Here is a 140721-nt window from a genome sequence, read left to right on the forward strand (position 1 = left end):
CTGACTATTTGGAGTTAGCTTTTGTTGACCACAGATTTAGCCAGAGCCTAAAACCTCAATTTCAAAAGGTTGGCCTTGGTGATGTAACAATATTGGGCTGAGTGATATCACAAAAACCTCATGAGATCACATGTTTCCCAACTAGAAAAAGAGAAAAAATGTTTATATTTTTCCTTCATCTGGTGATAGTTTCCTTTCTGTGATAGGAAATTTTAATCTTTCAGTTAAATGACTAACTTTTTCATCCATCTTTCCTTCTGCTACACTCTTTTGCACATTTATCTAAAAATATGTCTTCGATCTCAACATGACTTACACTTGAATATTACTTATGCAACATTATCTTATATATTCTCACTATTGCATAGCAATGTTAAACTGCTCAGAAAACTATTCTACCAGCCTTTACTGCTTTTGATTTGTATATATGTTACATGCAAAATATTTAATTTTATCAGTATTGAGATTTTGTCTATTCCTTTTATTCCTTTTCTGTCATGTCTTTCAGATTGAGGGTCTCCATGCAAAAAAATATGTCTTCATGAATTATCAGTAACTCATTTAAGAAATATTGCTGGCCTAAAACACTTTAATAAAACAATAAATGTATTCCTCTGGTGTGCTGTTCAGCAAGCCAGCTGATCCTCCCGTGCTGCATGAGAGAAAGATTCCAAGTCATAGATGGAGCATTAAAGCAAAATATGCCCATTTAGCTGTCAGGCCATTCAATTTACACTTAGTTTATCAAATATTTGCTGAAGTAAAGGCATATTGTGTCCCCAGCATTCCTAATGTGTGTGATATGACCAAAAAATAAGCTAAGTTTGGTCTAGCAAAATTTGTACAGGGGGACTAGATAATTATAGCCATTGGTTTCATGTTGTTTATAACTAATCTCTTTATTTTTATTTATTTATTTATTTATTTATTTATTTTAATTCCATTTATATCCCGCCCTTCTCCGAAGACTCAGGGCGGCTTACAAGCTTAGCAGTGCTCTGGAATCTTCTCAGGATTGACATCAGACTTACTGGTTCCCTGGCTTTTTCCTTTTTGGAATGTCAGAAGTAACATTTGGTATTCCACTGCAGGATTTCTGAAGGATAATATATAAGGATTTTGCCATAAACTATCCTTCAGCTAGTTTTCAAGTATACAGTTTATCAGATCCTGGAAATTTAAACTCAAAGTCAGGAGGTATTCCTTGACCAGAATTTTATTAACTTCAAACTTATTCTGTCCCTTCATCCTGCTTTTAGATAACTGAATAAAAATTGGACAGCTCTGGCTTTTTTATTACTTGTTGCCTTCTCTACTGAGCAGCTGGTATGCCGGTTCTTTATATTTTGAACATAACTAAAAAAAACCTTGATTTTTGAACCTCTTGCTATTTTCAGCTCACAAGCTTTCATTTTTCTAACACCAGCTCTGTGGTACTAAGTTATCCATACTTGTCAGTCCTTTGAAGGTAGTCCAGTCAGGAAAGACAAACCATGAATACCAACTCTATCTTTATTGTCAGATTAAAGTGATAAAATCTTGCAAGTCTGAAAGCACTTTTACTTTCCAGAAAATTAGGGAGTGTCTCTTCTGAGACACTCCACATGATCCTTTTGCTTCTGTGGGCTGAGATACCTTTGTGAAGTCCTCCATGAGCTTGGTTGCTTTCTTGGAGACATTTTATTACCCAGCTAGATAACATCAGTGCTAGAAGGTACCTTTTGCATGATGGTTGTCTAGTCTGCAGCTTTTCCTTCTGACTTTCAAGTCATTCCCACATGCAATACTCTTCCATTTGTGTCCTGTCCCTAGCCTAGTGGATGACATTTCTAAAAAATATATGTGAGAGACTTTAATTATGAAATGAAGATGTAACATGTACAGGAACACATAAAAAGAAATGAAAGTTAAGTTTGTTGAAGATTATTATAAGAAATGCTCACTATATTTTCCCCATGCACAAAAAGTACATCAGTTATTTACTCAAGCAGTCAACTGAAAAAGAACTTTGCAAGTATGTTATGAATGCAGTGCATTTTCCCTACAAGTAAAACCTTGTTCACTGATTAGAGAAACAGCTATACAACTGCAAAATCCTCCTTTTGAAGTACAAGGTGCAGCTGGCAACAGACACAAAAAATAAAGTTTAGTACTTTTAAATAGGAGCACAGAACTTGGCAGATAGACAAGCACTTGACACTTGTCTGCCCTTAAAACCCAGAATCATCAGTAACCTACAGGCTGTTGATTTGATGACGCCATTCTATGTTGTCCGTATAAATATGTCTGTGTTGCTCTTAGTCTAACAAGAGGAGGAAGAAAGCAATGGTTATTTGAGCTGTAAGTTCTATTCAAAACTATGACCTTGACTGAGATTGTCAGTTACAGCATATTTATTATTCCCTTATCAAGAGGTCCCATCAATATTCCCAAATCCTTCTCATTTCTGGAAATAAATATTTCTTAACTGTTTAATACAGAGAGTTAACTGAACATCAGATCACCTCAGCACATAAATCTGCGTAAGTCTGAACTGAATTTACTTCAAAGGGAGAAAACCCCAAACCTCTTCCTAAAAAAAGAAAGATCAGACAGGAAAAAAAAATCATATTATGTATCATGTTTTTAGCAAAATGAAGATGACTTTCCCATTTTAAATTATTTGAGGAAAAGTTGACAATAACTTTTAGGCAAATATTTTGCCTCGAGTGGTGTCACTGCCATTATGTTCTCTTGCACTAGGACAGGGGTAGGCAACCTTGGCTCTTTTATGACTCATGGACTTCAACTCCCAGAATTCCTGAGCCAGCTGGCTCAGGAATTCTGGGAGTTGAAGTCCATGAGTCATAAAAGAGCCAAGGTTGCCTACCCCTGCACTAGGACATTAGTAGCTCTGTGTAATGTTCACTTTCTAATTATTTTTTTAAAAATGGCTTTGCTGTTGTGATCTCATGGAACATTTATAAATACTGGGGGGACGAGTGTGGGGGTCAATGTAATATTCAAAGGGAGTACATTTGCTTTCTGAGGGAAAGTAAACCATCAGGTTATTAGTAGGTCCTCAGTTATGGACAAAGGGAGCAAGTCTAAAGACAGCCTCATTCTCAGAGAAAGTGAGCAGGATCTGGGAGTTTTTGATCCAGAGTAAAGCATAATTTCTTTTCCTAAGAAATTAGGGTAAACATTTTTTGTCAGTTACATCAGATCAATAGAAGCTAAATTTTGTTTGCTGGGTGGAATTTCATGACTCAACTACTAACTACAATCTGCTGTTTACAAATCAACATTTTTGCAACTTAGATTCCCCCCCCCCTATTTGTATCTAATAGTATCTTCTTTTTTGCCACTTCCCATGATTTAATTTTTACCTTGTCCCTAGACCGGAGGTCCCCAACCTTTTGGAGAAAGGTTTTTTCATGGACCAGAGTGTGTGATTTTGTGTGCTGCCTGCATCCCACAGATGGGGCTTTGCTTGTTTGTGTGGACTGGTTGTTGGCATGCCACGGCCCGGTACCAGTCCACAGACCTGGGGTTGGGGACCCTTGCCCTGAACTATGACTGAGACAGCCTTAAATAATCCTCAGTTATATAACTGTTAAAATAATGTTGTTCCCCTACATCTGACAAGATCCACCTGCAAAGTATACAAAATCTTCCATTGGCATCCATCATGTTGGAGGGCAAAGTTGCATGTTGAATAGCCCATGGGATGAGAGTGGTTTTATTAGTGATTTCAGATTGATATGAGCACATCCCTTTTTCTTCAGCTTGATCTACTGTTGATTGCTGTTGTCTGTCTAAACAATGCCGCACTGTAATAATTTATGAGAACAGTGCTAAACCTCTCAGTCAACAATCCCATATGTGTGTTAAATCTGTGGTCCTTATTAGTTCCACACAAGGCTGAAATAGAAACAGGAATAATGGGACTGACCTCCACCCCATTGCCACCAGAACTGAGCACAGAGGAATCTGAAGGCTGACATTTACATATATCTACCAAACACGAGGGGAACAAATTCCTAAATGAATGTGCTGCTTGCAGCTCAGCTCTCTGTGATTCCAACTTGCTGTTTGTTTTTTTAACTTCATTCAGCTCAAGCTATGAGTAGGAGGAGAGGCATAGCAGAAACTTTAGATACAATTTATTAATTTATTGAGCATAGGTATATAGCTACCTATTTAGTGAAACTGGGTAGCAGACAAAATAAAAGAGGATGGGAAATCCACTGTATTCCTGCCACAGTTTTGCAATTGGTGAGTGTTTTCCCTGCACGTCCTGCAAAATAGAAGGGAAAGGAAAGCCTGAAGAATCAACCAATCATTTTGCTTGTTACTGGCTCCACATCCAAAATCAGGACAGCCCCATTCAGCAGTCAGTGAGCAGAAGAGTTGGAATAGAGACAGGGTTGGTAGAAACAGATAGCAAGCATTTTAACTTAGCAGTGGACGAAATGTTTAAGCACTGTTGTATGAAATAAAAAGTTTCTGCTTCTTAAATCAGCGTTTACATTGTCTCATTTTCAAGCAAAGAAAATGAAGAAAAAGCCCTAAAACTCCAGATCTTGCTTTTTAACAACACATGGCCAGCAAAATTTAGAAATGTGGAATACAAATAAATACCGTAAATACCTCTCTTTATGTTTGTTATTCTCCATCTCTCTTAGACATCAATCAAGAGATAGCAGAAACGATATTTTTTCCTGGGATTCCTCATACATTTTCTTAGAAATGTTGTTCTCACTGCTACAATACAAACAACTGCAATACAGTTCATTTTAATCTCCAGAATTTGGGGGATAATTTTTCTTCCTGAGCACAGCTAGGGCAAAAAAAAAGTTAGTGTGCTGGGAAATGCAGATGAGCAATAATCCTAACAAGATCAGTTTTTACCATGGGACTTCCTCCAGCTCTCAAAATGGGAATTTTATACTGTGGGACAAAAAGGTGCTACCTCCAATGTCCTCATAGTAATAGTCTAATATTGGACAAAGAAGTTGATTAGCAACAGAACAGCCATATTCCAATATTGAGAAAAGTACTAAAACTATATAAGCAGCAGCAGTAAACAATTTTACCTCATAAGTCTGGCATGTGACATCAGCTAAATCAGGGCTTTTCAACCAGTGGTACGGGTACCACCTGTGGTACATTGTCACCTACCAGGTGGTACGTGCCCATCCTAGAAAAGTGGTACGGGGGAGGGGAATGAGCTGAACTGGTGGCAGTACCACACAAGCCTGAGCGAGAGATGGCTGGAGCTGCAGGGCTGTCAGGGCTCAGCGAAAGCGCCAGGATCAGCACCAGGCTCCACCTGGAGCTCGGTGCTGATCCTGGCACTTCTGCTGAGCCCAGCAGAAGCGCCGATGAGCTGGAATGTTGCAGTATCTCCAGGGTCATGTGATTTACATTCAGATGCTTGGCAACATATTTATGACCAAAACCTGCTGCAACCACCCAGCAGATGGGGGGAATAAAAAACAAACACCCCCCCACCCCACCCCCTCTGCCAATCCTCAACAGAAATACAACAATGAAACCTCGGACAGGAGGAAGAGCACCAGGCAGGTGTCTTGCTCAGCTTGGCTTGGGAGGCACTTTTTTCAGTGCCATTGTAACTTCAAACAGTCACTAAGCCAACTGTTGAAGTACAAGTAGTCCTCGATTTACATCACTTTTTTCCTTTTTTTTTGGTCAAGTTTTTGACACCTTGCTAGGCGACTGGTAGTACTCGGATGTTGCCATATCCTAAAAGTGGTACAATGGGTGAAAAGGTTGAAAAGCCCTGAGCTAAATGGCACACATCTGTGCATCCAGTGCAAATGTCTGGCTTGCAAAAAACCTTTGTAGGGACAGTGATAGGTGTCCTGACTTTCACCCAATTCCATACCTTCCAATGTGTTTACCTCTGCACAGACATACTCTTCTACCTAGACTGCTGCTCTGGGTAGGTAAGTATTGAAAATTCCCTTTTCTTTGATGTCACCACCTGTTTGCTGAATTTAGTCAAAATTACACAATGCCTGAATATTGCTCCAGCATATGATGTAAATCCAACAAGCATAGTTTGTAAGCCATATTCATCAATTAAAACTAACTGTGATTTGTGAAGACCTTGGCACCCTCTGAGCTTGGTTATTTGCTTGCAGACATTTCATTACCCATCTAGGTAACATCAGCGCTAGTGAGTGTGGAGTTTTCTCCCCTTTCGTATACAGTAGCTTGCCTTGCCAATGTTTGGGAGGGGCTGGTTTTCTCCTTAGTAGTTCCTTGATTCATGTGTTGTTTTCTGCTTATTTGCTTGGTGTTAATTCCTGCTCAACTGGGTTTTGCTGCTGGAGAGGATGTGTCTTTTTGTTTCCTTCTTAGCTTTTTTATTGTCTCTTGAGCATTGTGTAAATGTGAGTTAACTTTGTGTATCTGTTGATGGCTGATTTGTCTGAATGCCAATTGTGCCAGCTATCTCAATGCTAATAGTGATTTATTCTATAAACCATAGACGTATGAAAGGGACCATAACAACTTGTTGACTACAGGTTTTATTCAAAGGAAGTGAAATTTGATTATGTTTTGTTTTTAAAGGAAAGTGCATAGTGTGGGGCAATTGTTTTGTAAGTACAGCTGCAAATGTTCAAGACCTGTGTGCCATCACCCTATTCAACACTATGATAAAATAATGACCAGATTTCTAAGTCTGTTTAGCCTGATAAATGCACAAAGCAAAACATCAAGGCAAAAGGAATTAGTGAAAGGGTATTTTGTTGACATATTGTTCATATTTATATGTTTCTCACTAATTTCAGGTTAGCATTTGCCAAACTTGTCCAAAATATTAATTGTGCTTGCTTGGAAGTTTTCTGAAAATTGATTTTTTAAACTGAAAGTGCTTGAAGCATGATTTAGAGCCACAGAGCCTTTAATCTTAAGGGGATGGGGGTGGGTGGGTAGAAAAGGGATAAAGCTAATTTGTCTTTCCAAGGCTCTTAGTGAGTAGCCTGCCAAGTGGCCATCCTCTGCTTTGGCACTAATCCATTCTGCCTCCAGCTGGGCATATCAGTGATGGTTTTCCATTTATTTGTATTTTGTATGCAATTCCAGTTACTCACATGGGGGAAAGATGGGTTGCTAATGCAGTTTGAGAAAGTTGGAAAGAATTTCAATGGGTTCAGTTTTGATGTTGGTATGCCCATATATAGGGAACTGTGATAAGCTGTAAAACGGCAAAGTGTAACAAGAAACATTCCGTTAATATCTCTGAAGGTTACTTAAGCACAAAGCAAAACCCACATATCGCAAAATGTTTCTTTTATCGGCCTTTTTACAGAGAACCCAAAGCAGCTTAACACTCAGTTCCCAGGCAACTTATGGGCAGACTGGCTCCAAGAATTTTATTGCCAAGGCCGAAGGAACAGAACCAGCCTACAGCTGACTCTTACCTCAGGCTGCCGATAGAGTAATGTTTTTCACTGACCTTAAATGGCAGTTTTCTGTAAGATGGGGTGGGTCACATGGTACATAGCTTAGTCCCTCTCCCTCCCTCATCACTGTTTTACCCCTCTCCCAACCTGGAAATCCAGTGTTTAAATATACTATCCTTAATAAACCCCAATTAGCTGGATTTCCAAACAGATCATGCTCTGAATATTTTTAGTGGTTGCTTTACTGTATTTGCTTTCTATACTTACTTATCAACCATTCTCAGAGCCCCTAGGTTGGTAACAACAACAACCTCTCCCACATATTCGAAACACACACAAAACCAAAAATCTATATAAATAACATATGCATACCATAAGTCCCATTTACCTATCATAAAACACCTTTCTCCTGTGTCAGGAAAGGTTTTTTTTAAACAAGTTTCCTGATATACAGGAGTCAGGCTGGAAAGTGAGTGGTACACTTGCTGTAACCCTATAGAAAGGCTGCCAAAGACATTAGTTTGGCTTTCTGTCTTTTTATATGCTTGCTAGAAAAACTTTCCAAGCTGGAACTGACACCTGGTAATGGACTTATTGTTAGACTATTAAACTGGATATACTGTTAAAATATTTTCCATGCTACTTCCCAACATCTTTCCTGGCTGAGGTCTCCATGGAGTTGTTGAGAAAGCCAGAGTGTGGAACATCAACATTCCTGCTGAGGCCTAATTTCATGGCTGTTACTGACAGTTATGATCTGATCTCAACTTCTCCTCATACCAATGTGTAGAATTGGGCATATTCTTAGTTTACCTTTTACCACAGGTCAAGAAGGCATCACTTGATTATTGGGGAAATTATAATTATTCCACAAAATTCAGTCTTACAGCATGTTCTTACCCTCTGGGGAGAGGGACCCATCAAAATATCTCTATCTGTTGCTGTCTGTGGTCAATCTGTTACATCATTCAATGCTCTGGGGATTTTTCCAAAAGACAGGCCAGATGATCCTGTCAATGATCTCTGGAACAGGAAAACAAAATAGGTCATTGGCACAATCATTTCAATCCTGATGGTCTGCCTGATGCTGAGAAACTAAGGTGCTGGCTAGAAACCAGGAGATTACAAGCGTTAGTGCTCCCGCTGCGTAACTTTAGGCTAGTCACATTATCTCAGCCCAACCCACCTCGCAGGCTGGCTGTGATGGGGAAAACAGGAGGTAGGAGTATTATGTACACTGCTTTGAATTGTACAAAGTAAAGGTGGGATAATGAAAATATTTTATGCTGAGCAGGTTATGGCCAGGGGGGCTTTGCAGAATTTTGTTTTGGGTGGCAATTGCATCTGTCATTAGATTGAGGTAACCTGCTCATGGGAACTCATGTCTTAGTCCTCTGTTGACTGAATGATTGCAACATGCTCCAGATGGGGCTGAAACCCATTCTGAAAACATTCAGAAGCTTCAACTGGTGCAGAATGGGCAATTATGGATGTTCTTCATTATCATCTTTAACACATTTACACCACAAGTTACACTGCCTCCCATAAGCTTTTGGGTATAATTTAAGGTGCTAATTATCATTTATGAAGCCCTGCATGACATAAAATTGGATTATTTTCTGGACTGTTCTTCTCCCAGCATTTCTGGCCATCTGATATTCTCCAGCAGTGAGGGTACCATCCAAGGCCCTTCTGTGAAATAATGTAACCTCGTGGGCCCAGGAGGTGTGCCTTCCCAGTGGCTGCCCCTGTCCTTTGGAACAATCCCCCAATATGTGGTTATATTTAGAAAAGCAGTTGTGACCTAGCTTTTTCCCGCAGGCACTTGGGTCAAAATGAATAGAGTTCCCGGTTAGCGAGATATATTGTAATCCTTGTCATTATTTCTTTTCATTTACTTTAGTGGAATTTGTTATTGTTCTCTTGTGCATTTAATGAACTGAATGGCAACAAGAGTCATATTGTTTGAGCTGGACAGCCATATAAATGTTCTAAATTAATTAGGGAAGTCAGGACACAGCACATATTTCACCTTGTTCATATGATGTATTAAACCATGAATTAGTCTATCAAATTTTATCTTAACATATGGCACAGTTGCAGACCCTTTTGTTAATCCATGGTTCCATGGTCCTGGAACTCACACTGGTTTGTCATCAATTATGGCAATAATTTCAATTGTTATAGTTACATTAATCATGTCATGAGAGCAGAGCCACTGGCTACTGAAACCATTGCCTTTAATGGAACTTATACTTTTGAACTCCATGCAGGATTAAAGACAATCATCCTAACCCAGACAGGGAATTTTGCTTCTTCAAAACCATAGGACTGCTGCACACATGTGGCAACTGTTTTGTTAATATTTCCTTTGGATATGTCAGTGTGAAAAATAGAAAGTCAAGTAGACTCCAATAAAAAATAGATGAGATATATCTTCCCGGAAGCATAGTTTTGTAGAAGAACCAACTTCTTCACCTTACTTCTATATCCTTCATTTCTTTTCTACTCTTATAACCATTTGCTTTTGGTATAATTATGAAGTTTAGTTTGGATAGGAATGTCTTTCACAGACTTGTTGGAAATTGGGTAGCATATAAACGTAATAAATAAATATTAAAACTGAATGTAATAGACTAATAGCAATATGCAAAGTGCTAGAATACATAGAGGATGTCATTTCCCACCACAAACACAGTCTTTAAAGAAGGCTGGTCTGAGTTAGCTGCTTCTCAACTCTTAAAAGGCAGTGATCTGATTAAACAACCACTGGCTCCAGTGGCATGTGTAGCATTGGGAATGTCTAAGGAACTCAACACAGCAGCATCTTCTGCTTGGAAGATGCAATAGGAGGGAAGGATCAGCTTTCCATTCCCTACCTGCAAATGCAATTATGCTATAAACTAAGCCATGGTTTGCTTAACCACTGTTTACTAAATAAACTACAGCTCAGAGGTCCCCAACCTTTTGGGCACCAGGGACCGGTTCCGTGGAGAGAGGTTTTTCTGTGGAGTGGAGGGTGTGTGGTTTTGTGTGCTGCCTGCATCCTGTGGATGGGGCTTTGCTTTTTTGTGCAGACCGGGTGCTATTATGTTGTGGCCCAGTACTGGTCCATGGACCGGGGGTTGGGGAACCCTGCTATAGCTGACTAATGTATGTGTAGTGTATGCTGCTAGCATACACAGGAAATGCCAGCGCAGCAGGGGGCTGGACAGCTCCAGGCGATAACCGCTGAGGCGGGAAAAGCCGGACGGAGCAAGTTTGACAGCCCCCGGCAGGGTCAGCTCTGGCGGGAAGCCAGGGTTTAAACCTATTGGCCACATGCACTGGCGGGAAGCCCAGGTTCAATTCTATTGGCCATCATTCACCGGGGCAGGTATAAGAAACACCAGGTAAACCCCTTTGTCTCAGATTCATTCCTGATCCGAATAAAAGAAATACTACCCAGCTCAAGTGTCCGTCTCTCTGTGCGACCACGCGACTTTGCAGTATGCTATTCTCTAAAGCAGTATCTGAATGCAATATGTAGGCTAGGCTAGGCAACTCTTCATAATACTTTTACTTAGGAGATGCAAAAATGGGGAGGGAGAAGAAAAGGAGATAAAACCAACTTTCCATTACACTATGGTTGACTGTACAAGTAGACTCAGTATAACACTTCTTCTAGTTCTAGTTTTGCTGAAGAGAGTTTTCTTGTGAGAGTTAAAATTATTTTGTGGCAAGCCCCTGAAAATGCTTTTTAATGTGTTCATTTACTTCAAACTGTTTAGCATTATTTAGCTTATTTAAAGATGAATTTCTGTCCTCAATTTTTTCCAATGCACTTTTTAAAATCCTCACAAGATCTCCATTACATTTGTTAGTACTTTTTACATTAAGCTTGTAGCACAGCATGGTGCTCCATTTACAAATAATTTAAGCAAATTGGGTATCATTATAAACATATTTTTCTCAGAATATTAGCAAGTGTGCCCCTGGGGCTGAGTTCCCAATAGCCATCACCTGCTGTGGTTGTAGCATAATCAGGAATTAGGAGCATTTATAGGTAAATGAATAGCTGTACAGAATTGAAATGGGACATGGGGCTTCTGGTTTCCTGAATCAATCTCAAGTCCCTGAAACTAATTGTTCAATTACATGAGTTTAAAATCTAATTAGAATTTGTAACAGATGAAGCAGAATATCAGTAAGTACAGCCCGTTGACCATGGTAGCCTGAAAAATTGATTAATTTATTTAGATCTCTGGCTCCACAAAAAGGTTTACAATGATTACCTTATCTTTTAAATATTTAAATATCTAATCCTCTCAAACATGGAGGAAAACATAAAACAAAGGGGGAGAGGAACCCATCTCCACAATTTGACAAAATAATGTAAATTCAAACTGACATTTTTTTAAAAAAAATCCCCTTCCCCCCCTTGAAAAGTCTCCTCTGCTTCAGTTTGAGCAGTTTAAAAATAAAGGTGATCGATCAAGTTTTTAAACTTTTACAAAAACAGACCTAAAAAATAAAATTACTGGCATTTTGTGTTTTAGGTTCCTATTTACAAACATTTTAATTGTGAAAAGCAGACAAGAAATTATATTTATTACCATGAAAGCATTCCAGAGCAATGGGCCAACTGCAGAAAAATATCTTGCAGACACCAGCTTGATATATCTTAGAAATGAATTTATGAATGGATTTTGAAGGGGAATCTTCATGAATGGTGGGTCCTCCTTATTAGGACTATGCAAAGAAATGATTCAGAAGGAATGCTTTAGATATGGTCAAGCATATTACCTCTCTGCTTTTTATCACAACAGGCTAATTTTTTTTCAGGCTTTTGTAATTCCTTAAAGTAGCCCCTGTATTTTTCAGACTCATGCAGAAGTGTTTCTTCCCAATTATTTTCAAAGTGTACACAGTCACATTACACGGTCATTCACAGCTTTAAAGCGATAGCAATTTTGAGGGATGATATTGAAATAACTGGAAGTTTTAGAATTGCTTTTAGGTTGTCTTCAGTGTTTTCCTATTTGAAAGCATTAGCCAAACAAAATCTGTGATTCAGCATGTTGTGCAAACACAGCCATTGTCTGGTGCCCTTGTTATTTCCACCAGATTGATCTGTCTATGCTAGTGGCTCTAAGAAAACCAAGATCATGGCATCCAGCCCTCTCAATTCCTGGCAAATAGATGGGGAAGAAATGGAGGTGTGACAGATTCGCCTGGTGCGCCAGTTGCGGCCCTATCTGGACCGGGATGCCTTGCGCACAGTCACTCATGCACTCGTGACCTCCCGTTTGGACTACTGCAACGCTCTCTACATGGGGCTGCCCTTGAAGACTACTTGGAGGCTCCAACTGGTGGGGGTGTCCCGATACTCCCATGTAACACCTCTACTCCGCGAGCTGCATTGGCTTCCGGTTGTCCTCCGGGTAAGATTCAAGGTGCTGGTTACGACCTATAAAGCCCTAAATGGCATGGGTCCGGGTTACTTACGGGAGCACCTGCGGCCGGCATGAACTTCCCTTCGTCCAGTGCGCTCCCACAGAGAGGGCCTCCTTAGGGTGCCGTCGGTCAAAGAGTGTCGACTGGCAGCCCCCAGGGGGAGGGCGTTCTCTGTGGACACGCCAGACCTGTGGAACCATTTACCGGTGGAGCTCCGGATGGCTCCCGACCTTCGCTCCTTCCGACGTGACCTAAAAACATATTTATTTGAACAAGCCGGCCTGGTCTGATGGGTTTAGGGGTATTTTAATGTTATTGTATTAATGTATTGAATTGGGCTGTAATATTTAATATTTTTTTTAATTTTTGTATGTTGTATTTTATTGTATTGCCCTATACACTGCCCTGAGTACTTCGGGAGAAGGGCGGTATAGAAATTAAATTATTATTATTATTATTATTATTATTATTATTATTATTATTATTATTATTATTATTATTATTATTATTATTATTATTATTATTATTTTCCTGGGCTCCAAGATCACCGCAGATGGGGACTGCAGCCAAGAAATTAAAAGACACTTGCTCCTGGGGAGGAAAGCCATGGCAAATCTAGACAGCGTACTAAAAAGCAGAGACATCACCCTGCCAACAAAAGTGCGTATAGTCAAGGCCATGGTTTTCCCAGCTCCAATGTATGGCTGTGAAAGTTGGACCATAAGAAAGGCTGAGCGCCAAAGAATTGAGGCCTTTGAAATATGGTGCTGGAGAAGACTCCTGCGAGTCCCTTGGACTGCAAGGCGATCAAACCGGTCAGTCCTAGAGGAGATCAACCCTGACTGCTCTTTAGAAGGCCAGATCCTGAAGGTGAAACTCAAATACTTTGGCCACCTAATGAGAAGGAAGGACTCACTGGAAAAGAGCCTAATGCTGGGAAAGATTGAGGGCAATAGATGAATGGGATGACAGAGAATGAGGTGGCTGGATGGAGTCACTGAAGCAGTAGGCGTGAGCTTAAATGGATGCCAGAAGATGGTAGAGGACAGAAAGGCCTGGAGGAACATTGTCCATGGGGTCGCAATGGGTTAGAAACAATTTCTCAACTAACAAAAACAACAACAAAGCTAGTGGGTTGATCATTTGGTTATTTTAATGTTGGTTGGAGAGGTGTTCCATATATAGTACCGTATTTTCCGGCGTATAAGACGACTGGGCGTATAAGACGACCCCCCAACTTTTGAGATGATTTTCAAGATTTTTCGTCTTATACGCTGGAAAATCAGCGAGCCCGGGAAGGCATGGCCTCCCCTCTCACTGTGGAGGAAGCAGGGCAGGCTGGCGTCTGGCGGGAGCCGGCAGGGCAGTCCTGTGCACACGCGCGCTCCCCGGCTCCTAAGGAGTCCTCGGGGAGCCATGGCAGGCGCCTCACGCTCTTCCCTCTTGAGGCAGCATCGGCGGAGCTGTCCGGCGTCAGGCAGGAGCCAGCAGGGCAGTCCTGCGCACGCGCACGCTCCCCGGCTGCTAAAGAGCGCTCCTTAGGAGCTGGGGAGCGCACGCGTGCGCAGGACTGCCCTGCCAGCTCCCGCCAGACGCCAGGCTGCCCTGCTTCCTCCACAGTGAGAGGGGAGAGTGTGCCTTCCCGGGCTCGCTGACTTGCAGCCAAGCCGGAGCCGAAAGGGGCTTTTCCTTCCACCCACCCTTTGGAATAGACGCAAGAGCTCCCGGGGTCTGGCGTTTGCAAGGAGGAGGGGAAGGGGCTAAGAGGCTCTTGGGGGTGGGAAGGGAGAGTCACGTTGGAGGGGGGACTGGACTAAGGAGGCTTGAAGTTGCTTTGCAAGAACGGGGGCGCTCGATTGATTTATGTACTATTTTCCGGCGTATAAGACGACTGGGCGTATAAGACGACCCCCCAACTTTTGAGATGATTTTCATGGGTTAAAAAGTCATCTTATACGCCGGAAAATACGGTACCTAAAAAACCCATTTCTAACTACAGAATGTTATTTCAGTCAGAATTTTGAAACCTTTCATGACTCAGCTATTATTGAAATTCAGCTACTATCTCCCATCTAGACAGCCATAGGCTCTCCATCTTTGATGACTGATATGAAGTAGGCATGAACTTCAGTGCATAGCTGTGAGCTAATCCAAAGATCTTGGGCAAGCTACTACAGGTGGTCCTTGATGCATGACCACAATTGAGCCCAAAATTTCTGCTGCTAAATGAAACATTGGTTAAGTGAGTTTTGCCCCATTTTGCAACCTTTCTTGCCAGAGTTAAGTGAATCACGGCAGTTGTTAAGTGAATCTGGCTTCCCCATTGACTTTGCTTGTCAGAAGGTCACAAAAGGCGATCACATGACTCCAGAACACTGAAACCGTCATAAATAAGAGTTGCCAAGCATCCATATTTTGATCATATGACCACAGGGATGCTGCAACAGTCATAAGTGTGAAAAATGGTCACAAGTCACTTTTTCCGTCATGTAACTTTGAACAGTCACTAAACAAACTGTTGTAAGTTGAGGACTACTTCTACAAGGCAACAAGAGAGCAAGCAAAAGCTCCAGTAACCAATCATCTGTGACTTACCTTCTATAGCAGGGGTGTCAAACTGCCATCCTGTGGGCCAGCCGTGTCATGCGGAAGCCACGCTCACCCCATTGCCGGCAATGGCAAAACAGTCCCAGATACATCGCATGACATCACGAGTTTGACATGTCTGTTCTATAACTTATACTTCATTATCTATATATGTATATATCTATATCTTCCATATCTAATGCTTTATGGACTGTATTCTCAGTCTTCTACCAATCTCTAGTTGAATAGACCAAAGCTGACTCATTCAGGTACATCCTGCAATCAAGACAAGACCTTATATCCCTTCACGATTATTAAAGCAGCTTCAAATCATGGGTAATAATTATCTTTCTTTCCATGAGCAGACAAAGTAAATGTTCCTCCTCAAGATCAGCATAGACTCAGTGCAGTCAAGAACACAACAGTGCCAGTGTTCCCTGCAATCTCATCAACTCTTAAGCCTCCTGCTCAGACCTTTATAATGGAAATCTTCTGGTCTCTTTAGGAACCAATCTTCCCAACAAGGAAAATGAGGGTAAAACTATGATGTTTATTATAGTTGCAACCTTTACTTATGAGGAACAATGGTGCTTGACTGAATAAAGTATATTTATTTACATTCCCAAATTTAAAACAAAACCAACAGAACCAAACCACAAACATGAAAAGCTCATACACAAATGCTGCAATCCCATTAGCTACCTTAATTTATAGGAAGACTATTGGTTGGATTTATATTTCACCTGGCCTCTACAAATTCAGGTCAACATATGTAACAATCCCTCTCCCATTTTTCCCCCAAAGTAATAAACCTTCCTTGCAGGTTAGATTGAAAGAGAGTGAGGAGGGGGTTTAAATCCTCTGTGGCCTGGTTTCTCTGCTCCTAATACAGCACCTTAAGTGCTGCATTGCTCCGGCTCTCTGCAATTCTTTCTTGTTTACAACATTTGTGCAAGAGCAATCCAATATTTTCCTTATTCACTTTAATTACTTTTCTGCCCACAATTGTAGTTTCAGGCAAGAAGACAACAGCTATGGCCTACTTAGGGATTACAGAAGTGAAGGATGAAACTGTGCAATAGCATTGCAAATGTAATAAATATTGGATATATAAAAAACTAACTTCCCACCACCTTACAATGTCTTTATTATACGTATTCCTCAGAGATGTAGCAACAATTGTTATTACAGTTGTTACTGTTTTGTTCCAATCCTCCCCTTCCTTTTTTTAATCTAGTTTCTGATGGGAATATGCACAAACATACATATAGGCACACATGAGTGTATTACATGCACATGTATTGAGAAGTTTAAGGCTGGTTTCAGCTGGAATTGGCAAGGGTAAGTTAACAAGATAGGAAGATGAGCACAACACAGATTGTTCGTCTTTTCCTATTTTGTGGTTGGGGAAATCATTCTAAGTTGATGGTCATCTTTTTCAGCAAATACAACAATAGTATACTTTTAATGATACTTCTAGAACATCAGCTCTATAAGGCTGGTTGTACTGAAAGGACAACACTGATCCAAAGTCATTATGTTTTGTGGCTGAATATAGATTTGAAACTTGAGAGTCCATGGCACTTAGTCCAAAATCCCCTAAGCCAGGGGTCCCCAACTCCTGGTCCATGGACCAGTACCAGGCTATGGCATGCCACACAAACAAGCAAAGCCCCATTCACAAGATGCAGGCAGCACACAAAACCAGTCCCCCTCCAGTCCGTGGAAAAATATCTCTCCACAGAACCGTTCCCTGGTGCCCAAAAGGTTGGAGACCTCAGCCCTAAACTATATTAGTTTTTCACATATTTACCTACATACACACATCCATGCATACACCAAAATGCAAAGTACACTTTACACCCTAAACATACTGGGGGGGGAAAACCCAATCTAACATGATCTAACTTGAACAATAAAGTTGCTTCTGTGTGACCCAAGAATAAAATACAAGTTAGGAAGTCTTTGTTAGCAACTTTGACAGCCCAAGAGAGAAAGCACAATCATTCAGATCACGGGGCCTCTCTAAATAGCTAGGTCATAATATTATAAATATGAAGGGAGCTATTTGAATGTCTAATCATGGAATGCTGTTCTCCAGGAAGATGGCAGCAATAGAGAAAACATATTTCTGCAAATGGTACTCCTTGAGCAAGGGGATAGGGGGAAGACAGTCCCATAAATATGTGGAACCACAAAGGGTTTAAGTTTCATAACCAGCACCTTGAATTGCACCCTGAAGCCAACAGGTTACCAGTCCAACTCCAACAGTAGCTGCACTATAGGGGGGGGGAGATGTATCCATAACTACTCGGGCACTTGCATTCTGGATCAATTGCAGCATCCAAATGCTCTTCAAGGGCAACTGATATAGAGAGATTGCAATACAGGTGGTCGACCTCGACTTAGGACCATAACTGAGCCCAAAATTTCTGTTGCTAAGCAAGACAGTTGTGAGGTTTGCCCCATTTTATGACCTTTCTTCCCAGAGTTGTTAAGTGAATCACTGCAGTTGTTAAGTTAGTAACACAGTTATTAAGTGAATCTGGCTTCCCCATTGACTTTGCTTCTCAGAAGGTCACAAAAGGTGATCATATGATCCTGGGACACTGCAACTATCATAAATATGAACCAATTGCCAAGTGTCTGAATTTTGATCACATGACCGTGGGGATGCTGCTACGGTTGTAAGTATGAAAGACAGTCATTAGTCACTTTTTTCAGTGCCATTGTAAGTTTGAATGGTCACTAAACGAAAGGTTGTAAGTCAAGGACTACCTGTAGTCCAATTGAGTGGTGACTAATGACTGAGTGACTGTAAACAAAGCTTTCCCTTTGAGAAAGAGTTGCAACTGACTCACCAGTTATGACCTTTGGATGTTCCTTTAGAATAAGAAGCTTTTGTTCCTTTAACGATGCCTAGATGGGGTCACTACTTAGATTTAATAAAGGACTTTGATCTCCAGATTTGTCAAGCAAGTATATTATGTACCGCAGAGACATGTGCAAATAAATCCATGCATTTTCCCTTCCTCTGGCTTTTAATGGAATAGTCACTACTCTGTTGGCATCTTAGTGTCCATCCTGAAAGAACTTTGTTAAAGCATGTTGTATTTATCCCACCTTGATCCTCATATTTCCTTCTGTCAACTTTACTAAAGGATATATTGCATTGCATACCTTTTGTTCACAAGGTGACTGCAAATGTTATGTCTTTCCCATGCCAGACTCCCCCAATTTCCGCATGACTTTTTAAAATAAATCAGAGATTTAACTGAGAGCTAGTTTGGTCTAGTGCAGACATGTCAAACACAAGGCCCGGGGGCCAGATACGCGAAGTGGTTTCATGTGGCCCACAAAGCCATCCTGGAAAGAGTGAGGGAACGGCCCCCACTGCCTTGGCCCTGGCCCAGAGACCCTCCTTCTGCCAGAGACCCTCAGATCTGTCCCACTCCTGCCCAGGCCCCCATAGGCACCCTTGATGCGAACGATGTAGGCCATACACACTCTAGCCACGCCCACCCAGTAGGCCACGCCAACCCTGGCCATACCCACCCGGCCCCCTGAGGGCAACCGCAATGCTGATGTGGCCCTCAATGAAATTGAGTTTGACACCCCTGGTCTAGTGGTTAAGACACAAGACTAGAAACCAGGAGGTTGTGAGTTCTAGTCCCATCTTAGGCAAGAAAGCTGGCTGAGTGACTTTGAACCAGTCATCCTCTGTCTCAGCCATATCCACCTGACAGGTTTGTGGTGGGGAAAATAGAGAAAGAGGAGGAAGCGTCATTAGGCATGTTTGACACCTTGAGTTATTCATAGAAATAATAAAGGAGGGATAAAAATAACTAAAATAAATAAATATTCCACCTACACAATTCCCTCTGTTGGGTTAAGAATAAACTGTATTGGTTTTCATTTACACTGTTATTATACTAAACAACACATAATGCTGTCCTATCTCTCTCTCTCTCTCTCTCTCTCTCTCTCTCTCTCTCTCTCTCTCTCTCTCTCTCTCTCTCTCTCTCTCTCTCTCTCTCTCTCTCTCTCTCTCTCTCTCTCTCTCTCTGTGTGTGTGTGTGTGTGTGTGTGTGTGTGACTACTCTGTTCCACACTGTCCAATCCCTCCTTCCTCCTTCATCAGCTAGCTGGCTTTTTCTGTTTTATTGTGTACACTGGCCAAAAGAGATGAAATGGAAGAGGTCTGCCAATACAGCTCCTAACACCTCCTTTTTCTCTCTCTTTCTTTAATAAAGTAGTGGCAGGAGCCCCCAGAGTGATTTGGGCCCCAAAAAAGGTTTACCTCTTGTAGACTAGGGTATTATAAAAGTGCTGCTAAGTATATAATCCCTATTTTGTATAATGTGAAATACCAATAAAGAAGAATATGTCATGGTTCTGATAGATAGAACCAAATAAATCAGAACTCCGAGGCTAGAAGCTTCCTCAAAGAACATGTTTATTGGATACAAAATATCAGCACCGTCAAAAGAGAAACCAAAGAGTTACACTATTACAAAGTCAAACTTGGTGGCCCCTAGGGGGAGGGCGTTCTCTGTGGGCGCGCCAGACCTGTGGAACCGCTTGCCGGTTGAGCTCCGGATGGCCCCCGACCTTCGCTCCTTCCGGCGCGATCTAAAAACTTATTTATTCGAGCAATCTGACCTGGTTTGATGGGTTAGGGTTGGGGTTTTAATATGTCATTTAATTACTGTTTTAAATCTGGGCATAATATTTAATTGTTTTTTAACTTTTGTATTTCGTTTTTATATTTATTGCCCTGTACACCGCCCTGAGTCCTTCGGGAGAAGGGCGGTATAAAAATATAATAAATAAAATAAAACTCCCACCCCAATGCTATGAAATCATCTACGTTCCCAAATAGAATAGTTTGGTGGGCTTTCTAACAATGCACTCAGTCCTCTATCACAGGGGTGTCAAACTGCCGGCCCGCGGGCTGGACGCGTCATGATGAAACTGCTCCCACCCCATTGCTGGCAATGGAAAAAAAGTTGCAATATGTCACAACACGTGACGTGGCGAGTTTGACACCCCTGCTCTAACATAACCAATAGAATGACCTTGGTTCCCATCGGACATAGAATTATTTAGACTAGCAAAGATACCACATCCCTTCCCATTCAGGTGGCAATCTAGAACGAGCAAGATGGCTGCAGCCAGGTTCCTTGTAGAATTGACAGAATATTTGTAGCTCAGGGTTGAAATGAGAGATCCTGGGCACTCTCTGAGCTTTTTTGATGCTTTCTTGCAGACATTTCATTACCCAAACTAAATAACATAATCAGTGATTATGTCATTTAGTTCAGGTAATGGAACGTCTGCAAGAAAACAACCAAGCTCAGACAGCATCAAGGACCCCTCAATGTGAAATACCCAGGGTTCCTACACGTTGGGATTCTTAAAACACAATTTAGCAGAACAGGAAGAGGAAGTAATATAAATGAAATCTATAAGAAGCATATCCTAGAATATATGGAGAAATTATTTAATCCAAGCTCGTGCTCAGTGCAGGAATTGCTACCACTGCATCCTCAACAGATGTCCGTAGAACTTTTGTTAAATTACTTATTGGTTCCTGACATCCTGTCTCCTATTGGTTCCTGATATCCAGCTGAAATTTATTCCCATGTAGTTTAAATCTACTGTTTCCTATCAAACTAGGACAATTCTGCTCTGTCTTCAACATGACAGGCCTTCCGACATCTGAAGAAAATAATCGTGGTTCCCTGCAATCTAAGTGTACCTACTTATTGCCTTTAATTGTTCTTTTTAAGTATTTATTTCTCAGCCTCTTGTTATCTTGGGGAACTACCAGAGGACTGGAAAAGAGCTGATGTAGTTCCTATCTTCAAAAAAGGGAAAAAAATGGATCCAGGAAATTACAGACCTATCAGCCTGACCTCAATACCTGAGAAGATTCTGGAAAAGATACTCAAACAACGAATCAGCGAGCACCTAGAGGCAAACAAATTCATTACTAAAAGCCAACATGGGTTTTTCAAAAACAGTTCATGCCAGACAAATCTTATTGCATTCTTTGACCAAGTGACAAAATTAGTGGACCAGAGGAATGCTGTAGATATAATTTACTTGGATTTCAGTAAGGCATTTGATAAAGTAGATCACAACCTACTACTTGATAAGATAGAAAAATGTGGGTTAGACAGCATCACCATCAGATGGATTCGTAGCTGATCGGCCATACTCAGCATATGGTCCTCAATGGAACCGCATCTACATGGAGGGAAGTGTGTAATGGGGTGCCTCAGGGCTCTGTTCTCTTCAACATCTTCATCAATGATTTGGATGAGGGGATAGATGGGGAACTCATCAAATTTGCAAACGACACCAAGCTGGCAGGAATAGCCAATACTTCAGAAGACAGGCTTAAGATACAGGAGGATCTGGACAGACTTGAACACTGGGCGCTATTTAACAAAATGAAATTCAATGGTGAAAAAAGTAAGGTTCTACATTTAGGCAAGAAAAACCAAATGTACAGGTATAGTATAGGGGGTACCTTGCTCCACAGTAGTAACTGTGAGAGGGATCTTGGAGTCCTAGTGGACAATCACTTAAATATGAGCCAGCAGTGTGCTGCAGCTGCCAAAAAAGCCAACACAGTGCTAGGCTGCATTAACAGAGCGATAGAATTAAGATCACGTGAAGTATTAATTCCACTTTACAATGCCTTGGTAAGGCCACACTTGGAATATTGCATCCAGTTTTGGTCACCACGATGTAAAAAAGATGTTGACACTCTAGAAAGGGTACAGAGAAGAGCAACAAAGATGATTAGGGGACTTGAGGCTAAAACATATAAGGAACGGTTGCTGGAATTGGGTATGTCTAGTTTAATGAAGAGAAGGATGAGGGGGGACATGATAGCAGTCTTCCAATATCTCAGGGGCTGCCACAAAGAAGAGGGAGTCAAGCTATTTTCCAAAACGCTTGAAGGCAGGATAAGAAGCAACGGGTGGAAACTAATCAAGGAGAGAAGCAACCTAGAACTAAGGAGAAACTTCCTGACAGTTAGAACAATTAACCAGTGGAACAACCTGCCTCCAGAAGTGGTGAATGCTCCAACACTGGAAGTTTTTAAGAAGAGACTGGACAGCCGTTTGTCCGAAATGGTATAGGGTTTCCTGCCTGAGCAGGGGGTTGGACTAGATGACCTCCAAGGTCCCTTCCAACCTTATTATTACTATTATTAAATTAAATATCTCTTCTGCAAATTCTAGGTATAGACTGGCCAGATGGTTGAGAGGAATCGTCTTCTCTTGACATAATTCTTCTGTTAAGGCAGCTAAAGTTTTGGAGGGTGGCTGCATTACAGATAGTCCTCGACTTACAACCAACAATTGGGACCAGAATTTCTGTTGCTAAGCAAGGTGGTTGTTAAGGGAGTCACGCCTGATTTTACAACCTTTTGCCATGCTTGTTAAGCAAATCATGGCAGGTACTGAGGGAAACACTTTTCCCTTGGATTTTGCTTGTAAGAAGCTGGATGGGAAGTTGCTAAGGCTGATTACAGGGGTCCAGGGCACTACAGTCATTGTAAACACATGCCCTTTGCCAAGTGCCCAAATTTTAATCATGTGAGCGTGGGGATGCTGTGACGCTTGTAAGTGTGAGGATTGGTCATAAGTCACTTTTTTCAGTGTCCATTGTTAAGTTTCAATGGTCACTAAACAAATGGTTGTAAGTTGAGGACTACCTGTATACAATTGGCTCATTTCAACTTGTGATGCACCACGACCCTCAGGGCCTCCTCAACAAAGGCCCATTTCTTTTTCCTGTTAACTGTAGGGCCTTGCCTCCATCACAGGAGGTTTTTTTAAGAAGAGATTTGACAGCCACATGTCTGAAATGGTAGAGGGTCTCCTGCTTGAGCTAGAAGGGTCTCCTGCTTGAGTTGGACTAGAAGACCTCCAAGGTCCCTTCCAGCTTTGTTATTCTGTTATCTTTGTTGAAACTCGTTTTGGCAAGTTTCAGTTTAGCAAGTTCCTCCTGAATTTGATCCTGACCTCTAAAGTGCCTGTTATCCTCTGTAGGATATTTCTTGTGTTCCTCACAAATTTGATAATCATATGTTAAGCCCAAGTCTTGGAACGGAGCCCAGGAAGACACCATTCATTGCTTCTTTCATCAGATACTTGGTATGATTGTCCAACCATGTCAGTTTAATCCTCCCTACAGGTTGTTATTTTCTTCTGGATCTTGAGAATTACAGAGACTTAAATAAGCCCTCTGAATAGAGTCTGGAAACAAATCAAGTAACCCCCAAAGTTGTGGGGTTGGGTTTTTTTTGATGAGTAACGTATGTTTTAAATCCACAGCATCTTTAATGTTATGTCTATTGCCCTGTCCTATTATGCTCCAATAGAAAAATAATATACGTATTTATGATGAAACTCTCATTTTCAGAATTTCAGGGTTTATTTAATGAAAAAATAATAATCCTGTGGCAATATTTCAATACAGTCAACTAATCCTGAAAGTCATCAGAGAGAGAAGAGGCAATTTGAGTAGGAAACAGCCATAAAGACATTTCAGGCAAATTGTCTACCTACCCTGATTGATTGGGCCATCATCCAATCAGGGGTAAAAGTGTTTCTGAAGTTTAACTACCTCTTTCATCTCCTGAAATAGAAAAAACATCATGGGTGGCCTTCTAAAAGGACCTGGCCTGTCTAGACACTTCCTCACCCTGAAGGATGACCTCACCCAGCAGCTTCATGTATATGTTAAATAGGAGCAGAGAAGAGTGCCAAACACTGGGGCCTTGGGTGAGATCTCTCATTTCCATCAATGCTAACTGGCACCAGAAGGAGCAGAACCATTATCCCTCCATCTCCTCCTCACCCCCTAAAGCCATTTCAGAAGGAAACCATGATGAATGTTATGGAACACCAGCAAGAGACCCAGGAAGGCAAAAAATGGGTGCCCATCCTCATCCAAAACCCTCCAGAAATTATCCGCAAGCGTGAGCAATGCTGTAACCCAGCCTGAAATCAGACTGAAAATGGTCCAAATAATCTTTCAGAGAAGCAAACCACCCTCTCAATAAACTTCCCACCGAAAGGAGGGTTAGACTGAATTTGTCTCTTTGTCTTCCTTCGTAAGCATTTCTTCAGGCATCATTTGCAGAGTTTCCTTTCAGTTCTTCTAAAAAACAGGGGATATTCCAGGATTCACAGATACAGACAATCTGCACAGGCATGATCTGTTCCAAGATTATTGCCAAATCAGTTAGTCCAGGGGTCTGTCTTCAAACTTGGTCCTTTTATGACTTGTGGACTTCAGCTCCCAGAATTCCTCAGCCAGGCATGCTGGCTGAGGAATTCTGGGAGCTGAAGTCCACAAGTCATAAAAGGGCCAAGTTTGAAGACCCCTGAGTTAGTCCTTCTAGCTCAATTGACAGAATTTAGACAAGATGAATTCTCTAGGGATCTTGAACACCCTTGCTTCAGGAGTAACCTTTTTTCCCACCAAATTAAGTCAAACGAAGTTGACTTAAATTCACACCGTTGACCTATCTATGTTTAATTTTCTGTCTAGCAGAATTTTCATGAACTTTCTGACAGCATAAGCAAGGAACTCAACTCAGCAAAAATAAACTAGGAATGGATGTGTTCAGTATGTGTTCACTATGCCCTGTCATTCTATAGAAGGTCTCTTAATACAGGTAGCCCTTGAATTATGATCGCAATTTAGCCCAAAATTTCTGTTGTTAACTGAAACATTTGTTAAGTAAGTTTTGCCCCATTTTACAACCTTTCTCCCACAGTTAAGTGAATCACTGCAGTTGTTAAGTTAGTAATTATTAAGTGAATCTGGCTTCCCCATTGACTTTGCTTGTCAGAAGGTTGCAAAAGGTGATCATAAGATCCTGGGACACTGCAACTGTCATAAATATGAATCAATTGCCAAGCATCTGAATTTTGATCATGTGACCATGAGGAGGCAACACCGTTGTGTGAAAAAGTCACTTTTTCCAGTGCCATTGTAACTTTGCACTGTCACTAAATGAACTGTTGTAAGTTGAGGACTACTTGCACACAAGATTTAAATTCCCTGCCATTTCCTAAAAAGCATTTCAGAACACTCATTCTGTTTAGTGAACAAGGCTTTCACTATGAGATTTTTATGATTAATTAGATGCTTCGCTTTTTCCTGAACAGAAAGAGATCGGTCAACATTTCTATTTTGTGACAGACAGCCTAGTAAATTACAACAGGGGAGACAATAGCCCACAAAACACAGCAATTCATATTGTAGGAATAACAAGTTTTCTTCAATTTATGTAAGTATTACTGTATAGATAGAAAGCTTCATCCATTTTGTACTTTCTATTTTACCTTGGTTTACATTTCCCTTTCAAAAAGATTGAGCAGCGCTCTCTTTTAAGTGCATTTTGTTCTCTAATTTTTTCATTGTTCCATTTTTTTTAAAAAAATGTAACCTAGTAAGTAATCCCTTTTAATCACATTTAATAAAACACATAGGAAGTAAGCAATAAAATGAGTAAAGCTTGATGGAATAAAAATGAGATTATGATTGGTTTGAAGGTGCAAGGTAGGGGAGAAAGGGGAAATTGGATATTCCAATCAAATCTAGCCTCCATTGGAAAAGTCCTGTCCCAGCCAACCTGATGTGTTTTCACAATAGGCCAGAGAGAAAAGTTTGTCAGGATCAAGAACAATGGTTTGTCAGGATCAGGAACAATGGTTAGGCTGGACGTGTCATCGGGAAGCCATGCCCACCCCATTGCTGGCAATGGCGAAAAAGCTCTGATATGTTGCGCGATGTCACGTGACGTCGCAAGTTTGACATGTCTGGGTTAGAGCCTTAAGCAACATTCACTCTTAATAAGTAACTACTACAATACAACAGAATGGAATAATAGAGGGACCTTGAAGGTCTTGTAATTCAACCCCTTGCTCAAGCAGAAGACCCCAGTGCTTTTTTTGTAAAAGAAAAAGGTGCCGGAACTCACACATGTCATACAACCCGCCTTTCCTACCCTACAAGGTTCCATCCAAAAAAGGTGCCGGAACTCCGTTCTGAGCGTTCTATGACAAAAAAAGCCCTGGAAGACCCTATACTATTTCAGACAAATGGCTGTCCAATTTCTTCTTAAAAACCTCTAGTGATGGAGCACCCAAAACCTCTGAAAGCCAACTGTTCCATTGATTGTTCTCATTGTCTGGAAATTTCTCCTTAGTTCTAGGTTGCTTCTCTCCTTGGTTAGTTTCCATCCAATGCCTCTTGTCTTGCCTTTGGTGCTTTGGAAAATAGTTGACCCCCTTTTCTAAAAAAAAAATAAAACCATTGTAGCTGATATATTCAACACTGATTAAAACAACAATACCGACAACTGATGGGACAGTTTTTAAATATGGTAGAATTTTCAATCATGACATACCAACAATGCAAACTTCTCCTCCACCATATGCAATCTTCTTAGACTTCACTGTTTTATATCCTACATTCCAGTGTGGAGTCGAAAGATCCCAGCAGATTCTTATTTAATAACTGAAGTAGCAAATAAGAGTCAACAGCCTCATGTTGCTAAGCAATGACTCTCAGCTTCTTTGTGGATTTTTTGGTTGCTATGGAGACAACAGGGTGAGCATGCACATCATACCAAATTTTGTCTTTCTTCTTTAAACAGTAAAGATAGATTTGGTCCTTCCATCAAGGAGTGCTCTAGGAATGAGAAGATATGGCTGGATCTAGCTCACAACAAGAGATACTAATCCTCGTCATGATTAAGTAGCATTTGATGGACAACAACTTTTTGAAACTGGATCCTTTGCAAGGTTCGGAACTATCATCCTTGGCTAGAATTTCCCTTGCCCAGATATGGTGAATACTACAATATGTGGAAATAGCAGGCTTTTGACAACCATTTCATATTTTATTGATCTAGTTGCATTCACAGTGTTGATACCACTCTTAAGTGTCCTGGGATGAAATAAGCTGAATGTTACATACAAGAACGCACCTGGTGGAAGCCAGATGGTGCAAATAACTTTCTAATTAACTGCATTAATGGCTAGGGGGCCACACTAAGTTACTTTTCAGGTCTTCTTTACTCCACATTCAAACAACTGCTTTTCTTTTTCAGCAACTGTGCCTCAAATCAGTTTGCTCATCAAGACGTCAGCCATTAAGGAATGATTTTATGAATCTTGCTTAAGGCTATTTTGCTGGTTTTCCTAAGTCAGTCTTACAATTAAGAGCATATAAATGACATGTGGAATGGAACAGCAACATATAGGGAACGGTTGCTGGAATTGGGTATGTCTAGTTTAATGAAGAGAAGGACGAGGGAGGACATGATAGCAGTGTTCCAATATCTCAGGGGCTGCCATAAAGAAGAGGGAGTCAAGCTATTCTCCAAAGCACCTGAAAGCAGGACAAGAAGCAATGGATGGAAACTAGTCAAGGAGAGAAGCAACCTACAACTAAGGAGAAACTTCCTGACAGTTAGAACAACTAACCAGTGGAACAACCTGCCTCCAGAGGTGGTGAATGCTCCAACACTGGAGGTTTTTAAGAAGAGACTGGACAGCCATTTGCCTGAAATGGTATAGGGTTTCCTGCCTGAGCAGGGGGTTGGACTAGATGACCTCCAAGGTCCCTTCCAACTTCTTCTTCTTCTTCTTCTTCTTCTTCTTCTTCTTCTTCTTCTTCTTCTTCTTCTTCTTCTTCTTCTTCTTCTTCTTCTTCTTCTTCTTCTTCTTCTTCTTCTTCTTCTTCTTCTTCTTCTTCTTATTATTATTATTATTATTATTATTATTATTATTATTATTATTATTATTATTATTATTATTATTATTATTATTATTCCAGCACCATTGTGAAATGGTGTTCTTCAATCTCTTATCAGACCATCTTATTAATTTAGTAGCGTTGCTTTGGATGTGAAAGCAGAAACAGCAGGGATACAAATGTGGCACACATCTACAGCTTCTTAAAGCAGCCACTTGTTTTCCTACCGTAGATCACATAGTTGTTGTTTAATTCCAGAAAAAGGAATAAACTGTCAACTGTGGTTATCACCACATTTACATATTCCCATGTGGCCAAAGCATCATAACCCTACTAGACATCATTGTACTTTAATTCAGTTCATCAGACTAGACAAGTAAGTCTGCTCTTTTGTAGGAAAACATTATGAATATATATCATTCACCTCAGCAGGATTCAACATCTTTTGACAACTGCATGATAGGCAGAAATTAGTTAGATGCAGGTTTACTTCATTTTTTTCCCTAGAAAACATTAGATTAGATTAAGATTAAAAACCAGCCTGAACATTACTATATTTTTACCTTATTCTGTATCTCGCAAGATAAAAATTGTTTTCACCTGTCAGAAGTTTTTAATTTAGGAAAACTATATTTCTGCTGTTAGGCATAAAATAGAATTATAGAATTTTTCCAACTTTCTTTTACATATATTTTTCAACTGCCCAGAGCTGTACGTGAAGAGATTTGTTTCAATAAATCTAGGAGAAAAAAAGGCATGAATCAAGAAACTGTAATTTCTGTTTAATGTTTGACAAGACCATCTGATACTGTTTGCTTAGCAATGTACCTGTATGTGTTCATTTGGAGTAAATATTAAAGACTGTTCTAATGTGCATATGTATAAGACTTTAATAAAAATTTTAAACTAACAGTATGGAAGTATAAGCATTTTTATAGTTCTTGTCCTCCCTTCCGCCAGGCACCTATAGTTACACTTGAGCATGTAAATTAAATGGATTAATAATGTGAATTATTAGCTGATTTACATGAGAGTTACAGTTATGCTGTAATTCAGGCATGTCAAACTGCCGGCCCATGGGCCGGATGCGTCATGCCGAAACCGCGCCCACCCCATTGCCGGCAATGGGGAAAAAGTCAAAATATGTCATGCGACGTCACATGACGTTGAGAGTTTGACATGCCTGCTCTAAACTGAGTGAAGAATAAAATTTCAGATTAATTCAGTTGCACCAAGATCAACTGATCTATGCTGAATCCAAACCTTGCTAAGCTAAAAGGAGACAGATAATTTATTTGCTTTGGAATACCTGTTGGATTAAATGACTGAGTCCACACAGCATTCTAAGCTTTATTTAACCATAGTTATTGAACAAACCACAGGGGTTAAAGTTAGCACGCTATGTTAGACTAAAACCAAATATAGCCCACCAATGGCTTTGCGTAATATGTGCTTAATGGGTTTATGTCAGACGCATGGCAGCCAATGTAAAGGGCAGCTCAGTTCAGCAGCATAGAATACTGACTGTGAGAAAGAAATTCTTCTGATGCTAGTCACCCCAGCCATATTTTGTTCAGGGTCAATAGATCCAGATGAAACTAATAAAATCCTGTACCACAAAGATTTCTAACTAAAATAAGACACTTAAAGATATATTCTAAGACCTGAGCTGGACTTCAGCCTACCCCCATAAAGCTCTTATTTGCTGTTCTTAAAGTGGGAGGGAATGAATTACTCATCTTTCTGGATGAGCTTAAGCATTGAATGGTGCAGTATGCTGCAGAGAGAGCCAATTCAGTACTTCAGCTTACATAATGAGACAATGACTAACTACCATCTAATCATGCTGATATTGGGCATCGTGAGGTAACTTATTCATTTTTTAAAAAGAGCCTCCCCCCCCAATTGAAAAACTACATACAGGAATGGCATTTCAAAGCCAGCTATTGGTATTTCATAAATTCAGAAGTGCAGACTTCATTCTCCTTATTTGACACAGTAGATGACATGTTTTTGAGAAAAGTGATTTCAGATTATCTTGAACAGGGGTCTTCAAACTTGGCCCTTTTATGACTTGTGGACTTCAACTCCCAGAATTCCTCGACCAGCGCGGCTGGCTGAGAAATTCTGGGAGTTGAAGTCCACAAGTCATAAAAGGGCCAAGTTTGAAGACCCCTGATCTTGAGTATAAAAAAACAAGGAGAAATTAACAGCAATGACGGTCAATAAATAAGTGACTGTAGATGAAAGATAATCTAAACCAGGGGTCTTCAAACTCGGCCCTTTTATGACTCATGGACTTCAACTCCCAGAATTCCTCAGCGAGCATGCCTGGCTGAGAAATTCTGGGAGTTGAAGTCCATGAGTCATAAAAGGGCCGAGTTTGAAGACCCATGATCTAAACTATATCAACACAAAACTATATCTATCTGAGGCAAAACAAACAAGTCTCTCAGTCAACAATAAAGCCAACATCCATGCCAAAAGAAGGCTATCCTCTTCCTGTGTTTTCAGGAGAATCAAGAATGGGCTGATACATGAATGCAGTGTGAAACCTACAGAGGCAGGTCTATGGAGATTCTCAGTCATCCAGGTCATGGTTGTCCCAAAGGTACTTTTTTCAAAGAAAAAACAAAGGAAGTCCAGTAACCCTTTGAAAAAGGACCTGTGGGACAACTTACAGAGGCCCATCCATAAACTTTGCACCCTTCCATTCAAAATGCTCCTTGTAGAGAGTCAGAACTCCAGAGTTTTCTCTCATAAAATGCAATAGCTGACACAAAATGTACCACTATAAATGAGCCGATCCTGGTCCACCAGAGTTTACGTTCCACTGTCCTGACATTACATAATCCTTCTTTCCTTCTTTCTGTCTGAAGGAAGGGCCACAAAAGAATGGCATTTGGACTGAGGACAAGAGACCTCTCCCTTCAGTAAATTATCCCATTATAATGTAGAACCAAACTTAACCAAACTATACTTCACTGAATGTAGAACTAAAGTTCATTGCATTCAACGACTCTCTTTTGATATTTGGAAAACCTGACTGTCCTTACATAGCGAAACAATTGCATATTTCAATTAAGTTGAAACAGATACTTTGGGGAAACTGAGGTAATTCCCCAAAGTGTCCATTTAAGATGGAAATGCATTGAACGTCCTTCTAAAATAGATTAAAAAATGAAACTTTTTATGAACACTGCACTCTGCAACTTTTTGTTGCTGGACTCACACGTACAATTTAACAAATATCTCAGCCCCCTTCCCATTATCAATGGGACTCTTTTCTTCAAATTCCCAGAATGCTGTGACAAAGAGGCATGTTTCCAGTACTGATATAACTATTTCAAGATGGAAAACAAACAAGAAAACCAATACGCAACTTTTATTGGGTCCTAAGCACATTCCACTGAGACATTTTGTAAACATTGTTTATTCTCTTTGTACATGGGATGTACTTAAAAACCCATATATGAGTGTACAAGAGGATCACATTAAAACACAATGGCATTGTAGTTAGTTATCCTACTTCAGGCTCCTCCAACTTTAAAAGCTTGCTAGGGTGGAACACAAATTGCTTTGAAATTATTGCAATACATTCCTATCGTAGGTACCGGGAATACCAAAATACATAATCTGGTATGCCATATACAAGATTGTCCATCTCTTGTAAAGCTGCCTCTCAAGATATCATCAGTTATCCAGAAAGGACCAAAGCTGAATTTAGAAAAAGGTATTTTTATATTATATTCCAGCCGAAATGATTGGGATTTACCCCACAGTTTCTGCTATTCACTTATTTGAGGTATTTCATCATACACAAACACATACTGTAGAAGGTCTTCACTAATTTTAATACTTATTTATATTTGGTGTCTTCAAGGCTCTTTAATGCTTGCATTATTCTTCTAGTTGGCCTTCTTTTTATATTAATTATGTCAAAGAAGCAATTGCATGCCATGGACTTTGGGTCAGAGACCACAGGGCAGTAAAGGGAGGCTTATATGGTCAAAACATACAACTGTGTTGTATATGCAAGGCTTACTATAGTAAATAAGGCTTGAACAGAAATACAAAACTGTTCAGATGTTCCCATTCATTCCACAGGAACTAACAAGAAACCATGACAAATAGCACCAAACATCTGTAAGTGCAATCAAATGTTTTATATCAGTGTATCTATTACTTAAATTCCGTCCTGAGAATTAAGTACAATATGGACAGTTCCAAACATCCTATGGCTTCTTGGAATGTCCTTGGTGTCATAACCAGCAATGCATTTTTTATTAATGTAAAAAGGGAAATTAAAATTGTTTTCCTTTATTCATCACAGGAAAATGAGGGATAAAAATTAAACACTGATACCTGTTAATAGCAGTAAGATGTTCTATCAACAGAATAACCACTTTGGTACTTTTGAATTGAGAAGGCAAGTGTGTGATTGTGAACTCCTCTTGAATTTCTCCACAGAAGGAGATTTGGCTCAAAATTCCAAATGGCAAAAGGGTACTACCCAGAAAGCGTAAGGCAAAAAGATTAATAAAAAGGAGTCACTTTGTAGCTTATGTCATAATTCTGATTTTCTCCTCCAATGCAATTACTACAGTTCTTTTCCTTGTCCTCGAGTTCCTTCAATCATCAAAAACCTGGTGCCATCCAGTTAAGAAACTTCATGGCAACTTCAAAGCCAAGGAAGCATGCCTGGAAAAAAATACATATTAAGTACAGACATAAATTCACATTTTTTGTGGAATATTTTATATATTTTTTCCTATAGAAGAGTTTCCATTAATTCATAGCATGAATTACTCAATTAATAGATACAATACCAACAAAATGGGGCTGTTTCAACATTAACCTCCAATAAATATACTGCATGGGCAGATATAATAGCTATGCATTCAGTCAAGAGGAACATTTCTCAAAGGAGACTTGCTAGAGACGAAGGAAGGGAAAAAAATATCAGTCTGGCAGTCTGTTTCTTCAAAAGCTGCTTTGGAAGACTGGGGAATCATCCAGAATAGTATGCACGGTGAGACTGAATTCTATGTAGAAAAATTAATGACAGTAGGTTTTTCCAGTTGTCTGCAAGGAGTTTCCACTGGATCATATGTCCTTTCAACAGCCACTTTGCTTAATGACTGGGCTCCTGGTCCAAATTGTGGTCACTAAATGAGGACTATCGGTAATAAGCATGTTGTTGATTTATTACTGTTTCCTACTTGTTTTATTGTTTTAGTATTGCTGTACATTAGCTACAGTTGCTTGGATGACAGAAATGGCTTCTAAATTCAACTAATGGAATTGAATACACCTGTAAATCAATAGAGAAGTCCAACTAAAGGTACTGTACTTTTGATGTAAAATTGGCCAGAAATATAAAAAATAAAGTGTTTTCCAGAGGATCTGTCGGGAGGCTTTAGCTTCTTGCTTTTCTCTCTTAATTCTTAACAGGAGAAGAGCCATCTCTGCCTTTGCTCCCGACTTTTGGAACAGATTACCTCAGAAGTGAGGTCAGCACTAACCCTCCTGACCTTCCACAGGAATTTAAAGACCTGGTTCTGTCAGCTGGCTTGGGGCTCCAACAAGAGGGCTTCACGTTGGGGCTGGTTGACAGATTAATAACGGATCCCCACCTCCTACCTCCCCCACCTGCTCATTCTACTCCCTCTCTTCTGATCTTTTAGTTAGGGTTGTGTATTTATTTTTTTATTATATTGTTCCTATTGTGTTTAGGTTTGGTAAAATGTTATCTTCTTATCACAGATAGTCCTCAACTTACAACCACAATTGAGCCCAAAATGTCTGTCGCTAAGTGACATATTTGCTAAGTGAATTTTGACCCATTTTAAGACCTTTCTTGCCACAGTTGTTATGTGTATCACTGCAGTCGTTAAGTTAGCAACACGGCTGTAAGGTGAATCTGGCTTCCCCATTGACTTTGCTGGTCAGAAGGTCGCAAAAGGGGATCACATCATCCCAGGACACACTGCAATCGTCATAAATACGAATCAGTTGCCATGCGGATGCTGCAATGGTCGTAAATGTGAAAAAATGGTCATACGTCACTTTTTTCAGTGCTGTTGTAACTCTGAATGGTAACTAAATGAACTGTTGTAAGCCGAGGACTACCTGTATTATAAACAGCCCAGAGTTAACTTGTGGTAAGATGGGCAGTCAATAAATTTAATAGTTAAACAAATGAACCAGAAGTCAAAGGGTGGTATTTGCTTACTGCATTGGCAGGAAAAGCTCTGATCATCACAGCACTGAATCCCTTGTACAGAGACATCACTCCTTCCTCTCGAACAAGCTCTCGCAGGACATCTCTGAAGCCATTGGGATACTTTCCTGGAGGAGCTGTTGAAAAACGCAAAATACATTTCGTCAACTTCATCCACCAAGAGGCTTTGACCAGACTCCCTTCTTCTTTCGCAATCCTCTTTATTTCCATCTCTTGCCATGGCAATAGCAATAGCACTTAGACTTATATACCACTTCACAGTGCTTTACAGCCCTCTCTAAGCAGGTTACAGAGTCAGCATATTGCCCCTCCCCCAACATTTTACCGACCTCGGAAGGATGGAAGGCTGAGTCAACCATGAGCCGGTGAGAATCGAACTGCTGAACTGCTGTCAGCAAACGTAGCCTGCAGTACTGCATTCGAACCACCGCGCCACCAGGGCCATAATGGTCAAATGCTCCTCAATTAACAACAATTGATTGATTCCCTGTGCTCAATGTTTCAGTCCCTAGTCATCTCACAGTTGGACAATTGTAATAAGCTCGACATCGGACTACCCTTGAAGAGCATTTGGAAGCTATAGCTGGTGCAAAGTGCAGTGGTGCGGGCAGTTTTGGCAGCCCCCAAGAATGGCTCTTGTAACACCACTGCTCCGCAAGCTGCACTGGTTGCCAGTCTGTTTCCAGGTGCAATTCAAGGTGTTGGTGATTACCTTTAAAGCTCTTCATAGCATGGGTCCAGGTTGCCTGAGGGAACATCTTACCCCAGTGAGATTAGCCCGTCCCATTTATGCCAATATAGGAGGTATGCTGTGAGTCCTGTGAGTCTGATTATTCCAACTGATGGAGTCCAAGAGCAAGGCCTTCTCTGCTGTTGCTCCTGCCCTCTGGAACATTGTTCTACCAGCAGCAAGATCTGACTGCTGGCCCAGTGATGGATTCTACTGCAAATCAGGGCTGTTTCCAGAGGAGGCAGAGAGGACCTGGAGCTTATGGAGCAAAGGAACTGGATGAGGCTGTCGGCAGGCCCAGAGGAAGAGAGAGAGGCTTTTGGAGGAGTTGGTGGTGGCGGCAGCAGAGTGCTCCAGGGGTGAAAAGAAGCAAGGCCTCTTAAAGGAAAAGGTGGAAGAGTCAGGATCAGAAAAAGGAAAGAAGGCGAGGTTGTCAGAATACAAGTGAATTTGAGGGCTAATCCACATGGAGCCCCATTTCCATCTGTCCTGTTTGCCATCATTCACTCCCTAGAGACTAAAATGGACAATGTGAAATTTGAGCGGGAGGTGGTGACCCTTTGAGAGCTGTATGCAACAAAATTTCATTTTGATGTATGCCGATTGGTGTACATTCAAAGTGACAATAAAGTTATCATCAACATCTTGCCCCACCTCCGATGTGAGGTGGGCCCCAACCCTCCTATCCTTTCGTAAAGGCCTAAAGGCCTGGCTCTGCCAGTTGGCCTGGGGTCCCAATGGGGGAACAGCAAAGTGGAGGTGGTTGATCAAATAACAACAGTTCCTACCACCCTCCCATTCCGTCCCTGCCCTCCCCATGTAAATTATAACCCTTTGGTTATAATTTATTCACGTTTTAATGTAGATGTATACATACATTTTTATGACTGTAGTCTACCCAAAGTTACCCTATGGTAAGATGGGTGGCCAATAAATTTTATAAGTAAATATAAATAAAATAAACGATTACCATGAGGGACGATTTTCCCATTTCTGCAGCACCAAAACAAGGTGGTAGTCCCTGCCCCTACTCCTTACAGAAATCTTACATTTATCAACCTGCCTGAATTTCTAGGGAGCAAGTGAGAGGTTAACTGAGAACGTTTGAAAACTCTTTCCTCTTCAACAGCCTGTTTGGTTTCGGTAATTGCTGATGAAAAAAGAAAAGAAAAGTCCTTCCTGTGCAAAATGGTGGAAGCCAAGAGGCTGGCAGAATGACAAGTCACTGCATTCCTCTTCTCCAATTGATTTGGCAGAAATTTATTTTTTTTGTTAATGCACAAGAGAGTAGGCAGGCTATAAAGCATGGAACTTCCCCTCACTATCAGTGAAAAAATAAAAGTAAGACACACCCTTTGTAGTAAACATTTTAATAGCCAATTATGCACACAACCTACCGGTATATTGCAAATGTAAAAGTGGAAGAGAATAAAAACTGGCCAAAGAATATAAATGTAAAAACTAAAGAAACAAGAAAAGAAAAGATAAGAAAGTTTTCACCAATGTCCATCCTATGAAGCACCGTTTCTCGCATGAAGAACTTTGGACATGACTGCAAGTAGTCCTTGACTTATGACCATAATGGAGCCTGCCGAATAGAGTGGTAAGTTGTGGTGGGTCGTCACCTGATTTTATGACCCTTTTTTGCAGTGGTTGTTAAGTGAATCCACAGTTCACTTAACTGTGCACACTGCAAACGGCTATAAATGCAGGCCTGTTGCTGAGCATCCAAAATGTGGTCATGTGACTGAGGGAGGATAAGCCGATCATTGGAACTATGAAACTGGGCCATAAGTATCTTTTGGAGGATTCATGGATAACTCCATATTGTCACTAAGCAACCAGTCATCAGTAACTATCTTGTAATTAGCCACTTGCCTGTTCAGTCAAGGCAAATACCTCAACTCAGTGTTTCTCAATCTCAGCAGCTTGAAGATCTATGGACTTCAATTTCCAGAATTCCCTGAAGGCTGGCTAGGCCAGGGGCCTTCAAACTTGGCCCTTTTATGACTTGTGGACTTCAACTCCCAGAATTCCTCAGCATGCTGAGGAGTTGAAGTCCACAAGTCATAAAAGGGCCAAGTTTGAAGGCCCCTGGCCTAGCGTATTCTGGGAATTGATGTCCACACATCTTCAAACTCTCCACGTTTGAGAAACACTCTCGTAACTGATTGTATTGTAGCTAGCACACACACAGGGAAAAGGTAGATTAAGAAAATCTTTCTAAATTTATCGAAAAGAGCTGCCAAATTGCAAAGCACATTTATGTCATCACTCTTCAAAAGAATCCAAAAAAGTTTTACCTCACTTTTTTTTCACTACCTACCCAGCTATGTAATTACCAGGTCTAGAGAAGTGACCTGAAAAAAAGGCAATTTTCATGCGAGTTTATAGAACTTTCGAATTCTTTGCCTGGATGCAATTTTACATTCTCCGTCAGCTGAGCAAACAAAGTGTGATTTTCAATCTTTAGCCCAGCTACAAGAACCAGCTTCATATCTGCTTTGGAAAATGATTAATGTATGATACAAGATGGGATTACAGATAGTCCTCCTTTAGTGAGGGCAACTGGAATCAGCAATTCAGTTGGTAAGTGAAATGGTCACTAAGTGAATCCACAACTGTGCTCATGATTTTACTTCAGTTTTCCTTTGCTTTACAAATCTGTAAAGGTCCTAAATGCAAAGATTAGTCATAAAGTTATTTTCATCACACTTGTAACTGCAAACAGACACTAAATGAGACTATCCCTAAAAAGGGCTGTATTGTACTCTCCTTTTACTCCAATTTCCATGGTGACCAGAATTATACACACTGAAACTAGCAATTAGAAGAGAGGCGGGAATGGAGCAGAACAAGGAGAAAGTGTTCTGCACTATTAGCCTTAGCCAACACACCTCAGAAAATGCGAATACCTCATCTAATGCCAGATTAAACCAGAGACTGTCATGGACTGTTGCCCAGGAATGATTTTCAGAAGAGTTCCAGGAAATATTTTGAGCAAATGTGTGCTAAGAGATCTAATCTTCAACCGTGCATTCTCATGAGAATAGAGTGGGATGACAATGGAGAATGGAGAGGGAAGGAGAGTTGGTGGTATCAACGGCCCACCCTCCATGCACCTCTAAATATCTAAAATAGCAGGCAAAGCAGATGTTTGAACAGCATTGTTTTATTTCAGCTGTTCTGCCTGATTTAATAGGAAAGGATTAAATATTTGGATTAAGAGCTGCTCTAAACACCTTAGACAACTAGTCCTCATTTAACGACCACAGTTGGGACTGGCAACTGGGTCATTCAGCAAAGCAGTTGCCAAGTAAAACCACAACCGTACTTACCATCCTACTTCAGTTTCACTTTGCTTTACAGATGTGCAAAGGTCAAAAATGCAAGGACTGGTCGCTAAGTTGCCTTTTCATCACTATGGTAACTAAGAATGGTTGCGAAACAAGGTGGTTACTAAATGAGGGCTACTTGTATAAAAACCTGTTGACAACTTTTCTCCACAAATCCTACTTTTAAATCTGCCTGCAATAATCTTTACAGGAGCATCAGTTAACTCACCTGTCTGGAACCGTGACTTCAGCACATCAGGAGGGATTCCCACAGCCCAGTTGAAGATCCCTGCCATTCCTCCAGCAAAGAGTATTCTGGGTACACTGAGATCACTGACGCTGTGGGAAGCAGGAGACAGGCAGAAAAAGGGCAAACATGAATTCATCAAAATGGCTACTAAAAAGAAATAGAAGAAAAGAAAGACTGGGTGCATCTCATTCAGACTCACAGGGGGGGGCAAAGGTTATACAATAAGCAATTCCCTCAGGTGAAGTCAGCACCTGGGCTGTACAGGTAGTCCTCGACTTACAGAAGTTTGTTTAGTGACCGTTCAAAGTAACCACGGCACAGAAAAAAGTGAGTTATGACCATTTTTCACACTTATGCAGCATCCCCATGGTCACATGATCAAAATTCGGATGCTTGGCAACTGGCATGTATTTATGACGGTTGCAGTGTCCCGGGATCACGTGATAACCTTTTCCAAACTTCTGACAAGCAAAGTCAATGGGGAAGCCACGTTTACTTAAGAACTGTGTTACTAATTTAATAACTATAATGATTCACTTAACAACTGTGGCAAGAAACATCACAAAATGGGGCAAAACTCACTTAACAGCTGTCTTGCTTAGCAACAGAAATTTTGTCGTAAGTAAAGGAGTAGCTGAATTTGCCCAGCAAAGACTACTTCTTTGCCAGGATCTCTGTAGAAAAAGTTACTGGTACAACCACTGGCACGTCAAGCTTAATTTACAGTACAACTGAATTATATTGTCAGAACTGGCCAATCTAAATCAAACTGCTGGATTCAGCAAGAAGCCAGGCTGATACCCTTCAAACTGTACTGTGCTAAAAGAAGAAAACGTCCTTGTGCAATTTGTTGTTAGAATAAAAGCTTTATGTAGATTCATATACGGTAATCCCCGAGTTAAAAGCCTAATATTTGGCATGAAAGTATTGAAATATTGCTGACAGTGGTTTATTCAACAAATTATATTTAATCAAACCATGGCTTATCACAATATAGAAATCCAGTAATTCTGCCTTTGTGCTACACGCTACATACATTATGATTCATGGTAGATTATGCTAATGAATCCATTAGCCTTCCATATAAGATGCACTGACTTGATCCCGAAAAACATATTTTATAAATGCCAAATGATATTATTTATTTATTTCTTAAATTTATATGCTGCCCATTTCAGTGTCAACCGGCTCAAAGCAATAATCCTTGGTTCATCTCATCAAATTATTATCATGACGCTCTTACTTCAGAATAAAACAAATTTCTTAGCTATTCTTGTGAGAAATCCAGCATTCTGCTTACCTCTGCTCCTGAGGTGTCAAAATATTTTTCAGCCATTCATAGGTCATGAAGTACATCCCACTGGCTGGAACATCTGGTCCAATAAACAGAGCCAAATTAGAAAAATGAGAGACACAACTGCAGAACTAGTCAAGAGTCCCAATTGGCAAGGACAAAAAGGATTAAAACCTGCCAGCTTTCTGTAAGCAGAATTATAATAATGGCCTAAACAATGCATTCCACTTGCTACTTGAGACCTTGATTTGATTGATAGAGAAAACAAGATTTAAAGGACAGTCTTCCCATTTATACTGTATCTACCCTATTAGGGAAGGATGGAGTGAGATGGAGAAAAAGGGCCTTCTCTGGGGTGGCTCCCTCCCTATGGAATATCATTCCCCCGCCACCCCGGAGATAAGATTGACTCTCAACCTGATACTGTCCCAGAAGGCCCTGAAGACATGGTTCTATCAGCAGGCCTGGGAACCCCAAGTTGATATAGAGCCGACCATGTTCTGGTTTGTGTTTGTTGCTGCTGTAGCAGGGAAAGGTTTAGGAATTTTATACTATAGATTTTTAATGTTGTAAGCCAGGGGTCTTCAAACTTGGCCCTTTTATGACTTGTGGGCTTCAACTCCCAGAATTCCTTAGCCAGGCACAATACACACACACACAGACACACACAGACACACACACACATATTGTAAATAAACATTGTGATAAGATATAGAAGCACTGTTCACACCACAGAAATGTTTCTGTCATTCCCTGTCACAGTTAGCTGGCTGGGATCCTCAATGTACTGACTATCCCCTTCGTCCTTGTAGCTAGTGAAAAGGAAGACTCAGTTTCTTTTGGTGGGGGTAGGGGAGAGGATGAGCAATTTTTTAAAGAAAGAAAATACAGGTAGTCCTTACTTATGACCACAACTGAGTCCAAAATTTCAGTTGCTAAGCAAGGCAGTTGTTAAATCTTTTTTGCCACACTTGTTAAGCAAGTGACTGCAGCTGCTAAGTGAACCATGCAGTCATTAAGCAAATCTGGCTTCCTCCATTGACTTTGCTTGTCAGAAGCCGGTTGGGAAGTTTCTAAATGGCAATCCCATAACCCTGGGACAGGGGTAGGCAACCTTGGCTCTTTTATGACTCATGGACTTCAACTCCCAGAATTCCTGAGCCAGCCATGCTGAGGGGAAAGGGAGAGGTTTCCAAGCGGAGTCATGCTGGCTCAGGAATTCTGGGAGTTGAAGTCCATGAGTCATAAAAAAGCCAAGGTTGCTTACCCCTGCCCTGGGACAATGCAACTGTCATAAATACATGTCAGTTGCCAAACACACAAATTTTGATCATGTGCCCATGGGATTGCAGCAACGATTGTAAGCATGAAAAATGGTCATGTGTCACTTTTTCAGTACCGTTGTAACTTCAAACGGTCACTAAATGAATGGTTTTAAATTGAGGACAATCTGTAGAACTGTGGTGGTATGGTCACAAGCAACTTCCCATGGATAGGTCTGAAGGACCCCATCTACCTACCTCCCATTTCTGTTCATTTTTTTTACCCTTCTCCCCATGTGTCTATAGTTAGTCAGAATGGCAGTAGAAAAGGGATCTTAGAAACATGGGATTGGGTGTATTTGGGGCAAAATCAAATTCCTGCAGAGTTAACCAGCTGAATGAATTCAGATCTTCAATTCAAAATCTGATTTAATTCAGCCAGCTAACTCTGCAGGGATTAGACTTGCATGATAGGCTAACCCCCGCTCTATAATTATTTTGTCAAGTGCATTATGTAATCAGGGTTTTTTTTAAAAAAAAACATTTGGAGGGCTTTTATAGTTCCATTATTTTAAGAACAATTCTCCACAACTACCTCTCATGAGTGTGAGCACTGTTCCTTTGTACACGCCTCGAATGCCAGCTTCACGATACAGCTGTTTGGCACAGTCCAAGGGGCCCGCATACTTTTTTTCACCAGAGGCTGCTTGGATCTAAATGGTTAAAGAAATAATGGCCTCATCAATTATAACATGCTATTCCTTAAATTATTCAGTCTTCCTAAATCTAAGCTACTGCTGAAATGAGTCTGCACATCTAAACTTTTCCTAAGGAATCGCCCATGAGATTTAATCAGGAGTTTGTTGATTATGCACCAAAATGGTAACAATTGGGGGAAAAAAAAATAAACCCGTAGCTGCCATCTCTCCCAGAAAGTTTTTCTAGCTGTTTAAGCACCCAGAGCAGGCTTCTAACAGCTCTACCCATTCAAGAAGCCCCAGTAGAAAGGTTTGTGAAGAACATTATCCATAATTGTAACTGGGACTTTGTCTTTGTCATAGCGAACAGTTGTTGTGTACTGAGAGCCAGTTTGGTCTAGTGGTTAAGGCACCAGGCTAGAAAACAAGAGACAGTGAGTTCACATCCCACTTTAGCCACGAAAGTCAGCTGGGTGACCTTGGGCCAGTCACTTTCAGCCCAACTCATTTCACAGGGTTATTTGTTGTTGTGGGGAAAATAGGAGGAGGAAAATGTGTTGGATATGCTTGCTGCCTTTTTTGTCAAAATAAGGCGGGAGATAGATAGATAGATAGATAGATAGATAGATAGATAGATAGATAGATAGATAGATAGATAGATGATAGATAGATAGAATTTGTTTTACAACTCTCCTGATCACTTTACAACCAAGACATTTGCTTAATGACAGTTACAAAAAAATGGGTCTGGTCATCTGGTGATGAGCCATTTTATGACCATCCTGAAGGTAATTGTGAGGCTTAATTACAGTCATAAGTTGAGGACTACCTATTTTTTGACTAGAGATAGATATAGATAGATAGATAGATAGATAGATAGATAGATAGATAGATAGATAGATAGATAGATAGATAGATAGAATTTGTTTTACAACTCTCCTGATCACTTTACAACCAAGACATTTGCTTAACGACAGTTACAAAAAAATGGGTCTGGTCATCTGGTGATGAGCCATTTTATGACCATCCTGAAGGTAATTGTGAGGCTTAATTACAGTCATAAGTTGAGGACTACCTATTTTTTGACTTAGTATGAGCCCAGCCACAATATTCATCCAGCTATCATGCCCCGGCAAGCAGCATTCTTGGGTGAAGTTGCCTAAACTGAGAAGCTAAGGTCAGGCTGGTTTGTACTTGCGTGGGACGCTTCCCAGAAGAAGGGAGTGATCAATCACATTTATATTATTGCTAGAAAAACTGCACTGGCTTACTTCTGTGCCCCAGTTTTAGCCATCGGAGAAATCTAATATCACAATGAAACAATGCTAGGGAAACTGGAATACTGAGTTACAGGAGATAAGACATGTTCGGAAATTTGAGCATATCTCCCACACACATAATACTTTAATCTAAATGTTTGCATATATTCTCTCTCTCTCTGTCTCTCTCTCCGTGCATGTCAAAAATTTAGAAAACCATGTTGTCAACAAGATTATGATGGTGAATATGCTCAACTATCCTAAAGGAGGATAAATAAAGAATGTGGATAGGAAGATGTTGTTCAGTTGTGGATGGAGCACGGAAAGGTTCTTCTCTTACCTGTAGTAGGCATTTGATCCTTTCTCCTGGTGCCATAATTGCAGTTGTAAACACCCCCGATAACATTCCTGCTGCAAACAGCTGAGGATATCTGTACAGAGTGGACATTACATTGTGGGATATAGATTAAACATAAGAATGATAATGATAGTGATGATGACAATGACAATGATAATAATAGAGATAATAATAATAATAATAATAATAATAATAATAATAATAATAATGATGATGATGATGATGATGAAGGGACCTTGGAGGTCATCTAGTCCAACCCCCTGCTCAGGCAGGAAACCCTATACCATTTCGGACAAATGGTTGTCCAATCTCTTAAAAATTTCCAGTTGTTCCACTGATTAATTGTTCTAACTGTCAGGAAATTTCTCCTTAGTTCTAGGTTGCTTCTCTCCTTGATGCACTACTCGTAACGTCACATGACGTTGTGTGACGTATTGGAGCTTTTTTCCCATTGCCAGCAATGGGGTGGGCGTGGTTTAAGAATAATTTCTCCTTCCAAAATTCCTTTTCTAGAAATAAAAATCCAGCCAACAATTAAATTTAAAAAAGAATATAAAGATAGTCCAATCTCAGAGGTGAAAGCTCCAATTATGTGCCATGAAAAATAAATGTTCTCGGGAACATTTAATTATGCCATTTTTTCCCCATTTATATCCCAAACAGATGCCTTAGAAAGAGCCAAGGAGTGTATTCAGAGCCCTAATTTCCTCCAGCTGGTTAAATTCAGCCAAAACAGACATGGGTCAAATAAATATTATGGCTCAAGATTTTTGCCTCAAGTATCAATACGACACATCCAGGCAAATGCAGCCAACAAGGCAGAATCATTTGCAAAATAAATCTAATGTTTTCTATAAAAACAATGATTTTTTTTTTAAAAAAACACCTTATGTTTTCTAAACAAAGGTAAAGCCTGGAAAGATCTATCCATTAGTGATGGATCTTTAATTAAAGAGAATGATGTTGTTGTTTATACAATGCGCTATAGTTTATGAAACTGAGGAAAGAAAGAAGAAAATAGAATGGTTCATGTCCCATGTTAATTCATACTGCTGAATATATATATATATATATATATATATATATATATATATATATATATATATATATATATATATATATATATATATATATATATATATATATATATATATGTTTTCGTAGATTCTCGCGGGTGTCTGTATGTGTAGGTCTAGAGTCTCGGGTTTCTTCCCGCGTTCCTTTCAAACGTCGCCACAACTTTCTGAAGATGAAAGGAACGCGGGAAGAAACCCGAGACTCTAGACCTATATATATATATATATATATATATATATATATATATATATATATATATATATATATATATATATATATATATATATTCCATTTATATCCCACCCTTCTCCGAAGACTCAGGGCGGCTTACAAGCTTAGCAGTAGCCTTCATTCTATGTACATGCCTGCTTGTTAGGGCTTTCACACACACCCCAAGCGGCATTATTACAAAGTCAGCTTAATTGCCCCCAACAATCTGGGTCCTCATTTTACCTACCTCGGAAGGATGGAAGGCTGAGTCAACCTTGAGCCTGGTGGGACTCGAACCTGCACTAATTGCAGGCAGCTGGTGTTACTTAAGGAGGCATTAGCCCACTGCTCCACCAAGGCTCATATGCATTCATATGCTGTGCGACTCAAGCCACAATGATTTACAAACTATCATTTATATAATCTATGAACTGTCAACTATTGTTTATTTTAGAAATAGTGGTTTGGCATTATGAATGAATCCAGCATCGTATGCCTGCCTATCTAGAAGCCATGGTGGCACAGTGGTCTGAATACAGGGTTGCAGGCTAACTCTGCCCACAGCCAGGAGTTTGATCCTGACCGACTTAAGGTTGACTCAGCCTACCATCCTTCCGAAGTTGATAAAATGAGGAGCCAGATTGTTGGGGGTAATAGGCTGACTCTGTAAACCACTTAGAAAGAACTGTAAAGCACGGTGAAGTGGTATATAAGTCTAAGTGCCATATCTATCTATCTATCTATCTATCTATCTATCTATCTATCTATCTATCTATCTATCTATCTATCTATATCATCTTATCTATCTAGTTTACCTCTAGTAGACTAAAGAGGAAGAAAGACATAGATATATAAAGTGATTGGAGAGAAAGAAGCAGATGAGATATGTTTCTAAAAATAGTCCTCGAGTTACAACCATAAGACCATCATGGTCATAACTTATGACAGTCATAAATTGGGTCATCTGTGTGACTGACTCAATTTTATGACCCTTTTTGTGGCAGTCATTAAGTGAAAGCCGCTGTCATTAAGCCAACCAATGGTTCGCTATGAGTCAGGTACTGCTGAAAATTAGAAGTAAATGCTGGTTTTCGGCAAAACCACTGTAAAATGCAGTCATGTGGCTGCAGGGTGCTGCAAACAGCCATAAATGTTAGCCAGTTGCCAAGGACCCAAAGTGCAGTCATGTCACTCTGGGGGGAGGAGCATTAGAACTTCAAATCTGAGTCATAAGTATCCCCCAGGGAGGTCCATCATAACTTCTAATAATTGCGAAGCAACTGGCCCTAAGTCAAGGAACTACCTGTATAGGAACTATAATACATTGGCAATCAGATAGGGGAACTGTCCATCTAAGATTGACAATACAAGGCCCCTCATCCTGATTTATATTCTAGAATGATGTAAGAACTTGATCCTTTATCCTAGAAATAAACCACTGGCTAAAGGGTTGGTGTCGCCAAGAAAACTTTGGCTTCCTGGACCATGGACTACATTTCCTACGTGACGGACTCTTGGCAAAGGACGGGCTGCACCTCACGAAAACAGGGAAAAACATACTCGGAAAAAGACTGGCCCAACTCATTAGAAGGGCTTTAAACTAAAACTGAGGGGGAAGGGTGGCCAATCATTAGAATCTCTAGAACACAAAACCAATCATAAATCCCAAGAAAACAAATCAAACAAAGAGGTGGGGAGTGAGGAGAAAAAAGAAAAAAAATCAAACAACAATCAGGAGATCCCGGAAACATACCAACAGACAGACATCAAAGTCTTAAATGTTTATATACTAATGCTCAAAGCTTGGGGAACAAACAGGATGAACTAGAAGCAATAGTACATGAGGGAGAGTACAACATAGTTGGCATTACAGAAACCTGGTGGGATGAAACTCATGAATGGAATGGGCTGATGGATGGATACAAATTGGTCAAAAGAAACAGAACTACAAAAAGAGGAGGGAAAGTTGCACTGTATGTAAGAGAATACTACATATCTACTGTACAGAAATGCACATGATCAAAGATAAAAGCCCTCCAGAATCAACATGGGTCAATATAAAAGGGGGGGAAAGTGACATTGCCATAGGGGTATAGTACAGTCCACCCAACCAATCAGAAGAAATAGATGGACTCTTTGCCAACCAGTTAACAAATCTATGTAGGAAGCACACCACAGTAGTAATGGGACACTTCAACTACCCAGATATGACCTGGGAAACAAACTCTGCAGCGAGCAGATCAAACAGTCATGTGGCTGCAGGGTGCTGCAAAGCCAATCTAGCCGATGGCTTTGTCTTCCAAAAGGTACAGGAGGGAACTAGAAGTAAAGCAGTACTGGACCTAATTCTTACTAATAGAGAAGAAGTGATGGAGGTAGTTGAAGTTGCCGGAACCTTGGGGGAAAGTCATACTGAAATTCCACGTCATACTGGAATTCAATATAATGCAAACATAAGCAATAGAAAATAATTCAACCAATGCCTTAAACTTCCAAAGAGCTGATTTTAACAAACTCAGAGAGAACCTAAGAAATATTCCATGGATCCTAAAGTGGAAAACAGCTCAAGAAGCATGGGAAACTCTGAAAAATGATATCATAAAGGCCCAGTCCAGCACAATACCACTGAAAAAGAAAAACAAGAAAGGTAAGAAGAAACCAGCATGGCTGCACAAAGCTCTCTCTGACAAACTGAAAGACAAAAAGGACAAATACAAAAAATAGAAAGAGGGACACATAACTAAGGTTGATTAGCAGACAGCCAGAACATGCGAATACAGTCATGAAAGCAAAGGCTCAGAATGAACAAAGACTTGCAACAGAAATTAAGGATCATAAAAAAAGTTTCTTTAAACATATTAATAACAAGAAAAAAGTCAAGGAAACTGTAGGTCCACTAAAGAGAGAAGATGGCAAGGAAGTAAAAAGTACCGTATTTTCTGGCATATAAGACGACCCGGCGTATAAGACGACCCCTGACTTTTGAGAAGATTTTTAAGATTTTTCGTCTTATACGCCGGAAAATGCTTACATGCCAGTTGCCAAGTGTCCGACACAAGCCCGATTCAGATTCAACCCCGTCTGATGCAAATGGTGCAAAGCCACGCACTCTTCCAGGCCAGACTCTGCAAACAGCAGGCCACCGCGGGAACTCTGAGTCCCCGCCTTTCGGCAGCCTGCACGGCCAAGCACGATTCGGCTTTGAGATAGCATTTGCAGATGGAGCAGCCGCCGCGTCTGGAGCCAAGCCCCGCCCAGGAGACGGTTGGCCAGGCGAGCCCGGAAGACGCGCTAGAGAGCCGGGCTTGGGGTGGCTAAGCCGAGGCCGGCTGGCGAGGCTGGCTGGCGGCCATGCCGAGGCCAGCTGGCGAGGGCCGCTGCATGGTCTGCGGGCAAGAGGGACGCCAAGTACCGCTGTTCCGCACTCCGTGACCAGGCAAGCGATTCTGCCGGTCGGCGCGGGTAAGGTGGTGCCTCGGCAGGAGCAAAGGTGCTCCCTTCCTACGGGCGTGACATTCAGCGGGGCCCCTCTTCGCAGCACGCCGCACGGGCCTCACCCTCACCCGTCTCCCCATGGACGCGCCTCCCTTGGTACGGGAGCCACCCCCGCCATCCCTGCACGCCACAGACGCAGGCCCACCTCGACTCGTCGTGAGCCTGCCTTCTGCACGTCGGCTGCTTCCTCTGACCGGCAGCTGGCCAGCGCGCGCACGCGCAGGACAACTCTGCCGGGTCTTGCCTGGTGCCAGCGGGCTCCGCGGCGTCCATCCGGGCTGCAACGTGCCTAGACACGGTGTGGGCTGGGAAGTTTGGCGCCGACATGCTGGCTGGGAGGCGGCTTCGGAGCGCGTTGCCGGGGACTGCAGATCAGAGAGGTGAATATTTCCGGCGTATAAGACGACCCGGCGTATAAGACGACCCCCAACTTTTGAGACGATTTTCATGGGTTAAAAAGTCGTCTCATACGCCGGAAAATACGGTAATAGGCAGAAAGCAGAGCCGCTTAACTCATTCTTTGCATCAGTCTTCACACAAAAAGAAATTATAGCACAACATACCAAAAAAACTACTGCAAAAGACAAACTAGAAATAAAACTTAAAATAAGCAAGAAAATGGTAAGCGAACACCTATCCGACCTTGGCGAATATAATCACCAGGACCCGACAGATTACATCCCAGAGTTCTGAAGGAGCTGGCAGATATTATCTCAGAACCACTGCACCATATCTTTCAAAAATCCTGGAGCACCAGGAAGTAACTGAGGATTGGAAAAGGGCTGATGTGGTTCCCATCTTCAAGAAAGGGAAAAAAAACAGACCCAGGAAACTACAGACCAATCACTCTAACATCAATACCTGGGAAGATCCTAGAAAAGATCATCAAAAAACAAATCTGCAAACAACTAGAAGCAAACAAAGTTATAAGTTTTACATTTAGGCAGGAAAAATCAAAAATATAAGTACAGATTAGGTGAGACCTGACTCAAAAACAGTAACTGTGAAAGGAACCTTGGAGTCCTAGTGGACGATCACTTGTCTATGAGCCAGCAATCTGCAGTAGCAGCCAAAACAGCTAATACAATCCTGGCTTGCATAAACAGAGGCATAGAATCAAGATCATGTGAAGTATTAGTACCACTTTATAAAACCCTAAGGGACGCGGTGGCTCAGTGGGTTAGGACGCTGAGCTTGTCGATCAGAAGGTCGGCAGTTTGGCGGGTCGAATCCCGAGTGAGCGCCTGTTACTCGTCCCAGCTTCTGCCAACCTAGCAGTTCGAAAGCACATAAAAATGCAAGTAGAAAAATAGGGACCACTATGGTGGGAAGGTAATAGCGTTCTGTGCACCTTTGGCGTCTATTCACGCCGGCCACATGACCACAGAGACGTCCTCGGACAAGCGCTGGCTCTTCAGCTTTGAAACGGAGATGAGCACCGGCTCCTAGAGTTGGAAATGACTAGCACGCATGTGCGGGGGAACCTTTACCTTTTTTTATAAAAACCTAGTGAGACCACTTTTGGTCACCATAATACAAAAAAGATGTTGAGACCTTGGAAAAAGTTCAGAGAAGAGCAACTAAGATGATCCAAGGCATAGAAACTAAAACAGGCATGTCAAACTGCCAGCCAGCAGGCCGGATGCGTCATACTAAAACCGCGCCCACTCCATTGCCGGCAATGGGGAAAAAGTCGTGACACGTCGTGCATCGCGGGTTTGACATGCCTGGACTAAAACATATGAAGATCGGCTGCAGGATTTGGGTTTGGCTAGTCTAAAGAAAAGAAGAAACAGGGGTGACATGATAGTAGTATTCCAGTATTTGAGGGGCTGCCACAAAGAAGAGGGGATCAAATTATTCTCCAAAGCACCAGAGGGGAGGACAAGAAACAATGGTTGGAAACTGATGAAAGAGAGAAGCAACTTGGAATTAAGGAGAAACTTCCTAACAGTGAGGACAATTAACCAGTGGAACAGCTTGCGTTTAGAAATCGTGGACACTCCATCACTGGAGGTTTTAAAGAAGAGACTTGTCTGAGATGGTACAGGTTTTCTTGCTTGAGTGGGGGGCTGGACTAGAAGACCTCCAAGGTCTCCTCCAGTTCTATTCTATTCTAACTGCAGTTGAAGGATTTGAGAAGTGAAGGTGGAAAGGCAGGTGTGAAAGTGGCTAAGAATCCTAGCTCAGGAAAACCTTATCTGACAGGTACATGGGGCTAAGAATGTATTTACTGCCAGAATAGAATAATATCTTTACTGTCACTTTGAATGTACACTAATCGGCATACATTAAAATGAAATTTCACTGCAGTGTTCTCAAAAGGTCACCACCTCCAATGTACACTACATAAATATGACAGAAATAAATAAATACCGAATTATGCATACACCCACATATATTATATGACTGAGAGAAACAACAGAGTCTAGTTCGGATTATGTATAGATGTGCATGGCGAGAAAAACGAATCTTGCGAGTTTACCAGATGGATGGCATAGGAAACAAAGCTATTACAGAATCGGGTAGTCCTGCTAGAAACACTACAGCAAGAGACTGTAAAGTGGGTGTGTGGGGTCTCTAACAATGCAGGTGTCAGGACCCACCCCAAACCACGTCTTAGGAAGACAAAATTCTTGGAGTCAAATCTATTCCAAAAAGAATCTTTACTATGACATGCTTGGTTGTAGGAAACGAGACAGGACTTAATATTATCCCACGAAGTGAACCCTTATAAAGAGTTCCCGGTTTAACCCCCCTTAACCCCATTTGGTCAGTCCCCCATCCTTTCTCTCGTATCATCCATCTCGTGGGAAAAAGGAACTTAGGACCCTTCATGTTTTTTGCTGTCTTCCGTGACAAAAGCCAGATGCTAGCCCCCCCCTTTTGTTTCCCCAGTTCAAAAGGCTTCTCCTTTCCTTTGAAATGCCTAATACTGGTTCAATACACACCTATTCTCTTCTCTTCGGGAGATGGCAGAATCCATGGAATAATGTTTGAAACATTCCATTTATGAATATGATATAAATGGATTCTGACAGCAGGCAAGTACTACCCAGTTGAATCAAATGAAGCGATTTATAAAATTATTTAAAGCTATTTAATAAAAGTCACTTTGCTTCTTTGTTTAAATCTTAACCAAATCACCGTGCTTTCCTTTGAGTTGCCCACAGAGAGCAGGATTCAGTATCAAGACAGACAGAACCTCTAGAGATCTCCAACAAGATTCAGTTTATTTTTAAACAGCAGAAAGAAAAATACGGTCACAATCGGGATTTATGTCAAATACAAATGAAAAAAGAACTTGGGACAGTGTTGCAAATCCTAATCTACGGGATTTAGGCAGTGAATCTGGCTAAATACATGTAACAGTATTTGAAAGCTTCAAAGCAATAATCTTGTAGTCTCAATGTTTTACATGCTTCTTGAATACGCTGATGAATACATGACTAGGGAAACTGAAACACCATATGCTGCATCCTGCAAATATCGTTCCAGAAACTAATACAAATATGAGTGCCTTTATTTTTCAAATCCTCTACAAACAATCTACTTGAGCTGAAGGCACATCCGGAATTTGCAGATAACATGGGGAGTGCATTCATATGTCTACCATGATGTGCCTGGCACGTTATTAAGAAATACGTGGTACTATGTTGATTGGTGGATGAGTTAGCCCTCCAAACTGCTGCCTATGGTCCCTACAGGAATTTTGCAGTATTGAAAGATTTATTTATTTATTTAGTTGCATTTGTATACCGCCCTGAGAACACCCCGATGCCTATGGGCAACCGCTTGCTACTCCTGAACTAGATGGGAGATAAAAAAAACAAAATTCTTTTATCTCTTTGTTTTTATAAACTTTTATAAGCTTCCTTAATCAAACTTCAACTACCCAAAAACGCCATTTCATAGAGAACAGCATGCCTTCTACAATCATATTCATTCAGAATTAAGTCCTACTAATTTTACCAGTCCCTTTTTAATTGTCTAAAAATGACAGCCAGGTAACCAGGACTCTACATGCTTGCGTGGAAGTACCTCTTAAAAGAAATCTTAATATTTAAGTAAGTATGCAAGGAAGTGTAGACAAAGCAGAATGGATTTTTGTAAAATCTGGTAATTCCTTATGACCTAGATGTTGATGAGAGAGAACTGAAAATGTGCTGGGCAGATGGCTAATGTAGTGAGGATGAGTGATGTACATCACAAAGGTGGGACTTACAGAATAGTTATCATGCCATAGAGATGAGATTTATATATAGGTGGTCCTTGCTTAACGACCATTCCTTCAGCAACTGCCCAAACCTACAATGGTGCTGAATGGGATCTAGCACAACTCGCCTATGACCACCTCACCATGGCCAACTGGCCGCGGCCAATTACCCATGGGACAATTCAACACTGTATTAATTGTTTCATTTGGTTACTTTTATTATTAGTGACTACGTTTTCATCAAAATCAGTGTAACTCTTGTGTATCTGGATTGGCTTTCTTTATTTTATTATATGGTACAATTGAAATTAATTTAACTTTTGTTATTTGTTAAATTGTCCCACGGCGAGTTGTCTCGCAGCTAGTTGTCCCACGGCGAGATGGCCAGAGAGAGTTGGTTGTGGCAAGTTGTCTCATTCTGTGCTGAATGAGTGGGTGTCATACTTATAATGGTCACAGCATTCCCCACAGTCATGTGATCACCATTTGCAACCTTCTTTACATTTTCTACAAGCAAATTTAATGAAGAAACTGGCAGAAAGAATAAATGCGACCACATAATACCATGTTTCCCTGAAAATAAGACCGGATTTTTTTTGTCTCCAAAAAAGGCACCAGGTCTTATTTTCGGGGTAGGCCTTACCTCACCTCCGGCACCAACAGCCCCACCCAGCTGGTCTACTTCTTCTGGGGCCAAAATTCTTCAGCTGCAGTCAGGCCTGCATTTTGCAGTCAGGCCTTTCCAAAAGGCCTAAGCAGCCAAGTACCGAGGTATGGATTCAATCCATAGCTTGGTGTTTGGCTGTTGAGGTCTTGCAGAACTGAGCTATGGATTCTGGAAAGCCCTGTGACTGAGAAATACAGGCCTGGCTGCAGAAGAGGCCTCAGAAGAAGTGGGCCAGCAAGGAGAGGCCTGGCTGCAAGGTAAGTGGGTGCTGGCCAGTGGGGAAGCTCCAGCCCATACACACCTAGTTTGATTTTTAGGTGTGTGCCTCGCTCCAAAACTAGGGCTTATTTTTGAGGTAAGGCTTATATTAGGCCTACCCCCCAAAATCAAGATAGGGTTTATTTTGGGGGAAACATGGTATCCTTACTAAATAACCTACAGTGATTTGCTTAATGACAGCAACTGGAAGTGCAAGAATTTCCACTGCTAAGCAGCATGATTAAGTGATGTCGCATTTAGGACCATGTTGCTTAGCGACAGAAATTCCTACTCCAATTAATGTCGTTACATGAAGACTTCCCGTACTCTGAATCACTATGAAGAGAAAGTGTTACAAGCCTTTTAGGATGTACACATACTGAAGTAAAAACCTCCTGAATGGCCATCTGTTTTGCCTGGGAAGAGAACTACACAGAAACAACCCACATAATGTCTGTTTATAGCTAGTGTAATCAGTCCCACGTTTTGAGGAACTTTAAAATTTGCCAGATTTATTATTTTTTTTATTAAAAAAACTCTATTTATAACCAAGAAAAATAAAACTTCATTTTGGCTGCAATGATGGAATGAGTATTTTTAAAAAAAAAAAATAAGAGCAGATTGGAAAACCTCAAGAGTGCATCCCTGAAATAGTCTGAACAATTTCATTACTCACGTCAAGATATCATCTGGGGTCTTCTGTTGCAGCTTTTTGCCCAAGCCAAATCCAAAGAAGCACACAGCAAACATGGGAGTTACTCCAACAATGGGGGCTGCCATCCCCTTATACAAGCCACGGAAACCCTGTAAGAAATAGTAGGTCAGTATATTATTTATTTCTTAAATGTAGATGGTTGCTCATCTCAACCACAAAGAATAAAACAGAATTTCTGTATAACTCATATACTGTAAACAGAAGCCGAGAAACCAACCTATACAACATCAAGGATTACTTGAAGTTTCTGCCCAGTTCAAAGGGATCTCAATTGTCCAATCATACAGACATCTTTTCCCAAGATTCCACTTACAGAGTTGGTAAGGGCAGGGGTCTTCAAACTTGGCCCTTTTATGACTTGTGGACTTCAACTCCCAGAATTCCTCACCCAGCATGCCTGGCTGAGGAATTCTGGGAGTTGAAGTCCACAAGTCATGAAAGGGCCAAGTTTGAAGACCCCTGGTTTAGGGTAATCCAGTTCAGCTACTGCAACACGTGGGATTGCCTCTAAAAGCATTGAGAAACTGCAGGTGGTATGAAATACAACAGCCTCCGAGCTAACTGGCATTAGGTGCCATGAACATACTCCTCCTACGTTGCAGAACCTGTGTTAGTTGCTAAGCTGGATGTAGTTTAAAGTTCTGTTTTTAACGTACAAACCTTTACATAGCCTGATGCCAGATATCTGCAAGGCTGCCTTCTTCAACCCAAACCCCTCCATCTCATACAAACAACTCAGAAAAAAACTGTTACTCCTCTCCCATTACTTAGTGATTAGAAGAACCAAGATGAGAAGGAAGAGGCTTCTTTATCACAGCCCCGACACTCTGTAACTGCTCACTAATACAGTTCAGTCTAGTGTCCTTTCAGGATCTAGAGAAACAGAACTCTTCTGGAGGATTGTTTCAGCTTGTGAAGATGGTAGGTTAGGAATTGTCCAGATGTTCCAACTGAAATACAGGTAGTCCTCGACTTACAACAGTTCATTCAGTGACTGTCCGATGTTATATCGGCATTGAAAAAAATAACAGACTGTTTTTCATATTTACGATCATTATAGCATTTCCATGGACACGTGATCAAAATTCAGACGCTTAGCAACTGACTCACATTTATGACCGTTGCTGTGGCCCAAGGTCATGTGATCACCTTTTGCCACCTTCTGACAAGCAAAGACAATAGGGAAACCAAGTTCACTTAACAATTGCAGTGATTCATTGAACAGCTGTGGCAAGAAAAGTCATAAAATGGGGCAAAACTCACTTAACAAAAGTTTCGCCTAGCAACAAAAATTTGGGGCTCCATTTTTGTCCCAAGTTGAGGACTGCCTGTCTTTTTAATTTTTATGACCATTTTTATTATTACTATTTTATTATATGACAGATGCTTTTGTAAACCACTGACAGTCATGACTGTGGTGGTTTAAAAGATCAAGATGCGTGAACCCAAGGCATACTCTGGCTTGGACTTGTAAGAATAAATCATGATTTATTAAGAACAAAGAACTCTTACCTTTTAAATACGTATGCCTAAAAACTGGACAAGCTTCCTTCCGTCTCACCATTAGTTAGTTTTTCTCATTGAAAAAAAGATCAAGCTTATACTCCAAGAATGTGTAAGTGTCAAGTATCATTCCCACACAAATTCATTCCAATAATATACATTAAAAATATGACATGTCTGGTAGGCACTGCAAGTGAGGTGGCAAAATACCTCTTTCACAAGAGTCTTTCTGAAACAGTCAAAGGTCCCAGCATAAAGAAGAGCCTGTCCTGGCAAAGGTTTCGGCTGAGTTTGTAGTCTGACCTACAAAATATAAGGAACACAGAAGGAATACGAAAGATGCGTTTGTGTTTACTTACTCCATTTATTAGGAGACAGGTTTCAAGTGAAAATATCCATCCGCATCTGATTTAATCACCCATTCCTCTTCTTTTTCAAGGAACTCAGAAAACACTCTCATAATAATACAAACTATTGGTCTGTCCATCTCAGTATATCCAACAATGGGCAGCAGCAGCTTCAAAAAGGTTGGGTAAGTATGTTTTGTGGGGATTTTCCCCCACTTTATCTGGAGATAGAGAATTGAACCCAAGACCTTTGAAATATACTCCACCACTGGCAGATCTGCCCTTCCCAATTCTACCAGTTACTTTTTAATGAAAGGGGAAACAGACACAGTGCATTTAAGAAGCAGATGAACAGTTGTTATCAGTTGGCATTCAGATCAATCAGATCTCCAGATCTAAAAAGTAAATAGCAGGATTTTTCTACTAGGATTAGTACAAATACAAAGCCTAAATACAGGTAGTTCTCAACTTACAACCATTCATTTAGTGACCATTCAAAGTTACAACGGCACTGGAAAAAGTGACTTATAACCATTTTTCACACTTATGACCATTGCAGCATCCATCCCCATGGTCACATGATCAAAATTCAGACACTTGGCAACTGACTCGTATTCATGATGGCCAGTGTCCCGGCGTCATGTGATCACCTTTTGTGACTTTCCGACAAGCAAAGTCAATGGGGAAGCTAGATCCATTTAACAACCATATTACTAACTTATCAACTCTAGTGATTCACTTAACAACTGTTAAAAGTGTCCTAAAAGTCATAAAATGGGGCAAAACTCACTTAACAACAGAAATGTTGGGCTTAATTGTGGTTGTAAATCAAGGACTACCTTTATGATATCTCCTGAAACACAAAAGAAATAGAAAACATAGAATGCTACCGTAGTAGCTTTGTTTCTAGATGAAGAAGCATGGACAGTCATAGGTTTGGCATTCTAGCCTTGGGCTCCAGCACTTGGGGTCTCTGTTGGATTTGTTTGGGGGTCCCTGTCGGATCTGTTTGGGAGGGGGTACATGTGTTATCTGGAGACACTGTAAGTTCTTGGTTCTCTTTTATAATTTTATTATATTTTCTTTTTTGTTTGGTTTTATATACTCCACCCAGAGTCAGTTTGGAGTTGAGCAGTGCCAAGGTTGAATAAATGAATTAAATGAACAAAACAGTTTCCATGGGGGACATAACCAATTAGAAATTAATGACTTACCATAACATTCTCTGAATTCTCACTCCTATCAACCCCAGTTTTTTTGTTGTTGCTATTGTTTTGGTGCCTTCAGATCAATCTTGATTTCTGATTAATAAATTGATGAGTCCCTGCAGTTTTCTTAGCAGCATATTCAGTAGTGATTTTGGTGCCAAAGAAGATATCCACAAGCTCATCACCTATCCCCCAACAAAATGGTAACTTCCACCTATAAATCTTTGCCTTTGTATTTACAGAATATATTTTCAAGTATCCTTTATTTTACCCATTTTTAAATACAAGCATGACAATAAGGACAGTACTGGAAGATATCTGAAGACTAAATCTTTGCAAAGATGCACGTGAAAACATCAGTGTTGGCAGTGTACTTATCTCCAGTTTTTTATCATTTAAATCTGATACACAAATAAAGCTGTATATTGAATAGTTATATCATTTTAAGATCCAAACTTTTTGTAACTGTATAAATAATAAAAAGATTTGTTAAGTAGTAGTTCCTAACAGACCATGGTCCGGTACAGAGGTTGGGGACTGTGACTGACATATGGAAAAGAATCAGTTGATCTGTGTTAATTTGGAATAGCAGAGCATCTAGGAATGCCACATTTCTCTGCTTTTATTTCTGCTTTAAAAAAAAAAACAAAATCACCTTTTACCTTTTTACTTACGGTAGTTTAGGCTTCACTTTTGTATTCTGGCAAATGTTCAAGGATGTTTTTCCCCCCTTTATTTAATCCTGTCTGATTCTCACATTCTGCCTCGACAAGTCCCTGCAGTTTTCTTTGCAAGGTTTTTAGAATTAGTTTGCTGCTGCCTGTTTCTTAGAGCTGAGAGAAAGTGATTGGCCCAAGACCACTCAGCTGGCTTCATGCCCAAGGTGAGAATAGAACTCAAATCTCCTGGTTTCCAGTTGATGCTTTAATCTGTACACTAAACTGGCTCTCTCAAGGATTACAACATAAAAAAAATAAATAATCAACAGAAGGACAATCTCTTGCATGCCAGAAGGCAAAAGGGCGTCTCCTCTTATCAACTGAGCAGGTCTCTAAGGACAAAGGTGGTCCCTTAGATAGCAGGACCTACAGTTGTCTGAGGCTTTAAAAGTCAACTGCAACATCTCCAATTACGCCCGGCAAAGTATTGTGCCCAACAATTGTTTCTGACCTAGAGACTCTGTTGTGTGCGTTATGCCAGCAATTGAATGGGCATGCCCATCATGAGACTAAAATGGGCTAGCTACTCTATAGCTTAGTGCATTTGTGATCACAGCCAAAGTAGTTTGGTTCTGATTCATCATATTTGTCCAATCCAAGCAATTAGGCTCGTTCAACAAACTATAGTTCACTGTTCCATAGGTTAGTCTGTTGCATGTACTTAGGATTATGAAGAAGAGTAATGATCCAAGCGTCCAGAGCCAATGTGCTAAATAAAGTTTAAATTTAGATTGGAAAAATATTCTCAGCTACAGAAGCTCAGAGTGCCTTTGGACTATCACCAAAACATACACCCTTCCACCAACCACACAAGGTTGTTGCTGTAGAAAAAAAAATTACAGAATGAAATGCTACTGTATACATATATCTTGAGATCTTGTAGGAAAGGTGGGTTATAAATCTGACATGCGAATAAACATATTTTTAAAACTCTGCTCTTTCACATGTTTAAACTGGTGTCAAGTCTGTCCCTGCTCAGGAGTGCTAATTCTTTTCTTTGAGAAAAATAATTCTGAGGCTCCTTCCACAAAGAGCATTCTGGGAATGGTAGTTCATCGACCCTTGTTTACGTATGCCTCGCCTTCCCATTCGCGCAGTGTCTACCGGGGGTTGTAGTCCTTTCCCCCCCTCACCTTGATAGTATCCAGTGGGTGTCCCACGAAGACCAAGCAGACGCCTCCGAAGCCACCCGCGAAGAAGTTTTTTACCGGGCTAATAGGTGCCTGAGGGGACTTAGGCTGTTCCGCCATAGCTGCTTCGGAAGCTAGACCGCTCAACAAAACTCTCCCAGTTTTTTGCTTCGCCTCTCAAAGCAACCTTTACCCTGCTTTTCCCTCCCCAACCAGGCGGAAAAAAGGAGAACCTCCGAGATGCCTAGAGAGGCTGCTATTGTTCCTGCTTCCGCCACCCGCGATCTATACCTTCCGTGGAAAGAGTTGTTATATTAGCAAGTTATTCCGTAACAAGCTGCTGGTGTTTTTTTGCAGTTTCTATTGTTCCGTTTTAAATATGTGTATTGACTAGGAATAGGAATAGGAATAGGAATAGGAATAGGAATAGGAATAGAATAACAGAGTTGGAAGGGACCTTGGAGGTCTTCTAGTCCAACCCCTTGCTGAGGCAGGAAACCGTATACCTTTTCAGACAAATAGTTGCCCAGTCTCTTCTTAAAAATTTCCAGTGTTGGAGCATTCACAACTTCTGGAGGCAAGTTGTTCCACTGATTAATTGTTCTGTCAGGAAATTTCTTCTTAGTTCTAGGTTGCTCCTCTCCTTGGTTTCCATCCATTGCTTCTTGTCCTGCCTTCAAGTGCAAGTAAATTCTAACCATGATGCTAGAACTCCATATTAATTTAGTAATATGGACAATAATTACCATATTTGGCCTTTTGGTGAAGATCAAATGTGACATTTTTCAAAACTCTTTGTTTTGCAAACAATAATAACAAAAACCCAGGAAGTACTAGATCGCTGGGTTCATAACATTGACTGGATAGGAGGATGAAACCAAAGCTAAGAAGTTTCTTGATTATCTCTGGCATGATGAGCAGAGTAGTCCTTCCCCCATGATTAATGTTTAGGATATTACTGTATGTGCACACAGTCACAACATTCAGTTTATCTGCTAATCCATTTTTTCCCTCGTTCAAGTTCTGATCTGCCCTTTTTTCTAAAGGCAAATAGTGGGAACACTGGTAATTTGAAGAGGTTAAAAGGGCACTCGGGTGAGAAGCTAAGCCAAAATATGTAATATACCAGCTCTCTTTGCATAGTATAAATGACAAAGCCCCTTCGGTTGATTCGGCTTTCTGCACCAAGAACTTGTAAGAATTGGATTTTTATGAACTGGCCATTTTTACATTCCTCCTAGTCAGAATAAAGAGAGAGAGGCTCCCACATATTTCTAAATATATGCCCCATATATTTAGTCAGCAGAGCAAATTAAAAAGAGTAAACATAATGATGGGATCAGTGTTGGGGCAACTGAGTCCTGCACCTCTGTGGGTAGGCTTAGCAGAAAGATATTCCCCATTTTTCTATATATGGTATAGGAAGGGACCCTTGCTAGTTTGGGGGCTGTAAATGGGATGGTGGACTGATGTACTTTCAGACTTCCAAGATTCTGCTGATGTACAATAGACTCTACAAAAAAGTGGAGCTAGTTCCGCTGGGTATGCTTCCTGACTGGTCTTGACTGCCTTTACGAGGCTGACATATAGCCACAGAGAGGGAAAATTTGGAATTGTAGCAGAGAAAAGATTCATAAAAACCTCCTTTTTGCAGTGTCTTTATAGCACATCCTTTTAGTCTCAGTAGAAATAAATATTGGTTAATCCCCAAGATAGTTTGCAAGATACAACCATTATGTTAATCTTCAAAACTGGGGTTAAATTTAACCTTTATGGGATTAATAGGCTGGATGTATGACATGCTAAAAGGGACGTGGTGGCTCAGTGGGTTAAGATGCTGAGCTTGTCGATCAGAAGGTCGGCAGTTTGGCGGATCAAATCCCGAGTGCCGCATAACAGAGTGAGCGCCTGTTACTCGTCCCAGCTTCTGCCAACCTAGCAGTTCGAAAGCACGTAAAAATGCAAGTAGAAAAATAGGGACCACTACGGTGGGAAGGTAACAGCGTTCCGTGCGCCTTTGGCATCTAGTCATGCCGGCCACATGACCACAGAGACATCCTCGGACAAGCGCTGGCTCTTTGGCTTTGAAACGGAGATGAGCACCGGCCCCTAGAGTTGGAAACGACTAGCACACATGTGCAGATGTGTCATCAGCAGTCAAGGCCTATTTTAGGGCTTGTTCATTTAAAACACATGCTGGTTAGATCTCTTTAGGTCTCTTTGTTGCTAACTAGTGGGCATTCTGACATTTGCAGCCTGAATGGTAATTCTACAGTACACAAACGAGCTGGAATCTCTGTACTGTACTCGAATAATAGAAACCTGTGGTGGTTAGTAGCAAATGAAAATTGGTTTGTGTATGCTTATAGTCTTTTTGTTCTACCCTTCCTTCTTGAGAAATTCCACTAAAGTCATTTCCTGCCTTGCTTCCAAAGCCAAATCTATCTTACAAGTTTTTTTTTCCCTGTTGCAATGATGCCTATCACAAAAAATTTGAGTGTGGGCAAGACCCATCTGCTTCCTCTAGTTTTGGCAGATTCCAGCAACTGTTGCTCCAAGCAGCAGATATTGTTTTATTATACAATCTGGAGGGATGTCCCTTCAGACAGACAATGGTTTCCTTCCAAGCACTGAATTGAGATACTTACAATTGATGATTCATTTTGTAAATTGTGTAGGACTTCCTTTGTCTAAATGGAGGGGTTTAGTCATAGTGAGGACAAATGAGGATTAAATCACACGGTAAATATGTAAAGAGTGAATGGACCAAGAGAAAGGGCAAACCAAAAAGAGGTGCATATTTTAAAGAACGAAAGGCAATGTATGAAGTGGTGTATGAAGGAGGCAAATATAATTTGGAAAGCTAGAAAGTTGTAGAGATGTATAGTGAATGGTGTTGACATAAACTAGTTTTAGTAATATGCCCATGCTTGCAATTTGCTTGGCTTGGCTATTTTTTTTTCCACACTACAAAATATTGCCTACTAGTAAACTGAATAAGCTGATGGCTAATTATGCATGCAAGAGGTACTGGTGAAAAACTTCCCTTGAAATTTCTGTCTTTTGGGTTTCAGTTATTAGTTATCTCTCTAGTACAGACATGTCAAACACAAGGCCCAGGGGCCAGATCTGGCCCACGAAGTGGTTTCATGTGGCCCACGAAGCCATCCTGGAAACAGTGAGGGAACGGCCCCCACTGCCTTGGCCCTGGCCCAGAGATCCTCCTTCTGCCAGAGACCCTCAGATCTGTCCCACTCCTGCCCAGGCCCCCTTGATGCGAATGATGTAGAGCTGGCCACGCCCACCCAGTAGGCCATACACACTCTAGCCACGCCCACCCAGTAGGCCACGCCCACCCTGGCCATACCCACCCAGCCCCCTGAGGGCAACCGCAATGCTGATGCGGCCCTCAATGAAATTGAGTTTGACACCCCTGCTCTAGTAAATTTCATACCCACGTAGCTTTTCCTTGTTTTCACAAGGAAAAAAACACCATCAGGGGAGCAAGAGAGAGAGACATATACATATAATTCACATATTGCTCAATTTCTTAACATGTATTTCAAGCAGGGGTCCTTGGTGCTCTCTGAGCTTGGTTGTTTTCTTGCAGACGTTTCACTGCCTAAACTAGGTAATATCATATAGCATTGATGATGTTACCTAGTTTGGGTAATGAAATGTCTGCAAGAAAACAACCAAGCTCAGAGAGCATCAAGGACACCTCATTTTGACCCTGAGCTACAAATATTCTCCTTTATTGGTACATAACAGAATCAACTTGCGCACAAAATAAGCAAGTTTGTGTGTTACTGATTTTACTATTTTCAAAGCAGAATTTGAATGGTTTCTGCAAGGAATCTGGTAATGTTAATATGAACACTATACACTCTTAGATGGCATTCTAAGTAATTTAGTATCTGTGCCAGGAAGATAGAAATACAATATACGAAGTAGTTGTGCTGACATGAATTGGCTCTGCTTTTCAAATAAAACAACAGCTGCTGATTGTGTCCAATCTGCTTTAAGGATTACATCTAGAATAGCACATGGCATTTGTTCCCACTGGAAAGAATGATAAAATGAGAACTCTTTTGCCACCTAATGGTAAACTTTTATTGTAGGTTAGCTGTTTAACACATGAATTGAAGATACAGAAGAAATTTGTATTTTCTGTGCTAAAAATGTCAAGATTTTGTAGCTGCAAATTATTTGCCCAATGCAGCACACCTGTCACATTTAATTATACTTGGCTACATTGCTCCCCCCTCCCCCCTCAAGAGCAATCAGACCAAATCTTTAGTAGTCAATATCTTAAGGCAATCTTTTCTCAATCTTGGCAACTTTAGGATGTCTGGACTTCAATTACCAGAATTCCCCAGCCAGTGTGCTTGAATTTGCTAAGGTTGAGAAAAGATATACAGATGGAGCTGCCAGGACATGAATAGATGAGGCTGAGATAGCCAGTTTTGTATCATATATACATTTACTCTGTGAGTAACCCACTTGTCCATCAATTCCATATTGGATAACACTGCAAAGTAAACATCCAAAGTTTGTGGAAACTCCACGGATATTGGATAGGATGGGGGGAAAAACTGCCTCCTTTCACTATCTTGTTTCACTGTAATTGGGAGTTGATTGAAAAAAGGGGGGAAAGATTGTGACTAGAATAGTCATTTTGCATCCTCTAGTCTGAACACCCATTTATATTCACATTGTGTATGTACATTAGCATAGCATAGTACATTCACGGCATGCTAAACCAAGGTTTAACAATGGATTATTGAATGAAATAGAGTTGGCTATTACACAAATTATATTAGAATATGGCTTAATGTGATGCATGAACCCAGGAGAGAATAGCTGCTGGGAAACAGGAGGGGAGAAACCACTGTTTCAATATCCATTTTGTTTGTGAACTTCTGTGAAAAGAGAAAAGATGGACAAGGCAGAGTTTTAATTTGATCTAATCTGTATCTTTTTATAGAAACTCCATTGAATTAAATGGGACTTCCTTTTAAGCAACTACTGTATTAAGGCCTTGCAAACCATTCAAGGTTCACCCCACCAAGTGTGCTGGTGTGATCAAAGGACCAGTTTCTTTGAAATCAGAGAAACTACCTTCTCTCAAAGGCTTGCGGTAGTGCTTACAGAATACAGAATAACAAAGCTGGAAGGGACTTTGGAGGGCTTCTAGTCCAACCCTCTGCTCAAGCAGGAAACCCTATACCAGGGGTAGGCAACCTTGGCTCTTTCATGACTCGTGGACTTCAATTCCCAGAATTCCTGAGCCAGCATGGCTCAGCTTGGAAACCTCTCCCTTTCCCCTCAGCATAGCTGGCTCAGGAATTCTGGGAGTTGAAGTCCACGAGTCATAAAAGAGCCAAGGTTGCCTACCCCTGCCCTATACTATTCTAGACAAATGGCTGTCCAATCTCTTCTTAAAAACCTCTAGAGATGGAGCACCCACAACTATTAGAGACAAGCACTGGTTAATTGTTTTTGCTCTCAGGAAATTTCTCCTTAGTTCTAGCTTGGATCTCTCCTTGATAAGTTTCCATTGTTTTTGTCCTGTCCACAGGTGTTTTGGAGAATAGATTGGACACCCTCTTCTCTATGACATTCCCTCAAATATTGGAAGACTGCTATCATGTTACTCCTTGTCCTTCTTTTCGTTGGCTATACATACTGCTCCTGCAAGCATTCATGTTTTAGCCTCCAGACCCCTAATCATCTTTATTGCTCTTCTCTGGACCTTTTCTAGTCCCAACATCTTTCTTTGTACCAAAACCGGATGCTTCAGGGACCTTTCCAGGCCATTTGTGTGTGTGCATGTGTAGTCACAAGGCTCCCTTGGGAACTGAAGGGGGAAAAATAGCTATGTAAGTGCATGCATGTAACATTGTCCTAGACCTAGAGGCTCTCAATAGCCATGCCTGGGCTTATGAAGGAGATAGTCGCCCAGTGCTTTGTGGAAGGAGCCTTCACTCTTGCTCATGGACTTCATAAGATTCTCATTCAAACGTTTTCACAGCTCTGGTATGTGTACAATTGAGCAGAATTTACCAGGCTTCTAAATAAAAATGTAGAAGTTATTTATTCCTCCACCCTCCCCATCCTGGAACTATTTCAAGGAATGTCCTTCATGTAAGTGATGCTCTGACTTTTGCTGATCCTAGCTAGGGAGGCAGCTGTGTTCTTCCTGCTTGGAGTGCCAGTATGCCAGCAACTGAAATTTAAGACTTCAGATTTAAACATTGGAATGGCCACAGTGGTGTACCCCAAAATAATTGAATAAACACCTGAGTTTATGAAATACATTCAACATAAGCCATACTTTAGAAATCACATTGGCTGAGCTCACAGAACACAATTGGTAAGTTCACATAGTATTCTTCATGTAACCATTGTTTACTCAATCTCATTTTCTGGATTTGCATGACCCAGTTGATTGACTGATGACCATAAACTGATCATGAATCATAAATTGCATTGGTTGAAATTGCATCATTTGCTAGGCTGAAACGTGTTTAGCTAGTTTATGGTTCAACGTATCATGCAATTAAGTGTAGTTAAAACCACTTTTATTTGGTTACTTGATGTAGCTGGCTGACAGGCCGTACTCAGCGTGTGGTCCTCAATGGAACTGCATCTACATGAAAGGAAGTGTGTAGTGGGGTGCCCCAGGGCTCTGTTCTGGGCCCAGTGCTCTTCAACATCTTCATCAACGATTTGGATGAGGGGATAGATGGGGAACTCATCAAATTTGCAGATGACACCAAGCTGGCAGGAATAGCCAATACTCCAGAAGATAGGCTTAAGATACAGGAGGATCTGGACAGACTCGAACACTGGGCACTATCTAACAAAATGAAATTCAATTGTGAAAAAAGTAAGGTTCTGCATTTAGGCAGGAAAAATCAAATGCACAGGTATAGTATAGGTGGTACCTTGCTCGATAGTAGTAACTGTGAGAGGGATCTCGGAGTCCTAGTGGACAATCACTTAAATATGAGCCAGCAGTGTGCTGCAGCTGCCAAAAAAGCCAACACAGTGCTAGGCTGCATTAACAGAGGGATAGAATCAAGATCAAGTGAAGTACTAATACCACTTTACAATGCCTTGGTAAGGCCACACCTGGAATACTGCATCCAGTTTTGGTCACCACGATGTAAAAAAGATGTCAAGACTCTAGAAAGAGTACAGAGAAGAGCAACAAAGATGATTGGGGGACTGGAGGCTAAAACATATAGGGAACGGTTGCTGGAATTGGGTATGTGTAGTTTAATGAAGAGAAGGGTGAGGGGTGACATGATAGCAGTGTTCCAATATCTCGGGCTGCCACAAAGAAGAGGGAGCCAAGCTATTCTCCAAAGCACCTGAAAGCAGGACAAGAAGCAATGGATGGAAACTAGTCAAGGAGAGAAGCAACCTAGAACTAAGGAGAAACTTCCTGACAGTTAGAACAACTAACCAGTGGAACAACCTGCCTCCAGAAGCTGTGACTGCTCCAACACTGGAAGTTTTTAAGAAGAGACTGGACAGCCATTTGTCTGAAATGGTATAGGGTTTCCTGCCTTAGCAGGGGGTTGGACTAGATGACCTCCAAGGTCCCTTCCAACATTATTATTATTATTACTATTATTATTATTATTATTATTATTATTATTATTATTATTATTATTATTATTATTATTATTATTATTATTATTTCCCGAGAATTGTCACTCTGAAAGGGCACCTGTATGCCATCTTTGGATATGATGGCTAAGACTTTGGGAAGTGTACCCATGTTGTTGTTAGTTGTGAAGTCATGTCCGACTCATCGTGACCCCATGGGCAGCGTTCCTCCAGGCCTTCCTGTCCTCTGCCATCTTCTGGAGTCCATTTAGGCTCACGCCTACTGCTTCAGTGACTCCATCCAGCCACCTCATTCTCTGTCGTCCCCTTCTTCTCTTGCCCTCAACCTTTCCCAGCGTTAGGCTCTTCTCCAGTGAGTCCTTCCTTCTCATTAGGTGGCCAAAGTATTTGAGTTTCAACTTCAGGATCTGGCCTTCTAAAGAGCAGTCAGGTTTATCTCCTCTAGGACTGACCGGTTTGATCGCCTTGCAGTCCAAGGGATTCGTAGGAGTCTTCTCCAGCACTATAAGTTCAAAAGTGTACCCATAGTCCAATACTTACTGTATGGAGGAGGAGGATCAGGAAAAACCAAGATTTTTGTTCACCCAACGTGCTTACTACCTAAGTTAGTGACCCTTGGTTATGTTTCCTCTAGCTTAGCATGTTTTGCAAAACTAGCCCATTTGGTGAAAAGTTCAGTGTGTTGTGCAAACTATCCAATAGCCAGTTTAAGCATGCACGAATATGGAAGAATCTCTACCAAACCTAAGTTTAAAGCAAAGCTTAAACACTATTCCATGCGAACACGTGGTTTTAGTCCCAATATTGAGACTTTACCATTCCTGTGATTTTTGGGAGGACTCGACGCTTCCAAAGAGTTTAAGGTTTATTAAATTTATATGCCGCCCTTCTCCCTGAGGACTCAGGGTGGCTCACAACAATAAAAAGTTTAAAAGATATACATACAAAAATTAAAAGAGAATTAAACAATATAAGAAATAAGAACAATTTAAACCAGGGGTCTTCAAACTTGGCCCTTTTAGGACTTGTGGACTTCAACTCCCAGAATTCCTCAGCCAGCAAAGCTGGCTGAGGAATTCTGGGAGTTGAAGTCCACAAGTCCTAAAAAGACCAAGTTTGAAGACCCCTGATTTAAACCAATAAAAAACCAAATTTAAAAACTATAATCAAAACACACCTAAGGGCCGGACTCTTGTTAATACCCCCTTCCCTTCCCATTTCATTAATTCACGGCACCCTACATTTCTTTTATAAGGCCGATCGCTTTGAAGCTGATGGAAAAAGAGCGTCTATCGCCTACACCGCCACGTCCAAGAGGTTCAGCCCATCAGCCCTCTTCACTCCGGCCAGTGTTGCCTTTCGACCTTTTTAACTCCCCCGGGCCCGACGCTCTAGGCTGGGCTTCTTGCGTTTCTCATCCTGCCATTTCTAGCGGCGGAAGCGACGCTCCGCGAGGGACCGGAGCTTCCGGTGCTCAAGCCATAGTGGGCCGGCTAGAGATGGAGAAGCTTGGGGGAAGGTGATTTTTTGTTGTTGTTGTTGTTGTTCCCCTCTCCTTTTCCCTCGCTCCGGGTTACACCCGCTTTGGTCGGCGGGGCAGCGGCCGAGGCTCTCGCTCTGAGGCGCGTCCGAAGGGGCGTCCGGTCCCGCCCGGCCTTCTTCCCCACTTTGGGTGAGCGCGCAGAGAAAGGGAGCCGGGCCTTGTTTACATGGAGGGAGGGGGAATGGAGGGAGGAGGCTCTCCCTTTCCTGGGGCTGCGGCTCCCTTTCGTGGAATTGCAGGCGGGCTAGCGGGCTAATTGCGGGACAGATGTGGCCCTAGTTCCCCCTGCTTTGACTCCCGGAGCTGGAGGCCGAAGGAGGAGTTGGGAAAGCCGGGTAGCAATTGGGGGAGAGGGGGAGGGAGGCTGGGACAAATCGCTGATTCTCAACGTATCCAAATTAAACAGACTTTTGCGAAAAGAAGATTATTTGGGGAGGGGGGGAAGTGATGGTGGGAAAAACCAGTTGTGGGATATAGCTGGGGTGTTGTTTTTTTTTAATCATGCAGTAACTTTCTACCCAGAAAAGATTCACATCGCTTCTTTTGTTGTCCGAGTGACATTTAATAATAATAAGAGTAAAATTCTAAATAAGGGTAAAAAATTGTCCTATAATTCTTAGCTGCTTTGTCTACTTACCGCGAAGTTGAGTTACTGTGATATCGGTGTAACCTTGCTTTAAAATGAGGTGCAAATGCAACTGCTGCTTAAAAATGTAGACTACTAGGCAATAAATGTAATGGTGAAGAGTTAAATTAATTTTAAAATGTGCAACAATGGTATTCTGAACTCTTAATCCGCCATTTTTCTGCACTAGCACAATTTGCAACGTGGTGTGGGGCAATTTTCTTCTTCCAGATGAACTTTGACTTGGCAAAAAAAGTTCAGAATGCTCCAAATTTTGTGCCAGGATTGCTTTTGTGAGCTTTCTTGTTGCAACTAAATTCTATTCAGCTAAGTGTCATTAGTTTTATAATTTCTTTAAAGAATGTGCTGGTTGCGAACTTACTGAATGCGTAAAAAGATGGGTGACTACAGTGAGAACTGCTACAATAAAAAGTTATTGATTTAATTTTAATGCAGCAGGCTATTTTGTTGAAATGGTTCATCTGACTTTTTAAATTAGTCTTGGCTTTATACTTTAAAAACTAGTTATTTCAAAATGTAGTATTTCTGGACAACATTTTTTTGATGAATACTACGTTATCTACTATAGTATATAGGTTCTTTGATAATACAACTATAGTTTTTAAATGAAGTTGATTCAAAATGGTGCTAGCTAAAGAGAGGCGAAGAGATTTAATTATTAACAGCATTTCCTGTTGCTGTTCAGCCAAAAAAGGATCCTAGGGCATTTTACAGGAATTTATTGTGTAAATATTTGTGCACACAAAAATTACACTTTTCTTTTTGCTGCACTCAGACATTATAAATTGGGTTTCTTGCTCTGCGAGAGATTTTAAAATAAAAGCAAATGCTGATTAAATGCACTATGGTGTACCAGAAAGTACATCCGTCCTTCCAAGGAAAGTTCAGTGTTACTGTAACACACAAAAGCAAGAATCTTAGATGCTTGAAATGAACAAATTTAATATTTTATAACCTTTCATGGTATTTCCTGGGTTCATCAACAGCTTAAATATATCAGGGGGAAGGAATGATGAAGAGGAGCACAAAATAAAGCATGCTGCCTTATATTTTAGATTAAAAATATAGTCTGAATGTAAAGTTAAAAGAAAACCTGGCAGGCACCAATAGGCATTCAAAAACTGCAAGAACAGTAGTGAATGTCATTAAGAAATCTTCCAACTATGTATTTAAAGGATATTTTGAATACCAATGGGTGTTATATAACTTAATAGTTAATAATGAGGAATATTAAATGCCTCAAATGCATTTTTGTGGTTGTGGTAAATCTTTTGAGTTTACAAATAGTCCAGAAAACTGTAGCTGGAGATTTTAATTTAATTTTGCATTGGAATAATATTTTAAGGGGGAAAATGGCTAGCTGACAGCACTGAAATGTTTTTCATAGAAACAACTGGGAATTGTTGGTGAATAGATAGATACAATTAAATCCCAATGAATAGAATTATACTTTTTATCAGCCCTACATGGCATGTTTCAATATGGAACCATTTCTTTAAACTTCTTTGCAATTCAAAGTTTGATCAAACAGATGCAGTGGAAACAGGAAAATAAACACAGTAAACTATTGCCTTCTTGTTTGAGATTTGAAAAGTAAGATTCTTTGAGAATACTTCATAGTAACTTACAATGAAATTCTCAATTTATGGCATTTTGGTATTGTGTAGATGTAGAAGTAGCCATAGAGCGGATGATTTTTTTAATGCAATAAATCTTCTAGAGTGCCCATTCAGTGAATTTAGATATACCAATACATTTTAGATATTACTGAAACAAGTGACATCTAGAAAGGTCCTTGGGTTTACATGAGATAGCGATAAGTATTAAAAAATGCAAGGACTTCTGTTTGTTATCCATGCGTAAGGAATCCTTTTTCAAAAGAGCCCCTACCATTATCAAATTATGAGACACACACAAGTTATTTTGAAAAGTCTTCAAACATGTAAAACAATCCTATAGACATGGATATCACTAGATGGAGTATACATACTTTGTATTGACTATATTATTGGTAGAAAAAAGTAGAAGAGTACAATTGTAATAGCAAAGATATGGTCAGAAGCTGACTATCATACCAAAATTTGTGCAAATTCTACATAAAAATTATAATGGAAAAAGAAAACCAGCCAATTGTCACAATATAATCTTGAGCGTATCACCACAATTTTCAAAGAGAACATCAGGAATAACTTTGAAGTCCTGAACCTCATTGATAGGGAACCATGGAATGAAGTCAAAAAAAGTTATTAAGATTGACTATAAAAAGGGACTGCCAAAACCTGAGAAACAACAGAAAATCTCAGAACAAATAGTGAGAAATATTGCAAAGTCAATCTGATAGGGATTCCAATCTCAAATTGGTAAGTTAAAGGATGCCAGTGGGCGGATAGTAACTGTCAACAACTGCAATCAACGAAGAAAAGAAAACGAAAATGTTTGACTTGGGTTTTGTTTTTTTTATTCTTTTTACTATTTTTTTTGTCTTTCTCAGTTTGCATCAGCAATATTGCTTGTTTCTCATTAATTCCCCTAAAACCTGCCTGTACTTTATTTTCAGCCTGTACACTGATTACAATGACTCAAGCTACATACTTAAAAAACACCCACTCACATAGAGTCGCACACATCCTGCATTAGTGTGTGTGCCCTGGTTGTGTCCATCAGTAGGATGGTTGTTGTAGGCTAGATATTATTACTATCCAAGTGGTAAGAAGAAGTTAAACTTTAAAGATGTTAATATATTATTGAATTATATCCCCAGATATGAAGGGCTTTGAATAGTCTTGGGTTGTGGTAAAAGCAATTATATGGACCGTATCATACCCGTATATAGGAATGTTCAAAGGTCATGCATCAAATGAGTAAAGGAATATTTTGAAGAAAATGCTACCAATTCAATGTAATTTATAATTGGGCCCTGATTTTTCATACATCTTTTGTATTCTTTAGAGGAGCATAGTGGACTCTAAAAATTGCTTTAATGAAATGTGTCAGCTCTCAGCCTTTGAACTAGCTTTTCTTGGCAGAGATGCAAAATTGAAGAATGGGCTTTCCTATAGTCTAGATTTAATCTGTGTTCAAAAACTGAATCACAGTGATTTATATAGTCATGCCGTTACTATTTTAACCATTATTGAAAACTGCAGAAATGTTATCCTATTATATTGTTGCAAGCCTATTTTAGATTTATAAGTTGTGTTTAAGTATAATTTTAGGCATTCAGGTTTTGTTGAATAGTATGGAATGAAGTTAGTGCTTTTTCAACGTTTTTATTTAACTTAGTAAAATACAGTTTAGAAGATACCTGTGTGCACACTAGATGTTATGTTGAGAACTCTGGGCCCATCATACATAATCAGTGGTAATTAGCAACATTAAAATTAAGCCCTTGCTTGTAGTTTCAGATGAACACACATTGTTGTGAGAGAAAGTAATGTTCACAGTTAACGTAATATTCTTCCCGTGTAAAATATCACCTAGTTTTAAATTAATCTTTTGCAACAGAATTCTATGCTTTGGAAGTTACAGGTAAATTTTATCCTGTTCTCCCTTCCCTTCTACTTGGGTTTATTACTTAGATTTCATTGCCAGGCCCAGACAGAAATGTAAGAGAAACCCAGTTTAAGTTACTGCAACCTCTGTGTGAAGACAGGAGATAACCTATATGAGTGAAAATGTAGACTGAGACAGGTTTTAAAGCCCTTGAATACTTTCAGTGTGGATGGTATAAAGTATTTTGTGTGACAGTCTTGAATTACTTAATGAAGGAATATAATATTGATATGCTGAGATTTTCTTACCGTATATTTCTTACCACACATATATAGTTATATATGAAAATGTAATATCAACATTTCTGAGGCATCAACTTGTCTTTGGTTGTATAGAATATTTTAATTTTCCCTCAGAATAGCCATAGTATGGATGAGCCTGTTTCTTTGTTATGCTTAAGTTAATTTGGGATGTCATGAGGGTTCTCACCTGTTCTCACTATTTTTTTTATTTTATGTTTTAATTTTGGCTGTTTTCTTCCTGTTTTTTTCCTGCTAGCCACCAAGCATCATACTTGTGTTTAATACACATTTAGATGTATTAAATGCCTTTTAAAAATAAGTGTGCTATATTCTAATCCTATTGTAAAACTGAATTGAGTAAAAAAGGCAAACCACACAGTGAATAGATAACATAGGTTTTAGTTATCTATTCAATGCATAGTTTTTCTCCCCTCCCCCTAGTAATCTATACTTATGACTAGATGCAACATCTTTAAGATTAATTTATGAATAAGCATTTATGAGGGATATCTTGAAAAATATTGATACTACCAGTGAGGACAATGATACATCCAGAATTAATTAACCAGACAGATTGCCTGTCTTGGAATGACACAACCAGTCCTGTCTACAACAAGGTCAGTTCTTGGTAAAACATACTTTCATTTGGACATAGTGTCTACTTTTAGAGAGAGAGCTTGGCAGCCTTATTATTTGGTAATCTGGTGGCAGAAATATCTTAAGAGCCTCTTGTTCAAAATTGCTAACATACCCACTTCTGTTTATGGTCACTTCTGTTTTACATTACTGAGGGTGGAGTACTCTGGGCTTGTCTTTAAGTCATTTTGAAAGTTCAGTTGTCTGGCATATCATGGTCAAACTCTTTCAGGAGATGTAGCAAAGATGCATATTGCACACAGATCCTTGCATAAAGAAATATTTGAAACTTTTTGAAGTGACAACTTTAATCCTTTAGGTTTTACATGGTTAGAAAGAATGCTTTCTTTAATATTTTCTACCTTTAAGCTCATCCAAGTAGACTGTATGGGCATTGCTGCTATCAGATTCTGCTATGTGACATCCAAGGCTTATGGCTGTTGTGACTCAGGGTCAGCCTGTGGGCCCGGCAGCCGGCTCGGATGTATCGGACGACTCAGATGAGGGGGAGGAGGAGGGTGTGGAAGACGAACCGGCTGATGATGGCTTGGAGGCTTTGCAGAGCCCTCAGCCGGGGACCTCCTCTCAGCTGCGTGAGCCCGATAGTGCGGAGGATGATGACCCACAGCTGGCCCTGTTCAAGGACGCCCGACGCAGGAGGCAGTCGAGCAGGAACAAACAAAGAAAGGCTGTGGGACTCCTCGGGAGGAGGCACAGGGAGACCACGCCCTGAGCTCTCAATAAAAGGAGTGTTTGGGGAGGGGCTGGTTGCTGAAAGCAACCCTTCTGCTTGAGGATTCAAGTTCCGGAGTTTTGGTTTCTTGTTTTGTTAATTGAATAATAAATCTTGGCAAACGCTTTTCAGCCTTGGACGCTCTCCAGTCTCTTCTGTTTAAATAGGGGTTTGCCTTTCTACAAGGCCGGAAGAGGGCTGGTTCAGAACAATGGCTTCCCAGTAGAGCAGGCATGTCAAACTCGCGACGTCACGTGACGTTGCGCGACGTATCAGAGCTTTTTCCCCATTGCTGGCAATGGGGTGGGCGTGGTTTTGTTGTGACGCATCCGGCCCATGGGCCGGCAGTTTGACACCCCTGCAGTAGAGGCATTCTTCCTTCTGGCCAGCCATAACGTGTGTTTTTTAAAAAAAATTAGGGAAACTGCTTAGAAAGCTTTTTCTTGTTACACATGTAACTGGAGCCAGCTTGTATAGGTGATCATATTATAAAAATACCGATATACTCTGTTGATACTTTCAATTAAGGAATTTTATGGTATATGTATGCTTTTTGGCATGATGAATTTTTTTGGTTTTGCTGGGAAGCAGGATACTTACCTAATAATTAGAAAGCAGCCTAAATTATTCAGAGAATGAGGAACTGAGTCACTGCATCACACTACAGTATGGATTTTTGTAGCAGCACTGCAAGTACTGTTACCCCAACATTTTCAGTAATTTCCTATGTAATGGGTTTAATGAGGAAGGACAAAAAAATTAGATTATCATAGTTAAAAGAGTATTAGTAAACAAACAGGAGTTTGATTAAGGATCCCTGTTTGGATGCAGAAATAATATAGCTGCAGCTAATTTTTTTTTAATAAAAGAATGATGATGTATGTCAGATATAAATACTGATTCTTTTAAATTCAATTCCCTGTAGGAATTAAATTGCTGTTAAGATTCTTTGTTTATTAATCAGACTTGCAAATGTTTTTCCCACTCCCTTCTTTCCTCGTATGTTCAATTTAGGTGGCAAAAAAGTCAGATGAAGTCCAAAGAACGATAGTACTGTACTGTAAAACCAGAAACTGTCATAGCTCACTTGCCTGGTGGTCTGGCAGAGCATTAAGATGTCTGTGGACATGAACAGCCAGGGTTCTGACAGCAATGAGGAGGACTACGATCCAAACTGTGATGAGGAAGAAGATGAAGATCCTGGGGACATTGAGGGTTACTATGAAGGGGTTGCCAATGACGTGGAGCAGCAAGGAGCAGATTCCTTTGATCCGGAGGAATATCAGTTTACCTGTTTGACTTACAAGGAGTCGGAGAGTACCCTGAATGAACACATGGTCCGCTTGGCTTCTGCATTAAAGGTAAGGAGTTCTGCAATATTTGATGAAAGTGCCCTTTTTATTGTTGCCCTTTATTGTTCCAAATAAAAATGCCATATCCAGTTCTTTTGTTGATTAGGAAGCTTTGTTATAGAGAAAGGAGCGTGTGATTCACCTATCCCTCATAACTGCTCTACAAGATTTGAGACCCAATCTGGTGACATTCTCTTCCCTTGGTGTATCTATATCTATATCTATATCTATATCTATATCTATATATCTTATCTATCTATATCTATATATCTATATCTATCTATATATCTATCTATCTATCTATCTATCTATCTATCTATCTATCTATCTATCTATCTATCTATCTATCTATCCCTTCGTATTGAATTGATTTGGATCTCTAAAATAACAAAAGAGGAAGCTGCTTCAAGGAATAAAGGGAAGTGTTCCTTTGTTTTCTGCCTTGCTTCTTATGAAATGATTTTGAATCGGGGTGTTGTGTTTACCATGCTCTGGGTAAAAGTGACTGACTGAAGCCAAATAAGATTGTGATTCATTAACATGGATGTTAGGGAAATTGGCGATAGGCCAATTAGGTTTGAACCAGCAGTTAAAATAGATTTTATTATTTATGCTGAGTCCAGAATTTAAATGTAGAATAAAAAAGACATACCAATGGAAGAGTCCTTGGTGCTCTCTGAGCTTGGTTGTTTTTTTAACAGATGTTTCATTACCCAACTGGGTAACATCATCAGTGCTAGAAGGGAATGGGGTTAAGAAATAAATATTCCGAGGACTTCCGGTGGCTGCGCGGCGCCGGAGACAGCCTTCCCGGGCTGCCCGCGGCTCAGCTGAGTAATTTTCACCCGAAACAGCGCCGAACAGCTGTTCGGGTGAATTTGAAGCCCCCTCCTTGGGAGAAGAGGAGGGGGTGAGGCCCCAGGTAGGGGTTGAGTTCTCCGGGGCCGCCTGAGCTTGTAGCTTGGGCGGCTGAAGGATTGAACTCCCCCGTAGCCTGGGTCGCTCCCAGCTGGCCAGCGTCTCTGCTCCGGATTTCTTGGAGCAGAGCCAGGCGTTTGCGACCACCCCTGCCTGAAGGAAGGACTATGGAATAAAAGGAGCAGGCAGAGCGGTACAAGAGGGAAAGGTGAAGAGGATTATTATATTTTACTCTCGAGCTTGATGGACTTTTTAAACTTAAAGTGAAAGTGCGTCACAAGTGAAAGTAAAAGATGGCGGCTAAACCTCCCCCAAAAACTCTTCGGAGTGGTGGAACTTCTCCGGTGCAACAATCATCTTTGCAGGCGTTGCGTCCTCCTGATGTATTGACACCGAAGGATTTACAAGATGCTCTTGAAAAACATGCCCAGGTAATTCTGGAATCAATGGGTGATAAATTTGCACAGATGGAGGAGAAATTGGAGAAATTGGAGGAGAGAATGGAAGAGAGGATGGAACAGAAGTTCAGTGTGATGAAGGTAGACATTTTGTCTTCAGTGCATAAAGTGGCTGAATGTGTGGAAGATCTGGATGAAAAAGTGGAAGATTTGACTCAAAAGAATGCCATATTAGAAGCAAAAGTATTGGAGAATGAAGATTTAAGAGACAAATTGGACAGAGAATTGAGTCTTGCTCAATATTACCAGATGCAGTTTGCTGTTAGAATCAGAGGCTTAAAAGAGAATATTAAGGAAGATCTAAAGCAGCTGATTTCTGAGGCTCTGGAAGTGGTATTGAATCAGCCAGCATCTGAAATAAAGGGAGGCATGGATAAAGTGTTTCGTGTGAATTCATGGATTGCTAGACAGAGAAAGCTGCCCAGAGATGTGGTGGTTTATTTTGCAAAGAGGGAAATTAGAGATGAAGTTATACAAGCTGCCTATGATTCTAAAGTTGTGATTGCTGATCAAGAAGTTTTGGTTCTAAAAGAAATTCCTCCAAAGATTTTAAGGAGAAGGAAGGATTTTACATTTCTTGTGCAAGAGCTCAAGCAACGAGATATAAGGTTCAGATGGGAGATCCCAGTTGGGTTGATGGTGATGCATGAAGGTAAAAGGTACCGTCTGGTTACTGTGATGCAGGCGCGAGATTTTTACAATAACGTTTTAAAAGCAACCTCATTATCACTTCTGGAAGCTGCAAAGAGATCTGGAGAAGGAGAACATCAAGAGGCTGAAGATGGACAGACAGAGGAGAACGGTGCTGGAGGAGATCAAGCTACAACTTCTTTGGATGATCCTAGAGAGCAGAGGGTGACGCGTGCTGCTTTAAAACGATCAAAAAAAATAAAAGAACAAGATCAGCAGAAGTCTATGGAATTTCCACAACGTACTTACAGCCAAGCAGTGGGAGGAGCACGGCCTAAAAAAGATAGTCCTATCAAAGCAGTGCTTCAAGAGCTTTGGGATGATATGCATGACAACTAAATTTTTAACTTGGAACGTTAATGGACTAAATTCACCACAGAAGAGGAAGAAAGTTTTTCAATATTTAAAACAATTCAAGGTAGATGTTATATGTTTGCAAGAAACGCATATTAGAGTTGTGGATCAAAAGTATTTATCGAACTCAAGGTTGGGTACGCAATTTGTTGCTTCTGCAATGAATAAGAAAAATGGAGTGGTTGTTTATGTTAAAAGTGCTTTAACAGCAGACTTAATTGAAGCAGATAAGCATGGAAGATACGTTATGATAGAGCTGCTGCTAGAAGGTAAAAAGACGCTTCTAGTTGGATTATATGCTCCTAATCAACAACAAGCTGACTTTTTTAGTTTACTTCATACAAAGCTTACCCAGTTGGATTATAAATCTTTTATTTTTATGGGGGACTGGAATGGTGTTTTGGATGCACAGATGGACAAGGCTGGAGCTTTTAAGCGCGTCCCAAGTCATGCTAGACTGCCTAAATCCTTTTTTGAAATGAAGGATGACTTGGAACTGCGAGATATTTGGCGCGAGAGACATTTGCAGGAAAAGGATTATACTTTTTTTTCTGACAGACATCAATCTTTTTCTAGGATCGATTTTATTTTGTTGACTAATGATTTTTTTTAAGGACTAAGAAGGTGAAGATTTGTGCAAGAACTATTTCTGATCACAGCCCAGTTTGGCTAGAGGTTGATAAGGAGAATAGAGATAGGCGCTCGTGGCGCGTAAATGAGAATTTGTTTAGAAATCAGAGAAATGTGGAAGAATGCAAACAGCGGATGAAGGATTTTTTTGAAATGAATATGAATAAGGGCACCTCTATGGACATGGTTTGGGATGCTAGTAAGGCCTATATGAGAGGGGTGTTGATATATATGAATAATAAACATAGACGTGCTGTGGAAGCTAGGAGGAAAGAACTGGAGAATGAAATAAAGGAAAAAGAAAAGGCTTTGATTTTGAATTCAGAGGATGTGAAGATTAAGGAGGCTATTAAACTGTTAAGAGGACAATTTGATAAATTAATGGCTGACCAAGTGGCAACCAATTTGCGGTTTGCCAGGCATAATACCTTTTGCAACGCCAACAAACCAGGTAGATGGTTAGCTTATAGATTGAGGAAAAAGCAAAGGGCTTCTAATATAGACAAAATTGAGCATAAAGGAAAGGTTGTGTTCCAACAGGACCTTATCAAGGATGCTTTTGTGGATTTTTATTCTAAATTATATGCTAAGGAGAAGATTAATGAAAAAGACATTGATATATATTTGGAGAATGCTAGCATCCCGGTTCTTACGCAAGTACAAAAAGAGGGGATTAATCAATTAATTACAGAAGAAGAAATTTTTACAGCAATTAAGGAATTGAAGATGGATAAAGCACCAGGTACGGATGGTTTGTCTGCGGCTTATTATAAAAATTTACAATTAGAGATGATGAAACCGTTAAAGGAACTGTTCCAGACAATCCAGAGGGGAGGAAAGGTGCCACCGTCTTGGAGAACAGCTTTTATTTCCTTGATTCCGAAGGAAGACCAAGAGGCTACTCAAGTTAAAAATTATAGACCGATATCGCTTTTAAATACAGATTACAAGATATTTGCTAAGGTGTTGGCTAATAGACTGATGAGGGTTCTGCAACAGGTGATTCATGGGGACCAAACGGGGTTTATTAGTGGTAGGCAAATGAAAAATAATGTGAGGCATATAGTTGATGTGTTAGAGTTTTTGGAAAGGAACAACCAGATCCCTGCGGCGCTAATCTTTTTAGATGCTGAAAAAGCTTTTGATCAATTGAATTGGCAATTTTTGATGAAAGTTTTAGACAAAATGGATTTTGGGGAAAAATTTTTACAACCGATTAGGGCATTATATCAAAAACAAACTGCCCGAATTATAGTTAATAATAGTTTGACAGAAGTATGTAATATTGAGAAGGGCACAAGGCAAGGGTGTCCGTTATCGCCCCTGTTATTTGTGTTAACATTAGAGATATTATTGGTTAAAATACGGAATTCGGAAAAAATTAAGGGTATACAAATTAGAGATCAGGATTATAGATTGAGAGCATTCGCAGATGATCTGGTTGTTACAGTGACCCAGCCAGAGAACTCTGTTGTGGACCTGATGGAGATAATAACACAATACGGGAAGGTTTCTGGATTTAAAGTTAATATACAGAAAACCAAAATTCTGGCCAAAAATATGACAGTTTCGCAAAAGGCTCTCTTAGAAGGATTAACTGGATTTGAGATTGTTAAAAGGGTTAAATATTTGGGGGTGCTTTTGTCGCCCTCTAATACAAAGTTATATAAAAATAATTATGAAAAACTATGGGGGAATATTCAAAAAGAATTGGAGAGTTGGGAAAAATTGCAATTGTCCTTGTTGGGACGGATCGCAGCAGTGAAAATGAACGTCCTGCCTAAATTTCTATTTTTATTTCAAATGATACCGATTCTTAAGAAAGATTCTAATTTGGAGGAATGGCAGCGAGGTATCAATAAATTTGTTTGGGCAGGGAAAAGGCCACGAGTTAAACTTAAGATTATGCAGGATACTCGTGAGAGAGGTGGTCTTAAAATGCCTAATCTTAAACTATACTATGAAGCTGCTGCATTAGTAGGAATAAGTGATTGGATTAATTTGACACAAGAGAGATTATTAAATCTTGGCCACGATTTGTTGTTTGGCTGGCATGCATATTTGTTGTATGATAAGAAGGTAGACAATGTGTTTAGAGTGCATATTCTAAGACAGGCATTGTTGAGAGTTTGGAAGAAGTATAGACATAAGCTGGATTGTAAAATACCACTGTGGGCAATTCCGAAACACGCAATAGAAAATATACATGCTGGTTTCAAACATGATGTGACTACGTACAAGGAGATTCTGAGCTTGGAAAGAAATGTTTGGAGTTTGAAATCATATAGCCTCTTGCGAGAAGAGAAGGTTGTTCAAAATTGGTTTCAATATACTCAGCTACGGGCCAGGTGGAAAGAAGACCAGAAAATTGGTTTTACAATGACTGATGAAAATTTGATAAAGCAAATTAGAAATCAGGGTCCAGCACATATCAAACGGATATATCTTGCATTGATAGAAATTGACTCAGAAACAGAGCTTGTTAAAGATTGTATGATTAAATGGGCCCAAAATATCCAAGAAGTTGTTACAATGGATACGTGGGAAAGGATTTGGGTGAGGAACGTAAAATTTACACAAGCTCAAAATCTAAGAGAGAATTTTTATAAAATGTTTTATAGATGGCATTTAGATCCTAAAAAGCTTGCAAGTATGTATCCGAATTATCAGCCTAAATGTTGGAGGTGCGGTGACGAAGACGCAACATATTTTCACATATGGTGGACTTGTAAAAAGGTTAAGGCTTTTTGGATAAAAGTCTGGTGGAACATGCAGAAGATTTTTAAACAGAGGATAAAGTTTTGTCCGCAACTTTTTTTGTTGGGAATAATTACAGATGCAACAGTTGTGGACACTAAGTTGATGTTGAATTTAATTACGGCAGCAAGACTCTTAATAGGTCAGTATTGGAAGAAGGAGGAACTGCCGACTATAGAAGAATGGACTTTAAAGGTTTCTGACCTGGCAGAGATGGCAAAGATATCGGCCTATTTGAAAGATCATTCGCAAGAACGCTATATTATGGAGTGGAGAAAATGGATTGAGTATATCCAGAACAAATATGGGACTAAAAAGTTTCATGTAGCATTTGAATAAGTCTTTCCTTCTTTTCTCTTTTTTTTTCTTTTTTCTCTTTTTTTTATATATTTTATATTAATAGTGTTTGTAGTTATCCTATATGAGCTAGAGAGTGATAGATTTTAGAGTTTACGGTTGTTAACATATGGTTGTTTATGATTCTTTTTTTTTGTTTTTTATACCTTGTACTTAGCTCTGGGAAGTCGGGGGGGGGGAGGGGGGGAGGGGTAAGGAGGGAGGGATAGGGGAGGGGTAGGGGGGTTTGTTACAGACAAAATGTATGATAAAACTTTTCAATAAAAAAAAAAGAAATAAATATTCCATTCCAACCTGTATAAATAGGAATTAATCCTTTTGATTGTGTTTTGCATTACTGAAGAGGCCTTTATGTAACTAGCAACCATTGTAAGTCTTAGTTACTATCCTTAATAGCACTTATCTCCACCTTGATCTCTAGTCTAGAAATTATAGAAAATTACACAAAAAGAAACCCAAAATGCTGTGCAAATTGTATCAAGGGTAAAATAGATTCTGAGCCATGGGGAAATAAAATGCATAAACATTAGGAGTACCAATCTGCCAATAAGATATTTTGTTATCTGTTTTAAGAAGTAATAATAATGGTGTGTTTTAAACAAAGCAAAGTGACTATAAAGGTAAAGGTAAAGGTTCCCCCGCACAATTGTGCTAGTCGTTTCCGACTCTAGGGGCCGGTGCTCATCTCCGTTTCATAGCCGAAGAGCCAGCGCTTGTCCGAGGACATCTCCGTGGTCATGTGGCCGGCATGACTAGACGCCAAAGGCGCACGGAACGCTGTTACCTTCCCACCGTAGTGGTCCCTATTTTTCTACTTGCATTTTTACATGCTTTCGAACTGCTAGGTGGGCAGAAGCTGGGACGAGTAACAGGCGCTCACTCTGCTACGTGGCACTCGGGATTCGACCCGCCAAACTGCCGACCTTCCGATCGACAAGCTCAGCGTCCTAACCCACTGAGCCACCGCGTCCCTATAAAGTGACTATACAACCTCATAATTACTATACAGGTAGTCATAGCTGTCTCCTGCTGACGATTAATTGTCCTCTAAGAAAAAAGATAATTTTTAGCAAACTAAACTAAAAATAGCAATAGTCTGTAAGTGTGAGAACTTGATTAATCAATAAACAACATCTTGTTGCAGCAAATTTTTTTAAAAATTGCTGCCTCTGTTTGGCACTTTCACTGATGAATCTGGCACTATAGAGCTGTGGTTGGCCTAGTGGTTAGAACGCAGCACTGCAGGCTAACTCACTCCTCACTCCAGGAGTTCGATTCTGAGCAGCTCAAGGTTGACTCAGCCTTCCATCCTTCCGAGGTCGGTAAAATGAGGACCCAGATTGTTGGCAATATGCTGACTCTGTAAACCACTTAAGAGAGAGCTGTAAGGCACTGTGAAGCGGTATATAAGTCTAAGTGCTATTGCTATTGTCTTAACACATTGTAATAACTTGCCATGAACCTTTACAGACACCAATAGCTGAATTTCTTATCACTAAGTTTTGTATTGTAGAAAATAGTTTTGTTACATCTCCAATTATTTTATCTGAATTTAAAATATCATTAAATTAAATGGACTAAATGCAATTATGCTTCACCAAATGCTGGGAAATTGATCAAGAAATAGTTAAGATGTGTGTCACTTGCTTTCCAGTAAGAGTAAGTTTTTGAATGTTCTCTGATGTTGGCTTAAGTGCTATGGTAATTTTCCTCTCAAGATTCATGTTGCTACTCTTAGTTTATTTGCCTATCAGCAGTTGTGTCTGTTTACCAGTTCTCCCCGCTGTTTGGGACAGTTGATATTCTCTACAAGACAGTTTCAAAGTTGTTCTTGTCTATCATTGAGTTATTAATATGCTCACCTCAGCAGGAAGGAGGATGATACATGTCTTGTGAAAACTAAAAGAAATTCAGTCCGAAGAAGTTTATGCAATTAGAGAATTGTTTTAGCCTGCTGTTTGTTTTTTCTGTTATCCGGAAAAGATGTTTGCAAAGTCAAAGGCTAATTTAACAAGAAAAGGCTAATTAACAACATCTACTCCTGTTAAATTGTACTTGAGATATTCTCTTATAAGTAGCCTACTGAGAATCCTGAAATTCGCTAAGTCGGAGTTGGAGTCCCCACAGACCAGATAGTCTTGTTTCAAGGAAAGATCTAATTGTTTTTGCCTGAGCTAGACAGCTATTCCACTGACTTTCAAAGCATTCTTTATACTTTTAAGTCTCAAGCTTGCTATGTGATATGCGGTGTCACCTTTTGTAAAACAAATTTGTATAGCATTGGAGTTTAGGCTGTTTTTTTGACAAGTGTTGGTATAATTCCATCAGAAGGACCTAAGTTGGTCAGCCACGTACACTACAGATTTGAAATGTGATGCAATTTCTTCACCGGAATGAGGAAATCAGCCATACCCAAAATATTATTTTCTTTGTTGTTGCTCTGATTCATGGATCCCTTCAAGGTTCCGGCTTTTAGGCTTTGCTGAAAACTCATTTTGTAGCTGTTGAGGTTAGTAGTGCACAAAGAGGAGAATTATCTGAATGACATGTCAGTATTTCTGCAAGGAGATTGTGGTAGTCTGTCATTTATCTCTACCATGGAAGCCTCAATATCATTTTTTTTAAAGAATCCAAAACATGTTTATTCTTCAAAAGAATCTATGTCTTTCAGAAAAAAAAAGTTGTACACTCTTGAAATGGTGGGGAATCACACTATTCCAATCCCCCATCAAGCCCCAATTTTCGTAAGAGAAACTTGTTAATCTTACCATAGATCCTTAGAAAAGTAGGAAAGTTTTAAATAGATGTCATGTAAATCATCCAGAATCTTGGGATGGGCAATGTACAAATTAAAATTATATGGATATCAAATTGCATTTGCAATTGGTAATTGGAAGAATGCAGTTATCTTTACCCAATTTCAGATTTTAAAAACCCAACAGGAACCACTAAAGGATTAATTAGTTAAATGTGCTGAAAAAGGATTTGGCAAATTTCTGATTGAAAAAGGACAAGAGTTGAAAATGAGTATTCCATATCTTCCCTGAGTATCCCTTTAACTCTTTTTATTTAACATACCTAATAGAATTGCTATTTGAAATTAAAAAGTTCTTATTGTTTCCCTTAATGTTTTCATCTGCACTTCTCAAAATTATTATTGACCACATACTTTTGCCGATCAGGGTTTGCGCTTTTAGTTCTTTTCATTGTTTCATTGTATTCCACTGTTTGAAGAAATCATCTTAAATTGTGCAACTTCATGAATACTACTAGAAAACCATTCTGACCTTTTCCTGGACTTGATTGATTTTTCTATATTACGTGATAAATTCTAAATGCAATTATTGCTTTAGACAATCTGTAGACACTATAAAGAGATCTGGATTTCTTGTTTTCTGTTTTTCTTTTTTTAATCAGTCTCCTAATTTTTTAGGTGTTTTTCCCAAGGTAAACATATTTAACATATTTGACAGTGGGTCCCAGCTGTCAGCTTCTGAATTTCATATGTTTTAAATCAGGGGTCTTCAGACTTGGCCCTTTTAGGACTTGTGGACTTCAACTCCCAGAATTCCTCAGCCAGCCATGCTGGCTGAGGAATTCTGGGAGTTGAAGTCCACAAGTCCTAAAAGGGCCAAGTTTGAAGACCCCTGATTTACATTTTACAATATTACAGATAGTTTCCTGTTCTACAATGCTTACATCTCAGTCTAAATTACGGTCATATCTTTGGTTGTTTGCCCTCTGGCTGACTCCAGGACTGACTAGGTATTTTGTGGAAATCAATCATTTAGTTATTTATTGTGCATAGATTTATTGTGCATAGATTTATTGTGCATATCTGAAGATAACTGAAACCCACCATTATTACACGAACATTTCCTATGCATCCTATGCATCTAACTCTTTTTTCACCATCTCAGAATCATTCTCATTGATTACTGTCACTCAATGGTCATTCAACAGATCGTTGTTTTGATTAGCTGGGCCATAACAGATTTCCAGATCTAATTACGTTTGTGACCAGTACCCTGTGGTCTTCCAATATTTAGGATATTTAGGATATTAGATGTTATATGTTCTGTTACAAAAAGAGCAACAGCTTCCCCAATATGTCTTTCCTTGTCCTTTTTATATCCCTGTTTCATCGTGTTTGTTATACCTACACAACCAGGTACATTTACCGTATATACTTGAGTATAAGCCGAATTTTTCAGCCCACTTTTTGGGCTGAAAAATTCCACTTCGGCTTATACTCCAGTCAACAAAAAAACTTAACGAGGACTTGTGCGCGGCCGAGGCTTTGGTGCTTCCGGGATCGTGCGCACCTCTCCCAAGCCACCGCCGTCCGGAGACCTGCCGAAGTTTGGGGAGGTTTGGGGAGGTGCGCGCGCAAACCTCCCCAAACGTCGGCAGGTCTCCGGACCTCCGCGCCCTGCCTGCCTGCTTCTTTCCGCAGCGGAAAGAAGCAGGCAGGCAGGGCGCGGAGGTCCGGAGACCTGCCGACGTTTGGGGAGGTTTGGGGAGGTGCGCGCGCACCTCCCCAAACCTCCCCAAACTTCGGCAGGTCTCCGGACGGCGACGGCTTGGGAGAGGTGCGCGCGATCCTGGAAGCACCGAAGCCTCGGCCGCGCGCAAGTCCTCGGTAAGCTCCGGGCGGTCACTTGCTTCGCGTCTCCTGAGGGAAGGGGGGGCGACTGGAGCGGGCGTGTTTCCTCGCCTGCTGGGCGCCGCGATTTGCCCAGGGAACGCGCGGGCCCCGAATGGCAGCGTGGAGCGAGGAAGCGGACAGCCAGGGCTTCCCCGAGAGCCGCGGCCACACAGGGTATTCCTGTGTATTCAGGCTTGCAAAATGGCGGATCGAGCCTCTGCTGGCGGCAGAGGCTTGCAGAGTGCGGATCTAGCCTCCGGCGGCGGAGGCTTGCAGAACGGCGGATCGGCTTATACTCGAGTCAATAACTTTTTCCAGTTTTTGGGGGTGAAATTGGGGGTCTCGGCTTATACTCGAGTCGGCTTATACTCAAGTATATACGGTAATTCCCTATCTTTACTCAGAGGCTTCTAGATCTGAAATAGAAACATTTATACATCGTGTACTTTTTCGGATGGTTTGGCGTGAACCTTACGTTTTGTGCTATGTTTTAATTATTTATTTAAAAGATTTGTGTGGCTGCCTATCTTGTGCCACACAATTCTGGATGGCTAGCAGAAGCAATAAAAACAAATGAAACAATAGAACCAATACAAAAAAAAGAAAGAAAGAAAACAAGGAAAAACAGGAACCTAAAACATAGCTATATCCATTCAATATTTTATGACATCTTGAAAGTTTTATGGCTCACCGATGACTTAACGTGAGGTGCATTCTGCGATACATCACTTATTTTCCAGTTTATTCTTGACTTGTTTTATGTCTGTGTCCAACACTTTAATCGTTTGCAAACTGGGAATTAACTAGATGAGTCATAATTGCTTTGCTCATTTGCAAAATCTTTTCTAGCTTCTTCAGCAAACGTGGTTAAACGTTCCCTGAATTTGTCTGCAGTGGAAATACAGCCAGTTTTTAGGAAAAACAGATGGGTCTGTTTTAAGAATAAGTGGCACACTATTTACAGAGCATCAGAGAAAATGCTCAGGAGAAAGTAGGTCGGTCATTCATCAAGACAGTGACACAAATTAAATGGTTAAAACAAAGGAAAATTAATGTTATACAAGGGCCAAGTCAACATCCTGACCTTAATTCTTCAGAAATGTTGTGCAAGGACTTGAAGCCTGCAATTCATACAAGGAAACCCACCAACATTTTCCTTATATCTGTTGTAGTAAAAACAGACACAAACAGTTTTAATTTTTTTTTCTGTAGTCTTTTTCAGTTTTTGGGGTTTTAACTTCTGTCATCCAATATTATCCTGTTTTTTTATGTTTTTAAATTATTGTTAGTAATTGTCTAATTAGATAACAATTTCTTTTAGCATTTTGAAATTTTTACTTCCAATATTTCTTTAAGGGCAAGCCTTTATTCTCGTGGTTTTTGTGTATTATTAGACAATGTTTCTGATCTCTTGAGAAAGTCTTTTGTCTATTGGCTTCCTTTTTACTTAGCACTTCCTAGCCTCTATATCAAGGGTGTCAAACTCAATTTCATTGAGGGCCGCATCAGCATTGGGGTTGCCCTCAGGAGGCCGGGTGGGTATGGCCAGGGTGGGTGTGGCCTACTGCTTGGGCGTGGCTAGAGGGTGTGGCCTACTGGGTGGGCGTGGCCAGCTCTACATCATTGGCATCAAGGGTGCCTATGGGGGCCTGGGCAGCAGTGGGACAGATCTGAGGGTCTCTGGCAGAAGGAGGGTCTCTGGGCCAGGGCCAAGGCAGTGGGGGCCGTTCCCTCACTGTTTCCAGGATGGCTTTGTGGGCCACATAAAACCACTTCGTGGGCCGGATCTGGCCCCCGGGCCTTGTGTTTGACATGTCTGCTCTATATCATCTTTCCTGATCTATAGTATTTATTACCACAAAGTTTCTATTACTGTGATCTTTTAGTTATTTGGGAATGATGTCACCCTTTTAATCTCTTTTTAAAAGAATCTTCATATTTTCCCCCTTGTTTAGTTCCCCTCACCTCAGATATTAGGTGTTCATTTCATTGAAAAATTTCAGATACTACAAGTTTCAAGTTGCTTCTTTTATGATGCGCTGTAATTGCTGTAATCTTTAAAAACAGTTTTAGAATTGAGCACAAAAAGCAATACATAAATACTGGTTAAGTAGCTGGAAAAGGAGCAGCATAGACTCTCTATTTTGCAATTTAGCTTAGTGGACCCTTACTGCATTTGCCATGCATCAGGCCTGTGGAGAAAAATGGAAATATCAGCTTTTTAGATGAAGATAATCATCCAATCATCATTTACTGCTATCCAGCTGTAAATCAAGATGATGCCAGTTCTTAGTGTTTTTTATTAATCAAGTTTTGCAATCCTCTGCACAATGATAGGTGATCTGGACTACCCAGGCCATCTGTAAGTATTCTGTGATACAAATCATTTTGTATGGATTCAGTAGTACAGATGGTCCTTAACTTACAACCTTTTGTTTAATGGCTGTTCTAAGTTACGATGGCATTGGAAAAATGACTAGTCTTTGCACTCACGACCATCACAGAATCCCCATGTTCACATGATCAAAATTCAGGCACTTGATAACTGGCACGTATTTATTATGCTTGCATCATCCCTGGGTCCTTTGTTTGCTATTGGCAGCCTTCCCAGTGAAGGAAGCCAGATTCACCTAACAACCATATCATTCACTTAACGGCTATGATTCCAATTGTAATCATAAGTCAAGGTTTATCTGTATCTTCAGATGCTAAATAACCTATTGTACGAGGGCAATTCAGAAATAAACCCCTGTTTGGTTATCAGTGACAGATACAGAACTTTTATTATTCACATTAGAAAACTACAACATTGCATTACTTTTTGACATAATTGCCAGTCAAATTGAGGCACTTGTCATAACGTCTTACAAGCTTTGAAATTCCTTAGTAGTAATCACTCAGTGCCAAATATGGGCTATTGGGGGGGGATCAAAAACATCCCCATGGAACTGCTTCAAAAGTTCTTGGGTGCATCTAGCGGTGTGCGGGTGAGCATTATCGTGAACCAACCCCATACTGGAAGTGGTGCCATAGAAAATCCTGACAAATGTGAAGATGCCAAAGGAGTACTGCTTGTGAAGTGCATGGAGTGTGGTTCGACCACCAATTCAGTATTCCACTGTGAAACATTACGAAAACTCAGATGAGCCATTCCTAACAAGCATCGGGGCATGCTGAATTCCGGTGTGGTGTTAGTTCACGATAATGCTCACCCGCACACCGCTAGATGCACCCAAGAACTTTTGAGTGTCTGTTATTGATAACCAAACAGAAGTTTATTTCCGATTTGCCCTCCTATAATGAATACATATTGGACTGTCAGGTCATTTGTATTAATAAGCATCATTATTTATTAGGGTAGTTGCTTATCAGAGGCAACCTTAATTTCTGGCTATAAAATATGTGAATTGCTTCAGTTTGTATTCTTCTGCATGCATAATTTTTCTGAAGCTTTTCTGGAAGCTTTTTTAAAATTCAGAATAGTGGGGGATAACGGAGAAACCTCAGTAGCAGTCCTTGGTAGTAGAGTTACAGGACTGCCTGGCACTCATTAGACTTTCCCCTGCCGCTCAGAGGACAAGACACTTCTTTGAAAATCATTTTTGGAGTGACAAATGTTGTGCTTTCATGGTATTTGTGTTCCAGATCTTGAATGTACTAAACACGTTTTCAATTTCACCATCGGGGTACGATTTGATAGTGTATTTTTTGAATTCTGATATTATAAAACATAATTTCTGATATTGTCCCCTTTATTCAGCTGCTTAAGTACAATTTCCCTAGCTTTTGAAAAACAAATTGTTAGCAATTCCCTCAGAGGTGACCAAGTTACTACACAGCTAATAGTTCTTCTAGTGATCAGGTGCAGTAATTCTGTACTCAGTTCTTTACCTAGTTCTTCTAATTCTGGTCTATTGTACCTTAAGCATTGAGTCATGTCATTTTTGCAAATTTTGCATCTTCTGGATAGTTATTTTGCATTTTGTATTTATCACAGATTTTTGCATTAACTCTATTCCACAGTAATAAGTACTCAGAATACAATTAAAGTGAAAGAGATGACATAGTGACGAATAATGAAAAAAAGTTACACAGTGCTAGATATTGGCCATTTGTGAAGGAGCTATGATGTCATATGTGCTAGATATATTTGCTCTTTTGGGGAACAGATTGGAGTTGCTTAACCATGCAGAATCCATGATTTCCAGTTTGACAGGCACTGAGCCGTAAACCATGATTTACAAAGCACAAATACAGGATTCCATACTGTGTTAAGCCAAGCAAAACTATATTGCTTACTGTGAATGCTGTCCATGAACAGCTGGACTGTGTTGCAGTTTGACGTGAGATAGGAATCTTCTCTGGTGAATCTTCCCTCCAGTTATTAATAGATAAAAGGTTCAAAGCACAAGGCAGCCCAAATGTTATTCAGTGGAACTTCCATCCTTCTTTATTGTTTTTCCAGCTGCATAGATCTGAAAAGAACTGAAGTCCAAATATATTGTACATGGTGAGCCACCTGCCACTTATCTCTAAAGTAAATCCTAAATAGGAAAAAAAGAACAATATTCATATTGTTTACAGAAGGCAGACTTTGGGCTTCCTTTTAGTGCTAAAATTTTGAAATTGGAATGAACAACGTACACTCTTGGATGGCAGATACGTTTTATTCCGATATGAAACTGAAAAGCATAGTGCATAAAAGAAAAACAATAAACAGGAAGGGATCCTCAACTTTCCTCAAAACATTTCTCAAATTGTGAAACATAAATGTAGTTGCAGGCCATGCGTGTTTTATAATTCTACTATTCATAAATTCATTTTTTTCTTTCTCTTTCTCTTTCTCTCCCCTCTTAGGTATCTCACGCAGTAGCTAAACTTGTATTAGTTAGCTTCCATTGGCAAATCTCGGAAATTTTGGAAAGGTAAGCATATGACCTTAGATATGTGTAAATCATCTTTGATGCTTTACAATGAAAGCAGGCACAAATATTGTTTCTCTTGTTAGATTCTTGTAAAGAAATATTTTAAAAACCCACCATATGTTTGGATCAGAACCATGGTAAAATACCTCTCTCTGTTCGTTCTCCTAACTTTATGGACTTGCTTGTAAGGTTGCCCTAGTGCAGGAGTAGGCAACCTTGGCTCTTTTATGACTCGTGGACTTCAACTCCCAAAATTGAATATGCTGGCTCAGGAATTCTGGGAGTTGAAATCCATGAGTCATAAAAGAGCCAAGGTTGTCTACCCCTGCCCTAGTGAAATCTATAATGTGGATTAGTCCCAGAAATGAATTGAGTGAGGAAAAATGACAAAGATTTATTGCCTTATGTTTAGGATTTTGAATAATGAATTCAGTTTATGTATAGGCAGTCCTCACTGACCACAATTGGGACTGGGAATTTTGTCACTGTGTGGTCATAAAGTGAAATGTGACCATTGAATGAACCTTTATTGTCAAAGTACAACTATGTGTACATTGAGATTAGCTGAACTTACCTTTGTGCTCCCACCCCCCAACACACAGTGACAACAAACCCTTCATCTTACTACACCATGTGAACCAACTACACCACACACCGGCCTCCCAAGTCAATTCTGCGTAAAATTCACAAAAAGTATTTCTCATTCAAAAGCCTAGTAGCCCACGGATAAAAGCTGTTTTTCAGCCTGTTGGTGCGGCTGGCTATACTCCTATATCTCCTACCTGATGGTAGGAGAGTAAAGAGATACCATTCAGGGTGTGAGGCATTATTTCCAGCTGTGGCCATGAGGCGAATCATCACAGGTAGTCAAGCACAACGTGACTGCAAATTGCAACTTCCTGCCAATTTCCCCATTGACTTTGCTTGTTGGAAACTGGCTGTGAAAGTCGCAAATGGCCATCATGTGACTGCAGGACACTTTTATGACCATTGTAAATGCATGCTGGTTGCCAAACACCCAAACTGTAGGCAGGTGATTGCGGGTATACTGCGACAATGACAACTTTGAGGACCTGTCGCAAAGCACTGTTGGTCAGCACTGTTGTAACTTTGAACGGTCACTGAATGGGTGGACAGTAAGCAAGGACTATCTCTACTGTCTTTATAGCTAAAGGGCATTAAAAGTCATCTGACCCTTTATGGTGGATGAATGTAACATCACTGGCTACACCTTCCACCATCCTGAGGTTTTGATGCGCAGCTCTTTCTTCATCCGCCATCAGAATTGGGTAGCAAATCACACCGTTACATTTTGTAACAAGCTGGGTTTGAGAATAGTATTGGATCCGCTAAGATTGGAATTGGAAACTGACCACTGAAAAATACTTAGACTGGCATAATAACTCAAAAAATGTGCCTGTGTATACATCTCTCTCTCTCCCTGACTGACAACTCTTCTGTAACAGAACTGTTGTTCTTGCTATGTCCCCATCTTCTGCTACTTCTGTACCCATTTTTGGAGTGTAGCCCTACAACACTGAATTATGATCTCAGCTGAAAACAAGATTACCGCCTTTGTTGTGCAGCATTTTGCTCAATACCGGTAATTCTTCACTATCTCTTAAAATACCTTTACTTTGGAACTTGTGTTTAAGATTATTTCCAACTTCATGAGATTCTTCAACTGATCTCATTTTTGGAAATGTCCAATCCATGGATTGGTGACCTTTTTTTAAAATTGATGTAATATGTGCTGGTGGCAGTACCTGTTCTGTTCCAGCCTACTACCGGCCCTGCAGAAATGTCAGGGACAACCCCTTTTCAAAAGTCAATAGGCTGAAAGTAAGCCAACCAAATTTATGTGCAAAAACTAAACGAAACAGTTCAAAACAGAGTAAAACAAATACAGACCGAGACTATATCAGAAGCTCTGCAAACGGTTGCCTTCAGCAACCAGCACCTCCCACTCATTCCCCTTTTAAACACAATTTCAAGGGGTGGCTTCTCTTTGCCTCCTCCCGAGGTGCCTCATTGCCTTCCTTTGTTTACTCCTGCTTGTCTGCCTCCTGCTTCGGGCGTCCTTGAACAAAGCCCGCTGTGAATCATCTTCGTCCAAGCTTTCAGGCTCACACAGCTGGGTCTGAGGAGGAACAAGACGGGAGGGGCCTGGCTGACAGCTGTGCGATGCCTCAGAACTTTCCTCTGCAAGCTCTCCAATCCTCTCCTCCTCCTCCTCCTGCTCCTCCTCCTCCAAACCCACAGGCTGACACTGAATCACAACAGTACCTTAGAAGAAAAGCCAAGAAATTGCAGTTAGGTACAGAACGCAGAGGCCACATTTCTATCCTGTGCTTCAGGTGAAAGGAAGGGGCATTCTCCTGCTCTTTTTGCACCAGTTTTCCGTAGGTTTCCAAGGTAGATTCAAGACATACATCTCCATATAGCTGAGACCCACTTATTTGATTGAACGATTGCCCCTGTATGTTGTATTCCAAAAGCTGCAGTTTGGAATTTTGGAATTCCTTTCTCCATAGTTCAACTTGCTTCTCTGACTAAATTTAACAGCAACCTGGAAATGTATTTGTTCCGCTGAAACTTTCCTCTGTATTAGTTTTATAATGTATCAACTGCATTTTACGTCTATATTTTTATGTGTGTTTTTTTTTAAAAAAATTACTAATATAATTGTTTATGATGGTGGTTATTTTCCATTTGATTTTGTTATTAATAATATTTTTGTTAACCTTCATGAGCTGGCTTTGCCAGGAAAAGTTGATTATGGTATTTATTGATTTAAGATTGTGACCTGATGAATTCATTAATTTCACAGGTATGGCCCTATATCTGTCTAATTTTTTTTTCTGCTCTCAGGAACACATCTAATTCAGTTCAATTGCTAGTGGAAGCAAGGGTTCAGCCTGCCTCATTCAAACACGTGAGTAACTCGATTTTCTAAGGCCAAGAGTCACTCTGGTTAGTGAGGTAGGCAGCACGTATATTTACTAAATAAATAAATATTTTGAATGCATGTAATTCAAAGATGCTACGTAGCAGAGGGGTGTTGATATATATGAATAATAGACATAGACGTGCAGTGGAAACTAGAAGGAAAGAACTGGAGAATGAAATAAAGGAAAAAGAAAAGGCTTTGATTTTGAACCCAGAGGATGTGAAGATCAAGGAGGCTATTAGACTGTTAAGAGGACAATTTGATAAATTAATGGCTGATCAAGTGGCGACCAATCTGCGGTTTGCTAGGCATAATACTTTCTGCAATGCTAATAAACCAGGCAGATGGTTAGCTTATAGACTGAGGAAAAAACAAAGGGCATCTAATATAGATAAGATTGAGTATAAAGGAAGGGTTGTGTATCAACAGAATCTTATTAAGGATGCCTTTGTGGATTTTTACTCGAAATTATATACTAAAGAGGACATTAATGCAAAAGATATTGATAAGTATTTGGAGAAGGCTAGCATCCCGGTTCTTACGCAAGTACAAAAAGAGGGGATTAATCAACTGATTACAGAAGAAGAAATTTTTATAGCTATTAAGGAACTGAAGGTGGATAAAGCACCAGGCACGGATGGCTTGACTGCGGCCTATTATAAAAACTTACAATTAGAGATGATAAAACCGTTAAAGGAACTATTCCAGACAATCCAGAGGGGGGGAAAAGGTGCCTCCGTCTTGGAGAACAGCTTTTATCTCTTTGATTCCGAAGGAAGACCAGGATGCTACTTTAGTTAAAAATTACAGACCGATATCGCTTTTAAATACAGATTATAAGATATTTGCTAAGGTTTTGGCTAATAGACTGATGAGGGTTCTGCAACAGGTGATTCATGGGGATCAAACGGGGTTTATTAGTGGTAGGCAAATGAAAAATAATGTGAGACATATAGTTGATGTGTTAGAGTTTTTGGAAAGGCACAACCAGATCTCTGCAGCGCTAATTTTTTTAGATGCTGAAAAGGCCTTTGATCAATTGAATTGGCAATTTTTGTTGAAAGTTTTAGATAAAATGGATTTTGGGGAAAATTTTTTACAGCCGATTAGGGCATTATATCAAAAACAAACTGCCCGAATCATAGTTAACAATAGCCTGACAGCAGCATGTAATATTGAGAAGGGCACAAGGCAAGGGTGTCCGTTATCGCCCTTGTTATTTGTGTTAACATTAGAGATACTATTGGCTAAGATTCGGAACTCGGAAAAAATTAAAGGGATACAAGTTGGGGATCAGGACTATAGATTGAGAGCATTTGCAGATGATCTGGTTGTTACAGTGACCCAGCCAGAGAACTCTGTTGTGGACCTGATGGAGATAATAACACAATATGGGTAGGTTTCTGGATTTAAAGTAAATATACAGAAAACTAAAATTTTGGCTAGAAATATGACAGTTTCACAGAAGGCTCTCTTAGAAGGATTAACTGGATTTGAGATTGTTAAAAGGGTTAAATATCTGGGGGTGATTTTGTCGCCCTCTAATACAAAGCTATATAAAAATAATTATGAAAAACTATGGGGGAAAATTCAAAAGGAATTGGAGAGTTGGCAAAAATTGCAATTGTCTTTGTTGGGACGGATTGCAGCAGTGAAAATGAATGTCCTGCCCAAATTTTTATTTTTGTTTCAAATGATACCGATTCTTAAGAAAGATTCTAATCTGGAGGAATGGCAGCGAGGTATCAATAAATTTGTGTGGGCAGGGAAAAAGCCACGAGTTAAACTTAAGATTATGCAGGATACTCGTGAGAGAGGTGGCCTTAAACTGCCTAATCTTAAATTATATTATGAAGCTGCTGCATTAGTAGGAATAAGTGATTGGATTAATTTGACGCAATTGAGGTTATTAAATCTTGAGGGCCATGATTTGTTGTTTGGCTGGCATGCATATTTGTTGTATGATAAGAAGGTAGATACGGTGTTTAGGATGCATATTTTAAGACAGGCATTGCTGAGAGTTTGGAAGAAGTATAGACATAAGCTAAGCAGCAAGATACCATTGTGGGCAATTCCAAAACACGCAATAGAAAATATACATGCTGGTTTCAAACATGATGTGACTACGTACAAGGAAATTTTAAGCCTGGAAAGGAATGTTTGGTGTTTGAAATCATATAGCCTCTTGCGAGAAGAGAAGGTTGTTCAATCTTGGTTTCAATATATTCAATTACAGGCCAGGTGGAAAGAAGACCAGAAAAATGGATTTACAATGACTGATGGAAATTTGATAAAGCAGATTAGAAATCAGGGGTTAGCACATATTAAACGGATATACCTTGTATTGATAGAGATTGACTCGGAAACAGAGCTTGTTAAGGACTGTATGATAAAATGGGCCCAAAATATCCAGGAAGTTATTACAATAGACATGTGGGAAAAGATTTGGGTGAGGAACATAAAATTTACACAAGCTCAAAATTTAAGAGAGAACTTTTACAAAATGTTTTATAGATGGCATCTAGATCCTAAAAAGCTTGCAAGTATGTATCCAAATTATCAGCCTAAGTGTTGGAGGTGTGGTGATGAAGATGCAACGTATTTCCACATATGGTGGACTTGTAAAAAGGTTAAGGCTTTTTGGATAAAAGTCTGGTGGAATATGCAGAAGATTTTTAAACAGAGGATAAAGTTTTGTCCGCAACTTTTTTTGTTGGGAATAACTGCAGACGCTACAGTTGTGGACACTAAGCTGATGTTGAACTTAATTACGGCGGCAAGACTTTTGATAGGTCAATATTGGAAGAAAGAGGAACTGCCGACCATAGAGGAGTGGACTTTAAAGGTTTCCGACCTGGCAGAGATGGCGAAGATTTCGGCTTATTTGAAAGATCATTCGCAAGAACGCTATATTATGGAATGGAGAAAATGGATTGAGTTTATCCAGAACAAGTATAGGGTTAAGAAGTTTTATGTAGCATTTGAATAAGTCTTCTTTCGTTTTTTTTTCTTTTTTTTTATTCTAGTTTTTTATATATATTTAATATTGTTAAGGTGTGTCTTATTCTATATAAGCTAGAGAGTGATGGATTTTAGAACTTATAGTTGTTAGTATATGATTGTTTATGATTGCTTTTTATATATATACCTTGTATTTAGCTCTGGGAAGTCGGGGGGGGGAGGGGGAGGGTGGAGGGAGGGGGGAAGGGAGGGAGGTTGGGGGGAGGTAGGGGGGGAGCAGGGAGGGGGAAGGGGGGTTTCTTAAGGGGAAAACTGTATTTTAAAACTTTTCAATAAAAAAAAAAAGATGCTACGTAGTTATTCTTTATTCCAAATAAGATTGATTACAATGCTGCTTTCTTCTCAAAGCATTTTTGTATTTCCATTGTATTCTAAATAGAATTGTGCAATTTAAAAAATTGTTGTAAAGGTTTTTGAAATAAGAAAACAAAATTGCCATAGTAATAATATACAGCAATCATTCAAACTTATGATGGTGCAGAATGAGTGATCGTTTTGGATTGCCCTTGAAGTTCTTTATCACAGCATCCTCAGCTTGTGATTATGATGTAGCAGCAAGCCATGGTCACGTGATCACAATTTCATATGTTCCCTGCCAGCTTTCCACAAGCAAAGTCAATGGGAAAGCTGGCAGGAAGTCAGAAGTTGCAGTCATTTGTGGTTCTTGCTTGACAGTTGGGACTGCCTGAACCTCCATCACTAAGTGGCATGGTCACTTTATTTTGTGTTTTACAGCCATGTCGCTTGGTATCAGCAATTCCATGGACTATCTGTATTGTGAACCAAGTGATGTGCAATATATAAAATATACTTGCACCTCTCATCTTATGTAATAATTTGCCAGGGTCTGTTTAACACAGTTCCCAGAAAAGGAAAGGCAGCCTTCGTAACCTTATTATGAGTTGAGATAAAGAAAATTTTGGTCATGTAAATCTCAGAAGTATAAATATTAACAATTAAATATTGATTTGTGCATAAACATCATGTAAAGGTGATTAAGATAAGATATAAGTTATATAAGTTATATATAACCTGCAATTAGTGCAGGTTCGCATCCCACCAGGCTCAAGGTTGACTCAGCCTTCCATCCTTCCGAGGTAGGTAAAATGAGGACCCAGATTGTTGGGGGCAATTAAGCTGACTTTGTAAAAATGCCGCTTGGGGGCCCCCGAAAGCCCTAATAAGCAGGTATATACATAGAATGAAGGCTATTGCTAAGCACATTGTGCTTTAGATTGTAAGCCGCCCTGAGTCGTCGGAGAAGGGCGGGATATAAATGGGATTAAAATTAAAAATTAAAACTTTATTGAAGTAACAATTATACCTTTATATAGCAGTAAGGGAAAAAAATATTAGTTTTGAATATGAGATAGTAGATATAAAGAGGAAAAGAGAGGAAGCATTAAACAAGGCAATTAAAGAAAATTTGGTTATTAAATTTAAGATTTTAAGATACTTGAGAATTATTAGAAAATAAGAATATTATATAGTATTATTAATTTGTAGATGTAGATGGCGAGAAGTTATATGGATAAGATGTGTACCCTGAACACTAGATGTTGGGAGTAATTGTGATAAAGGAATTGGGATCATTTAAAACTTGGAAATGATAAATATTAAACATTAATTTTAAAGATTAATGGAAAATTAAAACTGAAAAAAAATATTAGGTTATTGATTGTCTAAAAGATTGAATGTTAAAACAATTAAGATATACATAAATTAAAAACTATTGATAAATGTTAGAAAGTTACTTTTTATTTGAACGATAGAATAAGAATTGTATTAGTTTAAACGTGAGACAGTATATACTAAGGGTGAAAGAGAGGGAATGGTTATTGTAATAGTTGGAGATTTGTACAAATGATATCTATATGTAATAGAATTATTGTACTCACCCGCCACGTTGCTTTTCAAATAAGTATATGTAATATTAGAAAATCAATAAAAAAATTTACAAAAAAATAATAGAATTTAGTAACAAAATTGCCAACTTTTAGTGGTGTTATATTTGTTTAATATTCAAAACTAAGATTGGGATGAAGGGAGAATGTGAGTTTCTGGAAGTGAGACTACCTTTATTTCTATTTTTAACCCCTCCAAAACTAGCTAACTAAATAAATAATGCAACTTTGGGTGGTTTTCAGGCTTTGAGGATGTTTTAAGGGTATAAATTGGACTGGTTTGTAAGCCATCTGTTCCCATCCCCATCATTTCAGCTCTGAAAAGGACGTGGGAGGAAAAAATGCCCTCCCCTTCATATGATGTTAACAACTGGAAGGGCCTCCTGCTGTTCTTTGGAAAGTTGGAAGCCCCCAACCCCTCAAACATTGTTTCTCTCGTAGCATGATACAGCTTTATATAATATGCTTTGTTTTTGGCGAGCTACATATTTGCAGGTAATCTTTGTAAAGTTAATGGAAGTGTCATTAACTTTATCTTGATTTGGCAAAGTTGTCGAGCTGCCTTCCTGGTCTAATAATAATAATAATAATAATAATAATAATAATAATTATTATTATTATTATTATTATTAGTAGTAGTAGTAGTAGTAGTAGTAGTAGTAGTAGTAGTGGTTGGAAGGGACCTTGGAGGTCATCTAGTCCAACCCCCTGCTAAGGCAGGAAACCCTATTCCATTTCTTCAAGTATAATATGTTGAAGATTCTTCTTCAGTGGGAGTTGCCCAGTTTGAAATTAAGCGGATGATGAGGGGAGTAGCCACTTTAACGTCTTGGTGTAGTTATTGTGGTATGCAGCTAACACAAGGAAGGAACTGCTTATTCTTGACCATAAAACCGAACTGAATTTAAAATACCACAATAGGTCACAGCTTTTCTCACTAATCTGTTAACATTTAAAGGCATTTTATTTATTTAAATAGGCCATCAGAATTTCTCTTCTTTATCAATAATCTCTCTCTCTCTCTCTCTCTCTCTCTCTCTCTCTCTCTCTCTCTCTCTCTCTCTCTCCTCTCTCTCTCTCTCCTCTCTCCTCTCTCCTCTCTCCTCTCTCTCTCAACAGGCAATGGTACATTCCTCCCAGCACTGTGCAGTTTGCATGCAGTTGGTTCGAAAGGAAAATCTATTATCTCTAGCCTGTCAGCATCAGTTTTGCCGTAGCTGTTGGGAGCAGCATTGTACCGTGCTCGTCAAAGATGGAGTGGGAGTTGGTAGGTGCAAAGCAATGGGTCATTTGGCTCTTTTGGGGATACACTGGCATCTCTTACCTACTGCTTTCGGCTGCTGGTAAAATTTTCTCTTAATCTTAAAAATGGAGCAGTTCAAGGGGGAACATCTCACATTCTTTTTATGTCTTCTTTTGATAGCAGCAGATCTTATCTTGGGTTGTGGGACTGACAACAGCTGCCTTTTTTGGCCCTTTGGATTGTCTCCCAGACATTTACATCCTACCTTCTTTGAGTGGACTGTTCCTACCAAATTCTTTTTCAGCTGTCTCTGATGCAAGAGGGAAAGTGTTTTCCATTCCTGACAATAGTCTTTTCTAACTATTCTGACAATAGTCTTTTCAGAGCCAGGTTTCCAGAAATTCTGTGAAATTGGACACTGTTTGAAAATCTTCTTTTTTTTAAATGAAGGAATGTCCTCTGATGTCATTCAGCTCTCTGTTTTTGAAAACGGCCTTTTGGGCGTTTTTTTTTCCTCCCCCCCCCCACTAGGTGTCTCCTGCATGGCTCAGGATTGTTTGCTTCGGACCCCAGAAGATTTTGTATTTCCACTGCTACCCAGCGAGGAGCTGAAAGATAAATACAGACGCTACCTCTTCAGGGACTACATTGAGGTATCGTTTGTCATTTTACATTCAACACTCTCTGTTTTCTACATGAAGGAAATGACTCCAGATCAACTTCAGTGGATTTATCTGTAAGCTGTGTTTCTGTAAATTTAAGACTGCATCGTGCAATTCCTTAAAAAGTTTCATTTGCTTTTAGAAAGTTCAGTTCTCTTTAAAGGGCTTTAATTCTAGCATTGGGAATTGGAAGCCTGCTTTGCGATAGCTTTGCTTTTCTCTCAACAAGTGATTCCAGTGGGGGGGGAGGGGGATAGAGGCGACCTTGGTGGCCCCTGTCATGTGAGGTGTTTCAGGAGTTTGTCCTTCAGCATCTACATGTAGTTGCTGGGATATATTATCTGATACAGGTAATCCTCAACTTGTGGCCCTTTGCTTAATCGTGGTTCGAAGTTAATAGTGTCCTCGGAAAAAGTGACTTATGATCCTGTGGTCACAGTGATCACCTTTGTAAAGATTGCGGAGTCTTGCAGTCATGTGGGTGCGATTTGAGACCTTCCTGGCTGGCTTCTAACAAGCCAAGTGAATTGGGAAAGCGGGATTCGTTGAACCATGTGATTCACAATGGCCAAATAATTCATCTGATGACCATGGTCAAAATGGTCATAAAATCGGGTCCAGTCATGTAGTGACGTATTGAACAACTACATTTCTTAGTGAACCAAATTCTGGCCCCAGATGTGGTTGTCAGGCAATGATTACCTGTAGGTTGTGAAACAGGCCGCAGTATGCTCAACGTTGCTACTCAGATTGGGTGAGAAACCTCCTTGATACCTTAACTGATTGTCAGGGTTTAGATGGGACAGAAAATTCTGAAGGTGAACCCCAAACAAAACAGATCAGTTTATTCTGGACTGGCCAGCACCACCCTTGAAGAACCAGATTTGCAAACTAGGGTCCTTTTGGACTCACGGTTCCTGCTAAAAGGGGTGGAAATCATGGCCAGAATAACTTTTCCAACCTTGCTTGGTGCACCGAAACAGTAACACATGTCTTCATTACAGTCTGGTTGGCATACAGTGCTCTGAAATAGTAGCTGTGTGAGCCATCAAACGAAGAGAGAAAGGGGAAGTAGAGGCTCCAGTTTAGCCTCAAAGTGCAGCTGCACTGTCATGCAAGCTGCTAAGTTGTCCTGGCTGCTACCCAGAGCTGTTGTGGGAAGTTGTAGAGACACCAATCCTATTAGTCCAGCCTGGTATGTAGGTGTTGGAGACCGAAAGCTCTGGGGACATGCCCACCTCCTCAGTTACTGGGGGAATATGTTGCAGTCTGACTGAAAATTTAAGAGTGAGAGAGAAAAGAAGGAGATTGTAGAACAGAGTGGCCGGAGAGTGAAATTACGTGAGTGTGTGGAGCAAGTTGGACTCCAGTTGGAGAGAGAGAAGAAAAGTCCATGGGTGTATGTTTGTGTGTGTGTGTGTGTGTGTGTGTGTGTGTGTGTGTATGCCCTGGACAAGGAGAAGTCCCATAGAGAGAACATCTACATGCAAGACCCAAGACAGGAAGGGGACATGACAGTCTTTGGCAAAATCCTGGCCTCTGGGGCGTGATTTGGCTGACGGCCATGAAACAGGTTCTTCCCCTAGGGAAGGAGATGCAGATGGTTCAGCTGAGTAGATCTAAGGAAGAAGACAAGCTGTGTTGAGCATACTAGCGGTAGATCCAGCCTATTCCTTTGTTTACACTCTCTTGATAACACTAGAAATGGGGAGGAGGTAAAGCAGTTGGTAGAAGAGCTAAGAGTGAGCAGACTTTGGGAGAGAGAATTAGGAGGAAACGTGATACTGGGTAAAGGCCAGGATTGTGTTGTGTATACCTGTTGTAAGTAACTTCACTTATAAGGGAAAAAAGGCATAAAACACCAACTGTCTTGTTTTCCTTCCCTAGGGGAAGAATCTGTTTCACGGCCGTTAACCAAATCACTCCCCAGAGGCCAGGGTTTTGCCAAAAGCTGTCATGTTGTCATCACTGCAAACCAAAATACTGTTGCCTGATGCTGGGTGCATGTTATAACCTATCATCAGGCCTTGCCATGGCTACCAATTGGCTTCTGGAGACATGCCAGTTTTGCCCATAAAGCCCTGTGGTTTTAGCCGTAAGACTGCTTTCTGTAATCAGAATTAACTTGACCTGTTAGCTCATTCCAGAGAAAACTATTCCTGATTCCCCACTTTGGGGAAATTGTGCTCAGGAGGCACTTCTTTTTCACGGCATCACTGAATTCTTTGGAACAGTCTCCCATATGCAGTTTTGTTTTGATGAAGTTCTTTAAAATACTTTTTACAAAGGACTTACATTGTTGTCCCACAGAGCCATTTCCAGCTGCAGCTCTGTCCTGGCGCTGACTGTCCTATGGTCATACAAGTACAGGAGCCCAAAGCCCGCCGAGTGCAGTGCAATCGCTGTAATGAGGTTTTCTGGTAAGAAAGGGAAATTGCATACTTGATGTACATAAATGATAGAGATGGGAAATAGGAAAAAAAACTTCTTGAAATGAGGAACAGCCTAAACAAATGCAGCACTGACAAAATGACTGTTAAACTGTTGAATTTGCCATCCAGTTCCTTGGGTGTAGGTTTGAGAGTCTTGTGTAGCTTGAAGAAGCAGGCAAATGATTACCTGTTTTGAAGATTAAACTCTGAATAGGTGAATGGCTGTATTACAGAGTTGTGAGAACAAGTGGACAATGAGAACTAATAAACCTCTGAGTAATTTACAAGGAATGAGCAGCGGTTATACAAACCGACTCTATTCTGCCAACGCCAGCTTCTAGAATCAAATAGATTGAATGTGTTGGGAAAGGGGTAGTAAAAGTAGCATGTGGTCGTTGTAAATATGATTTGGAGAGAGAGATGTAGCCTATGGATTGTATATCCTCCTATAGGTGATCCCACTATTACACTGCAGTTTCTAAAAGCTAGTGTTACGTATGATCTGCACAAAAAAGTGGAAACTGCCCCATGCTAATTTAAACACCAAAATCTGCAGAGGTTTTGTACTATTTTGGCATTTTCCAAGTGAAATAAAAAATCAGTTACCAGCATTTAAGATTTATTTATTTATTTTATTTTAATTCCATTTATATCCCGCCCTTCTCCGAAGACTCAGGGCGGCTTACAAGCTTAGCAGTAGCCGACTAGGAGTAGGAAATCCAGGTTCTAATCCTCCCTTAGATATAGAAGCTAGCCAGATATCTTTCAGTCAGTCATTCTCACTCAGTCTCCATCCTAGTTGGGAAAATCCAAAAATATCTTTATCTACCAGCCCATTCTAGACCAGTGTGATAGATAACAGTCCACAAACCTTCAGTGAAGACGCTGCCATCTTGCACTGGATTTATTTGTATTGATACCGTGATAACGTTCCTCAGGATATTGTATTCGACTTTTTACTGCCAAATTCTGCCATTGAATGGGATACATATAACTCCACTCAGACTTTATGCGGAAGTATTAGGAATGCAAGCTTTCTTATGGGTGCTATTGTCATTTTCAAATAGTTTTTGAGTACGGGTAATAGATTTTCTTTAAACTAGACATGCATTTATTTTTGCTTAAGTTTCAAATGTCGGCAGATGTATCACGCTCCTACAGATTGTGCTACCATCCGAAAATGGCTCACTAAGTGTGCAGACGACTCTGAAACAGCTAACTACATCAGTGCTCACACTAAAGATGTAAGTTTGTTGGGAAGGGGACACTTTTAAATATTGGTAGTTTCAGACAAATCTGTGTTTTATGAATGGAGGGCCTGGTAATTGAATTGCTTGTCCTGTATCTGAAGTCTTTCCTCCTTGCATCCCCTCTTTTCCTGCTCATCTTGTCAATTGCCACTTACCTCCCAAACCAAACTAAAGCCAAAATGGAAAGAGGGTGAAGAGTAAAACCGATATTGTGTGTTCCAACCAGAAGCAAGGTGGATGGACTCAGTACACACTGAGTGACAAGTACACACTGGAAGACCTGATACACCAACCTGGGAACAGGTGTTCTTGTGGAAAATCTGTGTTGTTGCTAATAGTCAACACTGACATGATGGCATATAATCAGGTTGTTTGATTATACATTTGCTCATACATTTATTGAACGTACTGCATCTACCAGAAGGAAAGATTAGATCATATGTTTCTCCCCTTCCAAGGTAATAAGAGAATTGATATCCTGAGCAGAAATGTAAGATTAGAGGAAACATCTAAGATGCGAACTAAAAGAATGAGAAACTTTGTGATAGGCTAAATTCATTTTCTTGAGGAAAAATTAAGAAGCCTGCCGTTGGAAGACACATTTTTATGGAGGGGAAGACTGAACATTTCATTTAAAAAAAACTAAACGGATTGTAACATTTATTTATTTATTTATTTATTTATTTATTTATTTATTTATTTATTTATTTATTTTTATTACATTTATATCCCGCCCTTCTCCGAAGACTCAGGGCGGCTTACAAGCTTAGCAGTAGCCTTCATTCTATGTATATGCCTGCTTGTTAGGGCTTCCCCCCCCCACCCAAGCGGCATTATTACAAAGTCAGCTTATTACCCCCAACAATCTGGGTCCTCATTTTACCTACCTCGGAAGGATGGAAGGCTGAGTCAACCCTGAGCCTGGTGGGATGCGAACCTGCACTAATTGCAGGCAGCTGGTGTTACTTAAGGAGGCATTAGCCCACTGCTCCACCAAGGCTCTATATTAATAAAGACATTATACAAAGACAATATACATTAATAAAGACAATATACAAAGAGGAACATTGCAAAAGTATTGGATTGGTTGAGATAGGGATGAATTACAAAACATGAAGGGAAACACAAGATTTTTTTTGTTTTTGTTTTTTCCTCATCTGTTAAAATGCCCCGTTCAAAACCCTGTATCTTCCAAGTGAAAAGTTTCCATTCTTAATTAAAATAGGGCCCTGAAATTATATATATTTAATTAAGGAGGTATATAATTAAAAGAAGGGACGCGGTGGCTCTGTGGGTTAGGACGCTGAGCTTGTCGATCAGAAGATTGGCAGTTTGGCGGGTCGAATCCCGAGTGTCGCGTAACAGAGTGAGCGCCTGTTACTTGTCCCAGCTTCTGCCAACCTAGCAGTTCGAAAGCACGTAAAAATGCAAGTAGAAAAATAGGGACCACTACGGTGGGAAGGTAACAGCGTTCCGTGTGCCTTTGGCGTCTAGTCATGCCGGCCACATGAGCATGGAGACGTCCTCGGACAAGCGCTGGCTCTTTGGCTTTGAAACGGAGATGAGCACCGGCCCCTAGAGTCAGAAACAACTAGCACGCATGTGCGGGGGAACCTTTACCTTTACCTTTATAATTAAAAGAATTGAAGGCCCTTAGCTGAATCATAGAGCAAATTTTCTGTATGGGAGAAGGCCCAGATTCAATGTTGGCACTTCCAGGTGGTGCCAGGAAGGGCTCTTGTTTGAAAGCCATTAATGTTTCACATAGCTTGATAGATTAATGGTTTGCTTTATAAGGCAAATTTCTTCTGTTCCTGTGAAGAGCAGAATGAAGGCTGCACAATTACAGAAAGCAAATGGAGTGGCAAACTGGAAGGCGTGGAGTGTGGGGAAAACTTTTTGTTAGGTTAATGTTGTTCTTTCTTTTCTTCTCAGTGTCCCAAGTGCAATATCTGTATTGAAAAGAACGGGGGCTGCAATCACATGGTGAGCAGTCTCTAAATATGCTTAAGAATCACCTTAAGTTTTTTTTTTATATCTGATTTTAGATTAAAACTTTGTGGTTCGTTAACTTTTGTTTTCTCTCTTTCCTCCAGCAATGTTCCAAATGCAAGCACGGTAAGTGGACCGCTGCCTTTTTGAACTGGGAAAACGTTTACCTGTTCTTTGCTTTAAATGTTATCCAGCTGACCCATTAAAGCGTTTGTGGTACTTTGGTTACTGCTCTAAGGACTCGTTCAGTAGCCTGTTCAGCACAGCCCTTAAGGCCAGGGGCAGGCAACCTTGGCTCTTTCAGGACTCGTGGACTTCAACTCCCAGAATTCCTGAGCCAGCACGGCTGGCTCAGGAATTCTGGGAGTTGAAGTCCACGAGTTCCTGAAAGAGCCAAGGTTGCCTACCCCTGTCTTAGGCTGTTGTGGTTTTCCATAAGATAGATGCTTTTCTATTAACCATCTTTTGCCTCCTCATCTCTTGTAGACTTTTGCTGGATGTGTCTAGGGGACTGGAAGACTCATGGCAGCGAATACTATGAGTGCAGTCGGTACAAAGAGAATCCTGATATTGTAAATCAGAGCCAGCAAGCACAGGCCAGGGAGGCCCTCAAGAAGTACCTGTTCTATTTTGAGAGGGTAGGGAAACATCTCCGTAGCCAAAGCTAACTATAAACTTTTCAATGCATCCCGCCTTTTCCAGAGAGGCACAAGGATTAATGTTAACAAGTCTACGTGATTAAGCATTACATTCTGCGGTCACAGGATGACCGCAGAACGTAATTCTGAATCCTTCCGTTTCCTTTCCAAGACGTAAATGTCTTCCTAGGTCATTCTTCTCTTTATTGTAAACAAAGAGTTTTTTTTCTTTTGTGGGATCCAGCGGAAATAGTTGTACACTTTTGAAATTGGATTGATTCTTTTCAAATGTTGCCTCCGATAAAAGTACATCCCCTGTCTTACGGATTTGTATTCCTTGCTCCAGATACGCTTAAACCATTTTCTGTATCCATATATGTGTAACATATTTTAAAGTGGTGAATTTCTAGTTTCTGGTCTTACAAATAAGGTACATGGATGAAATTCAGTGCTGTGTGAGCCGATTGTTATTACTATTTTTTATTGCTTGTGGATGCCTCCCAATTATTCCAAAAAATTGGGGGGGGGCAACCTCTCTGGAGGAGCTTCTTAGGAGAGATTAACCAATTGGATAATTTCTCCCCTTGTTCTGTCAATAGAAATAGCCTTAACAATATCCCCCACCCCCAAAGAAATCAGTCTGTTCCTTTTGATTCCTTCTTAGCTTTTTTACTGTTTCTTTTGAATGGAGTGTAAATGTGGTTTATCCCTATGTGTCTATTAATGGCTGATTTATCTGAATGCCAAGCATCCAGAAATTCCCTAATTACCCAAACATATCGTTTTCAGCAGTCCACACTCAGATAAGTGGGGACTAATATCAGACAAACACTTATGCAATATCCTAATCAAGGAACTACCAAGGAGAGAACCTCACCCTTACCAAAACTGGCAGAGCAAGAAATTGTATGTAAACAAGGAGCAAACCCCACATTCACCAATGATATTACCTAATTGGGTCAAGCGAACAACCAAACTCAGAGGGCACCAAGGACAATTATGTAGTTAACTAGATAATCCAGATGTAGCTAAACGATAGTTGAGGTAATATTTTAAAGATGGCAATGCTATTACAAAATATCAAAGTTCAATAGATGGCACAAGGGTTTCTTTTATTCAGATTTACTAGCTAGCTGTCTGTGGGCAGCATGCAAAACTGGAATATCCATAAAAAAGATAAAACATTAAACCAAACAGACAGCCAAGACCAAATCTTACAAACAACATAGAACAGCCCCCTCCCCCGCCCAAATACAGTGATACGTTAATATACCAATCCCAGGCCTAGGACCAAAGTCAGGTTTTTAAGAGCCTTCCAGAGGGTACCCCTCTTGTCAGTTTGAGGACTCCCACATTCCTCAGCTACTAGCTGTATTCAGTAATTGTGCCAGAAGAAGTATGTAGCTTGAGGTTTGCAGGTGTGGATGGGAAGATCAGTGTCATATAAGAGGATCTGGAGCAGTACAAGAGAACTGGAATATTGGAGGAGAGCTGCCATTTTATAGCTGTGTGCTTCCTGTCTGGGTTGACCTTTGCTTTCTAGCTCTGTAATTGAACTAGCCAATTATACTATATACCAAGTGGGAAAGCCAAGATACATGATTTGCCTTGCCTTTTTTAAGAGTCCACTAACAAAAAGCAGCTTGCTTTTAGAACAAGGGTGTCAAATGGCCGACCCACGGGCCGGATGCATCATGCGGCAGCCGCGCCCACCCCATTGCCAGCAATGGCAAAACAATCCTGATATGTCATGCGACGTCACATGACGTCGCAAGTTTGACATATCTGTTTTAGAAGCTGATTGGCATGCTTTTTTCCGCCTAGCACAGGGGTAGGCAACCTTGGCTCTTTTATGACTCGTGGACTTCAACTCTCAGAATCTCTGAGCCAGCCAGCTCAGAATTCTGGGAGTTGAAGTCCACAAGTCATAAAAGAGCCAAGGTTGCCTACCCCTGGCCTAGCATAACATGTCTTTTTGATACCAGAAGTGCTTAGTATGGAAAGCTATCCTTTTCTGCTAGATCCCAGCTTGGGTTTTTTGCTTGCTTTTCCAATGACAACATTCATTTTGTGTATTCCTTTTTTCTATTGTGAAGTGGGAAAACCACAACAAGAGTTTACAGTTGGAAGTGCAGACGTACCAGAGAATTCAAGAAAAAATCCAAGAAAGAGTCATGAACAACTTGGGAACTTGGATAGACTGGCAATATTTACAGAATGCAGCAAAACTCCTAGCCAAGGTAAACTATCTGTAACTCAGCTTTGTTAAATACCTAAGGCAGGGTAGGTTAAGCTATATTGCTGTGTTCAGGGTTATATAGCTATGGAACACTAACTCTGACTTTAAACAGCAACTAGGTGCAATGGATATTATCAAAGGAGTTACTATGTGTTGTTCAGTACTCTGGACTGAACCTACAGCTGAAAACTAAATTAAGTTCACCTGGGATTACTTGAGATGTAGGAGCACATTCTGTACTTCCTTTTGAAGCTCTTGGTTCTGCTGCTTCTACTGTTGCTGCTTCTACTACTACTACTACTACTGCCACAAACCTGGGAAAAGAGGAGCTCAGCTGTCTCCTGCTTTCATGAATATAACTTACTGCCAAGTTCATATTGTGTCCTGTGTATTACAGTACCATACATAGCTGCAGTTTCTAATAAGGGCTGCTTTTTCATATCATAATGCATATGGACTGCTGCCTCTGAAATTTGGAGAGAAGTAGCAGATAGCTCTATTGGCCTAACATAAGTATAACCTACTAATCTTACTTCCTTTTTTTTAAAATTGCAGTGTCGTTATACACTACAGTACACCTATCCATATGCTTACTACATGGAATCTGGTCCCAGGAAGAAATTGGTAAGACCATGTAGTTCTGTGTATTGAGTGATAACTGAAATTCTTAAAGAATGGGGTGGGGCGGGGGGAGAGACAAAGTTGGGACTATGCGAATCTATATCTAAACATTGCCTAAAACCACACGGTAGCTACCAGTTGGTGAAGCTGAGCGGTTTGATTCTTTGTAGGTGGTGGTGGGGAGACCCTGGGAAGCCACAGATAAAATATTTCAAGCTTGGAGGGGGAAGAAAGAATACAGTTCTAATAAATTACATAGGAAGGGATTTTGTTTTTGGTCTTGGGATATCTTAAATAGCATGTTAATAGGCAAATGACCTGTCATAAGTATGTTGAGTGTTGAAGAAAATGTTAAATATTTGTCACCAGCAACTCGTAATTCTACTAGTTTTCAACCAGACTTTCAATAATTTAAAGTTCTTATAAGCCTTAATGAATATTATTACTATAAATATGGTATATAGGAGAATAAAGAACAAACATGCCCAAGTCTAATCAATTACAAAGGAGGATTTGTCCATCCTTAATTTCATATTCTTTTATGTTGCTCAAGCTACCATGACTGTTTGCACTCATTGAATTGGCTGCAGTGTTTCCTTAATTTGAAATGCTTCCTGCTGTAATGCAAATAGTGGCACCAATGTATTATTAATCAGTGCAGCAAATTTGGCTGAAAGATTAAGATAGAAAGAGATTTTCCTATATCAGTCCTGTTTTTCCCCCATAATGTTTTGTTTGATTTTCAGTTTGAATACCAACAGGCTCAACTTGAAGCAGAGATTGAAAATCTCTCATGGAAGGTGGAAAGAGCAGACAGTTACGACAGAGGGGTGAGTAATAAACTTAGTTCAACCCATTTTCTCAGTTGTGAGCTCATTTTTTACTCAGACGTCTCAAGAGAAATTGGTATCAGTAATGGAGGAAAAGAAACTACTACTGCTCCTTTTGTTTTTTTAATTTTTTATTAGAAATTAAGAGAATACAGATACAAAAAATAGACTACAAAAAATAAAAAAGTAAAAAAGTGAAAAAATAGAATTTCCAGCATACATACACCTTTCACAACTTATCACCATTCTTTAAAATAGAAGAAATAAATTCTTCACCCCATATGTCACCTCATTCTCTATACGCATGTCTATGAAATCTCATCTTCCATCCTAATCAGCAAAAGTCTCTTAAGAGTTACCAGAAATAACCACATATGTTATAAACTTAATCTAATAAACTCACTCAGTTTCCTACCTGTACATTTATATCTGTTTAACTCTTTTAAATCCCCAAATCTCATCAGTCCTTAAAAGTCCCTAAGAAACTAAAGGTCCCAGAAACAGTAACGTAACCATTTTCAAGTTCATGAAATACATTTATAGGAAATAATCTCACATGGCCCATTATCATTAAAAACAAAAGCTAAACATCTTCACGACTCCAGAAGATGGTAGAGGACAGGAAGGCCTGGAGGAACGTTGTCCATGGGGTCACGATGGGTCGGACGCGACTTCGCAACTAACAACAACAAAACATATCTTCATAATTAAAAAAAGAAATGGAATGTCACCAGAAATGGAAATCTTGTCCCTTAGAACTTACAGCATGATCTTCCAGACTTAGTGCAGAGAAATGGTGAAATACGGTAACCAAGCTTTTGGTGAGTGACTGTCACTAAGATAGTATTATATCTGTTGTCGAGGCATTGCCCCGATTGCTGAAGGCATCTGGGTCCAATTCAAAATGTTGTTTTTGACTATTAAAGTCAATTGGTTCTGAAGTACTTTAGAGTCTGTCATTTCGAGATAGAATTTGCCAGATTGTATATGCATGCGTAGCGGAGAGACTAAGAATATCATCCCTACAAGAATTCAGAGAGGCATCATGGGCATTCCGTCTCACGGGCTGCTTTCATCCTTGAAAACGCCTTGCTTTCTGAGGGTTGCCCAGTAACCTCCCTTTGAGCCTTCCACAAGTTAGTGAAAACTGTTTTCTTTGAGCATTTAGGATCCAGAAGGATGGATGTGCAAGGCAGTGTTATATTTAGGCTGTTTTACATTTTATGCAGTTGTTTAAGCAAACCCGGCTTCCCCCAATGGGTGGTTGGTTTTTGTTTTGGTTTTTTTTGCCAGAAATCGGCAGAAGAGCTGGCAAATTACAATCGCATGATCATAAGACGCTGCAACCAATTGTAAAGGTGTGCCAGTTGCCAGGTAACTGAATTGTAGATCACATGGCTCCTGCAGTCAGGTGATCACAGTTCAGCTACCTAGCAACTGATAGCGTGAGCAACAGTCATTAAGTGTGAGGACAGGGAGGCCATTGTAATTTTGAACTCTTCTTAAATGGTCGTAAGTCAAGGAATGCTTGTATGTATATTCCTGTGAGGAACATGATGCCAGCCCATGAAGTATGGGCGTCTTAACAATATCTTTTAATGACCCACCATGTCAGGGAAGTGAAGGGATCTGTAGCCCACAGCCAGTGTTTTTGGTATCAAACCCCCACATTACAAAATAGCTTCCCTCTACGCAGTCAGGCTGATACCCTCATTTTTTGGCATTGCCACTACTACTTCATCAGAAAATTCAGTGAATGGATAATTCTCTGTCACTGGAAACAGGATCATAGTCAGTAAATCTGTGCCCTACTTTGAGGACAAGATTCCATCCATAGCATGTACAAAAAAGGACGTGACCGATGTCAACATGAAATTCTGTAGAGACATTACCAATCACTGTAGGCCAGACACTGGGAACTCTTTTGTAAATGAGCACTACATTTTCATTTTGTATTATTGCTTAGCCTTCAAAAGCCAGATGGGGGCGTGCAGCTGACACACTATTATCGCAACGACATCACTATTAACGACAAGAATCTCAGAGATGCTGTTTTGTATTTGATAAAGACAGTCAGTTTCCCATTCCAAGGAAGTCTTGCTATGCCCCGCCCCAGTCTTCCAGCTTTTTTTTTTTGAAACTAATGAAATTAATTAAAACTCCAGACAGAGCTGTTTTGGAGGCTCTTTGGATAGTGAGTGCTCTTGTTTGAGGATAGTTTTTCATGTTTTTATACTTTATGGTGCAAACTGTTGGGAGCCACCTCCTGTTTCAGTAAAAGAGCAGTGTTTCTCTTTCCCCTTTCTAGAGCTCCTCTTAGTGTTGATCAATTTTCTCCCAGCCGATAGAAACAATAGCAATAGCACTTAGACTTATGCACCACTTCACGGTGCTTTAAAGCCCTCTCTGAGTGGTTTACAGAGTCAAGAGTTTACAGAAATAACCCCTCTCTTATTCCTTCTGTTCCCACCCAGGATTTGGAGAATCAGATGCACATTGCTGAACAGAGGCGGCGGACTCTGCTGAAAGATTTCCATGACACATAAGACCGCAGGAGCTACCAGGGCACAGAGCTGAGAGCATAGTAGCAAGATGGCGGTGCGAGCAACGAGGGAAGCGATCAGAGGAACCAGCCACTGCTTTTCCATAAAAGAGGGCTGAGGACATCACTGCACCCTCCCCTTACAGATCAGACACGAGCTAGCACCACCACTCGGTCTTCTATTTTTCTTCTGTTTTCTGCTTTTTCATTTTTGGCAGGTAGAGGTTGAAATTCAGTTGGCATCTTTTCCTAGGACGTTTTGTTCCCCAGCTCTCGGATTGTTTTAGAGGGGAGTTTTATTTCCCCCCCCCTTCCTGAATGGCTGTTAATAGTTTTAGATCATTATAAACTTCTGTAATTTTTTGACAGTTGTACAGTGATACAACAGTGGTTGATACAAATTGAACTCTAAAATAACACAAAAGCCCTTTTTAAAAATAAATTGGGACTGGAGAGTGTTTCTTTTTTCTTCTTCTCCCAATAAGCAGTTTGTAAGCTTAATGGCTTACTTCTCTTTCCCCTTCTCTAAACTCACTTTGCCATGAAAGTTATTAAATAGTCCAGCTGTTGGTTTGTTTCCCCCTTTTCTGGGCACTTTCTTTCTTGCTTGTTCCGGGAGTGCATGAGATGGACAGGGCCTGGACCACGCAGAATCAGCCGTTGCCAAAGGACAGCATAAGTATTGAAAGGTGCTGCTTCTTCGACTGAGCTGGAGCAATAGGGCAAAGTTCTCGAGGCAGCATGGGGACAGTTCCAGTCCATCAACGTGAAGTTGATCTCCCGCATGGATTTATTGCTTTGTTTGGTTTCCCTGGACTGCTACGTACTGCCAGATTTAAAATACTTGGAGGAGTTGAGGGAGCATAACCTGTATTCTTGGCAGCATAAGACTGAGCATTAGTTTTGTTTAGGGCAGTAGACCAAGCCATAACTTGCATATGTGTGCAGCTCAGTCCTACACAGTCTGATCCTTTATATGGCTAGAAGGTGATACACCAGAGTTGACCTCTACCACCGTAACAAAACCAGGCTTTCCTGTTATATCGAGGGAAAGTTAAATTCATGATTCAGAACACACACACACACACACACACCAGCATACGTCAGATCCTGCTTACCCTTAAGCCACCACTGTTTTTGAAACCGTTCTGCTGCTAGCTAAAAAGTAACCAGCAAAAACATGGGGAATAGTTCATAATTTTGAAACAATAGCATATATTTGTGGCTCGGGGTTTAAATTTTGGCAGTGGTTTGCTCTCCCAAGTTTGTTTCAATTTAGTTTCTGAATGTTTTGTTACCAGACTAGGTAATATCATCAGCAGGATTTTCTCCTCCTGATTTCCTTAGCTTATAAATGTCTTGTGTGCCAGTGTGTCAGTTGGTCATGTGACTGGTTGTTTGTTTGGAGCTATAATTAAATCCTGAGCAGCTGATTGGTTCTCTTGTTGAACGGTAGTTCGAACGGTCTGGTGTCCTATCTGTTCATATGCTGGATCTAGATCAGTATGTTTATTAATAGCTCCTTTGGTAGAATACCAGGCTTCATTAAACTCTTGTGTGTGGCGGATGTTGGCATGCCCAATGAAACACCTGAGTTTATTGAAGCCTGGTATTCTACCAAAGGAGCAATTAATAAACATACTGATCTAGATCCAGCATATGAATATATAAGAAACTAGACCATTGCAATTACCCTTCAACAAGAGAACCAATCAGCTGCTCAGGATTTAATTATAGCTCCAAACGAACAACCAATCACATGACAAACTGGCACACACACACTATATATATATATATATATATATATATATATATATATATATATATATATATATATATAGAGAGAGAGAGAGAGAGAGAGAGAGAGTGTGTGTGTGTGTGTGTGTGTGTGTTTAGCGGGTCAAATCCCTAGTGCCGCGTAACAGAGTGAGCGCCTGTTACTCGTCCCAGCTTCTGCCAACCTAGCAGTTCGAAAGCACGTAAAAATGCAAGTAGAAAAATAGGGACCACTACGGTGGGAAGGTAACAGCATTCCGTGCGCCTTTGGCGTCTAGTCATGCCGGCCACATAACCACGGAGACGTCCTAGGACAAGCGCTGGCTCTTTGGCTTTGAAACGGAGAAACGACTAGCACGCATGCGCGGGGGAACCTTTACTATATAAGGAAAATAGGAGAAGAAAATCCTGCTGATGTTACCTAGTCAGGTAACAAAATGTTCAGAAACTAATTTGAAACAAGCTTGGAAAGCAAACCACCGCCAAAATAGTTCATAATTGCCGTTAAGAATCATAGGTGGCTGCTTACTGGCAGAGTTTTGTTAACTCTTGAAATGTGTTTAATGTCAGCAGTTCACATTAGAGGCCAGCTTTTAAAATAGCTATATAAAATACATACTAGGTTCTGCTCATAATCTGTCTAGAAATGGAAGATGGAACTGCGGTTTCCGGAAACTTGCTCCATTCGATGTCTTGAAACAAAAATTTCCTTGGATCCATGTTTACAAGAGCATGTTGCACTGAGATTTTTTTATGTGCATTGCTTGTGACCTTCGGGATTTGGATTAGAAAGCTTTACAAGAATCATTGTTTTCTGCTTATGACGCCTGTTTTCCTAGCCTTTCGGTGAAAGTTATTTTATTAGCATTTTAGATTTTGTCCTAGCTTTTGGAGGTCATCAACCAAGCCGTCATCTTCCATTCAGCTGCTGCTGCTGCTGCCACTACTACCTCAGGCACCCCAAGGAAAATGATAAGCTTGTTTCTTAGACCCTAAGTCCTAGCATGACTTCTCTGTTCCCAGGTAACCTCACACTAAGCCAGTGGGTGGAAGAAGTAAAAAGCTTGTTGGGAAAGCAGAGAGAAAGTGAACTTTACCCAGATTCACACTTGCTCTTTCCCTTTGCCCATTCCACTGGACCCTGGTGGCATATGTGGTATGATGACCTCAGCAGGTTTGATCTTTTAATCCATATCTTTGTCAAAAACAGAGGTCATGCTTGTTTTTCTGGCTTCAATATTTTAATTTCTCTGCATGAAAAACCACTGCTGGGCTTTGAAACTTAGAAACAGGCAAAACCTTTTTATCCAATGCAAAATGTTCAGTGTGTGTGTCAGACACTGCTTACTAAGGTATCCGTTTGCATTAATTCTGTTCAGTGTTAGCACAAAATTATTGGCATCTTGATAGGGAAAACTGCTGGCTTCCTAACTTCCTCGGTAATGCTGTCCTGATCTTGCTTGCTTGCTTACACAAAGTTCAGATTTTGAGGGAGGTGAGCATCTTTTTCTCTTGAAACTTTTAACATTCAGACTGAGCTGTTCCGCTCATGAAATTAACTAAGATTAAAGCATACATGTTTCTTGTTCAGAATTATCCAATGCAAAAGAGTGGTGTTACTTGCTATAGCTGCCAAATACCTGCAATTGGTTGAATTTACTGTAGCACAATCACGACTTGCAGTGGCAAAGTTTTCTCTGTCTGCAAAGTTTGGCATATTGTTCAGATGCTTAGATCCAATCTCCCATGGTGCACTAAGATGTAATATACAATTGTCACATCGCATAATGCAACTTTATTGAAGAGAGGCTTCTTGCTTGCTCAGGAGAATATTCTCACCTTTTGGTCTCTGTGACGGCCCTCTGTGCCCTCCAGGTTTTGGGGAGAGATGGCTGCACAGAGAGGAGGAATCTGCTCAGCTGATGGGTGACAAATACAATTAGGTGTTACCGCACAGCTGATCCTAAGTTTGGAATCAATAAGATTTATTCCAGAATTTAGAGATCAGTAGATTCCTTACCTCTTAATTTCTAATCTTCCCTGTTCTAGAACAGCACAATGATTGGGTGCTATCTAAAAGTTTTTATCATTGGCAGAAAACAGTCCTTCCTCTAGAAATATATTCTCTTCATTCTGTAGCATTTTTTCAAAGTGAGCCTAAAATAAATAAATAAAAAAACCTTGTTAGAAAATTTCACTTTGTGATGGAATGGACTGTAACTAAGGGACATCTAAGCCAAGAGGTAGGCACTACATTTCCCTCAGAGCAGGTTAACATCCTATACTAGGAGTTTCGGTCTTCCTCTTGTTCCATCAGGCTTGGCCTAAGCCAACCTGGCAGCTATTTTCATCCTTCACTCTGCACGTTGAGATTGTTGATTTGGCTTACCCTTGATCGCAGTGTTTATTTCCATTTAGTTTGGTTTACTTTTAAAATTCCCTCTCACAACTTGCCTTCCTCCTTTCTAAAAGAGAAGGAAATAAAGCTAAGGCGAGTAACCACCTCCCGATAGTAAACATTGAAGCACGTAGGTAGTATCCAATTCTCCTGTCCAGTAGAATTCTGTACATATCAAAAGCTTTCATAACAGAAAGCAGTTGAGGCTGTGCAGATAAAGGAGAAATCCCGTAACCAGTTTTATGCTTGTACTTTTCTAACATTCATTCTGTAGCAGAAAAATCACAATTTTTCTTTTAACACATAATGCCATGCTAATGTTACAGAAAGAACTGAAGATTTTTTGTTACTGTACTGTGTTGATCCATTTAAATTCGTGTTTCTGATTTTCAAAATTCAACTTCACTTAAGTAACTTTTTGTTTAAAAAAAAACAACCAACTTATGTGCTCGCTTAAGTCTGGACTGTTCCAAATTTTCAGGTAATAGCTTCTGCTATAGAAGCTTTTTTTTATTACGCAGAGTGCTACATTATCATGGCTGCCTTTGCTCTGTCCCTCACTGAGGTTTGGGGGAAAGCAATCTCAAGAAACTGCCAACACTTTTCCGGCATTAGGAGGGGAAGAGGGCAGAGGAGAAAGAGCCCTTTAAATTTTCCCCTCCTGAAATTGTTTTATTTGAAATAAATTGTGAATTTCTAATTTTAATTAAGTGTTCTGTGGTGTTTACTCTGGCTATGTTTTCATATTTATGTGATCTCCATGTTTGAAAAAAAGGGTATTAATAGAGCAGGAAAAAGAATTGGGCAACAAAAAAAAAAGTTCAAGTAGGTTGAATATTTTCCCTATGAGAACAGGCTAAAAAGTTTTAAGATTCCTTAGGTGGAAAAAAAAGGACAGGAAGTTTTTATTCCCCCTATTTTTCAGTTAATTATTTTTTATTAGTTTATCAAAATATAAAATACAGAAATACAACGAAAAATTAAAACAATGGGGAAGTAGGGGAGGAAAAGGAGAAGAGGAAAAAGTGCAAGATAGAGGAGGGGAAAGAAAAGATAGCATTGACTTCTGACTCCTTTAGGCACAGTAGATAAGGCAATAACATACAACCTCAACTTTTTACTTTTACGTAATACATACTAGCCATTTTTATAACAAATCTATCAACAAAACCCAAAATCAACGTTTCTTTTTTTTCCACCTCAAGCACCAAGTCCAAAAATGGTTTCCAAGTAGAAACAAAATTAATAGTATTCTTTTCTTGAATCAAAACAGTCCATTTAGCCCTTTCTGCTAAATCCAACTTTTGCAGCTATTCATCCATTGAGGAAAATTCTTCTTCCGCTGTCAAAACACTAGAATTGAGGATCATCAGTGGAATTCATTGAAAGGAGAGTTGGAACAGACAAAATTAGATTATTTCTTCACATAGCAACCAAACTGGAATTCATTGCCGTGAGATGTGGAGATTATGACTAATCTAGATAGTTTAAAAGGGATAAATGTATACAGAGGTCAGGTCTGTCCAGGGCTATTGGTCTTAATATTCCCTGTTACTACTGGGTTGCAGGCACCTTGCCTCCAAACAAAAGTTGCAGGACCATAATTTTTGGAGGTAAAGTAAGTCTTTAGCTGGTTTAGCCCCTGGGTCCAGTCTATTCTTCTGCTTTGGTCATAGAGACAGACTGAAGTTTTGGTCAGATCCATTTACCACACACTGGTGTACTCCCCTTCTCCACCCGTCCTACCCAGACTTGGAAAGCAAGCATCAATTGCTTTCCTTTGACCAGGACTTTTGAAGACTTAGGGTTTCTGTATTAGCCCCTCAGTTGATTTACATCAGTGAGGCTGTGAAAGAAAAATATTTCCATGTTCTCACTTTGGCTAGGAGGGGAAAGTAGCAGAACTGCCAACTTTATTTAAGAAAGGCCTATCATTTCACTGCTCCATTACCAAATGTGTTTTAAAAGGAAGCCAGATTTTCATCAGTCCTGTTGAACTTACTTAAAAATTGGAGAGGAAGAGATGTTCCTGCCATAATGCACTTTAGCCAATTGGAGCAGGGGTGAAGGAGCTGGCCACAACCAAATGAAGCACAGGTGAACTGGATAGATCACTTGTGCTGGTACAGATTAGAAAGCTGATCAGTCAGAAGACAGACTTGGTGGAGCAGTGGGCTAATGCCTCCTTAAGTAACACCAGCTGCCTGCAATTAGTGCAGGTTCGAGTCCCACCAGGCTCAAGGTTGACTCAGCCTTCCATCCTTCCGAGGTAGGTAAAATGAGGACCCAGATTGTTGGGGGCAATAAGCTGACTTCGTAATAATGCCGCTGGGGGGGGGGGCGAAAGCCCTAATAAGCAGGCATATACATAGAATGAAGGCTATTGCTAAGCACATTTGATTTGTGCTTAGATTGTAAACCGGAGAAGGGCGGGATATAAATGGGATTAAAAAAAATACTTCCTAGTTAGCTGTAAATCATGATATTGCACATTCCTGCCCTGGGAAAGAGTGGCCCATACTGTTCCTGGGAAAGCTAGTCTTTTACCTTTCCAACCTTTTCCCCATTTTTGTTAAAAGATCATATATAAGCAGGGTTTAAATGTGAAATTAGGCATGAAACCAGCTGGGTGACTTTGGGCCAGTCACTTTGTCAGTCCAATTCACCATACAGGGGGTAGTTCTGGGGAAAATGATGAAGGCAACTTTTGCAACCTGACAAAAGTCAATGGGGACACCAGATTCACTTAGCAATCGTGTTACTAAACTGCATTGCTAACTTAACTCTGGCAAGAAAGGTACAATGGGGCAAAACTCAACTGTCTCAGTATCAGAAATTTGGGGCTCAATTGTGATTGTTAAATTGAGGATTACATGTATTAATTCCCAGAGTTATTTATACAGTAATAAAGGCAGGATAAAAATCTAATAATTTTTGCACTCAGTAGCATGGTAGTTAGCAAGATGGCCAAAAGAAGAAATCAGCCGTAAACAGCGGTAACTTTTAAAGATTCTGCCAGCCCAGATACTGTAAGCCAGGGGTCTTCAAACTTGGCCCTTTTATGACTTGTGGACTTCAACTCCCAGAATTCCTCAGCCAGGCACGCTGGCTGAGGAATTCTGAGAGTTGAAGTCCACAAGTCATAAAAGGGCCAAGTTTGAAGACCCCTGCTGTAAGCGCACAGACTGAGTCTTAAACCTATCGTTCTGATATTTTGCGATGAACGAACTCTTCAAAAGCACGCTAGAGATTAGGTTAAGGCCCCAGCACGTTTGCTTCCGAAAGGCAGTTAACGCAAGAGGCGTTTTGCCCTTAGTAATGGTCTCAGATTCTGAGCATGAAACCGATGACGCCCTATTCAAAAATGGCTTCCTACGTTACGGGCAATGAGGGAACGAGCGCGACCGTCGAGTTATCGGCGCTAAAGTGGCTCTTCTAGGGAGAGAAAATCTCAGCCTCCAAGGCACGACGCCGCCCTGTTAAGAGTTCGTCTTGTACCGCGGCTCGGACCACGTCTCATTCCATCTCGGCTCGTTGGACCGGAGGGCCGCAAACCGCGCTCGCTTCGCGCGTGGTGACTTCGTGCTGTAGTAGCGTGACGATCGGAGGAGAGTTTCCCAGCCGCGCTCACGCGGGGTTGCCGTGGTAACGCTTCAGCGAGCCTGGCCTAGGATGGCTGCGGCGGCGGGGGCAGCGGTGGCCGCGGCGACAGCCGAGCCGGACGACGGGCCGCTCCTGCCAGGCCCTCCCGTCGGGCGACGGGCCGTCTGCTCCCGACCCTACTTCGTCGTGCTGATGGTGTTCGCGCATCTCTACGTGATCAACGTGCTGGGCTTGCTGCTTTTCGTCCACATCAGCGCCGACGATGGAGGGGAGCCGGAGCCGACGAAAGAGACTCCTGGCCCCGTCCCGGAGGCGCCCCTACTGCCCGTTTCTTCAGGCAACTTGGACCCTCGGGCTCTGCCTCGCCTGCAGGGCATTAAGGCAAGCGCTTTTCCGCGGGCGACGGAGTGGGGGGGGGGAGAGGGAGGAAGGAAATCGGGGCTGCTTTTTTCAGGAACTCCTTTCTTTTTTTTTTTTATTTATTTTAATCCCATTTATATCCCGCCCTTCTCCGAAGACTCAGGGCGGCTTACAATTTAAAGTACAAATCAATGTGCTTAGCAATAGCCTTCATTCTATGTATATGCCTGCTTATTATTTGTTTTTATTTATTTTAATCCCATTTATATCCCGCCCTTCTCCGAAGACTCAGGGCGGCTTACAATTTAAAGTACAAATCAATGTGCTTAGCAATAGCCTTCATTCTATGTATATGCCTGCTTATTATTTGTTTTTATTTATTTTAATTCCATTTATATCCCGCCCTTCTCCGAAGACTCAGGGCGGCTTACAATTTAAAGTACAAATCAATGTGCTTAGCAATAGCCTTCATTCTATGTATATGCCTGCTTATTATTTGTTTTTATTTATTTTATTTTAATTCCATTTATATCCTGCCCTTCTCCGAAGACTCAGGGCGGCTTACAATTTAAAGCACAAATCAAATGTGCTTAGCAATAGCCTTCATTCTATGTATATGCCTGCTTATTAGGGCTTTCGGACACCCCCCAGCGGCATTATTACAAAGTCAGCTTAATTGCCCCCAACAATCTGGGTCCTCATTTTACCTACCTCGGAAGGATGGAAGGCTGAGTCAACCTTGAGCCTGGTGGGACTCGAACCTGCACTAATTGCAGGCAGCTGGTGTTACTTAAGGAGGCATTAGCCCACTGCTCCACCAAGGCTCATCCTTTCGTCGGTTTTTGCTCGAAATAAAAGTTTTAAAAAGCGGGGTAGAAGCCGGTCCCCCGCCTCGGAGCAGCCCTGTCTCCTCTGGCTTCTGGTAAGGCGTCTGCACCGAAACAGCAGCCTTGAGGGCAGGGCTGAGTCCCCGCTGTCCTCCATCAGGTGACGTCGCCGCTTTGTCTTTGAACTCTGCATCCCTCCATCCCCGGCCATCCTGGTCCCCAGTCACACCGGTGAGAGAAGCTGGCGGTCTTAAACTATGAAAGGTGTCCCTTTGAGAAGAAAGCCTCCTCGGATATATCCTGTAGCCATCGGTTTGCCATCTCCCATTTTGATCCTAATAATATGTGCCTAATGTACAGGTAATCCTCGACTTAACGGCAGTTCGTTTAGTGACCGTTCAGAAGTGACCACAGCACTGAAAAAGGTGACTCGTGACAGCTTTTCGTACTTATGACAGCCGTGGCATCCTGTGGTCACAGGGTCGATTCATAGTTATGACCATTGCAGTGGTCCTGGGGTCATGTGATCACCTTTTGCAACCTTTTGCCAAGCAAAGTCAATGGGCCGGTCAGATTCATTTAACAAACGTGTTGCTAATGTGACAACTGTGGCGATTCACTTAACAACTGTGGCAAGGAAGGTCGTAAAATGGGGCAAAATTCACTTAACAAATGTCTCACTTAACAGAAATTTTGGGCTCAGTTTTGGTCGTAAATTGTAATCCTTATTTTAAAAAGGATGCTTGACATCCTTTTTCCCCCAAAAAAATCAGTTTTTCAGATTTTTTTAACATCTCCCTTTCTTAGTGGTGGTGAGGAATTTCAATTTCAGTTAAAAAAAATGGAGTGAGGAGTTACATTATCTTCTATAAGTGTATGCACATTCTCTCAACTCACCATCCCAATCTGGATAGCTAATTTATCTTTTGTGTTAAGAAAACAGTAAGATTAACATACAAGGTAACCTGGACCTTCAGAAATAGGTGCTGAATAAAATTATTTAAATTCTTTTAGATGCTTATTTTGTTCTTTGTACAACTGCAGATTTCATTAAGAAAAAAGGTGGACTGTTTCCTTGCTACCTTTTTAAGGGCTACTAGTTAAATGTTTGCTATTTGTGCATTTATCTTAAACTGAATTCCCATTCAGTTCGATGAATCTTTTTTACCACGATGTAAAAAAAGATGTTGAGATTCTAGAAAGAGTACAGAGAAGAGCAACAAAGATGATTAGAGGACTGGAGGCTAAAACATATAAGGAACGGTTGCTGGAATTGGGTATGTCTAGTTTAATGAAGAGAAGGACGAGGGGTGACATGATACCAGTGTTCCAATATCTCAGGGGTTGCCACAAAGAAAAGGGAGTCAAGATATCCTCCAAAGCGCCTGAAGGCAGGGCAAGAAGCAACGGATGGAGACTAATCAAGGAGAGAAGCAACTTAGAAATAAGGAGAAACTACGTGACAGTTACAACAATCAGTGGAACAACCTGCCTCCAGAAGCGGTGAATGCTCCAACACTGGAAGTTTTTAAGAAGAGACTAGACAGCCATTTGTCTGAAATGGTATAGGGTTTCCTGCCTGAGCAGGGGGTTGGACTAGATGACCTCCAAGGTCTCTTCCAACATTGTTATTGTTGTTATTATTATTATTACCTTTCTTCTGGGTAGACCTTTAGAAGACTTCAGCAGTAGAAGTATAATCATTCCAATAATTCCTACCTTCTCTGGTATGCATAGGTGGAAAACATGGCATGAAATGTTCGACCCCTGTATTTCCTATAGCTCATGATATATAGTTTGTTTTTAAAGGGGAATCTGTTTTTTCTCATTTTTCATTCTACTTTAACTTTTTCCAGTGTGAATGTAAATTCTGGAAGAACAAATTTATAGTATTCTGTGTGAGTTGAGCTTATCATGATTAGAGTGGGTGAATGCTGGCATTATTGGGTTTTTCTTACTATAATCTTAGATCAGTTTCTATTCTGGAATTGTGCTGATCTTGATCAAAATAAATAATGGAGTGTCTCTTGACTGTAAATGTTCTGAACTGAAGCATTTGTTTCATCTCAATTGCCCTGAATTGCTGGGACTTGGATGGCATATAAATTTAATAAATTATGGTTCATTGCACTGTCAGCCAGATGTTTAGACTGAATCTGGCATTTTTTATCTACCTATCAAGTCCTTCCCAAGGATCTGGATTGGGAAATGTAATTTGATGGTGTTAAAGGTATTGTCACAGGATAAATTATTATTACGGCTAGTTGCAGAGTCAGCTACATGTTGAGACTGTATTTGGCATTTACATCCAGCTATTAGTTTATTTGTTTGTTTATAACATATAGTCACTTGTCTTTCAAACAACTCTGGGTTTCCTAATTAAAAATTAAAGTGCATATAAAATCATATTAAAGCTAAAAATGCAATCTGATAAAACATTAAACACAACAAAAACCCGGTGCCAAATCGGTTCTCATGTCCAATCTAGTCTTCTCCGAATGCTGGGGGGAAAGCCAGATCTTTAAAGCCTTAAAGGTAAAGGTAAAGGTTCCCCCGCACATGTGTGCTAGTCGTTTCCGACTCTAGGGGCCGGTGCTCATCTCCGTTTCAAAGCCGAAGAGCCAGCGCTTGTCCGAGGACATCTCCGTGGTCATGTGGCCGGCATGACTAGACGCCAAAGGCGCACGGAACGCTGTTACCTTCCCACCGTAGTGGTCCCTATTTTTCTACTTGCATTTTTTACGTGCTTTCGAACTGCTAGGTTGGCAGAAGCTGGGACGAGTAACAGGCGCTCACTCTGCTACGCGGCACTCGGGATTCGACCCGCCAAACTGCCGACCTTCTGATCCTAACCCACTGAGCCACTGCGTCCCTATTTAAAGCCTTATGGAAGGCTAAAAGAGTGGAGGCCTGACGGACTACAGGAAAGCAGTGTGTTCCACAGGCAGGAGTTATTATTACTATTATCTTTGTAGAACTCATCTCTCTAAATACTTGAGGTTTCCTATCTGTAATGAATTTTCCTAGATTGATTTTTAAGTGTTGCCATTGCTTATGTCTACTCTTAAAAGAAATGCAGCTACTATACGTGTACAGGAAATAAGTTACAAAGCCTTCAGACAGTTAAATATGGTTTTGAAAATGGTATTCTGAATGTAGTCTTGGCAATGCAGAATGCTATGTATTGGCACTCTGCTACAAAATAACATTAGATAATTATAAATCTAAACTTGTTTTCCTAGTGGCTAAAAAAGAAGCTTTATGTTTGTTTTATAAGCTGCCATGAACAACTCCACTAACTGTTCCAACATTCTCCAAAGATTCTTTGCAAATGTTTCAATGTGCTGTCTTAATCAGCATGGAAAGTATGTTGTCTCTATGAGCAAACTAAATCAATAAAAAATATATTGTTTATTTCATTTCCATCTTTATACCTGGCAATGCTTATAACACACTTTTAGATCAGTAATATTTTATCAAATGTTTTATCCAGTGAAAAAAGTTTAAATTTATGCTTATTTTTAGGCATGCCAGTGTTTGTGCATCCTTGTATAGTTTAATTAAACATGCTACTGCTCAACATCATCGCTGTGTCCTGTCTGGAAAGCTTAAAGTTTGCTGATACATAGGTGAAAGTTTTTGACCAAATCACAACTCTTTTAACGTGTGTGTGACATAATTCTACATATAGGATTAAACCAGTTAATTCATTACTTTATTATCTTTTAAAGGTGGGCCATAAACAGAAGTTGCAACTGGTTCCTAACAAAATCCATGTTATGAAAACTCTCAGCTTGAAACCACTTCTTTTTGGTAAGAAATAGAGGCTATTTAAAAATATATCTGTACATCCTATTCCAAGTTCTAGGTATATTATTATAGGAGCAATCTGTCTTTCGGTCTAGCTAGACTTAACAAGTGTTGAAATGAGGGCAGTCAAATTATCTTGAATGATGCCCACCTGAATATGTTAGAGTTCTGATTGAGTCATTGGGTTGTTTGCCTGCCTAATCATTTAAAAAAACACTGTTTTTCCCTCTCTCTTTGTTTAGGGGAAAAACAATATTTATTTAGAGACCTTTGTTTAGCTGGATCAAGTGTTGGAGTTTTGATTGCCAGAGCTTTGTGAACTAGTTAGCCGAATTTGGGTGTAAACTTGGAAGTTTTATTGGCTTACAGGATGTAATCTGCAAGATTTCTATTTTAAGTATGAAACAGAAAATTAATTGTGGACAGTGGTATGCATCTTATTTTGGCATGAAATTAACTTGTGAGCTTTATCCCTGGACTTTATTGAAAACATTGCTCTCTCAGTGCAGTTCAATGAAAGCCTTTTAAAACTTAACAGTAGATTGCTTGTTGTTTTCCTCATTACAAATTTATTTAATCAATGGATGGCAGGAAAGTTAAGGACAATGGTCCCCTAAGAGGAGTATGTTTTCTTCAGTTGTACTCTTTGCTATTTTTATTTCTTCTGAAGCAGGTAACAGTTTCTGAGCTCTGCTGGCTCAAATGAAAGGCTGAGCCTAAACGTGTATCATAAATCATAGTTTGTGGCTTAGCCTTAAACTATGATCTGTTTTTCTGATTTGTTCACAGATATTTAGGCAAAATACCTTTTTTTAGGATTGGAAACGTTGGTGTGTGTACCGAGATATTAGTTCCTTGCCTCATAACTGTGGAATATTTGGACCCAACTATTTCCTGCCTTCATAAATCATCTTAAGCATCAATACCGGGATTTAAGTAGCATTGGATTTTTGAATGTTCACCTTTGGATGGGAAAATCATTTTCTTGTACCTTTCTTCCATGTTAGAAATCCCAGATTTCCTGAGTGAAGATGAATGTAAATTAATTATACATTTGGCTCAGCTGAAAGGCCTACAGAAAAGCCAGATTTTACCCACAGAAGATTATGAGGAAGCCATGGAAATGATAGATATCAGCCAGATGGATATCTTTAATCTGCTGGATCACAACCAGGATGGACAACTGCAACTTAAGGAGGTATTCAGAATGGAATGATTGGCTATTAACTGGGAAATATTAACCTCATTCAGGTATAACCCTGAATCAAGTCCTGTAAGAAAAGGACTGAGAGCCGTGGGCTGGCTCATACCCCTGCACTCTTATGACGAGAAAATTAAATATATTTGTAAAAGTTTGTAATTACATTTGAACTTGGATAAACTGCACTTTGTTTTAACTACTGTTTGTTCTAACAAGCCAGCTTCAATATACGATACATTCTGTCTTTTATTTGGATAAACCAATCACTTCCTAGTCTGAATGTAAGGAGAAATTGTGGTTAGTTAAAAATAAGAGGCATAATTTCCAGTTTTGCTTTTGTGGCTATGTCAATAGAGGACAAAAAGGAGATGGGGAAGTGTAAGATCCTGCAGCTTGCATCTGTAATGGAAAATAATGAGTTAGTCTTATATCTGAAAGAAGTCATACTGTGTGAATATTGAACATTTTGAATGATCAGACCTTAACTATTGTGTTTTAACATCCTGGTACAATTCTGCATGTTGCATCATTGACACGTTGTTGTTAGTTGCGAAGTCGTGTCCGACCCATCGCAACCTCATAGATAACGTTCCTCCAGGCCTTCCTGTCCTCTGCCATCTTCTGGAATCCATTTAAGCTCATGCCTACTGCTTCAGTGACTCCATCCAGCCACCTCTTTCTTTGTCGTCCCATTCTTCTCTTGCCCTCAACCTTTCCCAGCATTAGGCTCTTCTCCAGTGAGTCCTTCCTTCTCATTAAATGGCCAAAGTATTTGAGTTTCAACTTCAGGATCTGGCCTTCTAAAGAGCAGTCAGGGTTGATCTCCTCTAGGACTGACCGGTTTGATCGCCTTGCAGTCCAAGGGATTCGCAGGAGTCTTCTCCAACACCATAGTTCAAAGGCCTCAATTCTTTGGTGCTCAGCCTTTCTTATGGTCCAAGTTTCACTGCCATACATTGCAACTGGGAAGACCATAGCCTTGACTATATGCACTTTTGTTGGCAGGGTGATGTCTCTGCTTTTTAGTGTGCTGTCTAGATTTGCCATGGCTTTCCTCACCAGGAGCAAGCATCTTTTAATTTCTTGGGTGCAGTCCCCATCTGTGGTGATGTTGAAGCCCAGGAAAATAAAATCTGTCACTACCTCCATTTCTTCCCCATCTATTTGCCAGGAATTGAGAGGGCTGGATGCCATGATCTTGGTTTTCTTAATGTTACGTTTTAATCCAACTTTTGCACTCTCCTTCTTCACCCGCAACAAGAGGCTCTTTAGTTCCTCTTCACTTTCTGCCATTAGAGTGGTGTCATCTGCATATCTTAGGTGGTTGATATTTCTCCCGGCAATCTTAATTCCAACTTTTGATTCATCTAGCCCTGCCTTTCTCATGATGGGCTCTGCATATAAGTTAAACAGGTTGACAGTATACAGCCTTTCCTCAGCTATTTGAAAAGCTTCCTCAGACAGCCATTTTGCTTTCTTTTTTTCTCTAATATTGAATGGTTTGCCTTGGATTCAAACTGAGATCATCCTGTCATTTTGGGGATTGTATCCCAGTATTGCTTTTCCTACTCTTTTATTGACTATGAAGGCTACTCCATTTCTTCTGAGGGATTCTTGCCCGCAGTAGTATACCTGATGGGCATCTGAATTAAATTCACCCATTCCTGTCCATTTTAGTTCGCTGATTCCTAAGATGTCGATGTTCAGTCTTGTCATCTCTTGTTTGACCACGTCCACATCCAGCTTGCCTTGATTCATGGATCTTACATTCCAATCATTGACACATATATGAGGACAAATCTCCAAATAAAGCAAATAACTAGAGGAAATTTTGTTCCTGTCTGAAAAACTGGTGGCCCTTTGTATATCCTGGGATCCAGTGCAACCAGAAATAGGGGTGCTTCCTGGGTGTTTCATCGATTATCTGTTAATTTTTGAGTTAGTGGATTCTACTAATGCTTCTTGATTGAATACATAACTCGTCTTTTAACGGTAAGGTCATCTGCACTGTGTTCCAATTGCAGGTGCTGACACATACCCGCCTGGGAAACGGTAGGTGGATGACACCCGAGAGCCTCCGGGAGATGTATGCCGCAGTCAAGGCAGACCCAGATGGCAACGGTAAGACAGAATGCTTTTTAATGCACTGTGTAGCATTGTTCCCTTCCCTATTATTCTGTCACATTAGATTGGAACAAATATAAAAATAGTCATATGATGGTTTTGTACTAACATTAGGATCAAATCAGGGGTAAAACAAAAACAGCCAAAGTTGTAACAATCAACAAGTATTTCAGTGACTATAAAGCAACTTACATTTAATTTTATGGCCAATCAGACAGTGGCAAACAAACACCAGCTTTACTTTTTAAGCACTGCTGTGTAGGATCCAAAGCAGAACATGCAGATTCAGTCATACGGTATTAACCTTGTGAACTCTAAAGCTTCCTCTTTCCGCTACGTACTGTAGTCAAGATGGTTGGTGATTAATATTTATATGTTATTTATATGTAAGGGTGAAGGTTTATACATCTGTTGTATATATAGCATGTTTAAACGCATGTTATGTATATGTACACTTTTGAGAGGAAGCAACTAAATTTCATTTTTAATGGGTGCCAATATTCCCACACTAAACAAATGACAATAAAGGTTCTCCTCTCTTCTCTTAATTCAACCCCAAGTGATACCTCTGGCTTTAGGTACTGACACCTGTTTAAAAGCCAGAGAATCATTCTTCTCTGTGATATTTTAACTTCAAATTTTGGATTTTTACTTGCATTCTCTTCTCTTAATTTCTGCTCTCCCACCCCCACAGCTTTTTGTTTGCTAACACTGTGCCTTTTATTAATTTTATATAGATAAACATTCCTGCTCTTCAATAGCCCTTCCCCTCCATGTATGTTAGAGTTGCCCAGTTAAAGTAAATCTCATAGGGATCATCAGGGAAGGTTGGGTCCTCTGGTTCTGATGCGACATACCTCCTGACATCATGTTTACACTGATCAGTTTCTGGCCTGACATGGGGACATATGTTCTTTTCCTTCATTTTACCCAGGTGTTCTAAGTTTGGAAGAATTTAAACAATTGAACATTCAAGACTTTCACAAGTACATGGGTAGCCAAAAAGTGAAAATGAGCGATCTGGTGAGGAACAGCCAACATACATGGCTGTACCAAGGTGAGGGGGCACATCAGGTCATGCGCTCCATACGGCAAAGGTAAATTTATCTCAGCCATTTTTACCAATTAGCCTTGCTGTCGGCTTGCTGATCGGTTTTGCCAAAATGCACAAACCAGTGCACTTAATGCACCTACTTTGCAAAGCACTAGAAATCTAAATGGCATTTTGTTGGTTAGTGATATATACCCTATTTTTCCGTCTATAAGACATACCCTTATATAAGATGCTCTGGCATGCGAGTTTCTCCAAGCTGGCAAATCCTGAAGTTCGGCCAGCTGACAATCTTGCCCTGTCCTCCCTCCCATTAGTGGCAAGCCCACAGGAGCTTGACACCTGCACCAGGCAGCATGACAACCCACACAGGCATGCCCTGGGCTGCAGAGGTTACCATTATTTTTCCGTGTATAAGATACTGCACTTGTATAGAACGCACCTGATTTTTGAACAGGGTGCTTGCAGGAAAAAAAATAGTGTCTTATACACAGAAAAATACGGTACAATGTGAGGAATTGTATCTACTGAAAACCTGAGGCAATAGCATTTCAAAAGGACAAGTTTTAATTAAAACTGGTCGCTATGTTTATAAACAGAATTTTCCTAATAGATTTTACTACTTAAAATGTACATTTTCCTTTAGCTTTGTTTTGAATATTTGAGTTAAAAAAAGCTTTGGAAAGAGTGGCCCATACTTAGGTGAAACAGAGAAAGAGATTGATTAGTGTTTACAGCTCTTTTGCTCAGTTTTATTAATTCTTGAGTAAAATGAGTTTTAGATTATTCTGATATTGTCATTTAAATCTAATAACTTTACACCAGGTGTCTCAAAGTCAAATGAATATTAGACCACATAATATAAAATGTGGAAAGTGGTGTGGCGCATTTATGCATATGCAAAAATGCAACAAATATTAAATATTGCTGTTAATAAAAATGTATGACTAAATTAATACAAAACTTACAATAATTTATAATAATATAAAAATACTTGACTTTATTGAAAGTTAATAAAAGCAAAATATGTTCCCTACTGTAAATCAGCATTATTATATTACTGATTGATTGATCAGACTTGTATAGCTGCTCATCCCAAATGGATTATATGTGTGGCTGTAATGTCCAGCCTATCTATTGTCCCTTATCATACTGTTTTGTTGTTCTGTGCACACCCTGGCATAATGACAAATGGTGATGTCACCAGCAGTGATCCTTCTGCATCCGTTCAGGGCCATCACATAAAGTGCAGTGTCCTTGAACAAGACAAGACAACAAGGCAGGACAGCCCCTGCCTTAATTTTTATTGTAGGCCACATATAATATACTGCTCAAAAAAATAAGGGGAATACTTAAACAACACAATGTACTGTATTTAATAGTAGGATGTCTTATCTTGTGTTCCCTTTATTTTTTTGAGCAGTATAATTCAGCAGGGGCATGCAGCCTACCAGCCAATGTCTGAAGTTCCTGGTTTATTTTTTACTCTTTTGAAGTTACATGTAAAAAAATATTTAAAAACAAATTTATGTTGACTTGTAGTAACTCTCGCTGACTCACATCTTGCTTAGGTTCCTGATTTCCCCCACCAGTATCATATGCAAAAAGTGCAACAAAATCTTAAAATGCCAAGCCAGAAAAACCTGCACCTGTTCAGCATGATTTACTCTTACTTAAAAATAACAATTGTGAGGTGAATCAGAAGGACTTTGTCAGAAAATGTTCTTGCTACAGCTCTACTGCAGATCCTCTTTGTTTCAGACTATTTGTCTTACCACTCTTGCAGAATGGCTGGCTGGTGTTAAGCATGTTTACGGAAAAATTTTTACCCAGTGTGTCTAGAATTGCAACATGAGTAGATCTCCCTCTGTGTTGTTTTTCCCGTGATTCTTTCTGAATAGTTTAAATCCTTCCTTATTTCTTCATGAGTTTCTATGTTCCATTTGTGTCTTAAGCAAGATTTTTTTGTACACTCCTTTTTTTGTATGGGAACGGATGCAGATGATCAGGGCCAGCATTGTGAACAGAATGTTTTTTGAAATAGCTCTGCCTCCACCAGTATGACCCTTTTTGAGTAATTGTTAAGAAGCCCTTTACAAATGCTCAAAGTAATCTTGATGGTCTGATACTGGCTAAGGCAGGGCTTTTCAACCAGTGGTACGGGTAGCACCTGTGGTACATTGTCACCTGCCAGGTGGTACGCGACCATCCTAGAAAAGTAGCGGGGGAGGGGAATGAGCTGAACCGGTGGCACCACCGCACAAGCCTGAGTGAGAGATGGCTGGAGCTGCAGGGCTGTCAGGGCTCAGCGGAAGCACCAGGATCAGTGCCAGGCTCCAGCTGGAGCTCGGGACTGATCCTGGCGCTTCTGCTGAGCCCAGAAGCGTCGATTAGCTGGAATGTATGGTCACAGTGTCCCAGGGTCATGTGAAGTGACCAAAGCCTGCTGCAATCACCCAGCAGAGGGGGGGAATAAAAACCAAACACCCCCCACCCCACCCCTGCTGCCAAGCCTCAACAGAAATGCTCACAACAATGAAAACCTCAGACAGGAGGAAGAGCGCCGCCGGGCAGGCAGGCAAATGTCTTGGTCAGCTGCGGCTTGGGGAGCACTTTTTTCAGTGCCATTGTAACTTCGAACAGTCACTAAGCGAACTGTTGTAAGTCGAGGAGTAACTGTACTTCATCACTTTTTCCCTTTTTAGGGGGGGTGTCATCAAGTTTTTGACACCTTGCTAGGCGACTGGAGATACTCGGATGTTGCCATATCCTAAAAGTGGTACAATGGGTGAAAAGGTTGAAAAGCCCTGGGCTAAGGGAATCTGAGTGGCTTGAATGGGAATATTTGTGGGCACCTGTTCACACTTTCTTTCCATCAGCCTGCCTCTCTGCTTGTCTATCTTCAGGGTAATTAACTTAACCCATCTGTCGCCAGAGATTGTGGAGCACAGCGAACCGATGCAGGTCGTCCGCTATGACCAGGGAGGACATTACCATGCTCATATGGATAGTGGACCAGTGTTTCCTGAAACTGCCTGTAGTCACACCAAACTGATTGCCAACGAAAGCGCTCCGTTTGAGACGTCTTGCCGGTAAGCCTAGAAACCGAAGACAGAATGGGTTTCCTGGCTATCTGGTAACAGGGATGGTGTGTTGGCTTTTAGTATAGCAAGTCTTGTTCTCTTTCTTACAGCTATGTGACCGTGCTGTTCTACCTAAATAATGTGACGGGAGGAGGCGAAACTACTTTTCCAATTGCAGATAACAGGACTTACGAAGAGTTGGTAGGTTTGTCTTTCCTGTGCAGCGCGTATTGGCTGTTTCTATAAAAAAGTGCTTTATTCATTTGGCTTATATTTCATACTTCTACTGAGTTAAGTTCTCAAAGAAAAAAAAACAATAAAATTCAATAAATAACAATAAAACACTCAAATCCAAACCATTCCTTTCCGTACAGATAGACACAGAAAAGCCTCTTCTTCTGTAAAGGTCTTCTGTCGGACACATTGGAAATAGGAAAGATGCTCCCTAGATCAAAGGTCCCCAACCTTTTGGGCACCAGGGACCGGTTCTGTGGAGACAGATTTTTCCATGGACCGGAGAGTGCATGTTTTTTCTGCATCCCGTGGATGAGACTTTGCTTGTTTGTGCGGACCGGTTGTTGGCAATGCCGTGGCCCGGTACTGGTCCAGGGACCAGGGGTTGGGAACCCCTGCCCTAGATAATCCAGCTCTCAGCATTTTAGTGCTTTGAAAGTGAATGGCATAGCTATAAATGACACTCTGTAATTGCACATCTTTCAGCATAAGAAGAGCAGACCAGGTAAATGCAACTGGCAGATGCTTTTTAAGGATAACCCATTGTAGAGAATATTGCAAAAAGATAAGATAGTTCAAAATTGCCAAGCCAGTTGGCTGAGGAACAATAGCAACTGGACCGTGGCTGTGATTATGTAGATGCACGTCTCATCATAGCCATCAGCTGATGGCAATTGAAGAGGTCCTTTCATAGATTCCCCAATGAACATCCTTTTATACATTCCCTAATGGCCACCCTTTCTTCAGTCTCTAATCCAGAATGACGTTGACCTACGTGATACTCGAAAGCATTGTGATAAGGGAAATCTACGCATAAAACCTCTGCAAGGCACTGCCATTTTCTGGTATAATTACCTGCCTGATGGGGAAGGTAAGTTTCTTCCTGAGGCAACCCGATAACAATCTTTGTATTATTTTATTTTATTTTATTTTATTTTATTATTTTATTTTATTTTATTTTATTTTATTATTTTATTTTATTTATTTATTTATTTTATTTTATTTTATTTTATTTTTATTTTTATTTTATTAATTAATTAATTAGGTTTTTATGCCACCCAACTCCCCTACAAGATGACACTGCTTGGCTTTTACTTAATCCTTTGTTGGCTATTTTGGAAAGCTTAGAGCTGCAGTTATGTGAAGGTGATCCCTGGAATCTTGTTTCTTTGCAGGCTGGGTTGGTGATGTTGACGAATATTCCTTACATGGAGGCTGTTTGGTCACTGAAGGAACCAAGTGGATTGCCAACAATTGGATTAATGTTGATCCTAATAAAAGGCGACAGCTCCAGTTCCAGAAGGAGATGGCTCGGTACATCAACAGTGAAAACGAGGACCAAAGCGAATGGACTGTGGACAAATCCTACAGCAACGTGCATGTAGAGCTGTAATGTTTGGAGATGCCTCTTGGCTGACCTGGAAGCACCTTTTTTGCACTAGCATTTTCAGCTCTTCTATTCTCCCACATTTCCCAATTATTATGTTTCTTCAGAGAATGTAGGGTTGCCTTTCTAGGTGGATTGGGGAAAGGAGGAGCAGGGCACTCGATGCAGTTTGAGGGAGAAGGGATTATGTGGAGAGAAGGGACAGTGGCTGAGGGCATCTTTTGATTTAACGGCTGGCTTTGCTGAAGGAGATTCCGAGTCTGTCTCTGAATCTTCCGTGTGACATATGCAATCTCCCTTCAAGGTTCCTTATCATCCTGACTTCTCCGGCTGAATACATTTTTCTTTTAGCTGGTTTTGTAACTATGATCTTGTAATCTGCCCTTCTTTTCCTTCCGTTTCAGTTTCTCGGTCTTTGCAGGCAACTGATACAGCTTACATAAGGGCAGTAAAACCCACATCAGCAAAACGAGGCCTGCATATTCTAGGTTGCTCTGTAAAGAGTGAGGCGACCACTCTTAGCCTGTATGGGCACAGATCGGTAAAGTGGTATAGAGGTTAAGGTGTCGGGTGAAGCCTAAGGAAACCCAAGTTCAGGTTCACGCTCTGCCTTGGAAGCTCACTGGGTAACTTTGGGTCAATTTCTATTAGCCCAACCTCCCTTTATGAGTGACTGTTGTGGGGATAAAAATGAAGAGAGATCTGACTTGGTTGTCTGTGCAAATGGGGGGGGGAATTCTAATCAATCCAATTTGACCGCACAAAGTATTCAGCAGGAAGCCAACTCCCAAGTAAAGGTGTATCTGATTGCAGGCTTCAATCCAGAGTTATGCCAAGGGGTCTTGGGCATGTTTATGTTCAAAGAACACGCAGGGAGTAAAAGTACTAGAGGCCTTCCGTGGGGTGGGGTGTGCTGATCGTGGAAATTTTTCTCAGGGTTGGATATAGTTCTGAATTACTATTCAGAAATATTTATACCAGTAATTTATCAGGGAAGTGATGGAACGGTTAATATGTGCAATTGGAACGTGTGTTGTATGTGTTGCAATTGTTATTTCAGCCATTTTATTTGTGTCTTTAAGAAGTTGTTTATCTGCAGGAAACCTTTTGTTCTGTCTAGTTTGTTTTTTAAATTTGAGGCAGTGGCATAGGTAATATTCCTCCTAGAAGATAAATATGTATTTAGATATCCAGTATGGAACCAGCAAGGTTCTCAGTTAGGAATTTAAAAAAGTGTTCTGTAGGATTAGGTTTAAGGTGTATGCAGATCATATACTTTGGGGCTAATCGTATTGTTTCTCATGAAATGAACAGCACTTTTCCACTGTTCCTCTGCGTTCAGAGAGATACTGTCTTTGAATGAGGGACTAGATATAGTAGTCAAGCCTAAGAGTATCTGGTAGACCAATCTGAAATGGATTTAGCTCCATTTTAAATCTGTCCAATAAGCAGCCTTGCCAAGCAGCATCTTGGACTGTGAACCACATTGTCTGGACTATACTGTTCTTCCTAATTTTTTTTCTGACCAAGAGCTCTCAAATAAAATACAGGTAGTCCCCATTTAGCAACTGCCTCTTTTAGCAATCGTTTGGTGAAAAAGTAACAATAAATCCTCTCATTTACGGCCTTTGCAGGCCTGTGAAGCAATGGAAAGCTGAAGTAAAATCAGACATACAATGGAGATTTCACTTAGTGACCGCTTTGCTTAACAATTAGGTTGCTGCTCCAATTGAGATGGCTAAACAATGACTACCTGTAATCCTTTGTCACATCAAAGGTTCTTTGAATATCTTATCACTTGAGGGCCCTTTGATGCACTTTTCCTAACTATAAAATAAATTGGGGTGGAGGGTGGGGGTAAGACTAAGCAGAAGGGGTTTCCTTTATCTCAGTTGAAAGTGTGAACTGCCATTCCCCACGTCCTCATTTACTGGCATGAGTACAGGTAGTCCTCACCTTGCGACCGCAATTAAGCCCAACATTTTTTGTTGCCGAGGCATTTGTTAAGTGAGCTTCGGCCCATTTTAACACCTTTTATTTTATTTTATTTTATTTATTTTAATTCCATTTATATCCCGCCCTTCTCCGAAGACTCAGGGCGGCTTACAAGCTTAGCAGTAGCCTTCATTCTATGTATATGCCTGCTTATTAGGGCTTTCACACACACCCCAGCGGCATTATTACAAAGTCAGCTTAATTGCCCCCAACAATCTGGGTCCTCATTTTACCTACCTCGGAAGGATGGAAGGCTGAGTCAACCTTGAGCCTGGTGGGATGCCACAGTTGTTATGTGAATCACTGCAATTGTGAAGTTAGTAACACAGCTGTTCAGTGAATTTGGCTTCCCCACTGACTTTGCTTATCAGGTTGCAGAAGGTGATCACATGATCCCAGGACACAGCAACCGTCATAAATATGAGTCAGTTGCCATGCATCTGAATTTGGATCACATGACCATGGAGATGCTGCAACAGTCATATGTAAAAATGTTCATAAGTCATTTTTTCAGGACAGTTATAACTTCAAACGGTCACTAAATGAATTGTTGTAAGTTGAGGACTACCTGTACTGATACTTTTGCTAATAAGTGTCAGTAATAAAATGAAATGGCATTAAACCAGGAGACTGGGGAATTTCTGATGCACTGCATTTTACCATAGGTGAATGCCAGTTCTTGGCAAATATCCTCATTTTTGTGTACAAAGGCTAGAATTAATTGCCTTTTTTTCTTTTTTCTTTTCCCCTCTTACTTATTGGGGAGACTGAAAAAGGATTTCCAGTTACAGAATTCTTAAAGGAATTTGGACATCCTGAGTTGAATCAAACTGCAGGTTTGATAGACTGATAGTCATTGGTAGCCTGGTGCAGAGAACAGGAGTGCTTTTGCTTTGGCTTAGTTCACATTTAAATCACAGGGAGTAGATTTGTATAGCTCAGCAGAGCAACGGCTGGTTTTGATGTGAGAAAACTAATACCGTAATGAGCCTTCTAGCCTGCTGAGAAAATGAAGCGTGTTTCCCATCTCCTGTTACGTTTCGACAAAACCTCTGTTTGGTGACTAGAGGAACGCATTTTAAGGCTCAGTCTGGTGGCTGTTATTTTGCCCCGGTGCCTCCATTGCAGTATGAACAGCATTAAGCGGTAGGATATTTGCATGCTTCAGGACTTGCCCTTCCTACCTATAGCCTCATTGGGGTAGAAATCCATTGTTATTGTGATTGTCGCATATGGAATCAGTTGGTGTTTCTTCCAGTGAATTTCATTCCAAGCGGTTAGAAGTGACCACCTCTAATTTCATTGGAGCTCTTCAGTGTTGCCTTAGAGAGTTGCATGGCATGTTGTCTCCTAAGCCAAACATAGCCCACCCACCACGTTATGTAATTTGGCAGATGTTTGACAGCATTCTTGTTAGTCAATTTTTGCAGTCCCTGGCAGACAAAACCCAAACCCTGGGTGCTTGTGTCACTTGGTGGAAAACTAGTTATGTAGCTCTCCTGTTCTGTTAGCGTGTTTGTGATCAGGTGAACAAGTTGCAGAATTTTTCCAGATGATAACCTGAAGGATCAAGCAGTGAAAAATTTACTCCAATCCTCAGTAGTGTACTCTCAAATGTAATGGATTTCAGTGCAAATTGCTTCCATGAAAAATATTTGCGATTGCAGCTGGATTATAATTCTGTTGCAATTTTTCATCTGGGAAAAAATTTAGCTGCTTAGTAATTTGTACCCTGAAACTTCTTGGGTTTCTAGATGTGGCCTTGATTCAAGAACTGTCACTTAACAGATAGTTTAATGTCATTTAAATATTTTATTATTTCCTTTTTAAGACCCGTTTAATGACATCAACCTAGCATTCATTCATGGGTTCGATTTTCACAACACACTTCTGAAATGCGAATAGGTTAGATGCAAAATGGACACCACCAGCCTCCTTGTTTTGGTTTTTGTATGTGGTCTTTGGGATCTAATGTCATATGAGTTTTTTTCAAGTAGCAGAGATTATCTCAAAAGAACTTAGATATGTTGTAAGGTGTTTAAAGAGCCATCAGTAAGGTTGGGTATCTGATGGCGCTTTGTGACTGCAGCCTACAAAAACTTGCCAATGTGTGATTGCTTTAAACAGCTGCATGGCTTGAGAATAGCCTGGTTCTCTAGCTTTCAGGAATGTACAGGATTTCTTGGGGCTCAATCACCTGCAGTGAACTTAGTGGCATTACGACACTGGTTTGTGTTATGTTCTTCATTATCCAAAGAGTTGTCTTGTATCCATAGAAAGACTTGAACTTCTTAGTAATTATAGCTAGTTTGGATGATGTGGTTTTGCCAGTTCCATATTTGTAAGTAACTGGTGAATACTGAGTCTTTTATTTTTATTTGTGTGTGTTCCCAACAATTCTGCATTTTGGATACTTTTTCCTTATTTAATATTTATTTTATTTATTGTGTCCCATGCACTGATGACAGGCTGTCAGTCCTGCAAATAAATATTTGAAACCCATGTTTCGTATGTGTAACAGTCTCCACATGTATAAAAGTTTTTATTCTCTGAAGGGGATCAATAAAAATAGTGCTATTAATGCTGACATTCTTCAACATATAATCAAATTCTCCTGTCTGGTGCAATGGTTCTGTTTTCTAAAAATTTCCCTGTAACACTAACATTTATTATCACAATTTAACTTTTAAATTAACTGTCACACCTGCTTTTTTATTTGATGTACACACACACACACACAAACACACACACACACACACACACAGAGAGAGAGATAATGCTAAAGGCAGAAAATCAATGTACCGTAATGCAGTATCCCAAGATGAATGTAGAGATCATCTTATGCTGAGGGAAGAAGGAAAATGGCAGAACAGGACAGAGAGATTATTAATCCGTTAACAAAAATAAATGGTAAATAATAAGAAAATAGTTTAGTTTAGTTTAGTTTAGTTTTATTTGATTTCTATACCGCCCTTCTCCCTAGGGACTCAGGGCGGTTCACAGGGCATATATAAATAACGATACAAAAGTTAAAAAGAAATTAAACCAGTGCCCAGTAAAAAACAATAATAAAGTACTAAAAAACGCCAATTTTAAAACCCATATTGATGATTGTTGATTGTTGATTGTTAGTAAAAATAATCTTTTTGAAACCAAATACATTATCCTGTTCAAACATAAAAGTTGAATATTCCATAAAAATGACTACTTTACTTTCCTTTTTCAAAATCATTTAAAATCTACCTATTCTCAT

General features: G+C 40.3%; 3 protein-coding genes across 8 annotated transcripts; 2 read left to right on the plus strand and 1 right to left on the minus strand.

Moving 5' to 3' along the window:
- Nucleotides 1–28630: 28630 nt before the first annotated feature.
- On the minus strand, nucleotides 28631–59423 carry SLC25A20 (solute carrier family 25 member 20). Of its 3 annotated transcripts, XR_014025033.1 has the most exons (11): nucleotides 59217–59423; nucleotides 56020–56112; nucleotides 54268–54395; nucleotides 43651–43741; nucleotides 41949–42066; nucleotides 40098–40170; nucleotides 38777–38886; nucleotides 34474–34598; nucleotides 32604–32939; nucleotides 28839–28977; nucleotides 28631–28741 (listed from the first exon to the last, which is right to left on the minus strand). XR_014025033.1 is itself a non-coding variant. In XM_081317098.1 (9 exons), exons 1-9 carry the CDS (start codon nucleotides 59331–59333, stop codon nucleotides 32877–32879), a joined length of 918 nt encoding a protein of 305 aa, XP_081173224.1. In that variant the 5' UTR covers nucleotides 59334–59423; the 3' UTR covers nucleotides 31609–32876. The 3 variants fall into 3 exon arrangements, 1 of the variants encoding a protein (XP_081173224.1); XR_014025034.1 differs by lacking the exon at nucleotides 28839–28977 and having other exon boundaries at nucleotides 28632–28741; XM_081317098.1 differs by lacking the exons at nucleotides 28631–28741; nucleotides 28839–28977 and having other exon boundaries at nucleotides 31609–32939.
- Nucleotides 59424–68312: 8889 nt separating this feature from the next.
- Nucleotides 68313–114198, plus strand: ARIH2 (ariadne RBR E3 ubiquitin protein ligase 2). 4 transcript variants are annotated; one of them, XM_081320478.1, is made up of 15 exons: nucleotides 68313–68373; nucleotides 75221–75567; nucleotides 91228–91295; nucleotides 94167–94230; nucleotides 100290–100437; nucleotides 100945–101066; nucleotides 103386–103495; nucleotides 104634–104751; nucleotides 106693–106743; nucleotides 106854–106875; nucleotides 107236–107387; nucleotides 109484–109627; nucleotides 110182–110250; nucleotides 110994–111077; nucleotides 113552–114198. In XM_081320478.1, the coding sequence occupies exons 2-15, from the start codon at nucleotides 75322–75324 to the stop codon at nucleotides 113621–113623; spliced, it is 1470 nt and encodes a 489-aa protein (XP_081176604.1). In that variant the 5' UTR covers nucleotides 68313–68373; nucleotides 75221–75321; the 3' UTR covers nucleotides 113624–114198. The 4 variants fall into 4 exon arrangements, with proteins under 4 accessions (XP_081176604.1, XP_081176606.1, XP_081176605.1 ...); XM_081320480.1 differs by having other exon boundaries at nucleotides 111009–111077; XM_081320479.1 differs by lacking the exon at nucleotides 68313–68373 and adding an exon at nucleotides 68375–68526.
- A 7267-nt stretch (nucleotides 114199–121465) lies between these two features.
- P4HTM (prolyl 4-hydroxylase, transmembrane) lies at nucleotides 121466–136009 on the plus strand (the record flags this gene model as incomplete). Its single annotated transcript, XM_081320224.1, has 9 exons — nucleotides 121466–121777; nucleotides 126315–126396; nucleotides 127401–127591; nucleotides 129619–129715; nucleotides 130653–130815; nucleotides 133676–133861; nucleotides 133963–134053; nucleotides 134834–134957; nucleotides 135262–136009. The coding sequence occupies 9 exons, from the start codon at nucleotides 121466–121468 to the stop codon at nucleotides 135477–135479; spliced, it is 1464 nt and encodes a 487-aa protein (XP_081176350.1). The 3' UTR covers nucleotides 135480–136009.
- Nucleotides 136010–140721: the final 4712 nt, after the last annotated feature.

This window comes from Vipera berus, assembly GCF_964194415.1.
Source record: "Vipera berus genome assembly, chromosome: 2".
NCBI classification, from domain to species: Eukaryota; Metazoa; Chordata; class Lepidosauria; order Squamata; family Viperidae; genus Vipera; species Vipera berus.

Bases quoted from the DNA above. Each gene is read 5' to 3' on its own strand.
- SLC25A20 (XM_081317098.1), bottom strand. From the start codon at position 59,333: ATGGCGGAACAGCCTAAGTCCCCTCAGGCACCTATTAGCCCGGTAAAA. The intron at 42,067-43,650 runs GTAAGAGAAGAA...TTAACCATTTAG, and splicing joins GGATCAAATGCCTACTACAG to ATCCAAGCAGCCTCTGGTGA. The intron at 38,887-40,097 runs GTAAGCAGAATG...TGCTTCCCACAG, and splicing joins TTGACACCTCAGGAGCAGAG to CGTCAGTGATCTCAGTGTAC.
- ARIH2 (XM_081320478.1), top strand. From the start codon at position 75,322: ATGTCTGTGGACATGAACAGCCAGGGTTCTGACAGCAATGAGGAGGAC. The intron at 106,876-107,235 runs GTAAGTGGACCG...CATCTCTTGTAG, and splicing joins ATGTTCCAAATGCAAGCACG to ACTTTTGCTGGATGTGTCTA. The intron at 111,078-113,551 runs GTGAGTAATAAA...GTTCCCACCCAG, and splicing joins CAGACAGTTACGACAGAGGG to GATTTGGAGAATCAGATGCA.